The sequence below is a fragment of the Agelaius tricolor genome, unplaced genomic scaffold (assembly GCF_023055355.1).
Source record: "Agelaius tricolor isolate 1412-34295 unplaced genomic scaffold, bAgeTri1.0.p SCAF_2, whole genome shotgun sequence".
Lineage (NCBI taxonomy): Eukaryota > Metazoa > Chordata > Aves > Passeriformes > Icteridae > Agelaius > Agelaius tricolor.
Window position 1 is genome coordinate 75299089 of NW_027269262.1, and position 144179 is coordinate 75443267.

At 38.8% G+C, this 144179-nt stretch overlaps 1 protein-coding gene across 1 annotated transcript; it reads left to right on the top strand.

Moving 5' to 3' along the window:
- The first annotated feature begins 38848 nt into the window (after positions 1-38848).
- Positions 38849-100155, top strand: TRIQK (triple QxxK/R motif containing). Its single transcript, XM_071421611.1, has 4 exons — positions 38849-38979; positions 57502-57582; positions 84781-84866; positions 94851-100155. Exons 2-4 carry the CDS (start codon positions 57522-57524, stop codon positions 94962-94964), a joined length of 261 nt encoding a protein of 86 aa, XP_071277712.1. The 5' UTR covers positions 38849-38979; positions 57502-57521; the 3' UTR covers positions 94965-100155.
- The last annotated feature ends 44024 nt before the right edge of the window (positions 100156-144179 follow it).

Consider the following 144179-nt stretch of genomic DNA (forward strand, 5'->3'; position numbering starts at 1 on the left):
GGCTATAACAAGACTTCTTCAGTTCTTTCCAACACAACAATAACTTTTGCAATTGAAACTGTGGAATTCTGCTTGGCGGGGAGGGGGGGGGGGAGGGGGAGGGGGGGGGGGGGGGGTAAACTCTGCACTTAAAATGTGTTGATGTTGCAAGCCTCTACTTCTCCACACCCATACAGGTACTGTGGTGTGCCTATTAGGCAAAGAAAATACAAACCCACTTGTACTAAATGCTACCAGCACAGAGCTGAAACTTGAAGTCAGTCTCTGCCCTTTTTCTACAAATTTACCCTTTTAACATCTTTTATTTATCAGGGGAAGGAGAGTGCTTGACTGGTAACAAACTCTTGTGATTTAACCCTTTTGGACTGCAGTGTGCAGCAGAATGTTGCATTCTGTTTGTCTGGGTTGGAGTCAAGTCACCAAGGAGAGATCTTAAACAAAAATGGGACTATGTGAAAATCCTTGAGATGTCCTCTACAATAATACTGACTTCAGAGATTTTGAAACTACCAGTAAAGGTTGTCAGGGAATCTACAGGTCTTGGTCTGGTTTGGGAAAAAAATACCCAAACAAACAATACCCATGTGCCTAAATGAAAAACCTTATCTCCACTACAAATATAGAAGGAGCTGTTGGTTTAATGCATAGCATTTTAAACCTGAACCCTATTGCTGTCTGACGCCTAGCTGGTCCATGTGACCATTTTCTGGTCTCTTTCCAACTATGATCAGAGAAATAGTCCACCTAAAAATTCCACTACCATAATTAGCACTTAATGAGCCATCCTCAGAAAAAAGCAGAAAGGCTGAAAAGCCAGCAAAGCAGAGCTGAGTCCTCTAATGTGATACCTCTGAAGTAGGATCTCCCTCCCTTGACCAAGAAGAGGAAGGAAATTAACCTTGTGTCCATTTGTCCGTGGGTATCACCATCATGCAATGCCAGCTGACCAGCTCATGGGATGTAGGACTGACAGAGACCCATTGCAGACCACAGTAGCTCAGAATGGGGCTCCTCCTCTTGTTCCCACCATGTCTGTGATTTCTGAGCACTCAACCCAGCTTGCTCCTTCAGTTTAGGAGTGTCCTCTCACACATCCATGATCCCACTCTAGCATCCATTTCCTTGGTCCTACCTGTGTGAGGGGAAGCACTTGGAATCACATGAGGGTTTCCATTATTTCCACCTTGGGAGATTTAGTGCATTTTTAGTGGCATTATCTATCAGTCCAGGCACAAAAGTAAGGTCAGATCTATTCCTAGGGCCCTGTTGGCATCCATAACTGCCTGATTTGTGCTCTAACCATATGTGACACTCACCGAGTGAATTTATTGTAGCAATCACTTTGAGCATATCTCAAAGATTTCATCATGATATTTTCTTGCTTGCAATGCCAGAGAGAGAACAACAGCATGGAATGAAATGCACAGAACTTCCCCTCATATGAAAGAGAAATGAAGGAACAGAAAACAGGCTGAATTTCTCCAGGGTAATTTTATGTAAAAGAAAGACCAGCAACATCCTTTAAGGCCTGAAATGTCAAGCTTGTAAAAATAGTATTCTTGGGAGTTGTATTTGATCATTTGTTAAATACTGTGATATAAAATGTAGAAATCCATGTGTAATGCTTCAAATCCCTAATCTGGTTTAAAAGGTCAGTTGAAGCCTAAAAGGACTTGACATTTTCCCTTTAAAAATCTGACTTTTTGACTCAGAGCTAACAACATTTGAGCCTGAATGACCTGAAGGATAAATACAAAAGCTGATTTCAATTGAACTATTTAGAAAGCAGGGGATCTTCTAATTTGTAAGATAGCATTCAGGGAGGTTTTTCCATTAAGAACTCAATCGACTGAAAAATTATTTCCTTGGGTATTCCACAATCTTTCAATGCTTGTGTAAATTTTACACAGGAGGGGGCGGTGAGTGAGGTTGAAGATATATATAACACAATGCCAGGAGAGCAGAAAGCCTCTTATGAAACAGAGGTAACTGGTATTTGCCTCAAAAAGATGCACCCTTTTCACCTCCTCCTTCACTGCCTTGGCAGACTGGGTCTGCTTCAAACTCTTTTGTGTCCTGTGCAGATGAGGCTTGCAAGTGAGTACTAATGTCTTGATAATCATGAGTATAGTCCTTCCCAGCAACACCCCTTCCCACAGACTTCATTTGGCTTGCAGTGAGTGCTCCATGGGGGTTTGATGGCTGCTTTCATGGAGGTGTGCACTAACCTCCTTCCTGGCTGTGCGGCTGTGGTTCCATGCTGAGCCTCTGGCTCTTCTCTGGATCCAGCTGCACCACAGGTTCTCTGCAGGAAATGAAAGCACAGTCCCTTTTCCTTCCCCAAACCTCCACTGTTCTCTGATCTCCTGCCACCCTTGTGCCCTGCAGTGTCAGACCTTCTCCTGCCTGCCTTGCACCCTCTCAGCCGATTCTACCAACGCAATGGTGGAGGAACCAGGGATGCCTGGTGCTGGGTCATCCCCGCCCCTCGGGCCGCTCACACTCACAGCCCTGCTGTGCACAGTCCTCCAAGTGCCCTGTGAGGCAGAGGGTGATTTGGGGGGACATGCTGTGACACCTCACAGGTGCCCCATGGAGGCAGGGTGCATGGGTGCCTGCCTTCCCTGGACATCACCACAGGGCTCCCTGAGCTGTGGCACCACTGTGCCACACCAGCCCCCGTTGGACAGAGCACACCCATCAGTCACCTGCTGGCACAGAAACACCACTGATTTAACCCAGTGCTGTCCCAGGATGAATGTGTCCCAGCTTCCCCCAGTATTTGTTTCTGATAAATGCCTCAGTTTCAGCGCACATCAACCCAGCAGCTGGGGACTATTATGCTGTGACAACCTTCTATTCCATTGTCACAGTGTCAGATGCCTGAAAAGGATAATAGGTAGATATTTCTGCTCTTTGGATGCTAAGAAGTAAGTGGCATTCCTATTCCTTATTTAGTTACTTCTTAATTTTAATTAATGGCTTTAGTGATAATTGTCAGATTCCTATATTGATAAAAACTGGCACATTCTGCATATTAATAATAGCACAAATTTGATATTTATGAACTGCCGTTCTTTTGCAAATACAGACATTTGGTAATCATCATTATGGTGATAAAATTCATTAGAATTTGAGAAACAACCTATTATCCCTTCTGCCCATCATCTTTTAATTAAGTAACACAAAAAGATTTTATAAGACTTTTCTACTCACACTGCACAGTATTGTTTCTGTAAGGGAGTCTTTCTATATCAAAATACCTCCCTTTCAGTTTTGATAGACTTAATGAAAAGACTGAAAGAAGACTGACAGTAGATTTATTCCAAAATGTATTTCAAAAATTCTAGCCATGCTTAGTTCAGCACACACTTGAATCTTGTGTGGATGTAGACTGGGGTTTGTGTGTAAATTGGAGACTAACAAAGTTATGGTCTACAATACAATATGGTAGTTTACAATAGGGGAAAACTTTTATGATAAATTATTCTTTGGGAATTTCTAGCAGTATGAATGCTGGAAAAATTGTGAAGTCAGTCACTCACACTAAAAGTTCACTTGTATCTAAGTAAGTCTCTATTTTAATGTGGATTTGGCCAAAAATCAAAAAAGTATTAGGATGGATTAGATTCAGACACATTCAAACAGTGCAGGCATTTGATGAGGTTCAGTTGGAGCTTTTAGTTCCTCATCTACTTCTGATCTACATCGTACTTCAAAATTGTAATTTGCATTTTGAATGACAAAAATATAAACAGCATTAATATAAGGGGTTTTTTTATATCTTATATATTAATATCTAGACAGAATAGACTTCTTAAGCAGTAGGAGTGTTTTGTTATTATGATCATGACCTTTAGGACTACATCCACAATAGACACAGTTTGGTTTATTTGATGATATCCTAAATTCAAGTCTTACCTTGTTGACACACACCTAAAGTTGCATTTTTAATGCATGCATTTACCTGGCTTAACCAAAGACTTGTATTAATTTCCTTTGATGCTTCCTGTAATCAGTAGAACTGTCAAAAAAAAAAAAAAAAAGACTGGTGACAACTTATTTTCAGAGTTCTGCTGTATTTTCCCTTTATTCCTGATCACTTTGGCACTGGACAATACTTAAGTGCACAGCACAGGGAAATGTTACAGGGAAAGATGCCTACCCTATCTTTGCCTTTCATTCTTAGCCAGGGTCTAATATACTAACACATCCCGGCAGATTCTCATGCATACTGTGATATATCATCACTGTGTTCAGCCAAGAGTGAAGGAAGCAATTTTGTGAGGTCACAGGATGGTCAATGCTCTTCTATTTGAGTTTTTCTCGGGTTCATCCAGGCAATTTTAATCTCAAAAGGTTGTTCCCCTTTACATAGTTAATTCCTTCCTCTAAAAATGTGACATAACTCATTTGAAGAAAGCTACATAGGTGTCTCTTCTTGCAGATACAACCCGGTATCATAGAGAGACCATGATGACACAGTAACAGGAAAAATCATGAAAAAAACCCCTCATGAAACAGGGGAACAAAATATTTCCTCCTGCTTAGTCCAAACTTCACTTTCAAAATATTTCCTCCTGCTTCCAAACTTCACTTTGTTTGGAAAGTACTGAGGATAGCTAGGGAAGTAAAATTCTCAACAGGAAAAACAAACAAACAAACAAAACACAACCACTGACCCACCCAAGCAAAAAAACCAAACCAAAGAAACAAAAAACCCTAAACAACAAACTGTCTCCTCTATTTTAATTTAAAATAAATAGAAACTCAAGAACTGAAATACTTTGTCCTAAATGCAAAGATTTATAATGGAAGAGGATTCTGTACCTGGGATTTGCTTCCTTTCTGTTCCCCCCATTTTCTGAGGGTTGACTTTCTCTGGCAAACTGGAGCATTCAGTGATGCATGAGAACCATTTCTATTTTTGAAGAGTAATGGCATTTCATGGAAAATATCACCTTGTCTATCCAAACACCAGAATGAGGCAACTGGACTGCAACATTCAGGATGAGCTAAAATTGTGCCACAGATGTGGGATGGGAAAACAAACCAGAACAGTTTGATCTCCAAACCGAGATCTCTTCTGAAACACGTGCTTTAAGGTAAACAAATCAAAGCACAGTTTGTTTTCTCAGTCTTTCTCTAAAAATCATGTAGAATCACAAATTTTAGATGAATTCTACTATAAGCTGCACATCACAAGAAACTGCTGGGTGAAAACTTTCCCATCCCTAAGTTTCAGAGTCTAAAGTTACCTGGAATAATGCTGAATTGCTGTGCAAACATTTTTACACAATTCTTGGTAAATACACAATTTTGTTGCTTTGAAATGGCAGACAAAACAAGCTATTTTAGCACAGACAGTCTGTTCAAGTACCATCTTTCACTAATAATAATAAAAAGTGATGGAAATATGATTTATATCTCCAGAAATTTCCAAGGCACTGCCAAATGTTGTCTTCAAGCACCCTGCTCACAGGCAGCCACTACAGTGAAAACATTCCCAACATCTTTCCAATGCAGCAAGCAGGAATAATGTAATACTCTTCCTCCAGATGCATTACATTGTTAAGCACTTAATCTCAAGGACCTTTTTGAAGTTCAGATAGTCCTACTTTATTCATCATCTAGTGTTTAGTTTAAAGTAACAAATGATTGAGCTGAAAGTCTTTCAGAAACAAAATTCCTTTTTTTCCCATGCATAAACAGAGTTGCAGCCTTTGCATTTTTCGCCATCTGGCCCGCAGTGTGAAATGACATTAGTAGCATGTCAGGTTTATTCCCTTTTCAAAGAGAGAAATAAAGAAAGCAAAAGAAAGAAAAAGCATAATCCTAATCTATAGTATGAAGAGTATTAAAATGAAACATCTGCCTTGCTGAAATGAGTGGATGAACTCTGAAGTCTACAAGCTGCTGGAGTTTGTCAAGTACATGTTTACATTGCTGACTGTTGTAAATTTGCAGGATGATGACAAGAAGTCCACAAACTAAAATATCTTATTCAAATGTTTTTAAACATCTGTTTCAAACAGAAAAGACCAGAACAATGAAGTGGCAGAGTGATCACAGGCAGACCAGGGATGCAATAATATAACTTGGATTACATAATAAAAGACGATGGCAACAGAGGCTTGTAACTGAAGTCACCAGCTTGTGCTCTAAAGTCAATTGACTGGAATGCTGAGAAGGTTGTGCCTGTTGTCAAACTATGTGACTCTATCCAGACTAAGGACAAAATACAGCCAAATGCTCCTTAAAAAGCCTGCTTTTGCTAAAACACCTGCTGATTACAAAGCCAAATAAATTCTGTGATCAGGAGAACAGCTTTGAACACCTTCAAGAATGAAAGATGTCAGATTTCTCAAGAGCTTTGAAAAACCAAGAAGCACTTGACCAATGAGATTATATTGTTTGGCAAACAGATTTTATCCTTGCTACTGAAGGGCTTTTGCTTTGCAGGACTTCAGATTAAAGTCCTAGGATACTGGACTTCTTTTATCGCCAACATGAACTTGAGATGTTGCCATGTGCTGAATAGTAATCTTTATTCTCACCCTAAAAAATACAGAGACAATTTAAAAAAAAAGGTGCTAGATTGTTTTGCTTCTCACTCTTTTGAGACACAGCCAAGAATGAAGAAAGAAACCCCAGTATCTTCCTTGTCAGCACTCCTTTATAAACCAATTTTAAAAAAAAAAATTACTACTCCTTAATTGTCTTTGTGATATGATAAAACATTCTTCTGAAAATCACCAAAGTCCTTAGGAGAGTGCTGAGACCTAAGTACTTTTGATATGAAGCAGGGATTGATATAAATCTTGGATTTTGATATAAATCTGGGATTTATATAAATCCTTAGCTCTAGCAAAATTAAAATATTGCACTGTCTTCAAAATAACTTTGAACTGATGGAGCACAGTGCCAGGAAGCTGGGCAGGGTGATCATGGCAAAATATAGCCATGGCATAATGATGGCCAGGGCTGTCTGTAGTATTTATTGTTAGCACATTCTCCCGTCCAGTTGTGGCACGTGCCAGTCAGGAACTAGTATGCAGGAGGACTGAGGGAGAAGGAACTAGGTTTGCTCCCAGCTGGATTATGTTGGGCAAAACTGTTTCTGTTCTATTTTGGGAAATAGAAGGCAATGTGAATTAAATTATGTTATATGGATACAAGATGTGTCACTTGCTCGAAAGTTAGCAAATAGTCCTTGGCCACTTTTATTTCCTAGTACCTGTATGATAATTTATTGCAACTAGCATTATCACAAGCAAAATAATTTTAATGTGCATTTGATTAGTCTAAAAGATACAATAGTATATTTGCCCCATTTCTCCCCCACATTATCTTGGGAGGATTAATTCCCAGCAACTTCATGATTCTGCACCTGGGGTAAGGACACTTGTTCGTGCTTGTAAAGGAATGACAACATTCTGACCTCATCAGTACAGGGCAGGGTGAACTGCCTACCTGCAAGGGAAGTGTGTGCTCCAGGAGTCCTGTCCAGGCTGCTCTGCCAGGATGCCCAACCCAGGTGCTAAAGCACAGATATAGATGGAGCTTCTTGGGGCAGTCACATAGCACCATGACCTAAATTGATGTCAGATCTTCAAGGAGAGGAAGTAAGATGAAAGCAGGAAAGGGAAGAGGGGTGATTTATAAGCTAATGATAAAGGAAGGAGTAAGGCTCCCTCATCCATCGCCCATTACAGGGCAGCACAGGTCTTTGTTCTGAAGACATAACTCAAGATACAATTTATACCAAAGAATGCAGTTAAGCCTCATGGTTGAGCTTAGTTAACCTAGTTATCTGATTGGTTTGAGATAGCTTTTATTATTATCTTTTTAATATTAGTGCCTGATTTACTGCATCTTCACATTATCCCAGCCCTGGTAAACTTACAGTTTGCACTAATGATTACAGGTTTTATTCTTTATTTTCAGGGTTGCTGCCCTAGAATTGCTTTCAAGGGGAGGATCCCAGTAGCAAGTCTTCATTAGACTATCTATGTAAAATAAATTGTTTTCTCAGGGACACTTTATGACTAAAACTTTAAGAGTGTGGCTATCCCTTTAAAATACATCTTCAGCTTCTTTGTGCTTGCTTGCAGTAAGATCCAAGGCTAAGGATTTGGTTGTAACATTTCACTTCATCCTTCAGGGTCCATACAAAATTGAACTGTATCACATAGACACAGCATAGAAAAATAACTGCCCATATAGGAAATAAAACAAGTCTTATGAGTGGTTTAGATAAAATATACCTAAAGTAACTAAAATGAAGAAATGACTGAAACAAATAATAATTACTTCTGTAAAGAATTTTTTTTGTCTAAGAGGTTCTTAATAGACTTAGGAGACTTCTTCATAGACTTTATAGCATTCTTCATACACTTAATACCATTACTTATTCTTGTAAATATTTTTTTAAGCTGAGGTTGAACAGAGAGGTGGTGATCATGCACTTGGAGAGGGAATTTGGTGGAAAGCAAGCTATGGTTTTACAGAGATACAGGAATGGATTGCTTATAAAGGTGTTGGGCTACAGCAGACAGGCAACTTGCTTAGAAGAATCTTCAGCAGCAGTAAGAACCAGTAGTATGTACTTACTGAAGCAAAGAAGTACAATTTCAACTCTTCTGGTTAGCTGCCCCAGACTCAGCTCTGCTTCTGGTGAAATCATTGCTCTTGAGCACATGATCCCAAGTTAACGTGGAAAAAAATTTTCTCCATCAAGATGAAATTTGCTCCATCTATTTTTATTAGTGTTTTTTTTTAATTTCAGTTTCATGTAGTAGCCTCTTGTATCTAATTGTTCATTTATTAGGAAAAAGATTGTTAACATGAATTTATATACTGGATTTTCCAACTCCTTCGTTGTCAGTGAGCAGTGTTCCTAATTTAGCCTATAGTACAGCTCAGCTAAAAACACTGTAGTAAAATCTTTCAGGGTGAAAATTTAAGAGCTTAAGGGATATGTGGAATCCTCATTTACTTAGTAAATCTATTGCTCAAAAAATCACAAAGCTTACACAATTACCAATGTGCAGGCATGCCTGATGATAGAAGCATGGTTCTTAAGCCTAGAAACAAATAATCACACTGTAGTTAATGATTTAAATGCTATTTAGATGGGAAAGAGAAGCTTAATACCCCAAAAGAATTTTCATTTTCTAGCTGGTTCTCACACCTAATGTAGTCAGATAAAAATAAAGCAGCCTTTACATACAGAGTACAACTTTCTTTAATCTGTCTTCTGGGTTCTCAGCTCATCAGATTGAAGTTCAAACAGAAGGCCAGAATAATTCGGAAAGTGTAGCAAATGTGCAATCACAGAATCTTCTGTGCCATAATTCCGAGCAGTGGTGAAGTACTGCCTCATTCTATATAGGGATATAGGGATAAAATAGGTATATGTAAATATATCTTGTGGAGATGTGTGAGCATATTGTGTGCAGAACAGGATTAAGAAAAGGTCATTTGTTGGACTGTATTTATACTGAGGGGAAAATTCACAGGGAAAGAACAAACAAGCGACCTCACTAAAAATATGATTCCAGCACACTGCCTGGGAGAGTGTGACAAGCCCCACGGTGCTGGGAGGCTAAACTGCATTTCATAAAGGGCTTTCTGCAAAGCTGCAGCAGTGCTAACAAAGATTTGTCATTCTGAGCACTCAGAAGCTGTGTCAGCTCCACACAAATGCAAGTACAGCACAAAGCCCACTGGATCTTCTGTTGAAGTCAGTGGAGTTACACAAATATATAATTTATGAAAATCTTTATCTAGACACAAGGTTTCTGTTGTAGTGAGGCTGCCAGAAGCATTGTTAGCTTCTCCACTTCACTCTTTGATAAAGTAAAAGGACTGATCAAGTATATCACATGCTTGGGTTCACCTGCTATACTGCATGGTCACAAAAGAACAAAAAAATATTCATGAGATGATAATGTTGTTGGTGAGTTTGTTCTTCATCTGTGAACATAAAATTATTCCTCATCATTGCTGAAATAATTAGACTGATATTTAAAGTTAGAACTGTATTTTGTGTATGTGTTCAAAAATATTTGAAAGTAATTTGAATCAATAGCAGCATGTATTAACATTAACATTTTTTGCTGCAAATTAAACAGAAAACATTTTTGCATGAACAAATAGTGGAAGAAATTGTGAACATCAAGATAAATTAAGTGAAGAAATCTTTCTTTCCTACTCACTGTTTTGGTTGGGAACAGGGAAGGCTGAGGAAGGTGTCTTTGAAACCCAAACTCCAGACCACAATTTAAATTCCACAGACTTTTAATCTACAGAATTTTGACCAAAAGAAAGCAAGCTGGCAAAAGGTCAGCCCTTCAAAAGCATGATTATTTGCAAAGAAGTGAAAAGTGCAGGGTTACTAAGACTGCAGTAAATAACAGTTTTCTGAATGAATAAGAATTTCATACAATGTAAAAAATTATAACAAAATATTTAAAGTATAGAAAAAAAAGAAAATTGAGTTATGACTAAATATTTTGGGAAATACTTCATTCTATATAAAAATATTACAAAAGTTGAATAATATAGTGTACATCACTACTGGCAGTGTTCTTGTTAAGGAAAATATCCAATTTGCCAAATGCCTTTTATTGAACATAGAATCCTTCAGCTTGACTTTAACTCAATAAAACACTGAGTTTTCCTAGAGAGTGTTTAATATTTTCTTGGTGGACTCCTGAGCCCTTCTCAAATGCAAAGTATTTTGTGAAGGAACAAGCTTTTCTAATCAAAGTGCTTCTGCTTTCCAGCTTATCTAAAAAGTGCATTATTGAAAACCTTTTCCTTTCACAGGAATTTTGTCTATTGTTTATATAGGTATCACAGAGAGATATGTTTGATACAAATTGTTTCAGTTGGAAAGAGCTCTGCCAAAGAAAACAGACAGGCAGCTGTTTGCATTGCATATAAAAATTTTGTTAAATATGGCTGCACCTGTGTAAACACAAATTTATTTCCAAGAAGTGCCCCTGCAGCTGCAAAAGCTTTCAGACCTTGCCAGACAAGTTATTTTTATTAAACCATGTAACATACTAAATAGCTCTTTCAATGGTTGTCATGCTGTAAGAACATGTAACATAAAAAAATCTTGTCCATTTTTAGGGAAGATTTATTTTGTTTTTATTTTTCAAAATCCAACAGAGCAAAGGATCCACTCTATAAATTAGCATTATGCTATATTAGTTTGAAAATTTTAAGCAATGCATAGATGTATATACTTTATGAACCCTGTGTGCGTGTGTGCACACTTATGTAGAATTTAATATTTTGTTAGAGCCTTAGTATCTGCCTGATCCAAAGTCTATCAGAGATGATAGAGAGATTTTTAGTGCCTGCAGTAGACTATGAATCAGAGTTAACTTGAAATGCCTGTACCTGCCATGGTACTGTATTTTCTGTGCTTTACCTCCAAAAAGCCTAAACAAGACATTAATTTAAAGACCAGGAGATGCTGGGATGCCCTGTTGTGGGCAGAGATGGAATCTGGGGAAGGCACAGGGTCCCTGCTTTCTAACATTCACCAACACAGTCCTGCTTCAGCAAGAGAGGAGAGAGAGGTAACAAACCCCTGGGTGTGGTGGAAACCTGCCTGGACTGGGAGCAACCTGCACCCAAATTACATGGCCAAAGAAAGCAGCGTGTCCATGCAGGACATAAACAAGACGGTGCTTTCTAGCCATAAGGCAGAATTTTTTGCCCAGCTCTGGTCACCCTCAAAGACACAAAACCACCTTGCCAAAGTGGGTACAAACGAGCCTCCAGGGACCCCCTCGGTGACCAGGGGACACAGTCTGTATTTATGAGTATGCATTCTCCAGCCTTTAGTAGCCTCTGGGGTAGGATTAATAGACATGGTGTGCCTCAGCTCTAGGTTTCCCTATGCAGATGCATATTATGTAATTTGTCTGGGGTATTTGCACTCACTCTGAGGTCCATTCTGGTCCTGTGCCAAACTTGGGACTGAAAATAGATGTATCGCTATTTAAATCTGTACATATACACATTCAGTCTGTGTGCAATGCATCAAGAGCTCTACCTGTACTTAATAAGTTCACAGATCTCCCACTGACATTTATTTTAGTTATTTATACTAAATCATTTTCAGGGAGAATAGAAGCTCTTTTATACACTGTAGGCTGTATGAATGGCTTCTCTAGAAAGCCAAAATCAATAGTGTTTAGTGATTCAATCAGTGTTAGGTGCAGCACCAATTCAAGGGTTAGGGAACTTCACTGGATGGGGTAATATGGTGCCAATGAACCCATCTGAGCTTAGCTCTCCTTTCTGTCTCTCCAGGAGGATGCAGGGGACAGCGTGCTAGAGACACTGCTTCAATTTACTACAGGTGAAGTAAAGGCCAGTGTTTTAATTTATAAAATGATCTAGCCATACATCATTATTTTTAAAGCATATTTCTGGTAACTAATGTGTAAATGCAAATACACATAGACACACATTATAAATATACCTTTTTAAAGACAATTGTCAGTCGTAGCTCCCTTGACAGGTGTCTCTCTGCTACCAATTCAAGCACTAGGGAATGGATCTTCAGTAAATGCCACAATACTTCTCAGCAGCCTCAATCTCACTACCCATGAAGATCTCAAAGGAAAACTAATTGGTAGGTGGGGTATCATGGAGCTGCCAGAGCAGCATTCAGTGAGAGATGCAAGTATCAGAGCAGGTTCTTATGCATTATTACACAAATGCCACCTGAATCAGTGGCACTATTAATTTATCTTTGCAGAAGGAACAAGCCTAAAGTACTGAGGGAAGGAGATTGGATAGAACTGGCATATACATGCTTGAAATAATGCAGCCATATTTCACATGCTGCTCCACTTCTGATCAGAAGCTCTAAAATTGCAGGGATGATAGAGAAACCAGTTTGGAGAGGAGACAAAAAATGAAGCCTATGGATGTAGGGAAGAAAGAAAAAGCAAAGCAAGTATGATGAAAGGTGATCACCAATGTTTGCTTCAATTCCAAAGGGATGCTTTTTCTGTTCTTCACAAGAAAGTTGCCCTTGGCTCCCACAAGCCTTTGGAGAATGATTTCTTTGAACATGTCTGCAGTGACAAGCCCTTGGATCTGCTATGCCACATCAGACAACCGCTGGCATGAAACTTGCACCAGATACATGAGGAAAATGTATATGGAACCTACAACAGGCAAAGTTAGAAATTATTTGACTTTCAGAACATCTCAGGCAAGTCAAAAAGTAGGGATTCCTGTAATTTTGAAGACTGAACTTTCAGATAGTTGTAAGAATGAATTACTGAAATACTGCAATTCTGGAGAATCTTGCTACTAAAGTGAATTACACATATGCAGAAAAACAAGTAAAATTTATTGTTCACCACTGAGGAATTCATTATTACTATTTCAAAATTTCAACAGTTGGTCAAAGAAATGAAATTATGAAGCAAGTCATAAAATATTTTCAAACAAATAGATGTTGAAATAGTGTTATGAATTCAGCCACAATTGAAAAATGAATATATAAAAATGATGAATCACACATTCACCAAAAAAAAGACAAATCAAAATACAAAACCAGTAGGGGATAGGAGATGGGAGGAAAAATCCCTGATCCAAAGAAACACCCTCCCACATTGATGTTTCTTCTGGTAGGGGAAAAATATGAACCTCAGACTGTACATGCAGCTCTCCTACCTTGTACCAGATAAGTTTATGCACTGAGTGTCCATCCCAGAATCAGACTGTAAATAAAGGAGCACAAGATTGAATTAAATTGTGTTGAGGTTCTGGGACCATGATGAGCCAAGAGTAACTGCTTTCTCTGCCATTAGGGTATGAGTGAAACTTTGGACCATGGTCTGGAAGAGGGTTACTCCATATCTATGCTGATGGCTATAATTTAATGTTTGAACTTGACTTTTGTAAACAGCACATTCTTTAATAGTGTCTGTGAGGCTGACTAGTTGGAAAATAGCACAAAGCCAACAGAAAAATAAAAAAGATAAGGTCAGTATGCTTCAGTACTCTTGATAAGTAAGACTAAGGAAGGACTTGTCTTCACTCATTGGACAAATCTTCTCCTTTGACATAGTGCTGTGTCAGGAGGCAGCAGTGAAGGACATAGAGGTTCCACAGTGGGAGGTATGATGGCATTCTGTGATGGAAAAAACATGGCCATCAGTTTTCCTGCTGAATGGGTAAGGAAACTGATGACAGCCACCAATTTGGGGGTTTTGCTATCCAAAAAATGGATATGACATTTTTCTGACTGTCTGCTGTACAGGAGTCAGAAATGTACAGGAGTCCTGAGAGAAAGCATGATTGCACAGCCAGCACTATGTGAAGCAATTGTGAAATGCATTGTCCTTGTGGTGGTTCATATTTTATTGAAGAAAGCCCTAAAATATAAAGTGTTGGTTGATTATGGGTAACCAAATCATGCTAGATGTCCATAAGCAATTATAATAAAATATTAAAATAGTTTTATAGTCTAGCAAAAAAGAAGATAAAAATATAGAGCCACATACTTTTGATTTAGTTGCTTCAATTTCCTTTTTTGTACATTAAAAATGTATAGAGGAGCTGCCATTTCAGTTGCATAGGATATCAAGCCACTTTATTTTTTGAGAAACACCAACCTAAGTACAGCTGATTTGCCAAGTCACAAAGATTTGCCCCCACTAAGCTGCACATAACTGAGTTATGCTCATGATCCGTCCTTAAATAATAAATTTAGAATCCTTATTAGAAAAAGTGTTGCTGTCTAGCAGTTGGAGATAAACTATGCTGCAGAAGTCTCTAGAAAAAGATAGAAATAAGTCGCTTAATAAAGTCTAAATCATTCCTTAGGTTAGCTAATAGAAGCACCCGTGGTTATAAAATTAATCAGTCTCTGCTATTACAGCAAATTGGTGAAGATTGTATTGACACATCTTCATCTGCATGTCTCATCAGAGGTGTCCGTGCCATTTAGCTACAAAACCCTGGAGGCTTTACTCTGCACAGAATCTTATAATACTTCAATTAAGGGACACCAAGCTGCCAGCCAGACAGCAGAGCATTTATTTCTTGATGACTCCTTAAGTTGTGCCACAGGCCTATCATTAAGAGAATATTTTTCACAGCATGTTGCAAAGATCCTCATGCCATTAAAAGGAATTGAAAAAGCATCAATTTGTTGTTTCCACCTAACACAGATATTTTTCATTGCTGGAACAGCCATTAAAAACAATCTGTTTTATTGCGTTCTGAAAAGATCACAGGAAGTACACATTGTGATTTATTTTAAGTATGACATTAGTATGAAAGGTAGAGAAAATCTGAAATATTTGCAATAAATACTTAAAACCACAAAGTATTAAATATGTTTTCTTAAAAATTTTGCTAAAAAACTCCTTTACTATGATTTCATATGAGACCTTCAGAGATTCTTAAATGACCTTGAGGGCATCTTTGTTTTTTGAGAGAGAATCAGACTGTTTTGGTCCTATGATATTCAGAACTAATGAACAACCCCATAAAATGGGTACAAAACTTAAAAGTGAATTTTTTGTTTCATATGCTTCCTATGGTTATCACCTTTCCTTGACATGGGGTAATAGAACCTCTAGACCAGGAAACAAGGAAGCTTTACATAGAATATTTTATATATATATATATATATATACACACACACACACGTGTGCACACACACACACATTTATTATAAATAAATAAGATAAATTACACACATTTATATAAAGATAAATTACACTTCCTCTAATAATTTAGGACTCATCTGCAAAGGGACTCCAAGCATTGCTCAGCCGCTTGAACTGCATAGCTTCAATAGCAGGAAAGCAACTAAATCCCCAAGTGCCCACACTTCCTTAGGCACCAAGGGTACCACCCATACACCTGCCAGCATAAGAATGCAACTTAACTTTACTGACCAGCTGTGTGCCCAACACCTGGGTAATCTGGAGAGCAGCAAGCCCACACTGATCTCATGCAAACCCTAATCTAGGGCTCATTCCCAGACCTGCCTCCTCACTGGACTCAAGATGTTAGGGTCTAGCTGGGTAGACCCGCACTGAGCACTGGGGCTCACAACATGAGAAGGACTTGGACATGCTGGAGCAAGTCCAGAGGAAGATGGTCAGAGGGCTGGAGCACCTCTCCCATGAGGACAGGCTGAGAGAGCTGGGGTTGTTCAGCCTGCAGAAGAAAAGGCTCCAGAGAGACCTTATAGCACCTTCCAGCACCTAAAGGGAAACCTACAAGAAGGCTGGAGAGGGGCTTTTGACAATGGCATGTAATGGGAGGACAAGGGGGAATGGCTTTAAACTGAAAGGGGATAGATTTAGATTACATATTAGAAAGCAATTCTTTACTGTGAGGGTGGTGAGGCACTGGGAGAGGTTGCTCAGAGAAGATGTAGATGCTCCATCTGTGAAGGTGTTCAAGGCCTGGTTGCGTGAGGCTTTGAGCAACCTGGCCTAGTGGAAGGTGTCCCTGCACATGGTGCAGGGGGTTGGAACAAGATAACCTTTATGGTCCCTTCTAGCCCAAACCATTCTATAATTCCATGGTTCTATATGCTTGGTTTTACCATACTGGTGGGTGAATGGGGCTTTCCTGTTTTTTCTCATCATCATTCTGCCTGCTGTAAATCAAGAATGTAAGCACAATCACCTCACACATCTGCAAGGGAGTCCCCCATTTGCCAGGGTGTGCTCCCCTCTGGAGTAGGTCTCCTTTAGTGTCTCTCTTGGAGGTGTTTTGCATTGCACTGCACTGTAAAGGCAAATAAGAAAAGGAAGTGCCTGTCTTCCTAAGCCTATGTGCTAGCACCTCATGTAAGATTCCAAAACAACAGGGTCAATGCTCCACAACAGGCAGTATGGGGATCTGAAGGATTGTGCATCCCCAAGGACTTGGTCCCTGTGCTGTTGCCATGAGTTGACCCAGGCTCAGTGACAGGTGACTATCAAAGCTGCTCCATCACTCTGCCTCTCAGCAGGACAGGGGAGAGAAAATATAATAAAAGGCTGATGAATTGAGATAAGGGCAGAGAAAGATCATTCACCAGTTACTCTCACAGGCAAAGCAGACTTAGGGAAGTTAACTGAATTAATTACCAATCAAATCACAGCAGGATGAGAAATAAAACTGTATCTTATAAATAAAACTGTATCTTACCCTCACACTTCCCTTCATCCTAGGCTTCCCCCAGTTCTCTCTCCCTTCTTTCCCTTGCCAGTGTAAGGGGATAGGGAATGGAGGTTTATCACAGGTTGTCTCTCCTTTCTCATCAGAGAAACAACTCCTCACACTCTGTTTCTGCTCCAGCATGGAATTTCCCCCATAGGAGTCCTCCACAAACTTCTCTAACGTAAATTCATCCCATGGGCTATAGTTCTTCACAAACTGCTTCAGAGTGTGTCCCTTCCACAGGGTACAGTCCTTCAGGAACAGGCTGCTCCTCTGAAAGTGCTGGTCCCCTGTAGGGTCACAAGTCCTCTCAGCAAATGTGCTTTACATGGGCTGCTCTCACCATGGGGCCACAGGTCCTGCCAGGACTTTTCAGGAATCTTTTGGGAATCCTGAAAAGTCTCTTTCAGGACTCTTTTTTCAGGAAACCTTTCCGGATTCTTTTCTGAATCCTGAAATTCAGAAATTTGGTCTCTTTCAGGAATCCTCCTGCTTTCCCCGTGGTCACAGTCTCTTTCAGGAATCCACTGCTGTGGGGGTTTTAGTTGGATCTCTGCATTCCCGTGGACCTCCATGGGCTGCAGGGGCACAGCTGTTTCACCATGGTTTGTGCCACAGTCTGAAGGGAAATCTCTGCTCTGGCACCTGCAGCAGCTTCTCTCCCACCTTCTCCACTGACCCTGGGACAGCAGAGATGTTGCTCCCACATATTCTCACTCTGTCTCTCTCTCTGGATGCAACAGTGCAGCAACTTTCCCTCCTTCTTGAATACATCATCCCAGAGGTGCTACCAGTGTTGCTGACAGGCTCAGCATTGGCCTGTGGCCAGTCTGTCTTCCACTGGCTCTGTTGAACATGGGAGAAGCTTCTGGCAGCTTCTCACAGAAGTCACCCCTGTAGCCCCTCTGCTACCAGAACCTTGCCAAGGTTCAAGAGCCATGCTGCACCCCTTTTTTGATCTTCACACTTTGCCAGACAGTTTCTCAAATTTGAACCCTGGCTGTCCTGGGTGGATAAGAGAGGGGGGTAAGAGCCTCTTGAGAGCCCATACAGGCTTAAGTTGCCATTTTCTCCTGAATACCACCGCTGCTACCTCTGTGTCCTGGGATAACTTTCCAAGACACCTCATTCTGTTTGTGCATGAGGGAAAACCAACTCTCACTAAGTGTTAAAGCCTTTCCAATGCTCAGGCCCCTGATGATCTCAGTCCTGGCACACTAATGCTATAGTTTCATGGGCAAGTTTGAAGAAATGGCATCCCCCATTTTGCCCTTTGAGAGGAGCATCACCCTCTCCCTGATGCTGGAACAGCTATTGACACAGTCATGGACTTCATCTGGATAAATAGTGGGGATAAACTGGCTCAAAAAAAAAATTAGTTGGTAAGTTTTCTGCCAGATTGGTCCTTAACGAGGTCAATGCATGGCTCCACAAAGGCACAGACACAGGGCAGGGTGGGCTGAGAAGGCAGGAACAAACAAGGTCGAGCAGAGCAGAGCAGAGCAAGAATCCTTTCACCAGAAATAGAGCCAAATTTATTACTCTCTCAGGGAATTGTACTGCCGGTATGTTGTTTAATTAGAGCTGATTAAGTATCATATTCCAAATCTCACGAAAAGTTTGCTTTCTGAACATGTCTAACACACAAAAATGAAAAGTAGAACTGGAAGTGTTTGTCAACCAATTTTGATTCCTCAAATTGCTGTTTCAGTGTAAAATATTTGCTTAATATAAACCAAAGAGCAATAGCTTATATTAGCCACTTGTTTACCTGGCCTTGATATTGATCCTAGAATCTTAACTCATGAGCAAACCCACTGAATGAAATAAGATCCTTAACATGATTAAAACCTACTTCCTGAAGTAAAAACTTCTGGGATTAAGCTCCTTATTTGTAACAAGTTTTTTTGGGATGAGCCATTAGCAAGAGACATCTTCATTTTAAATCAGCACTAAACTATTATGTTAATATATGAGAGATTAAATTATTTGGCCTACTGCCCTTATTCATATATGTAAATTTCTGAAAATATATTGAAAGAAATAGCATTTGCAATTTCATCTCCTCTGCAATTAATTTATTTAAAACTAACATGTATGGTGAGTGACAATTTTGTAGAGAAAAAAATACATTATATAATGAAGGCCAGACTCTATAGCTCTAATTCATGTGAATAGCCTTGCTTGTGTGAATAGTCCCACTGGTTTCAATGGACTATTCACACCAGTTCAATGGGATTATTCACATACATAATACACTATGGTATTTGGGATGAAAGATGCTATATAAATGTAAACTGCTATAAAAATATTAATAATATGCATTTTAACTTACAGCAAAATATGCATTTATCCTGGTAGCCATTATAGCTGATAAGGTAAATCATGTTTGAGCTAAGAAACTCCTACTGTACATCCAAAACACTTATTTAACTGTGCTAATAATAAGTAGTATTTTTGTGAAAATAGAAATACACATTTACAAGAATGAAAATACGACATGTATTTATGAAAAAGCTTTTCAGAGCTTTCAGGTAAATACTATGTATGTTTTCTTATTCCATAAAGGCAATATATTTTCTTTTTTCTTTTCTAGAATAAACAAAATACAAAGGTCCAAATTCATCTCTGCAGTGGTTCTATTGACTTCAGTCAAGTTTACCAAAACCAGGAAGGCAATTTCACACAGAGGGTATCACAAAAAACCTCTATTGCCAGCCATTTAAAGCACCAATTTGCAATGTGATGTGTGTAAGCAGTTCTTCCAAACCAGCATGCAAACCCTTCAGCAACTTCAGAAGAGCTGAATTGCACATTATGGCAACATTCACATTTCTAATGCCAAAACCTAAAAATCCATAGTTATTATAAATCCACAGAAATTCATATATATCATTCATAGATTGCAGCAATAACAATAATTAGAGAAAAATTGACAGACAAGTTACATCTGAAGAACCTTTCCCCAGTAAAATGGTGTATTTAAAAAACTCTGTGGGGGCACATCCACAGCCACCATGACTCTGCAGTCTTCAATTCAGTCAGCCAACTCCTTAAGAATAAAAAAGAGGAGTGAAAGCATGTGAGTGACGTACAGCCCTGTGCCTCCCAAACTAATAGCTGTGCAGTGAATTAATATCATGTAGTGTAGGAAATCAGTCACTGTCATGGAAACAGTCTGCTAATTTATTAATTTGTTATTAGTCTATTTTCTTATTTATTTTTTAATTTATTTATTGCCAATTCTTCAGTAATGCAGTGAGCATAATGCACATGCCAGCAGTACCCCTTTGGTCTGAGAGGCAGACCTTTGCCTCTCAAGTAACTGTTGCATGTAGGTAAAGCCCTATAAAATAAGGGCCTTTAAATCACAGCTCAGGCCTGCTGCTTAGGCTAAGTAGAAGGGAACTATGGGAGAATGACTCTGCTGGAATGGGGTAGAGATACATGAGAGACGTGAGAGATGTGAGAGACATGAAAGATGTGAGAGATGTGAGAGAGGTGAGAGATGAGCTGCGTGACTGCTGCGTGTTCACATCGTGTTGTAGGGTGGTTGGATGACTTGGCCTTGTTGTGCCTTAAAACTGTGTAAACTGGTAACCAGCTAACTGCTTGAAAAAGGCTTGGTTTTTGCAATAAAGGGTCTCTCCTTTGCACCTGCCTGGGGATTCTACGTCTCTGCTTCACACAGGTAACCAGCATTGCTACCTAGCACAATGAGACTTTATGTTTGTGCTAGATGAGGCAGTTCCTCAGCTCTCTTCCCACTTCTTAAAAAAAATTGATCAGAGATAAGGGGTGGTGGCTGGATCTTCAAACTTGTCCTCCAAAATGCTGAGCACTGTTACTTCCATTGGTGACACCAACTGGGCTCAGCACTTCTACCAGTGTATCTCCTCAATGTGTTTTTTCAGTTTCTCTGTATTGTGTTCTGATCCATGTGAGTTTACAGGGACATGAAAGAGAGGGAGCTAGGTCTGTTCAGCCTTAGGAAGAGACAACTGAAAGGGGACCTCATCAATACATACCTAAGTATTTCAAGGGAAGATGTGAAGAGGGTGGAGCCAGGATCTTCTCAGTGGTACCAAGCAATAGGACAAGAGGAAATGGGGAGAAACTGATGCACAGAAAATTCCACCTGAATATGATGAAGAACTTTACTCTGTGGGTGACTGAGCACTGGAACAGATTATCCAGATAGGCTGTGGAGTCTCCCTGACTGGAGATACTCACGAAACTTCTGGGATGACTTTGCTCAAGCAGGGAGGTTGGACCAACCTCATCCATTCTGTGATTCTATGATTACCATACATCAGTATGGCACAGGGTAGGAAGGGCTGAGGTTTGATTTGCTGGGGCCTTGAGTGGCTCCAGTACTCTAAGTCCACATTATCGCTTCAATGGTGAGGAGGTCTGGAAGAGGTTCCAGTCTAGGCCCACACTAGCTGTGCACAGAGGACAAACTGGTGGAGGATTCTCAAGCCACATTGTAGGTGGATCATACAAATTTTGTCATTGTGTGTCTTCAAATGCTTCCAGTAAAAAGGGAAACTTCAAGTGTAATAGTGTGTCTGAATGCATGTTGTATTGCTCCATGTATAGGCATAAGGCAAATTTACACTCAAAATAAGCCCCCCAGTTCACTCTCTTGACACTCTCGATTGAGACTTTAACCTTCTCCTCCTTTTTTTCTTCCCTATTTCTGGTGCTGGTGCTGGTATAGCTGTGGCACCAGACAATTTTCACATGTTCTGCTCTACTTTTTTCTTAAATCCTTCACCCCATGTGTCAGACTACAGAAGACAGAGAGAAGAAATGCACAAGGATGAGAAGAAAAAAGCAGAAGCTTCTCCCTGCCATGCAATCTAGGTCCTGTCACTCTTAGACATTTTACAGGTACTAATTTTCCAAGCTCATTCAAACTATGCTGGACTTTCCAAAGTGAGTAATAAATGCTGATCTGAATCAGAACTACACTGGAATGACTTCATAGTAACAGTTGAACTTGACCCAGAAGCATGCTGATCTACATCCCTCTATTTGTCTCGTTTTCTTGGCTTGCCTTGTCTTTGTTTTCTCCTTCCTCAGGTGAAGCATTTAATGTCATCTCTACATATTCTTTTTCAGCTTTCCATCCTATTTCTTCATCAAAAAACCAACAAACAAAAAACCAAAACAACAACAACCAAATAAACCACCCCCCAAAAAATCCACCAAAAAGAAACCCAATAAAAAATCCCAATCCCCGAAAGTAGTACACTGACTGATCAGCTGAAAAGAACAAAGTTAATAGAAGGACTGAAAGTGAATGGAGACAACAAGGAGCTGCACAGCCCAGAGAAAAGAAAGCAGATCTAATACAGTGATCTGAATCTCACACAGTTTCGGTCCTGAGCTTAGTGACTGGGGAAAGGCAGCTGGATGCCTGAGCTCCATCAGGACACAGGAAGATCTGAGAAGTTGAAAAGGGAATGTGTTTGGTCCTGTCAGACTCAGCTAAGTCTGGGCAGGCTTCAGTCTCTCAGAAAGATCAGGCAGACCCATTCCAGTGGTTTCAAAAGGGCCCTTGAAAGCCTGGTATTTTCATCAGCATCCTAGAAAAACTGGTATGTTCATCATCTTTAGGGACTCTTTTTGTACAGGGCTTCTATCTGAAATCAAAGTAATAAGCAGGTGAGAAAAAAAAAAAATAAATACACCATTGTTCACTGACTTAAGTTGAAAATCCCATTGGGTCAGTCATGTTTAATAGGTATGAATGAACCAATCTTACATGAAAGTCTATTCTGTTTTGAAAAAAAAAAAAACAGCAACAAAAAACTTGAACAAAAATGCACCACTTTTTAGTCTTCACAATCATGTAGCAATGAGTTCCACAGCTGAACTATATATTTTGTTTTACTTCCACTGATTGATCTCTCCTAAGCCCCAATAAGACAGTGACCTGAGAGTCACTCTTACTCTCAGCTTTTGGTTACTCTCATCTTCCTCTTTCACCTGAATATAAATCTAAATGTTTTTCCAATTTTAAAAGACTGCTCTTCAACTGTAACTCTATTTCATTCTTGTCTCTTCCATTTCAAAAATCTTGAGTTTTTCCTGTTCAAAAATTTTTTTCTGTATCCTCTTCAATCCAACTTCTACACTACTAAGCCTGGAAAATTGCATTTGAATTTCCCATGAGGCTATTCTGACCACTGAGGCACTGTATAAAAAAGAAGAAGTGGCATTAATTCCTCTTCCAGATGTGCTTTCTCTGGGAAAAGCAAATTTTCACAGAGCTGCACCTTATTATTCTCTGCACAGCCAGCCTAGAATTCTCCTTTTTTTTGTGTGTGTGTGTGAAACCTACAGCACACAATGCTAAGACTGCAGCTTGTTTTAATGTTCCATTTCACTTCCTTACATCCATCTGCCATATATTTTTTCATTCTCTGAAACTTACTGAAACATGGGGTTTTTTGTCCTCTGCTTGCGCCTCTCCTTGTACACAGAACTCTGCTGTGCAGCTGAGACTCCCAGATGCTACCAAGCTGCAAGCAGTACTAAGAACTTCACATCCTGCCATCAGTTTTTTGAATTCACATGCAATGTGAATCAAATTTTGTCACAGGTAGAACAGCATGCTCGAATAAAGCCAGGTACCTACTGGAGGATGCTAAGTACAAATGCTAACATTTTTAAGCAACATTTGGTGCCGCACCTGGGCTGGGGCAAGCCGTGGTATCAGCACAGGCTGGGGATGCTGAGAGCAGCCCTGCTGAGAAGGACTGGGGGTCCTGGTGGGTGAGAGGCTGGACATGACCCAGCCATGTGCACTGGCAGCCCAGGAAGGCAATTGTGTCCTGGGCTGCACCCAAAGCTGCGTGGGCAGCAGGGAGGGGATTCTGCCCCTCTGCTCTGCTCTGGTAAGATCCAGCCTGGAGTCCCCAGCACAGGAAGGATGTGGATGTGTTGGTGTAAGTCCAGAGGAGGCCACTGAGATGATCAGAGGGATGGAGCACATCTCCTATGAGAAAAGGCTGAGAGAATTGGGATTGTTCAGCCCGGAGAAGAGAGGATTTCAGCGAGACCTAGTTGCAGCCTTTCAGTACCTGAAGGGACCCTACAAGAAAAATGGAGAGGGACATTTAACAAAAACATGACAGGACAAGGGGGAATGGGCTTCAAATGAAAAAGGAACAGAGTAGGGAGGGTTTGGATTAGACCATAGGAAAAGCTTCTTTACTGTGAGGGTGGTGAGGCACTGCAACAGGTTACCTGGAGGAGTTACAGATGCCCCATCCTTGGAAGTGCTTAAGGCCAGGTTGTGGATGGAGCTCTGAACAACTTGATCTCGTGGAAGGTGTCTCCACCCATGACAGAGGGGTGGGAACTGGATGATCTTTAAGGTCCCTTCCAGCCCAAACCATTCTATGACTTGATGATTTTTCTCTCATTCTATCCCTCATTTTTATAATATCTTAGCCCTCTTTTCATGAAAAGGATGAAGCTGAGATACTTTTCCTTCTTTTAAAATAGTTCTGCTGAGTACTAAACCACTTTTCATTCTTGCTGGAAGTTAAGGTCATTGTGACTGCTTGACTGGGGTTATCACCGAACTAGAGACCAAATTAGGGCATCCTGAGATGCTTATCATTCAGCTACTTATTTCCATAAACACAATGAAATAAGTGTATTAATCTCAGTAACTCAAATTCTATCTAGGCACAGACTGAGAGTAATAAAATACAATGAATAAACTGGGGAAAGAAAGATGTAAATACAGGTGTGTGTGGGAATTTTCTGACATTGAAAGGAAAAACACTATCAAGAGAGACCCAGATCCTGTGGATATTGGTTTGAATAACTCAGGCTCTCTGTGCAAAAATTTGTTTCAGCATCTGAAATTCTGAAACCAGAAATGTGTGAATTTTCAGTTGATTCTTCCTCTGTAAGAAGCCACCATAACTGAGCCATGAAAACTTTTTAATCTCTGCAAAAATATGCTTGTAAGTAGAATAATACCATAAACATAGATGAATGCTCATTCATGCTGTACTTTTTGCAATAGACTTGCAAGTCACTGTCAGATGAATAGTTTCCATGAGAGGGCTAATGTTTCTTATATAATTTAAGCAGCTCAAGGCCCGTGCATTATCTCAATCTAAAAGAAAAAACCCTCCATATACAGAGTTTTGTCTTATTCTGGCAAAACTCCCCCATGAAAGAACTGATGTGCTTCAAACACCCCACTAATGGTACAGTAAATTACATTTTCACATTTGGAACATTGTAATAGATTTCTCTACAGAGTGATTTATCATGCAACAATTAGGAACCCTCGGGAATCGGATGACCATTTTAAATTTTATCAGCTTGTTTCAATAAACTGTTAATGTGACCCTAATGTTTGGGAAGCACTTTAATATAATCAGATTTCAGTTGTTCAATCTACTGACATTAATGGCTACCTCATTAATCATAGGATTCTCACTGAGACCTCAGAGGCTGTGCTAAGTTCAGTGGACCAGTTTTTACAATAATAAAAACAACAGGCAATTTTCAACAGGGAAAAAATCTAACTGAAAAACATTGGGTTCTGTTATCCTCTTGGAGTTGACAAGGTCATTTAATAATCCCCTGAAGTGTGGAAAAAACATAATTTTTGTGTAGTTCATTTTTATTTGTAAAGTGGTCAATTAAAAATTGTAGTCATAAGAACTGAAATCTCCTGCTTTAAACAAATAGTGCAGTCTAAGAGGTAAAACACAGGAGAAAGACTATGTAACAGCCTGTGTATAAAGGGCTCAGAATGCCTACCACATGTACCCAGGGACAGTGATATTTCTGCCCTGAAAGCAGTTGTGTCCTGCTGTGGTGGCTCTCACCTTGCCAAATACACCACTAATTACTAATAAAGCTTACCAATATGTAAGATATTGCCAGAATATTGCAGTGGCTTCCCTACCATCACCATCAAAATATCTTATTGTCCTGAGCTGTTTAATGGAAGACCATACCAAAGGCTTTGTATCAGATAGGGTGCTAGAATTTGTGTCTCAAGGTCTAGGGAAATTTTTATGACTGTTCTTATAAAGGTCTTGACTGTAGGTGTCCAGGAGTATGTTAGGAAACACACAGAGATATTTCAGTGCAAACCCTGAAGAACGGTCAGGGCAAAGGATGTGAGGAGATAAACAATTTCTGAGAAATTAGAACTGCAGCAAAAATTACTAATATCATAAGGAACTGTAAACTCAAGTCAATAGGACTTTCTCCCATTCTGCAAAAGCAGGTTTAGCAGCTGATGACCTGTTTATCAGCCTTCGATGGAAAAGCAGAATGGTGGAAACTTCCATCACCTCTCAAAGAAAACACTCTTCCTAATGAAGTGTCTTCTGGAAATGCAGGAACCAATAATTGCTCTTAACTCTTAACACAGTCTGAGAGTATCAAACAGCAGTAAGCACTGAAACAGTTAATTTTAGAAGCTGATTTTAATAGGTCCTGGTTTCTTTATTGAAAATGTAATCTATTTTTTTGTATATGTACTTGATATGTTATTCCCTTGACAGTTAATACAGTTAATGTGCACTTGCCTTATTTGCTGAGTTAATCTGTCCAAAACAGGTACATGGTTGCAAGCCAAAAGAGGGTATGTACAGTATTGACATATTTATCTAACAGTAATGTTGGAGCTTCAATAAAATTGGTTTTACCAAGTTAGAATGTCAGATCTTTAAGACATTAGCAAGAACCGTGCATTTTGATTCCTACTTTGCTTAGTAATGAAGTTAACAAAGACCACTAAATTAAGTCTATTTTTCTAATACACTTGAAATAGAAAAATATTATTTCAGTCTTATCAGGTAGATGTGTTTAGAGGAGGAAATGTTATCAGCACTTTGAATAAACTGGAAGGCACCAGCACAAGGCCATACAGCAGAGGTAATTGTTCATACAGCACTCAAGAAAGAGATCTAGCAATTCACAGATACATTTTCAAGGTCAGTGAAAAAAAACAAGGAACAATAAAAATCCCTGGATCACTAAGTCCTGGCTATCCAAGCACCACACCAGGTCCTTTTCTGAATGCCTCTCTTTAAAAGGGACAGATTTCTTGTTATAAATGCTTTCACTGAAAGTTACTTCAGTCCTTCCACTCTCAAATGGTTAGAAATCTTCTTAGTAAAAAAAAAGAAGTTGTCTATGGTAAATTTTACCATTGCATTACTCTTCCATAAAAGTATTACCATACTCCTTTTCCTATTTGACTAGCTTTATCATCTGGCTTAAATGTTTTCCTACCAGCCATTCCCATTTCCTGGACATATATCCTACCAAACTTCAAGTCTTCTATTCCACTGCCATAAAAAATATATCTTATTTACATAAGTATCCAAAGCTTTTCCTTGTCTCTTCCATATTCACCTAATTCTTCTAGAACACAGCTATGAATCTTGCAGAAGAGTGTCTTCAGAAGAGAACTCAAAATTGGTGTGCAGGGTGCTATGACAAATATATAATGGTGGATTTGTAACCAGAATAGAAAAGAAGGCTCTGATTAAAGACTGAGAGCTGCTGTTCTAACTAGCTAGACAAACATAGGTGTGGGTCTAGGAAAAATTTATTAGAACAACAATTATAGAAAGTAAATTTATGAGGTAAGCTATTGTATGACAAGTTCTCAAAATCTTCTAGTTCTGTAGAGATTTTTTTACTTATCGGGGAAAAAAGTCCTATTAAAAAAACCCTCATATAATTTAAAAGGGACAATGTGTGAGAGCTGGGATTAGTGAGGGCAGAAGTAATGCTGTAACAGCCAGCATCAGAAGTTTGAAAGTTTCTTTGATACAGCACCTATCTATAATATGCAAGTGCAGGGACAAAATGGAGAGAAGAATTTAATGGAGGTGACTGGAGAGAGGAAAAAGAACTAGCAGAGAACATAGCACAATGAAGAAATAGATCAGAATAAAGATACAGGAAAATGAATGGCCCTACAAGATTTGGAGAGATTAAGTAATTTCAATTTTGACTGAAATCCTTTTAAAAAATTCAAGCCATAATCTGTTAGTAATTATGTATGTGGCCCTGGCTGATGGTCTAGAGCAGGAGTTACCTGATACACGGCTTTAGTGTGAAATGTGGTGTTTTTAGTACATGTTATCAGCAGTGATCCATCAAAGCATAATATGTAAGATTACCCACTGGAACCCAGTAACTTGGCTTCAAGTGTTTTTATTTATAGTTTGTGCAGATGCAGATGAAGCAGTGAACCTAGGCTGGCATTGGAAGGCTTCAAAAAAAGAAGCACCTTCCTTCTGGATTATGCTTTGAGATAGAGAGGGTACTGTCAGTTGAATATCTCATGTTGAACAGCTGCTGTAAGCTTTAAAGGGATATTTAACTCCAGGACACAGATCTGGGTGTTTACTCTGTGTTTTCAGAGGGAGGGAGTATAGTAAGTGCTGGTGTTTCAAAGGAGGATGGTATTGCTTGTATTTAATTTATTTTGCTCTTTCTCACTGCTGTTTGGGAAGGAATGGCTTTGAACTCTTAATTGTATATTTTGTTTTTATCAGAGCACAGACCCATCCTGTCCTTTCTCACTCCCCCTCCTTTCCTCCTGTAGTCCTCACTTTACTGCTTTCTTCCTTCTCTCTTGCCTTTCATCTCCCACCCTAACAATAAACAGTCTGGAGCTGAATCCAGAGAGCAGAAAGCTCTGATTCCCTCCCCATCCAATACAGATCCCAATAAAACTTTGAAATGGCATCCAGATCTTTGCTGTGTGGAATGGGGTCTGTCTCTAGCACAAAAGAAAGCACACACCACAATTCGTCAAGGAGGGGGATTTTCCTCAAGCAATCTTCCTCTCTAAAGTGCTCACTCCCACATTAGCAGGAATGATTTTGTTTGAGCAAATGAGCACTAGGAATGGAAGCAGCAGCAACCTGGGAAGAGGTGGAGCTTGTGCAGAAAGGATGATGAAGACGCTAAGGATTAAGAGGCTGGATGCCTCTTGATGCACCAGGTATTTATGTCAGTAATTCTCATTAGATTTAATGTGAATAACAGTCATAAATCCCCCGAGGACTGAGAGAAGAACAGATTCCTTAATGTTTCCACGAGGAATACTTTGAAACCTTCATAAAACATTCATATTTGATGGAAAGGAAAACCTACTTTAATAAAACATGTTTACCACTATTATACAATCAGCAGTTGGTATTTTATTTACTTGAGTATAATGTATAACATACTTGCATGGTTATTATATATTATTAGGCTAAGATTGCTTTACTTCGTATTATTGTTTTGTTTATCTAACATTAACAGGTCATTTTACTGTAACCTCAAAACAGCATTTTAAGAAAGCCAGAATGAACCCAAGTTTACAGAACAGTTTCTTCTTCTTTCTCTAAGACCTTATTTCTGAATGTGGTTCAAAGGAAGACACAGAACAGATGAGTTTGAAGCAATTGCTGTTTAAGGTTTATTTTACTGCCTTAAAAAAACTCAGAGTTAGTTTGGGGTCCTTTGTTGTGGGCACTGAATAAATGCAGGAGATTTTCAGAGGACTAGTTTGTTGACTACAAAGGTGTGTCACAAGACACCTGATATGCCCTAAGGTACTTCACTTGGCTGCTTCCAAAGGCAAAAAGTCCTGCAGGCTCTGTGCCTTACATGATGGTCCTGGGGGGCAGGCTCTTAATACACCACAGCAAGCAAAATAGCGTTAGATGCCTAAGTTCAGGCATCTCAATCCCATCTTTAAAACATTTGATGCTTCCAGAATACATCCAGGGACATTTTACTTGTGACTGCACACCTTCAGTGTCCGTTGGCTACAGAGTAGCACAAGACATTCATGAAACAATGCACACAGCTACGCAAAATACTCCAGGCTGCACATACACTGGTACTGAAATTAATACAAATAATTCTGAGGAGAGCAGGAAAAGCAAGCTGTGCTCCATAAAAACCTTTCTTTGTCCCGATGTAATCACCTTTCCACAGTATTCCAAGTCAAATTCATGAGCACCTTTTGTTGATGAAATTTACTTATCATAGTTTATTTTTAACTCATGTGTGTACATTTTAGAAATTGAGGATAAAATGTGTTCAAGTTCCTGTGCAGCTGGGTAAGTACAGGTGTGTGATCCCAGTGTTTTATATACCTTCTAATGGTTGCTAGCATTGCAACCATTGTGAAAATAAGAGTACCCATTTAAAGCTCACATATCATGAGTAAAATCTGCAACACTTCTTGAGGAAATGTTAAAATGTTCAACATCCATGTTCTCAACAAGTAAATAACACATTATAGGGCTACATTATGACCAGATTATATCTATTAGTTACTGCTGTGCACCATGTAAATCTCCAGATTCCCCTGGGAAATGAGAAAAATCATTTCAGACTTCAATAACTAACAATCAGTTATTGCTCTGGGCAATAATAAAGCTGAATGCAATTACCTAAAGTGAAGTTAGCAGTGTAACAAATGAAATACAGATTTCTTTCTCTCCTAAAATAAATGTAGCATCTCCTCATCACACACTACTGCATGGTATAATAGGGTTTTCTAAACAGTGTTTTGTCTGAACAGCCTACTTGAGACTTGAAATATATGTGATTAAAACTTATATAAAAAGTTACTTTTTATGATACCACTTGCATGATCACTTAGGGTTAGAAAAAGATTTTTCAGATTCAGGCTATGAATCTGAATAAGTAAAGGACTCATTCCAGAAAAACAGATTTTAAAAAAAAGATTATCTGCTCCTAGCAGTACTCCTCTTTCCACAGTAAAGACAATTTACCCCAAAAGGGAAATAGAAAATTTCTGTTCATAAAATGGCTTTGATCAGATTTTTCTCAAAATATGCTAAAGCTGTAAATGCAGCATTTCAGTCTTCATACTTATTCTACCTCCTGTCACATTAATTTATTATTTATTCTGTTAACATGAAAATGTTCAGTCTGTTAAGAAGGAAAAACTGTTTTTTATTTTAAACTGATTTTTAAAAGAAATGCTTGAAAACTGAAGTCCCTAGAAGCTAGAACTTTTCTTAACTTAGCATGAGAATGTGTAATATAAAACATATACATAAATGTTTGCAGGATGAGAAATTTTGCATATAACTCAGGAATTAATATTTCAATAAGAATGAAAATATTAAATACTGGATGAAAGAATAATATGCACAAAAATATTCATAATTAAGAATAATAGTGTTTTCAGCTATACTACCTTTCACCTTATTATGTAGAGTAAGTATTAATTCTCCATGCTGAATTATTGCTAATTAATTATCTGCATGTACTTTCTCTTTGTCACTACAGAATTCAATTATCCTGGAAAAGATTTTGCAGTAGAAAGTTAATCCTAATTCTTGATCTTTTGAGAAAACAGTTTTTTATTTATAAATACAGATTGGGTTTGAACCATGAATTTTCCAGTTATTTTGAGCTACTCAAGACTTTTTTTACACCTGATGTTTAAGAAATACCTTCTTATTATGCAATGGGGTGTTTTTTCATATTTTATCCTAAACTGGTGTTGACACCTTTTTACAGCTCCTTGAAAACTAATGACCCCCTTTGAACCTGACCCACTTTTTAGTTGTTGGACACTAGCTCATGGTGTTATACAAAGCTTACTTTTAGATATTTTCAGGCAAAAAATATCTTTCTTGTTGTATATTTTTATAAGGCATAATTCAACATATCATAAGTACTATCAGTGTCAGTAACAATATATTTACAAAATGTGTTGAAGTAATTCCAGTCAGATCTGGCTGCCCTTCATTTTGGTACATGTTTTATTTGAATAAAGATATTGAAAGGATGGCTCACTTCAGCTGTACTCATCTTGGACATCCTTCTGAGGTAATTTTAGCTTATATTTTGATCATTCTGATATATATCTTATTTAAAAAAAATATAATCCATGTAGCTATTAAAGCAAGGCAGCATCAAGAAGAGCCTCAATATATAGCAGATAGGGTAAAACATTGCAGTGCAAAGCTGCATGACTTTGGTTCAGTATTGTCTCAGTTAACTGGAACAGTGCTTGGCCATTATTTGTAAGGTTTGAGAAATTCCAGCTTCTTATTGCTCTGATCTTGTTCAACCACTGCAAAGCAAGGATGAGAACAGGGATGCTCTGTGAATCCTGTCTACCACTCTGCTGTTAAGATTCAGTGTCTGAACTCTGGGTTTGATAACATTTAGACCCAGGGGAGAATGACACCCACAAAGCCATATCTCAGTAAAGGGGAATTCAGGACCTCATCACCTTACATCTTTGGAGTCGTGGCCAGCCAGGAAACATGGGTTGTCTCTGTACTAACTTTAGTGGTTTGAAGTGCTGACAGAAAAAGCATCCACATTATTCTTGAATTCAGGCTGTGTAAAAATCCCATCTGTTTTCCCTCACAGGTGATGCCAGGATCTTTCTAGGAAGGATCCTTCTGTCTTGTGTCAATCATTACCAAAGGGAAAAGGTGTTGGGATGGGCAGCCTTGCCAGGAGCAGCATGCCAGACACACAGCGAGTGAGCTGGTGCCTGCATGGCTGAAGAGCTCTTGCCACCACTTCTGCTGTCATCCCTCCCAACCACGGAAAAGGACCAGCAGCAAAAATGGCAAAGAGGACACTCCTGAAGCTGCTCTCACACTTCAGTGGCCTGTAGTCAAGCACAAGCCATAAGCAGGCAGAGGCTGCCAAGCTAAAAGACCTGATTTCTAATTGTGAATTTTGTTATTAGACTTTTTACAGAATTTTTTCAGTCCACTTGGGTTTGTGGGAAGAAATGGTGAAGGGTCTTTCCTAGTACCAAATCGATAGAGCACACATTAAAGATATTAAGAAACAGACAGTGAACCCAAAAATTAGCTATTATTGAAGATACACTTTAATAAGGTTTTTCTGGGAATGAGAGTGAGCCACAGGTTTTAAGGTTTTTGCCAAAGCTCCAGTTAGGAACAGAAACTCATTTTTTATTAAAAAATGAGAACAAAAATATTGGCCAACGGCAAATAACATTGAGGATGGAATTAAAAGAGTGTTAAGAGTCCACTGCTGGTCTGGAATCACTAAACCATTTTTAAATGAAGCCAAACAAAAAATTACAAGTGATACTTAGAAAGGTGGAAAGCTTTATTCCAAAAACTAATGTTTTGAAACTATTATGGTCACTGCTTCCAAATGATTCAATGCAGTTTGCCAACACAAAGCTTTGACAAAGCACATGCTTACTTGTTGGATAAGAAAGTAAGTTCCAGGATTAATGACATGCTTTAATTCTGAATTTGTCACTGATGGGATAATTTTTTTAATAAATCATGCATTCCTATCATCTGTATTTTGGAAACATTTTGATAAATTAGGCAGACTGCAGCAGACACCTGTAAAAATTATGTGAGAGCTGATGGAAACTCCTAGTGATAAGAAATCTTAGCAAAACTTCGCAAATCTCAGTTTATTAGAAGCAGGGTTAGTCTGTGGTCTGATTACAGTATATACAGCACATTCCCAGTGAAAAGATGCAGAAAACTGATCTGATAAAGACAGAAGAACAGTCACTTCTGATGCACACTATGAATCTGGAGAATGCAGACACCATTGAACTACAGTCTGTGACAAACTAAACTTTCTCTGGAATACGTGCCAGGAGTGAGACAAAACTCTGTAGGAAGCATACTTACTTTGGTCTGTATATGTAGTCATTTAATTGAATAATTTTGTCAACTGTCCATAAAATTTATTGATTTATATAAAGTTTAAGACTGTCCACATTAAAAAAAACGTTAAGAGAGAAGAAATATTTCCAAGTAGCCTTAACTGTACCAGCCTAATCATTTGGGACTATCATGCAATTTGGAGAGTATGGATCTCAAAATATATTACAAATTATTCATAAAATTGTACATAGGTTTTTGTTTTCTATATGACAACACTAATATTTGAAGGCAGTTCATTTCTTAGGTAAATTCTGCAATTGAAAAATCCACATTCATTCTTGGAAGCTAAGCTTTTTATTTGATCCTGTAATAGATAGCTATTATTCTGATACTTAGCAGGTTAGCTTTTTAAAATAAAATGAATCAAACTAGTGTCACAGTAACTTTCAAAACATGCTGTTTCCCCCAATATAAAATACATAATTGTAATTACCTAATTAAATCAGAAAATAAGAAAATCTTCTTCCACAATAGAGGTGACATGGGTTCAGGTATAACAACTATAGGTTACGTAGGTAATTCTATGTGTTATGTAGAATAATATTTGCAAGCAGAAATTGTAGCAGAAAAAGATTTTATTATAATGCTATCAATCTTCAGTTGGAATCAGGACATACATATATAGATGTGTGGGGATGTATATACATATATTTATTTATTTATGTATTTGTATACATAAATACATATTTATATATTTATATGTACTTATTTATTATATATATCTTTATATATTTATTTATTGTATATATTTATATTTATTTATATATATATATATCACATATATGATTTTTTTGAGGTAAGTGGGGATGTCTAAGTATCCAAATTTGCTTCATAAGAATAGAAAATCACTATCATATAGAGAGATCTGTTAATATTGTAGAATACAAATAAGGACTTTTTCCTTTTTTATTCTTCAAGGTTCCCAAACAAATCACAGCTTACTTCTGTCTTGTAATAGGGCCTGTTCCAAAGACCTTTGACGCTTCCTATTGACTCAACAGGCTTTGGATCTGGCCCTAAAACCTTTGTGGAATGTTTATAGATAACCACTTAGTCCATGCCAGCTTACGGAAAGCAAAAGGAAATAAATTAAATGCATCTTCCAGTGACATAAGTCTCATGAAGAATTAACTAGGATAAGCACTTACTCTAGCTGGTGCACTGTCGATTTGAACAATGCAGACAAAAATAATAATTAAAACATAGCTTCATGCTGAGATGAAACTTTCAAGAGTGTCTACTGTGTTAAGCTTATGATTTTTTCTGGTTTTGTATTTGCAAGCATAATTACGTCCCAGAGGCAACAGGAGCTAGAGCTTGTCAGTCCCCATTTCCCCCTCCGATAGGAGATTAATTTCTTTACACAGAAATCCAAAAATTGATGCCAGAGTAATAATAATAATAATAATGTAAACAAGTCTTTTATTCTTTTAATCTGGAATGCATAATTTAATGGCATAGTTGTATAAATAATGAAAACATCACATCTACTTTAGACAACTAAGGGTAAACTGAAGGTAACATTTAATGTAGTATTGATTGACCGCATCAACCAAACAATGGCAGACATCTGTATGGATGACAGCATTTAGGGAAATGCTACCAAGTCTATCAATACAGATTAAGTAGGGGTGGGATGGAGCAGACTTGATGGCACAGAGTCCTGGTAATGGAATATGAAGCCTTTCACCTCCAGCACGCTGACTTGACCAGCCTAGGTCAGTCTGTCACTGAAAGTCATTACCATCAGATGGTTCAGTGAAATGGGTTTGTCCTAATGGCAGCCTGCCTGTGTCACAAAATGCACCATCTATCATGACTGACATCATGTTGAGATTTTCAGCTGGAAGGCTGGAAGGAGAGACGATGGGCTCCACAACCCTCCTATCCCTGCAGGAAGCATGGGTAAGGACATTTGTCTGGGGCTGTGCTGCAGGGATTTTAGGAATGCCTGATTTTAGGGATAGTGGTGTCAAGCATGATAGGAGTAGGCACAGCACACCAGCAGTGTGAAGTTACAGTAGCTCACTTTTGGATGGATTTGAGAGAAACAGTGACACGTGAGGAAAGCAAAACAGGGCTATTAAACAAACAAACAAACAAACAAAAACAAACAAAGAAAAAAGTAGCAGAATTCAGAATTCTTTATTAGGCAGAGGTGAGAAATGACATACAAAAGCTACGTGAAAACAAGATAGGATAGGAAGAAAGGATTTGAACATGAAGCCATACTGTGTACAGAGTCAGCATAGGGAGACATTGGAGAGATGCAAAGTAAGGAATTACATGGATAATTGGATGAGCTAAGGTGATTATTTCTTTCAGTAGCAGTTCTGGTTGGATATGAGATGAAGACTGTATCTGTCAAAGACACCAGAAATGACATTGTTAGGAAGTGACAGGAGCATGAAGAGAGTTTTAGCTGTGTGATTAGATGGGGAATACTGTACCTTGTAGAAGTTCTGAAGTAAGGTATTACCTGAAAGTTTCAATGTTAGACTGAATAGTAGCCCAAATCAAATAGCTGTTTCATTGGCAATACTGACTACAACTCAGTTTAAGTGATGGGGAAAAACTCTTACTTGGTCATAGCAAAATTAATAGAACAAAAATAATTAAGAACATTGTTTCACACCTTTGAACTTAACCTGGTGTTTAGACATACAATAGGAGACATCAGGTTAGACAGTAGACAAGTTGTTGCACTTCAGGGAGATAGTTTCCTGTATGTTAATTTAATCTGTGTTGTCAACTTGGAACAAAGATGTTGAGCATCATTTCCCAACCTTTTACTGAAACTAACTAAACTCTAAAAGCTCAGGAATGGCTTCTTGAAGCTTTGCAAAAGATAAATAAAAAAGAAAACCTATTTCCAATGGGCTCGAATATGCTTCTGTTAAGAAAAGTTTTACAAATCAGAAACTTAAAAATCATTGCATATGATGAGGACAAAGAGGGACAGATTCTTGTCAAATTGTCAGAAGAAGCCGAAGATCTTATGAAAGAATGAAAACAGGAGGGAAATCAGGAGAAGACAGTAACTGAAAACAACAGCTGACATATTTCCTTTAAAAAATTGTGAGATAAACCTATGTAATTTAAAAATACATTTGGAGTTTTACACTAATCTGATCCAGGGATATGGCAGCAAACTGATGGGTGTGGCAAGATCAACAAAAAAATCCTCTCTGATTGACATACATTGCAGTTACAGTCACATAATAGTACTGGTATGTCCATTACTACCTGTGAGAAACATATTAAAAATATCCTAGGACACATACACTCCACCCAGGCTGCTGCTAATCCCACAAAACACAGCAAGCTTGTCAGTAGCACTTCATTGTCCAAAAGTCAACTGCCCTTCTGACCATTCCATTCTGACCAGTGTGAATCAGAATTTTTTTCCTGCAGAAAAAAATCGCAGTGGGAAACAAACAATTTTCCCATAAAATGAGGATTAAGGATGAGGACATGAAAAAGTGAAACTAAAATGATGAAAACATCTCAGTGCTTATAGAGCTCTTTTTCATGAAGTCATAATTCCTTATGGCTTTTCTACAGATTAAGTATTGAGGCTGCTGGGCATACACGGTTTATTACTTAAAGAACAACTGAGTAGTGAAATGAATATTGTGATTAGGTCAAATTAGGTGAAACTGAACTAGAACCAGATGTATTTTGCTACTAAGACTCACATGGACAAAGTCCTCAGCAGTGGTTCAGATAGTCCAAAATAATGTAGCCAAGAACACTGATCCTGATATTTCTTCATGGAATTTTTCTGGTTGTGATTCTACAGTCAAAAATCACATGTAATGCCTGTTTGAATATGATTGCTGTTTTTTTCATAATACTATACGCAAAAATCCATGAGCATAATCATGACTTGGCTTTAAGTGAATCATATTAGAACAATCAAGGAATCAAAATGAAATATTAAAATATTTCACACATATATAGTTTCTGCCCTACCATCAGGAGTATGGACAAAATAAAATTATTGTTGAAAAATCTGAACACTGAAAAATCAGAAGGTGCCCACGGTGGTTGTGGCAACTCCAGTCCCAGAGAGGCACAAGATTTCTTGGGAAGAAAATGTAATGTTGTGTCCAGTGAACTGCCACATTCGAAGCAGCTAAACATCTTCAGTGCGAGATTTCTTGACAAAAGGAAAGGGGACAAAAAAGTTATTTTGTCTCATGACTCCAAATCATGACAGGCTATTCTTCTATGGAAGCCATATCATTTAAAGCATCTATTAATCTTGCTACAGTAATAGCTAGAGAAAACTGTGGTTTGGTATGCATGCAGGACACAAACTCTGAGTAGTAACTTCTCTGCAAGCTCATTTTCCACTGCCTAGGCATTTCATCTAGCAAGATGGGAAAGTTCACCTGTGTACGGATTTCACTTCCAAAGTTGCAGAGGTAAACAAATTCGAGTATTTATTTTTCTGTGTATCTTTCCTTACAAGGGAGCGCTACCCTTGGTCATCAAGTGCCGTTTCCCAAGAACCAAGGCATGCACTTTCAACATTAATCAGTAAACTGTTCTGAAAGTCGGAGGCTTGCTTCTTGCACAGAAGAATTATCTGTTGCAGAAGACCCAGCACCATCTCAAGGTACCTGCAGAATTACCTGTTGGAGTTCATAATTTTCCCTGTGTTTTATTTTTAGGACCTCGAATCTAAGTTCCCACTTGGCTTGTAATGATGGGGTGCTGGAACCAGATGATTTTTATGGTCTCTTCCAACCCAATCCATCCTGTGATTCTACAATGTGAAAGTGGCTAATTGCTTTTCGCTCTACAAGTCTGGAGCAACACAGCACCGTCCCTGGAAAACCCTGCAACACACTGAGTGCCACATGCGAGCGGGAGCCACCGCAAACGCCGCGGGGCCGGGGCACAGCGGGCGGGACTGGGAGGCGGGGACGCTCGGGCAGGAGGTGGCGGGAGCCCCGCTAGCACAGGAAGTCGCCCCAGCGAGGGAGGAGGGAGGAGGCGGAGCTGTGCCGCTCGGCCCGAGGTACCGCGCCGCGTCCCGGGGTGGGCGAGCGGCCGCGGCCGCCGGGCCCGAGCGGGGCTGCCCCGGCGCTGGCCCCTCCCGCGCCCCGGGGCCGCCGCCATTGGCCCGCGGGCAGGGAGCGCTCGCGCCGGCGGCGCGCGCGGCCGGCCCGCTGACCGCCGCGGGCCCGCCCTGCCATTGGCCGGCGGGAAGCGCGCGGCCCCGCGATTGGCCGGAGCGCGCTGTCAATCCGGGCGGCCCCGCCCCCGGAGCGCCGGCTGGAGGGACTGGGGTGGGAGAGGGTCGGCGGTGCGGCCGCCATATTGGGCGTGGGCGGGAATGGCTGCCGCGCTGCGCTGTTCTGCGGTCGCGTTTGGTGTTCCGTTTCACCGTGCCGGGACCTCTCGACTGCCAGGGTTGCTTTTCCGTGCTCAAAGCAGTATGACTCTGACCAGGCAGCCAAACTAGAGGGAAACAAACCCCTCACCGAGGTGTCCTCGGCGGGGCCGTGATCGAGGCCTGGCCCGGGCACGCAGCGGGGCCGAACTGGCCGAAGCGTGCGATGCTTTCATGGGAGGATAGCTCACGGTTTTCCTTCGTGAGCACGACTGCTCACAGACTGCCGGCCCGTTGTTGGATGTGTGTGCGAAATTCTGTCTTGTCTGAGGTTTTAGGGTGTCTGGCACTGGACAATCTGCTGCTCTGTGTGTGCTGACCGCCCACGTGCAGTGAGACCGGGCCGGCTGTGGGTGTGCAGTAAATCTGATCCAACCCGGAGTGTTGAGCTGGCTATGTTTGCCTTATAGGCGTGATGTGTTCCGGGTACATTGGACGTCTTTGTGTTCTCTGCACACGGCTCTGGTCATGCCTGTGCTCAGAAAATCCTGGACAGAAATATGTGAGAATATGTGAGCTGCAAAAGCTTCTAAATGTGAAGTGTTGGCCGGGGATTCTCTACCATGCTGTTGATGTGGCTCTCAAGCTGCTCCACCTTCCATCAGCCCACACAGTTACAAGGACAGATCATAGTAGTATCAGAAACCCCCTCTGAAAGAGCGTATGGTGTAATTGGGCTGGATATGCAGCACACACCTTCACACTCAGTAATTCAATTGCATGTCATAGGTTTTGAGTTCCTTCCTGTTGGGGCCCAGGCTCATTCCTAAAGAGCTAATCAGAAGCGTAGGGTACCTGCTATTAAAGATGTATTTCTGTAGTGGAAAACTGTATAAAGTGATGTTTAAGATACACACTAAATTCTACAAATGCGGAGAAAATTGAACCATTTCTTAAGTACTGCATTTTGGCACGTCACCCTTGGCTGAATCACTTCACTCTTTGGTACAAAACTGGCTGGAGACCGTTGTTCAGAAAATATCTGCTCACTTAAAGAAAAATTTGGCAAGTTTTTTTGTTGACATGATTGTCTTTCATCATTCATTAATACAATTTATTCTCTAGGAATAAAATGTCATTGTGAAACTTGGAAAGGTGTAAGTCTATTTCAGATATAATTTATGTGTAAATCTTCTAGCTAAACCTGGTTGAGCAGGAATAGATGAGCACAAGTAGATGACCTCAGAAGGTCCATCAACAGTCTTGGGAATTCTGTGAATTTATGTAGCCAAGAAGAGATTACCATAATGTTCTACAACTAATTTATTGTGCTTAAATAGTATTTTGTATTTGCAAAAACAATAGAGAAAATACTTTCTCAATGCAAATGTGGGATCTCTTCAGACATCTAGATTTTGAAAGATTACTTCAAATCAGATTACTAAAGCAGAGATGCCTTTCAACAGTGGTAAATTTCCTCATGTGTTTCGCTTTAAGTCTTACACTGAATTTTGTACAAGGACATATATGTGGCTTTTATAAAGTCCTATAAACAGGAATATGTCTTCCATTTCAAGTACAAGCAACTGAGTTCCAGAGTTTATTACTCTATCACATTGAATGACCAGGATTTTTCCATACATTGTTCCTTAAGAGCATACTTTAGTGAAAGGTAATACACAAGGAGATACATACTTTCTTCATAAAATCGGGAGTAAAGGCAGTACCTTTATTACTGGTTTTTGCTTGGTTAGTTGTGGGCTTTTTTTCCATGAATTTGAACTATGCAGCGTAAGTTTATGTGCATTGAAAGGTGCTACACTCACTTCTGCCTGTTCTGGATTTCGTAGTTCTTGCTGTTAGACTCTGCAGCCTCTTCAGATTAGGAAGCCAGTTTGTGTGCCAGTTTGAAAATCTTCGACCTCACTATTGGTCAAAAATACAGAATGAAGTCTAGTCATGTAAGCTAATACATTAACCTCTGGTACCACTCAGGGTATTTTTAGGATTTACTTAATTCAAGTATTTGAGCCAAATTCTGGCAGCCCAGTCTAAAGGACACCTGAAGCTCAGTGTACTTTATGGCAGTAGCTCCAGAGAACATCCAGTTTTAGTAGGCCCTATGTAGAAAACAAGACAAAAGTTGTTTTCTTTGGATTCTATTTTTGCAGTGCAGTGAAGATACTGTTCTTGAATTTTTCTGTGAAATTTGTTTCTCTAGACCATGAATTAGTTTTGGTTAGAGAATTTTTAATACTTTTCAAAATTAATTGATACCATTACTGTTACTGTTAATTGCAGTTAGAATTTTAGAGTTTCTGTGAGTTTTTATCATGACTAGGAAGTTGTTGGGTTTCTTTCTTTGGGATATTTCCATATTAATATAAATTTTGCATTAAGCAAGGCAAGCTGTGAATTATAGGAGAAGATAGGAGTTGGGCTAATGTTCCAGAATTGGGTTGCCTGTTAAAAAACACTCTGTTAAGTACTTGTGAAGAAAAAGTGAATTACTATGTTTACATGTTATGAGATATGTGAAGACAATGCAAGATAGGTGATTGTAAGATGTAGACAAAGAAGGCAGTCATTTCCATTTGCAGTAGAAGTCTCCCCCAGCCCTCTGACTCTCATACAGTATGACTCTTGTAATGCAGTTACTCCTGGGAAACAGGAGTGTGAAAGTCAATGTTTTCTGACCCAAACTCTGCTTTAAATTTTTCTGCTCTTGTGGATTTTTTCATTTGCTTGCAGGTTTACTTTTCTTGAGGAAAATATGTGAAGAGATTTACAAAATAAATACTAGCTGATCATTTTTCAAAATAAAAAATGAAGTGCTTTTCAGTGAATGGCTATCCTCATTCCAAGTGAAGTCTGCAATGATTAAATATTAAAATGATCCATGGTTTAAATTAATATAAAATTTTTTCAGGAGATTATTACAAAGATTAACATTTTTAATGTTTTAACAGTCCCATAGTTGATCAATCATAGGCACAGTGGAACTGCTTTTAGTTAACTAACCTGATGATCCTTTATATCACTGCAGTATTTTGTACGACATAAACCTTGTGGCATGGTTGGTAGAGGAGATGAAGAAACAGTGTCTGTTATAACTCTTTAATTATCAGGTTTATTCTTGAAGTATTTTTTGACACACAAAATAAGCAGGTAACATTTTTTTTCCTTTTGAAAAGAAAACAGGAAAGAAAGGTAGTTCTAGAAAAAAAGTGGTGTTTGCTGTAGAGTAAGCAGCTGTTGTTGCATGTAATGACAAACATAGATGGTCACTGGCATGGCTGTGGAAGAACAACAATGTCTGTTTGCAGTGTGTGTTCTTGCATGTGTGTTTTCAAATAGAACTTGCATTAATGCAGCTTTAATATTGCAGAATTATCTGCAACAGCCTATGATTCCTGATACATTTTTATTCTTTAGAATTTTGTTTGAAGGTCATGGGAAAATGTCATGGAATCCCAGGTGCTTTTATATCACTAGCTGCGCACAGACACCCCTGTAATCAGTGAGTTGAGTAAATACTTGAGGCATTCCTGACAGGGACAGTGCTAATTCCTTTGTTTCTCATTTGTTTTGCGTTTTTTTAGCCACAGGGCAAAAATCATCATTAGTGATTTTTTAAGTTTGATTCTGGCTTTCTAAACACACACTGCAGTCTTACAGTGGAGCTTTGCACAATACAGTTTATTGTGTACAGAGATTTTTTGCAGTTTTAAATATAATACATACATAATCAAAATATTGTTCATTCATATGTTGTGATTGTTCTTGTCATCATCCTTCACTGAGTGTGATTTACAATCAAAAAAGGGGCAGAATTGGAGAGAAAGGCTGATGAATTAGCCAATGTAAACCCAGAAGGGTTTGTAAAGAAGGATTGGAGATAGGAAAGGAAGGATGCAGTAGAAACCCAGGGCTAGACGTTGAGCTGGTAAAATGAATAAATAAGGAAAGACTGTTCTGACAGCAGAAACTTATGGTGGAGAAGTCATGGCAGAAAGGACAAGTGTGAGAGGGGAAAAGAGCAAATGATGGCAGTAACTTAGTGTTGGGAATGATAGTTGGAAAGTTAAAATCCAGAGGACAAGCTGAAGCACACAATTTTCTACACAAGTTTGTTGTCACTTTTTAATGCTGTTATTTCTAGTTTTAGGTAAGACAACAAATTAAAAATGGGGTTGCATTGTCTGTAGTTATTTGTCTCTAGCCAGGAAGCTGAATTAATTCTCATGTATTTCTATTAAAATAAAATAAGTAGTGAAACAAAATAACCTTTTATGTCATGAGCTGTTTTTTATATTGGGGAAACAGATTGGGTTGCAAATGTAGTAGGTTTCGAAGTCTCAATTGTTTTCTCCCTGGCTGTGCTGTGTGGTGTAAATGAAGAAAAGGTTACGTTTACCCATGATAATTCCCTCTCACGTTTACATTATCAATCAGCCTGTGTAGTTTTTTATGCTTTTATCTATTGTGTTTTCATTGTAATCTTTACATATAAAGTTCTCAATTCTGCAAACTCTTATGTTGAAATTTATTCACAAATGGCTCTGACAGATGTACTCTAGAAGCCTTAAATGCTGTAGTTTAAGATGGTGCCAGCTGGTTGCTTCTCCCCACCCCTGAGATTGCAGTCTGTATGGAGGAGCTGGCAATACCTGCACCTCAGTTCACTTCCCTCACCTGAGCTCACATTCTTTTTAGGGGGTTGTGTGCTGATGTGGAGGCTGGGAATCAGATCCAGAGTCCTGGGCACAGAACATACTCCCTTTTGTTGTCCTTTCTTGCAGCCTCCTAAACTGTGGCAGGAGATTAAGCACCTGGGTCAGCAACATCTTAAAGCCTCTCAGATACCCAGAGCTTGTTGAAGAGACTCCTCTGTGGTTTTGAGTTGAATACGTTTAAAACTTTATTTTTTAAATTACCTATATTTTCAGTTTGTCACTGTATCAAGTCAGTGTGGAGGATATTTCCAAGCTTGGCTTTACCATATCGCCACCTCTGCTTATACTCTTTTGTCTGCTTTTAGAAGTGATCATGCCTAAAAGCTTATATTAAAAACCATAGATCTTTCTTTCATGTAATATGTATGCTATAGAAATTGTTTAGTAGGTGGTGTGTTGCTCTCATTGTGTGAGGAGCTGGTTACACTGCCTCCAATTAAGATCGCATCACTTACTTTCCTGCTAGACCAGTTTTGTATTACTTAGACTCTTGCCAAAAGGAAATTGTTAACCTGAAGCAGTGGATTACTTATTTTGTTTTTGTATCTTGGCTGTCAAAGTGAAAGCACAGTATATAGCTAACATTTGGTTAGGTCCTTGATTTACTGTTACGCAACTAAAATTAATTTTAAAATTCGGACTGTACAGTAACAATAAAATGGATAAAGAGCTGCTGAGCTGCCAGGACTCAGAAGTAATGTCTGGGAGGCCACTGGCAATGGTTGAGAGCCTGTGGGGACTTGTTCCAGCATTTGCATGAGGTGTGATGTGCTTGTTGTTTTGGTCAGTTGTCTGTGTGTAAACATACGAGCATAGTGGCAAAGGATGAGTAGTTCAGTGATTGCTGGATTGATGAAGAAAGGATGAAGTTTAAAGCACGGCTGAGATCATGTTAACATGAGTCTGTTAGAATGTAGTTCATGTGCCTGTGCCAAGGAACAAGGAATGCTGGATGTGTGTGCAGAATGGAAAAGTCTTATCTTCTAGAGGTGCGGCTGAGGAAGGACTTAGAGGTTTGTGAGGAAGGTCCTGTAGACAAAGGGGACTCGAGTGCAGGGCAGTGTCAAGAATGTGCTGCCTAGGAGAGGTAGAAGCATAGTTTGAATAATAAGACCAGTGCAGGAATGTTGCATCTAGTTTTATTTCGATGGAAAACATGTCCTGAAAAATTTGAAAGCGTGATGAAGGTCCTGAACAGAGTTCTGTTTGTAGAACTGCCCTTGGGAGGTGGGTTTGAGATTGGGTTCACGCTTGCCGTGGTGTTTCTGACCACACATCTGCCTTACCTTGGCCAGCTCGGTTAGCTCTCCCTCCCACCTGGTTGCTGCAGGGGCCCTCCTGCATACCTACTGTTTAGTGTCCTAGGCAAGACTATGCTGAATCTGTTTGAATTTGTCATTTCTTCCCTTTGCAGAGGACATGAAAAGCATTGTTTCTGTTTTGTTGTATATATATATATATATATATATGCAGAATGAAAAGCTTTAGATAATATGTTTTTTCAACAAATTTGAGTGTTATTTTAATGATGCTGCTAAGAATTGCAGCAGTGAATAGTTTACTGGGTTTTTTTTATTCTGAAATAATGAAATGGTAAAAGCAAGGGTGGATGTTGCTTTCCTTGGAATTTTTTGACACGCTATTTAATTTATGAATGAATCTTCCTGTAATTTGGAATGAAAAGGTTAATAAAGCATTGTTAGATTGATGCTTACTTTTTATTCTGAAAGATAGCATAATTTGAAAGCCTGGGTTATTTTGGTATCTTTCCGTGTACACAAAGCTAGAGACCAGCAGGCTAAACAGGAAGGGTGTTCTGGAAAAAATATTATAGAGGCAAAACCTATTGAAAAAAACTTGAAACTATTTTCATTTCAAGTACACCAGTGGGGTTAAATAATACTAATAACTTCTGTTAGAGTAACAGATCATAATAATTTAAAACTAAAGTTCCTGGCACACTTGCTAATATCTTTTATGGCTTCATTAAAATACATCTGAAATAATTTACAGAGCAAGGCTTCTGGTTGAATTCTTCCAGTTCTGCATGGGAAGAGTGCCTGTTTATCTTCATGCATGTTTATATAAATCCATGGAAATTATGATGTAAATGTGGATGCTGTACTAAAACATAGCCATATATGCAGAGTAAGGAATTCAAAGCATTTGTATTCTGTCATTTATTGCACACAAGTAATGTATATTGTATAGGCTTGGTTCAATTCTGTATCCTGACCATAGAAGGGCACTATAGAATATGTACTCCACCTTGAGGGGACCGTGAAGGGGAGGGAATAATGTGTGTAGGAAAAAGCCCAGGGTGATGACTCTCTTACCAAACTTGTCTCTTTCCTGGTTTTGAACCTTCACATTTACGCACGTTGCTGGAAGTAGTGAAGATCTGGAAGGGTGTTTCCCTTGTACAATACTGTTACACATTTTATTTACTCACCTTATTAAAATAAATATATAGGTCAGTGTGGAAACAACTGGGACAGCTGCAAAGCTGAGTGCATGGGATAAAGTCTTCTGAAAGGTAAAAGAGGTGGCAATTTAGCTTCATCTTCAGAGTTGACCCAGCTCTCCTTAAACTTTTATAGTTACTTACAGAGCTGTACAGCTGTTGATACAGTAGTGGCCAGACTGGGCAATTGTAGCAAGAAGGCAATAGACCTAGTTTCTTGTGATGTTGGTGTGTTCTTAAGAAAGCTAATCTGAACTCATTTAACTGTATGCTCTAGAAGGCTTTTCGTTGTTGTATGTGATTTACAAGGCTAGATTTCAGGCAGTGCAATCACCTTCTCCTAATAAAACTTTATGGCAGAAGCACACATTGTGCTTTGACTCGAGCCAAGGGCATGTGCAAACCCCCTTGTCCTGGTTTGTCACCCGAGGACTCCCTAGTGCTTAGAGAGATGCACTCAGGCAATTGGAAATTTGAACAAATGGAGTGGATTGTCGTCTGCCATTTTATCTCAGGCTAGATTCCGTAAGAAATGCTCACAAACTGCTTTCCAAATGATGTCTTTTAGCAGTATTAAAACTCTCTTGTTTGTAACTGGTTTGCAGTATGGGAATCTCTCATCAGAGATATCTTTTAGGCCAGAAAAGGCCAACCTTTAATGCATTCAAATTCAGGATCTTAAAAAATGAGCCATCTTCTAAAGCAGCCACCCATAAAAAAGTGTTAATTTTGTATTTTACTACTTTTTTATGGTAAATAATATTTCATTCATACTGAATGACTCAAAACAAAAGGAATACTTTTTTTAATGTTTCTGTCTCAGTGTCATCCTTTCTTTTGGCATTCTTCTGGACAATGAACCCTGAAGTGAAATCTCTTCCTTATGACACACACCTGCGTGCTGTTCAGGAGCAGAGGGAAGAGATGGGGCTGTAGTCTCCTCCCACCCTGTTCCTATTAGTGGGAAGAGCCATAAAAAGAGCCCAAATAGGCATTTGCACAAATGGTTTCATCCAAGATCTTCAGCTGTTCACATGACGTTCTATTTCAACTGATAATTTTCTGCTGGTTGATGGGTTTTCATTTTGCTGCCTTTCTTCCCAGCTGCATTCCACAAATTTCTCTGCTTTAAAACGAGGCAAGGAAACAGTTTACCAGATTTTCTGATGATTATCAAAGCTTATTTTTTCATTTGGTGCATATAAAGGTTTTAGCCTGATTTTGATCCATTCATGTAATTCAATCTTTGTTCAAGGTTCCGATTGTAGATAGATATCAATGATCTTACACTCCCCTTTTTGCCCAAATACAACATAAAGCTCCCAAAGAGATGGTATCATGTAAGCTATTACTTTATTCTTTATCTTAAAAATCATTGCCTTTAATGGGATCTCGAGGTAGTTTTCAGGAGAGCCAAGTCTTGAGCAATTTAGATAAAATCTGCAGAGAGTGTGCTTGGCCTATTGTTTTGAACAACCTGGGAAACTACTGAGCTGATGTTATTTACGCCATATTAAACTTCTCACCCACTTATGGCCTAGTCCTTCAAAACCAAGTAGGACTTGGTTTTGAAAATGCAGCTGTTAACATCTATGGGTCTGTGTTCACTAAGGCTGACTATTAAGCTCATTATTAAGTGTTGTTGGGCTGAACTTTACATTTTTTCTGTTAACACTTAAGTTAGCTACTGGTTATCTACTGGTTTTTGTCTCAATTTAAAAGAAAGAAAGTACAAAAAAAGATACATCGCGTTAAGGCTGATTAAATGCATGCCAGCTTTATGTTCTGATCTGTATGGGGAACATCTGCATCTGGATGCAGTTCTATGCCATGTGTTGCAGGAAGACCCTCCTCAGTCAGGGATGTTGGACCAGGTGACCCACTGTGGTCTCTTCTAACCTGACCCATTCTGTAATTGCTCTGTCTTTAATGAGCTGTTGAGGGAAAACGTAAGTACAAAACCTGTTGAAGGAAAATGTAAGTACAAAACCCACCAAATTAAAACTCCTTATACTTCATGTTTCTTTTGCCTGGTGACTAGACTAGATTTTTTTAATGTTTTTTTGTTTTTTTTTTTTAAAGCTGAATTGCTTTCCTGAATGCTTAATACAGCATGTGAAACAACAACAAAAAAAAGCCATAAAACTATTTTTCTTCATTTATAGGTCAGCCTTTTTAATACTTATTGAGCTGCAGTAGCTTCAGAGAAAGGAAAAAATGTGCATTTGTTCTGAATGCTGGATGGAGAGATTACCTGAAGTGGTGAGCTTCAATGGGCTCTTCTGAGAGCGAGCAGCGCTTTCGGGGCCCGGAGCACGCTTGCCACCATGGCTGATGAAAGAGGCAAAGGAGGGGTCTTTCTTTGGAGATCTGAAAGCTTCTTATTACTTCAAAGGGACTCCAGGGACAAAGACAAACTTGGGCTGAGGGCACAGGGTTTTATATGGGGAAAAGGAGTTGATCTGAGCGTCAAGGACCGGTGGGAACAGGTGAATGGGATGGGGTGGGGGGCAGCTAACCAGGAGAACCAATAGGGAAACAGGGGTGTGACACTGCAGCAAACTGGGACCGATGGGGATTGGGAGAGAACACAAATATGTGAGAACGGGGATTGAACTGGGGTGGAACAACTGTAGAAACCAATAGGACTTGAGGCATTGCCATGTGCCTGCAGAGGCCTATGGGAGGGAGGCACTTCTGACCCTAATCTTAGAGGGGAGTTTCTCATTGCCTGTTTTGGCCTCCCCAGGGCCGAGGCGTTATAGCTCTGGTGGCAAGCCCTTGGGCCTCCAGGATTATCCTTTAAGTCTTGTTGTACACCAGGTATAGTAATAATTTGGTTTTGCTGAAGTGTTATGATTAGGTTTATGTGGACTCAAGTATTATTTACTGCTGTCATTTGTAGAGTGCTTTCAACTTTTGCAGGCTTGCTCAGGATAAGAAGGGAAGCACTCATTTAGCCATAAACATGGTGACCAGTTCTGGCAATTACTATGACTTGAAGTTGTATGATGGGACGTGGTGTGATAATACAGTGAAATATGTTAGAGAAGGGCACATTTGTCTGCCTGCCAGCTTTGTGCCTGCATGATGTATTTGCGACTGTTTTTTCTTCTGGTTTTCAGTTATTAAGATAATTTTATTTGCCAAGAGTTGGGTTTCTGCTTGAATGATAGGCATATTCAAGGAAAGTGGATATCAATGTTAGAATTAATTCAGAAAAATTAAGTGGAGACTTAACCTCACATGCTTTAAAAAGTTTGGATTTTTTATAAACAGTGTGAGCATGAAAAGAAAGGAAAAATTACAGCAGTTTCAAACTGTCTTGTTCTGATATATTACTTTAAAAAACTATTTCAGCTCTTAAATAATTTGCTCTGAAATATTTTGGTTTTAGTAGTCTTAAGGTAAGGCAAGTGAAAAGAGAGGCATCATAGAAATAAAAGCATGATAAATATGAAATTACTACCTGTTCCAATTTTTTTGTGTGTTTGAATAACTTTAGAAGTTGCAAGATTTATTTTCAATAAAGGTCACTACCCAATTTTGCAATACTGAAAACTTTGTGAGTCACTGTTCTCTGGCTGGTTGAGAACTGTAGTTTAAGATGGATATATTAAAGGGAAGGATAATCCCTAAATACTTCTTCTCACTGGAGAAAGAAATCAGAATTTAATTTCCATCAAAACTGAGCCTAAGCTTAAAACTCTACAAATAAGAAATTAACAAGTGTGTGTAATTGAAGCATTCAGGCTTATAACAAAGCCATGGCTTGTGGCAGTACCAGGAAAGAAGTAGCATTTAGGAAAAGTAGAACTTTTGTCAGTTCCCACAACTAAAGTGGGGAGAACAGAAGGCTTAATTTCTCATTTGAAGAAGGGAAAGTCACTCTTCCCTTGCTGTAACACCTAGGAGGACAAAACAGTCTCTGAGACTTTGGAGTAAGACTTCGGTAAAACCATATGGGACTCTATTGCATTTAAGAATGGCAACTTTGTAACTTACTGGAAGTGAAGTGCTTAGGCAGACTCAGCTGATTTTGAAATTTAAGGTCTTTAATCTATAGCTTTATACTGTTATTTAAGTTAGTCCCTACTTCATCAAAGGAAATGAGTGCTGAAGGGGTATGTGGTGGGGATCAAAGAGGGAGTAAAATTGCTGAGATTTAACTGAACTGCAGAAGTGTCCTCTGCTGACATGTCAGTTACTGAGACAGAGCAAATAATTGTTTCTCATCGTTGCTCTTGACTCTATGAACTTCTGACTCTTGAGGCAGAGAGCTGTGCTTCGCTCTGTTTTGTGGGGTGATGGTGGTGACATCCTCTCTACACCTCGTGCCGCAGAGCGTCTCTACAGCGTCTGCAGGTGCTCCCATGGAAGCTTTATCCATCCTTGGTGGATCTGCCTCTGGGCAATGGGGTGGTCTGGGTGTCCATTCTTCTATCCTTTTTAGCTCTGATTTTTACCATAGTCCCATGTCCTTCTCTTTCCCCCAAAAATGTTTAGACAGACTCCATTATTTTGAAGAATGTTTCTCTGAAATAAGGTGTCAATTATTGTGTAATTTTCCCTTTAGTGGAGATTACTCTTTTCTCTGTGAAGCACTATTATATTTTGACCTGTCTGGCAAGGCAGAAATGAACTACGTGTATGCTTTTTTCCCCTTCATGAACTTCTTTAAAGATATTTTCTTGACACATCAGTGCCATCATAGATTAATAAAAATGGGAGGGGGGGAAAGTTCCTCTTTAGACATTTGGAATTTTAAATTCATTCAGATGAAGATCTGTCTTCATATTAAATTGAATATATGTTTCCCACATGCTATAGCTCTGCACATCTCTGAAGTAAATAGGGAATCTTTTTCTGAAAGCATAACAACCTAATAATGAAAATAAAGTGTAAGGTGTATAGAATCAGTACAGTTAGGAATATTCTTCTGAAAATTTTCCTATTTTTTTATAGTAAGAATAATACCAATTGCGAAATAGATCTCTTCTGTGTAAGTAGTGCTTTTATAAGTGTGTTTTGGCCTACTGCATTTTCATCCTGTAGAAGCAGAGGCAAACTATATGCTTCTGGGAATGGAAGGAACCTTTTAACATTTTTGATAGCCTACTTTTTCTTAAGAAAGCAATTTTATATAAATATGAAGTCCTTTTAAAAAAAATCTTATTCAGGTTTTGCCACCCTTGAAATGTTCACTCTTTCCCTAGCTGTGAGTACATTTAAGGATAATCTTTTCAACTCTTCAGATGTTTAAAAACATTCCATGTTTAGCAAAATTATGTAGACTCTTCACTAGATGAGAAAATGCAAATATTTGGGTGTAAATAATCCCACCAAATTTTAGGCACTCTGAAGAGAATTAGGAACATAACAAGAAAGCAAGATTGCCAGAGGTGATTTGGACTCCTAACTATTACATTTATTTCTTTGTCCATTGCAAAGGGAGTGGAGATGACCTCCTGTGTAGCTTATGTGTCTGAGTTATGTTCCTGAAATTTAGTGGGACTAATCTGGGTTGTTGATTAAATTAGTTTTTCAGAATATATTTCCTTAGGATTTGGAAATATTCATGAGGATATGTGTCGGGTTCGGCTGTCTGTCTCTGCCCCGACACGGGTAGAGTGGTTCTTGGGTGGCACGCGATTCAAAGGACGAGTCTGGACTCTTCAGCTTTCGGTCTTCAGGTTGTTTATTATTTCTTATCTACAAAATTTTCTGTCTGCCCAACAGAGGTCTGATCTGCAAGCAGTCACAGGCACTCTCTGACCACCCACGGGGCGGTCATGTCTTTTTATACTAAAATCTACGTACACAATATTTACCTTTATTTCCCAATGCTTTTCGCCCATGTTAGCAAGTGCACCTTCACCATAAACCAATCTCTAAGTGCCAACATCATCACAGGAGATGGAGGACAAGAAGAAGAAAGAAGAAGGACGAGACACGCCCTGATCCCTCCATCTTGTCTCCATAACCCCCCTGTACCAAAAACCTTAAAGTCTATATCTCACCCTCTAAATGTGTCTCTTTTACACCTTTTACTCTAAAGTGATTCTCTTGTCCTCAAACTCTTGTTACTTCTGTGGATGGATCAAAATCAAGCCACCAAACACTCTTGGCAACATTCCAGGATTTTCGAGACCCCCAAGGGTTCTCCTGGCATCTCTGGACATCGGGAACGATGTGCTGAGATCCCACAGATATGCTCTAAATTCCTATGAACTATTACCTGTTTATTACTTTTGTTAAATAAATGCAGAGCTAATTTCATACAGTTTGTAGGTATTGTATAGCTAAAAAACAACAGAGCATCTCCTTTCCCTGTAGTGCAGAGGGTACTAATTGGAAGTAACAATGTGTGTTTTGTTCCTAGTGTTTACATGAAGCTATGAAACAGCCTGATATATGTCTGAGTAAAAGTTGTAGTTCCTATATCGTTTGAATCTTGGGATGTGATAAAGTGTTTCTTCTCCTTGTGTAGAATGTTGAAATTATTTTAGTATCTGTTCTGACTGGAGTTATGGTTCCTGTGTTTTTGATTAATTTTCCTAAATTTAATTAAATTTAAATCACCTCTGCTGCTTTCAAGGTTAAATTAAGTAAAGAAGTATTGCATTTCTTTTATTAACGGAAGAATAAATAAATCCCCAGATAAAGCAGAGATAGATTCTGCAAGAAGGAGCATGGGCAGGGGACTCTTTCCTTGGAAATAATAGTCTCATTCTTTGAGAGAGACTTTCCAGAGGAATGGAGGACTACTGTAGGGCTTACCAAGAGAACTTGAATGTATTTGGTTTGTAGAAGTTTTTTTTAAGGCAGTAATAGTAGTAAAGATTTTTAAATTCTTTTTCTTGGCTACAGTATGGTTAAATAATTAGTCTACATTATTTTAGCAGCTGTAGGCTGCTTCCACTGCTGTGTAGACAGACCTTAGTTACTGTACTTCAGCAGTACAATAGCAAAAAAACCAATTATAATAACCAGCAGCAACAATTTCCAAAATACCTATGTGCAGATGACTTCCCACTTTAAATGTAGCGCTACCAGTTCTTTGAGATAACTTGATGTTTCCAGATGATCCAATGTGCTCCTTGAATTTTACCTGAGGTAGATAAAAGGCTATTTTTGCTTTCTTGTAACTTGCAAATATTTTACTATCCATTAGTTATTAAACTCTCAGCTATGGAGTTAACTGGGAGAAGACCAGTTCCTTCAATGATATCAGTAAGTTTTCATGGCATCTTTGAAACATGTTTAAAATGAATCAATTTATGAGTTCAGATGATCAACCTGCATTACATCCAACAAAACAAATAAAAAAAGAATTATGTTTAAGGTAGAAATCTATTTGCAATTAAAGATGAGGAACTTCTGCATATATACAGATGCCAAAGACTTGGTTCAGTAGCTTTACATTCTGTAGTGGTTCTTTTCTGTCCTGAAGTTATACTACTTTTCTCTCAGCTGAGTAACTATATCTCAGCTACAAAACCAGTAATTTCATTGATTATTTCTTTAATGTGCCCACTGTTAATATTTAGGCAACCTAGTGGGAGAGTGCAGACATGCTGTCAGATATGATGCTGGGAAAGTTTGTACACATGCAGATATGCATGTCTTGTGAGTGTGCACTGATATACATTTTAAGGCCTGTCATTGTTATTAATCATTTGTATTGCACCAATAATGTACAAAGTGCAATCTCTATATATGTAGATCCTATTCTTATTTTTTATTAGCATATCTAGTCATTTATAGTAAGTTTCTATTTAATTAATGTAATTTCTTCAATTTTTTTTAACTGGTGTAGAAAATGCTATGTATACATCAAGAACAGTGAATTGGGATTTAAAGTGTAGCCAGACCTCAAGTGGACGTTTAGGACTGGTTTTTATCTCACCAAATGCTATTGACAGTTAGAGGTTATAATAAGCAATTTATCAGCCACTGCTTAAGAGTAAAAGAAGAGAGGAACAAAGTGTTTTTCTGAATGTGTAATTTTCAAAGGTGAATTACTAGAGGGAAAGCCAAAGGGGGTGAAAAAATAGTGAATGGTACCACACAAACAAAGATGTCTTTTAATCTTGTAGCATCTCTGAAGCAGAAGTAAACAAAAAATCATTGGGGCCTCGCTTTGTTTTCTTAAGACCATCTTTTATAAAAGCTTGAAAGTTGAGGACAGCTCACATTGCTTTCATATTATCTGAAATTACTTGTCAAGTATTTTCAGTAAAAGCAGTGATAAGCTCCTTTACATGTTTTTTTAAATGGTTGTGTAGTCATTAAAACTTCAGGGATTTGAAGGCTTGGGATGCATGATGCAGCATGGTGTGCTGCCTACCCCTTTGGTTTGGCAAAGAAATACAGGAGGAACCTCCAGAAGATCCTCCATTTGCTGCTGTCAGAAGCAGCAAAGGGGTCAGAGACCTGAGTGTAAATTTCTTTTACAGTAAAGATGACCAATTACTGTAGGATGACCACTCCTATTTTAAATGGGGAAGATTAGTTTTGTAACTCAGCAAAGGTTTCAGGCTTTTTCTTATCAAAAAATGGTTAGAAAGTTGCATTGAAAACCACTCCTACAGCAAAGTTCATAAATAATAAATATTACCGCTTATTAATCCATATTTTAGTTTAAATCTACCTCATGGCAAGATGCCCAAGAATGTGGGATTCTTTACAAGAGAAGGTGATGAGCCATAGTCCCCAAGGAATTAAATTGTGAAAACAATCTCAGTTTCAAACATGATAGTATAGACCTGTTATTCCCTTTCCACATCTATCACAACACATTCTAAATTGTGGCTGATCTTCTATGCAAATAGCTGTCTTATTAGACACTGGGCTCTGTGTGCCAGTGTCTCCATGGGTTTCTCAGGCATTTGCTATGTAACCATCAAAACAGTGGGAATGAATGATGATTATTGCATCCCTTTGAAGAACAAAGAGGACTCGAGCTTCTAGATGCCAGAGTTGGTGACACTGAGCCACACAGGCAAATGCCAGTTTCTCTGTGGCTTAAGTCAGGAAATAATCTTTGCCTGTGTTTTCTTCTTCTGTTTTACTGGCATTGCTAAAACTGCAAACATCTTTCACAGCTGATGTTTTATTATAAACCATTAGTAGACTATGGAAATGGCAAAAGGCAAGTCAAAACAGTCTCTTAGCAGTGCCATAAAAAAGCCAAGATCTAGTTTTGCAGTGTAAAAATGTATCTGTTACCTCCTCAGTTAGCTGAAAGTTCAAATTGTACTTTTATTTTTCCATTTTAATTATTATGATGTGAATGTTATGAAATACAACCCAGTCCTGTGAAGAATAATAGAAGAACAGATAAATATAAAATAATAAACTTTAGGGTGTTAAAATGCACAAATAACTAGTGGGCATCATTTCTGCAGCTATATTTTAAATCATGTTTGAGGCTATGGAGAAAATAAATGGGGTTTGCTTTAAATTTGGGATGCTGGCAGTAGTGTTCAGCAGTGCCATGGCATGCTTTTTGGGCCGTGATTTGGCATTTCAGTGCCTTCCAGGGTTGCACTTCCCAGAAAGTGTGCCTTGGCAGCGACCAGGGACTCTTGTCTTGCTGTAGCGCAGCTGGTTATGCCTAACAGAAAAGTGCAACTCTTGCAGATAACTCCATGGCCATATGTGCGCAATCTGCACATGGTTTGTGGCTACCCAGCATGATTCAGCCGAAGTTTGCCCTTGGCATGCTTCTCACCGGGGCCAGTTGGGAAAAGGCAGGGGTTGGCTGCTGTGCATCTTCAGTGCTTGAACAGTAATCTGACACTTCTTGAAAACATCAGACCCCTCATGAGTGTGGGTGTTTATGTTGGGACTCTTGTGTTGTAGAGGCAGTCAGATGGTGGGCTTCTCGTCACTGTGGTGAGTAATGTCTTCAGCCCAGCTAAAATGGTTCGATCCCAGTGTTTTGAGCAATAAACATGACTGTAACAGCCAGTTATTTCATAACCAGGGAAAAAGAGGTGAAATGAGTGTGTTTGTAGTATCTGCCACTTGAGAGGCAGCCCGGTGAGGGATGGATATAAAACCATAAGGTTTTGCATGTTAAAAGATACATAAGGAATTTACTAGAGCAGTGTTCAGATTATGCTTGTTCAGTTACATGAATGGTGTGGAAGCGCCAGTATACCAGAAGGAACATCTTTGTATGGATGATTATGCAGTTCCTTGTGCAGTCCTAGTGTCACCTCCTTGTGAGGATGTGCAACATGGCTGTGCAACACGAGAATCCCATTCAAGAATCTGGCTGCTTGTTACTGAAATGCAATGAAGGTAATTTAAACTATCAATACCATGCCTGAGAGGTGTAAAATGTATACAGCCCCAGCTTTCAGCTTTTGTTCTCCATTTCCTATTCATTCACAGATATCTAGAGCCCATGGCAGGAAAATAGGAGAGAGTGGGGTTGCTGTGTTTTAGGTATCTGCTTGTCTGCAGGTGGTTTTCCTGAGCAATTTCTCCTGTGGATGCACACAGCCTAATCCTGCCTCTGACTCCTAAGTGTGGTGTAAATGTATTTTCAATAATGGAAACAGCTCACAATACTACATTCATTCCCTGGTTTATTAAAGAAATAAATTATATAGGAATGTAATTGGTGGTACCAAATGCTGAATTACAGTGGTACCAAATGCTGAATTACAGTGCAATCAGTTTAAATCCTTTCTTTTTTCTTTATTTTCATTCAAACTAACAGGCATTCTGTAATGTTAATAACCCATGCAATGGAGAAAAAGGTATGTTTAGAATGTATCTAATAGTCTTCAGAATAGTGATGATTAACTCCAGTGTCTCATTGTACTCTGGGAAGGCTTATGTCTTTGTGTGTAATCATGTAAATGTTGCTTGTTACCATTTTTCTGATGTTATAAGCAATTGATTTTGTTAGTAATTTATTTAGGAATAATGTTGTGGTTTTTGTTTTAGTTTTTTGTTTTGTTTTGTTTTTGTTTTTCCTGATACTGACAGTGATTTTTGGATTGAAAACAATGGGTAGAAAAGATGCCTCCACATCAAGGACTCCTGTTGACCAGTACAGGAAACAAATAGGTAAGAGTTTGAAAGAAAAGTTTGTGTGCTTAAAATAAAAACAAAACTTTTTTTTTCCCCAGCAAGGCCCACTAGTAACAAAACGTAGCATTCCTCTTTGAAAACTTCATTTTATAAATGCTGTTGATTAAGTCATTCAGCTTTCTGAAGACAGTATTTTGAGTGACTTCAGATAAAGTATATGCTGTGTGTTTGGAAACACTAGTGAAATACTGCAGCAAAATGGCTTCACAATGTTTCTGACCTGTTGGAACTTTCCTGATTCTCCTGTTTGTCTTTAATTTCATAAATGGGCATTTCTAACGAGATACTTTCCTCATTCATAACAAATTTTGATACACTGAATGTTACAGACCTTTGCATTGTATAACTGCATTTATTCTCACACTAATGAATCTATTAAACATGCTAATTTTTTTTCCTTAGGACTTTTTCTATCCTTGACTAATACTTATTTAGGTAACACGTATACAAAGTATGTACATGCACACATGTACCTTCACATAGATACATTGCAAATGCAAATCCCTCTTTCTTTGCTTAAATGCAAAGGTGAGTTATTTTTGAAATCCATATATGAGGATTCTCTCTCTGTATGTTAAATAATATAAAAGAGTCACAGTATTTTGAAAGCTTATATATAAAATGAAATACTTTAATCTGTACACAGTTATTTAAGTAAATGACTTTGTTGCTAAGCACACACATCTGTTTAAATATGCAGAAAACAACAAGTGTCTGGGGGAAAAAAGGTTGTTTACAATGTACATTCTCAAGGTGAAAGAGCTAGGGTTATGGGGGGGCATTCATAGTAAACTCATTTTCTTTAGATATGACACATTGCTCTTAAGTTGGTGAAAGCAAGTGTTAAAATTATTGTAGGGAAGAATCTCATGCTGGCAGGCAAATAAACTACATAACTTAGGAGGTGTTTCTGTGGTTGTAATACTCCTTAGAAGACAGAGAGCATGAATGGACTGTGCTCTGCCTTTTGCTCTGATAATGGTTGTTTCAGCTCCTACTCTGGTCATTCACTGATACCACTATAGCGTTTGCCAATGGAAATCAGTTCTCTGAACTTAATTAATGTAAGAGGGTGAGTTTGAAAATGTGTGGATATGATTTAAAACTCAAGTTTTGCAGGTATGTTTGAGTTTTATGTGTAACCATGTTGGGCTATCTTTTGTCCTTGTAGCTGAGCTTGGTGGAGTGAGCCCTCTAGTCTCATTATGCCATTAGGTGTATTATAGGACAAATAGGTGTATTATTGACAAATCTAATCCAATATTTCCCTAATGAATATAAAAGTGCTGTTGTTTTCTGGGTTTTAGTGCTTTTTTTTGTCATTACTGCTTGATTTTTTTGTTCTTATATAGTTTTGCATAACTGGTAATAATTCATCCATTAGTCACAGGATGGTTAAGGTTGACAGGGACCAGTGGAGGTCATCTCATCCATCTGCCCTGCTTAAGCAGGGCCACCTAGAGCTGGTTGCCCAGATCAGTGTTCAGATGTTTTTTAAATATCTCCAAGTATAGGAATTCCACAACCTCTCTTCCTGTATTTGACTATCTTCAAAGTAGAAGGTTTTTTTCTTATGTGTTTCTGGGTGTGCCCGTTGCTAGTCCTGTGACAGAGCACCACTGAGAAGAGCCTGGCTCTGTACTCTTTGCACCCTCCCTTCAAGTATTTCTCTACTGATGAAATCCTCTTTGAACCTATTCTTTTCTCCTAGGTAAGTACTCTCAGATCTCTCAGTCTTCCCTCATAGGAGAAATGCTCTAGATTCCTCATTTTAACTCTTCCTGATTCTTCTTGGCCTATTATTAGAAATTACACAGAAAGATTTTTTTTTAAATGCAGTCATTCTTTAAGACTTAGATTTGACACTTAGGTACTTTTGCAGGGATGTTTTAGTGTTAAGCTGTTCAACAGATGATCCCTCAGAACGCAGAGCACCCTAATGCTACAGGCTCAATTGTTTTGGAGATGGACATTTGGTCACCTTTTCTAAGGTAGATTATATCTAGAACAATAAGCAAAGTGAGGCTGCACAGGGTCTGTCTTTAAAAAAAATAATTCATCAAATGCATTTAAAGCTCAAATTCCATGCTTGGAGTGATTACTGGCCTTCTTTTCCAGGCATTTGGTATCTATGGGTTGTTGAAAACATTATGATAGATGCTGGCTGAACAGCTATTTCCTCCTGACTAATGGTGTGATGTTATTTTTTAGCTTACAACTTAATGTTTTCTAGCCTTGCTGGATAGAAGGTAACCAGATTGAAACGTTTTTCATACCTTTTTTTTGATGGAAAATGGCAGCCTTCAAGGAACAACATGTCACAAAGTCATATCAACTTCCAACACAATTTTCAGTTAGATGTTTAGTGGAGTAATTTGAAATAGAAGCAGATTTTTAATTTCATTTTGTTCCAAGCTTTCTGTTTTGTTCTGAGTTTCCATACGGCGTGCCACATGTTTGCCCTGTGCCATGGTTCAAGTTCATGTTGATTACTTCAGTTCAGCCGTTTGCCTTTTTCTCTTCTCCATGAGAACAGGATCACTCGTGTTTTGTTTGCCTCTGTGCCACTAGCAGTTGCTGTTTGCTTCAGTAGCATTTTCAGAGGATTCCCCCAGCACAGAGATTGATACTGTTCTTCCCTGTCAGCTGGCTTTCAGCCATCTCTCCTGACACCAGCCAAAATTTGTCTGTAGTGCCACTTAAGCTAGTGCTCCAGTATCTGACAGTGGCACTGCCTTCTCAGTGGGGAGCAGACAGTCTTCTAGTTATTTCAGACCAAAGTGGGAATGGCTTCGTGAAGCCTAGCCCCAGGTGGACAGGGGACAACCACAGCAACCTTTTAGAACTGGCTTTAGCTGTACCTGGAGGAGGGAGGATGGCACCAAGGGATCTCTCCCTGTTCAAATCTCCATGAGCAGCCAAGGCTGTAGAAGAAACCATGAGGAAAAGTAATTTTAACACTTCTTGCTCATCTCTCACTCACATACCCAAATATGTACCTGTAGTGCAGCAGCAAACAGGGAAGCTCTTCTGCAGAGTGTTTCCTTATCCCTGCTGCTGTTTGTGCTGCTGTGCTTAATTTGCTGGAATCTGAGGAAAGGTGTGAGGCAGTATGCATCCCTCTGCATTTATGCAGCTTAGCTCCACAAATGCTGTGAAAATAGCAACAGGTTTTGTACCATATTTGCTTTGTTTACTGTTATGTGTGCTTTAAGTTCCCAGAACAATTCCACATGTATATTTTCCATCCTTCTTCATCTGGTGTGTCACTTGCTCGGCATGGAAGCTGCAGGATTTGTGGGTAGTGTTCATGACTTGTGTGATTGTGGGATCCTAAGCAGGCATACTGAGAGGATTATAGCATAACTAAAACCTGGTCTACAAATCAGGAATAGACATACTTTTGGCTCCCATTACTATTGTGTTGCTGTAGCATAATTTTTCATGAGGAGAGGTTGTTTGCCAATCATTCAACCTTCAATTTGTAGACTCAAAGGTCTGCCTATTGTCTGTTCTATATCTCCTGACTTGCCAGTTTGATCTGGAGCTTTTACAGGCATAGCCCGGAGGTTCTTTGGAGCAAATAAGGCTCCTCACATCCCCTGGGAAGGAATAAAAGTTATGAATGAACATATGTTCTCTTTTTGCTTTGGAAAGCACAAAGCTACTCACTTTGGTGAGTGAGCGCGGTGACTTGGTGATGGAGGTGGTGTTCATTGGCATCACATATGGGGAGCCATGGGGCAGGGAAGGGGACTGGGTAGGAGTCCTGAGTCCTGCTGTGGTAGCGCAGGAGAGAGAGCAGTTCCCACCTGAACTAACAGATAAAACTTTGTGGGTAAAGCTGGGCCTTTGTAGCACACAGTTTGTGGTATTTAGGAGTGGGGCTGCAGCCAGCCTCATCCCCAGTGGGCTGCAGCTGGGAAAAGCAGATGAACAGAATTGAAAGCAGTGAGCCATGGAGTGCTGAGATGCACTGACCAATCACCAAGAGGAACAGAAGGCACACAGGTACGATGCATGTAAGGTGAAAGTATAAAAGGTTGGGCTAAAGAACGAGAAGGGCAGATGCTTGAAGCTTTCTGAAGTGTTTGATGTTACTCTGTATGGGCAGGTGCTTAAAGGCATCTGAAATTGCATGGTAATGTTAGTCTGTGTATCGTGAACGTCTCAGCTGTGCTGTGTGCTGTGACGTATGTCCGTGGTGTGGAGACCAGTGACCTGTCCAGAAGAAAAGTGCCTCATCCTAGGGCTGAGGCTGTGATGTTACTGTAGCCCTGAGATGGAGAAGAGCTTGGGGACTAGTGGCAGCACAAACATCTCTGGGGTTCCCACCTCCAGCTACCAGCTGGAGCATGGACCTGTTGTCTCCAGAGAGAAGCCCTTCTTGTGGCAGATTGCCATTTCTACCTACCCTACTGATAAAGAGTTGTCTTTACTCTTACCACTTCAACTTTTCTGCTTTCTTTTACTGTTTACCTTCTCTGTGTTTTTATGGACATAGTATTCCTCTATCTTCCTTGTCCTGAGTAGTGCTATTGAATACTCAAAAAAACCTGGCCACTATCATCCTTCCTTTTCAGCTTTAAAAGAGGGAAAATGTTACATTTTGATACTTTTATTTGAAATATGTTGCATACTTTGACATGAAATGTGGTTGGTTTGGATCAGGAAATGCTTATCAGAATGAAAATTTGAGATATAATTTCTGAAATAATAGCAACAGCAAAAAGTGTTTGGACATTTTTGAATTTGTACTGAAAATTTCAAAATTCCCCGTTCTCACAAAACAGCAATTCCCCTATCTTTTGTCTGTTAAGAAAAGTCATGGAACCAAGAAGGCAACATCTACATCATTGAGATTGCTCTCCTCTGCCATAAGCAAAGATGTAGCACGACAGATGTCAATGGAATAAAACTTCTCCAGTCTATTTTTTGAACTAGTCATATTTTTTTCCTTTTTTTAATGCCGGTCACCTATTTACTGTGGGAAAGGAAAGGAGAGGAAACAAATACTGACTACTCAGAAAGTCTTCTCCTCCTGTTTATATTGGAAAAAAAAGAAAACCAAAAATAGCAGTTCTGGTGTATCTTTTTTTTTGCATATGGAACATTACATTTGCTGTCTTGGATTTTTCTAATAAAAATCTATTACTAAGCACATAATAAAGAGAAGTAGGAAAAAAGCATTCCTTTTGCTATTATGTGTGACTGTTGGCAAGTTTTGGAATTTGAGTTTTGTACTTCACAGCAATAGGCCACTGATACCATGTGTAGTTTCTTTTTTTTGGGAGGAGGTTTTATGAAGAATGAATTTGGTGTCACAAAAAAATGAACTACATCCTTTGGTCAGTCAGTGCTGTTTTGATTTTAATTTTATGCCAGTGGAATCACTTTCTGGAAACTGAAGCAGGAGCAGCTGAGGAAAACACTGCTGTGAAGCAAAGCCTAGTCTGGCTATACTAATTTAATTCACATTTTGTGATGATTGGGATGTTTTTAAATATGTTCTGTGAAAACTGATGATGAATTTTAAGCACATGCAGCTTGCGATCACATATTTTGTAAGTCCAAAGCTGCAGAGCTGTATTTTATTGCCTTGGCTGAGAGCATAGAAGGTGATGGTAGATCTGGATATGTACTTACATATGTGAGGATATTATTTAGTTTTCATTTGTTGGGCAGATATAGACTCAGTGCCGGAGTGGGAGGGGTGGCTGCAGATCCAGAGGACTGTGGAAATGTGTTCACACACCTTGAAGAGAAGCTAAGGAGAAAGGTTGTGTCTCTAAACTCTTGGCTCCCATCCCTTCTCCACAGCAAAGTTTTTTGAGCTTGTTTGATTATACTACTTTTACTATATGTTCATACTACACTTGTTTAGTACTCTTATACAGATGGAGGTTCATAGACTGCTCTTATTTTAATCTTATCAACAATATCACTGTTTCCCTCAATGGAGTTGCTACAAATTGGTATAGGTGTAAATGAGAGTGAAATTTGTCATGTTTCCAGTTGCTGAACTGGCTTTCAGCATGGTGTTACTTCAAGCATTTGCAATTCCTGTAAGGTGTGCAGTGTCTACAGGGCTGTTGCAATGTTACATATTTGTGTTTGTACTTACTCTCACCTTCATTCAATTCTTCAATGAATTCATTTCTGTAGTCAAAGTCAACCAAGAAAAAACTTTTATAATCCTTTACAAAATACATAACATTTTCACTATAGACACATGTAAGCATGTATATATTGCATTCAGAGGCAGAGCAGTTTAACATTTTTAGAAATTCTTTCACCAGGCCTTGAAAATCTTAGCTCATGTGTGAAAGCTGGACTTCAAAGTACTCTCATCTCAGTGTGAATATGTAAATCTAATTTTAGGCACCCATTTCTAAAAAATCTCAGACATAATTTTTCGGTGTGTACAGTGTTCACATATACACATTCTCTATGTGTGGTGCATGTGTTTATATTTGTAGGTGCTATTGCATTAATATAAATGCAAGGAGAGTTGGGCAGTGAACTACAAATTGGATTTCCTCTCATTTCATCATAACAGAGCAGTGGAACAGGCATGAGAATGAAATGCTCAGCACAGATGCATATCTCAAGATGTGCTTGATAGATATTTAAGGTGAACGTAATTCATAGTTGTAACTGCATTTCTTTAGCTACAATGCTATGAAAAGTAGCTCTGGGTTTTTTGGGTGCAGTTAAGTTTTGTCCAGCCATTGTCCTACCATGGAAAGTGGTGGTCTCTGCTGCTCCTTCCTGTCTGGGATAGCAGAAATGAAGGCAGCAGAGTCTGACAAGCATTGCAGGGGCAGTGGTCTAAGAAGAAAGACATAAGAGTCACCTGGATCAAGTCAAGAGGTTTAACTGAAGGGATTTTTGTATTTCATGCTTCAGGATGTGACCATGTGCATTACACAGTTCATCAGGTATTGCACCTTTTCATGGCCTTGAAAGAATGTGTTAGATGTCCATGTTCAGGAAAAGCATGACCACAGAATAGTCATCTGGCTTTTGTAATGAATTGAATGTAATGAATGACATTAGCGATTGCTATCATGCAGTCCATTAATTGCGTGTTGTCATGGATTTCTGTAAGTGGATTGTATGAAAAATATTTTCCTTTTCAGTGGAAGCTTTTGCTTGTATTATGCCTTATTTTGGAAGAAAATTAGGAACGGGCTAAATTGTGCTTTTCAAGGTCTTGAACTATTTATGGGATTGTCTGCTCAGCTCTGCATATTGCTTGCAGGCTTAAAGTGTTGGATAAGAAAAGAACTTATAGGGCAGAAGGAGAATGGTCTTAGGAAGCTCAAACTGCTAGAATGAAAATAAGAAAAGGCATTTGCTTGATTTGAATTACAGTTACAGAAATCTCAAACATCATGTGACTAGTTTTTTTATTTGGTGGTTAAGGCTAATTAAAATAAACACTATTGAAAGTATTCACACATTCAAAGTTATTTTCAGATATTTCATTCGTGTAGTATGCTGAATCAGTACAGAAAAGCACCGTGAAGTGAACGAAGAGCTCTACAATAAGTAGAATGTAGGAAAACAAATAATTTCCCCTGACTGAGCATTCTGGTTTCACTTAAAAATTTGCAGATAATATAAGGCAAGTCACTAATCTGTTACTTAATTTTTTTAAATACTTTACTTGAAATCTGGTCCTTGTCATTATCTCAGTTACATAGATACCCTATTCACTATGGGACCAGCTGAGGGAATTTTGCTCAGCTAAGCTACTGAACTGTTCTAGAATAACTCATAGAGTAAGCAATAGTATTTTCAAGAATTTTTACTGCCTGTTAATCAGGCAAAGTGGAAAAGCCTGGCTTTTCGTTCATTTATTTTCTGTGAATATCTTATCATTATCAGCATATTTGCATTGGTGATGTAAGATTTGTACCAAAACTGATATCCTCAGTTGCAATACTTGGTTTTACATAACATAAGTAACAATAATTTTAGAATACATAGGGAGGTTTTTTGTTAGAAATAATTTCTTGTGATATTTTAACCTAATACCTCTGGGCCATTCATAAGCATTGGTGTTTGGATGATCTAGGGTGTGATAGGTAAGAGGATGTGACACAGATTGTCAGTAAATCACTTGCTCAGGTTCAGCCTAGGTGATAGTCATGGGAAGATGGTAACTGCCTGGCAGATGTTGGGTGGCATTTATGATGCGATGTTTGTGCATTCAGTTCCTAGTGGAGAAGTGTTGAAAAACATCATTATTTGTTGGCAGTCAAAACAGAGAGGAGCTGGATAATGAACTAGCATATGGAGTGAAACAGTGTCTCAGCATTAGACATAGTCCCTTCAGCTCAAGGTTACTGGTAAGAGGCCCGGATTTACTGAAGCTGTTTTGAGTAAGTCTGAGCTCACACTGTGCGTTAAACCCTTCAGCTTTGGGGCTCTTGAGCACAGTCCTTGACTTGACCTGTCTCTTATCAGTGCTAATTAACCTGGCCATGATGCTGTGTACTGTGGCAATGCATCTCCTGCTTGCACCTTACCAGTTCATATCACAGGCAAAACGAGTCTGAGCTGTCAGTTTAGACCTGGCCTGAGAGACCTGCAGTCACTGTGAACTGAAGAGCAGGGAGAAGTTTTAAGTTAGAGTAGAATGTAAATGGGGCCTTTTGCAGGCACTTAGTGGAGATGTGTAAGAATAATCTCCACAGGCTTCTGTTCTAACAGATGAATGGTGAGAGTTTGGGCTGATGATTCATGTCTGCACTTGTAGGTTAAGCAAGAATTGTACTGCTTTCTGGCACAGAGGTCAGATAACCCTGATAGTACTGTTAAACTTTTTTATCCCTAAAACAGAGTGGCTGCTTGCACTCTGCTTATAGAAAATTGCTCCAGGCAATTTTCAGTTCCTTCTTAAGCCATGTGTAGGAATTACTTGGGAGAGAGTGACAGTGGACACGTGTCAGAGACTGTTGTAACAATTGGAGTGAGCATGCTCTTTAATTCCAGTTCCTGTTCATGTTGTCTAAATATATTGGTGCATCTGCAACCTGATATTCAGAGGGTACAGTTCAACATTACAAAGCGACCTTTAAAAACACCTACCTCTCTCTCCTTGTTCCTGCCACCATGTCACAGTGTATAGTCTACCATCCTCTGGGATGGCAGAGCTGTTTGTATGCCATTTTGATCCAGCTTTAAGTAAAACGTGCTGAGCAGTTTGTGAGTTGAGCGAATTCCCTGATCTCCTTCATCATCTGGCTGCTTGCACCAACTAATACACATCAAAGCCAGGACAGCACACTGCTGGAACTGGTGTGGCAAAACTCAGGCCAGCAAGTGCCATAAGCCAGTATTTCTGTTGAACACTTTGCAAAGCCAAGCCACATGTCAGCCGAGTTTAGGAAGAGTTGTTATTCCATCTAGCACGAAGATTGAACAGATTAGGAAGCGTAAGAAGGATTCATGCCCTGTGTTAATTTCCCTCAGTTTCTCAGAATCAGTTTTGATCTCAATCCAGTGGCCTCTGTAGGTCAGACCAGGCCTACAGGCTGTGTTACTTTCTGAATAATAACTATAATACTTTAAATCCACGTATTTTTAGAGGTATTTTACACTGTCTTCAGTGAGCAATGATATTGCCTTTCCTACGTGTGGAAGGCATAACAAAACCTGAATGCAGTGCTGTTTTTGGCACGGCTTTTTCCATAATGTTCGGGTGTAGTGCAGTAGTGTTTTGCCCACTGAGCAGTGGAAAGAAGTGGAGGGAAATGGCAACCCTCAACTAGTGGAGTTCTCTCTGAAGAAATACTTTTACAGAAAAGATCGGCTGCTGTCCTCTCTGTCTTTTCTGGAATAGATGAGGACTGTGCAAACTAGAATGCACAGAGAGAAACATTGAATAAATTGCAAATCAAATAGAACTGAAGGTACAATCCTTAACATACTTCATAGTGTGAAGTGTCTCAGAAAATCCACCTGTTAAGTACAATACCAGATGGAAAAGATTGGTAGAGTTACAAGAAAAACTCATGTCTGTGATACAGGAGGCTCTATGTGTCTTGATAGAGAGCTTGGAAAACCACAGACCTTGTAGCATATATATTCCATGGAAGAGCTTCTATCCAAATGATTTAATGGAAGAAAAAAATATAACTCATGTGTGTGTAGAGAAAATTACCAAATTCTAATGAGTAATCATCGTGAAAGGACAAAGAGGGAAATGCTTTCATGTATTCCTCGGAGAGGTAGAATAAAACATTTTGGCTCTTACAAAAGCAGAAAAAATGTATCCCACAGAGGGTTGTCTTCCTCATCTTATTTCTGTCACAGATGAAAAAAGAGAAATTAAAAGTATAGTTTAGTGTTAATTTTTTTTTTTTTGCTTTATTCAGTTACCTTTCAGGTAATTTTTAGTCTGCATAGAAACACTTCCTACAGTCAAGAGACCATGAGTAGGAAGGTTGGGTTTTCTCGTGGTGGAAATTTGGGACAGGTATCACACTACTGAATTTAGCAGTTATTTCAGATGCTTATCCTTGTAACTGAGAGCAAAATCCAATCCATAAATGTGAAGATAAAATCAATAACATTTTGGTGCTGGAAAAGCTAATTATATTTCTTCACCATTTGTTGTTTATGGCCAAAGTGGTATCAACTGTGGACATTGATGACCATCAAGTTCACAACCAGTGATATCAATTCATTGGCTGGAAATCTTAATGGAAAGGTTCCCTTGCTCCTAGTGATTACTCAGGGTCATGAAAAAAGTGTACTTCATCCTTGTATGTATTTAAAGTAATGATAAAAGATATTAAAACAATTAAATAGGGTACTGGGGACAGTGAGTTTGAAGTATTGAGTACTGTTTTGCTCATCTGTGTTTAAGAAAGATGAATTGGAAGTGAAGAAATGCTGAAAGAACTACTAGGGAAGACCAAGAAGAGCCTTGTTTAGCACAGCTGAACACAAATTAAGACAAATGTGGTTCCTTTTGGAACTTCCAAAGTAAACACATGGGAGAGACACAGTCCATATATATCCAGTCCATAACTGTATAAATTGTTCATAAAGAAACATAATAGGAAACAGAAGGAAACAGAAGTTTCTTACCAATAGGAGATTGAGCTTCTTGGATAATGTCCTATTGGTAGACTAAAGAAAAAAATACAATATGAAACAACCAAAATGCTCCCCCCCTCCCCAAAACCTCCCAAACTGAAAGTTCTAACTTGTTTTCCAATGGATCATTTTCTATGATCAGTTTTAAAGAAAACAGCTTGATACATGTGCTTTCTCTAGCAAAGCACTGGATTTCAGTAGTTCACCAAGTCCTTCCTAGTCATATGTTCCATATGGACAAAGTTTCACTGTGAAGTGGAGCAGCTTTCATAGATATTTATAGCAAGAGAATGCATTTGGAAGGATTACCATAACTTTCTAACTGAAGTTTTTCTTGTGGAGAAATTAATACTGAATATTTTTACCAAAATCAAGATTTCGGGAGAGCTGACAACATAATCTTGAATTTCACTGGTTTTTCCTTTTTTTTTTTTCTTTTGGAGAGAACATGAAATTCATGCTGAAAGGAGAGAGATGAGAGAGAAGGAACACATTTTGATCATAACACCAAACTTTGTTTTTTAGTGCCTGTGCTCTCAACACAGTGTGGTGAAGCTATCACAATATTTCCACAGCATCATTTTTTTCTGTTTGTTTTGGGGACTTTTTAATAAATTGTTGAGTGTATGTTTGGTGTTGCTGCACTTTTTGTTCTTTGTATTACAGAAGTGCAGTAACTAACAGTCTAGTAGTAAGTATAGTGTGCAGTTTATCAGAGGATCCCCAGTTGTACATCTTAGACAGGACTTTCCTGTGTTGCCCATTGGTCCTAGCTGTTACAGCATGTCCCAATGGCAGGATGTGACACGGGTATTTTGTCATCAAAAAATCTCAGTAGGAAACTAAAAGGAGCTCATACCACATACTTCTAGCAATTAGCTCATCTCCAGGGAGTGACAGAAAAGAAAAACACATGGTGTCTGTAGGTTGACTAGGAACCTAAGAACATATTTTATTAGTAAGTAAAAAGGAAGATTTTCAAACAGTTTACAGCAGGCACCACAGGTAGTGGAGTAAGGGCGTGGTAATATGTTCTATCTCCACTGCAGATATCACTGACTGAGATGCTTTCTTTAGGTGGAGTTTTCTTTCTCCACCTATTTATTACACAGCATATGTAAAACCAGTAATTTGCCAAGTATTATTTTAACTTAGTTTATCACAGTTTGAAAGAAATTCATGCAGGTGCGCAGCAGTTACTGGAATCTTCCCCATAGAATTGCTCATATCTTGGAAGTGTACACCAGTGTGGGGGACATTGGAAGAGCTCTGGTCTCAGTAAATCTTGGAATAGGTTGATATATTGGCTTGACTGGGTTATAGCAGAGTAAACACCTGGAATGGAAAGTGATGAAGACACATGTATGTCTGGGGACTGTTGGTCACTAACATATCACACTGGTGTGTCGACTAGGACTGCTATTTGAGCAGTGTTTGATCTCAAATGTTGTAGTAATACTGTTTTAATAATTTAGTGTTGTCTACTCTGCATTTGCAAAAACCCTTTGCTAAATTTTTAGAACTGACATAATGAGATTCAGTGGCTTTTCTTTTGGGTCTAGGAAAAGCATGTCTGTCACAAGGACCGTATTGTTACTGAAAGTGACCTTGTGTTACTGAAAGTGACGTTGTGTCTGGGCCATAGGGAGGTGTGTGGCTTTTGTTGTTGTTGTTGTGTGTTCTTGTATCTACCTATTTATCTATCTGCAAAATGAGACATTCAGAGAAGAGTTTCATTCCAAATGTGAGACAAACCTCTAGGTTGCAAAGAACTGAAAAATTACTTTGAAAAAGAAATGTATTGACTATTTTTCATTCTGCATATTATGTATAATGAAAATGTCCTTTCTGGTGAGTTTAAAGAACAGAATCAGCCAGATTGAGGAATGCCAATAGAGGACCACTCAGAGAGTTTACTCTGTGCTGATGGTTTGCATCAGGACTCTCACAGAAGTTGAACTAAGAACAAATCACTGGCCACCTAATGGTGCATGGCTGATATGCTGTGTCTTGTGTCACATGCTAGACCACATTAGGTGACTCTAGACAGAGGGACTTCATCAAGGGAATGCAGGGGGTGGCACATAGGATCTTTGTGATCAGAGCAATGTCCACATACATATGAGGAACCAAGCATAGCTGAAAGTTAGTTGTCTGTTTAATTCTGTTTAATTTTGTATGCTTTTAATTCCAGAAACTGAGACTGCTTTGTCCATGGGTTTATAAATATTTAACACACATTTTTAATGAATAAGAAATTGAATTTAAGGGTCAGTAGCAGATTCAGTTACTTTTTCAGGTACTTGTTTAATTATTTCTCATTATATTTGTAAATGTAATTTTAAAATCCTTAAAAATAAATTAATATAGGCCATTGGAGAATCATCTCCAATAGATAACATTCATGAGTGTTTTTTACTTCTATTATACCATTAGACTATGATCTCAAGAGTTTTTGATGAGTACCAAAGTCTTGCAAGGAAAAGAGAGTTCCCAAGGTCATACAGTAGTTTTATGAAAGATTCAGGAATAGAAGACAGCTCCATGCTTTATCTGATACAATCAAATAGTTTTCCAGATGGTAGAATTTTTTCCTAAACAGTCTTTCCATCTTTTGTATGTTTCCTACAAGAGACATCATACTTAAAAGATCATCCTGTGGACTAAGATTTGGAAAAAAGGATACTGGAAGCAACCCTTGATTCTTTGAATAGATTGCCCTAATACATGCCTTTCACCATTTAAATAATTTATAATATAGTGATGTTCAAAGTAAGGCTATTACTGAAACCAACTGATTTTATTCATTAAAATATCAACAGAGCAGTGATCCTGATGCACATGGTGAAACATAATCAAAAGGTTTCAGATAAAATCATTACCATCACTGTGATGTCAGTTATTGGAAAAAATGAAGCATATAAGTTACTTGACAAAATTGTATTTCCAAAGAGAAGGTTTGAAGTAAAGCCTAGTTTTTCTTCACTGTGTATTTTAGACTGCAGTATTTGTGAAGGATTCCAGACATTCACCTGTCAGGCAGTAAGTCCAGTCCCAAAGTTAGGAGTAAGATGCCATTGTTTAACTATACACACACATGTAGTTCCTTTTCTGTGACCATTCAGAAAGGGAAAAGGATGGAGTTGAAGGTCTGAAAAATTAAATTTAAAAGTTAGCCAGGCTCCTCTGTCTTATTATCTTAATACCCATCTCATCACTGACAGAAATCTGGTTTGACTCTTGAAGGTAAAATTCTGTCTCCTAATATGCCTTCAAGACATTATTACACCCTTAGTTCTCGGGTCCATAAACCATTATTCTGGGTGCTCATAAATATGCATTTCCTTTACACTTTTAAGTAAGCTGCTATTGCTGTCATTCAATTTTAGTTAAGACCTGTCAGGTAGTGTTTCTGTTGAAGGAAGGAAGTTTAAATTACGGGTGAACTGAAGACATGTGGTTCTTAGGCATGCTAAAATTATGAGTGAGTTGTAGAGATTATTCCTCACAAGTAATTTTAGGATCCCAAGGGATAATGGTGATGTGTATAAGAGATGTTCCCTTCTTGGCTAATTCCATTAAAAGCTTCTGATTTCTGCATTGCTGGAGTGAGACTCCAAAAATCTGCTTTTCTATCTTACATAATCACTTTCCCGGTATCCTGTGACATCCACCTCTGCTAGGACTGTCAGTGCATTGACTTGTGGAGTGACAGTGATATGTAGGTCTGACGAAGCATCCTTTGCAATGTGCTTCATTGAAGTGAGAACTGCAAATGCTGTCAGTATTACTGGAAACCTTTTCCTTAAGCAGAATTAATAAATTACACTTTGTATTTTGGGATGGCTTTGTTATATATAGCTGGTCCAGAATGATATGACTTACTAGTAAGAAATGAATCTCTGTATCTTGGCAGAGGGCATTCTATTTATTTTCAATTGTGAGAAAAGCATTATCCACTGGATAAGACACTGGATCAGAAGTTAAGGTATTCAGAATCACAGTTTTGCCATTTTTACGGTGCTTGACTTCTTGCAGGTCTCCTTACTCAGATGTTTTCTTCCTTTCATTTTCCAAGCACGGTTGTGATTATTCATAGGATATCCCCTCAGCTCTTGCAGGTCTTCTGCTCCTAAGTGAACGACATGAATCCTATCCCTTGTACTAAATTGATAAATTTAGTCTGTTCCCCACAAATTCTAGCTCCAGGCTTTGTTTGGTTCAGACCTGGGAAGATTTTCCTTAGCAAGTTGTGACCAGTGGTGAATTAATGTAAACTCAGCAGCAAAGTCTCAGGTTAACATTTAAAGGGATTTCTGCCCAACAAAGCAGGTGTTACAGAGAAGTGGCCCTAACTTTTCCTGAGGTGTACAGTCTCTGGTGCTCTGTCTCTGGTTCATCATATGACTTTATTAATCTTTGTTTACTGCAAGGCTTTGTTTGCTTCTCACAAAATCAGAAACGTGCTTTAATACTGTTCAAATAGTGCCATCCTATTGTGTGTGAGAACAGAGAATTGAAGCTGATAGAAACAGACGTGATGTGGTATTTGCAGTGAAAGTCCTCTTTATGTTTCATGTAGCCTCATCTGCTCCCTGAGTTGCTCAGGTTTTCCATACCACCTCCAAGGCCTCTCTGTTCCTGTTGGGAAAAAGAAGCTGTGGGTGACAGATTGTCATCCTCTTCCTGGACGAGTTGTCACCATCCCTCCTTTAAGCAAAGCCCCACAGCAGAAAGGTTAGTGAGATATTATTGGGGATGTCTGTGCCTCCTTGGAGGGTGCTTGTGGAGAAGCATCAGATGTGGGAGAAGGGATGACTCCAGGTTCTTGTGGTGCCACAGTCCCACATGACACAGTCCCTGTGTCATGCCCCAAGGACTGGCCCCAGTCACCTAATAAGGCTGGACATGTCAGGTAGTGTGTTGTCAACTACAGCAGAGAGACAGCCTCCTCTCCTGAAACACCAGTGACTCTTTATCCAGAAGGTTTAATAGTGTTGCTACAGTACTTGGTGATGTGGTGCTTATTCAGCAAACATTTTTGGTAATGACTTAGTAGTGTTGTCTGGCAGTAGCACAATACACACCAGAGTAATTAGGAAGAAGTTTAAAATTACTGTTATTGAAGAAATTTTTCAGGCACTGGTTGATTTGGTCTTGCTTAATGCCAGAGATGTGGTCTGGAAGAATTTCTTGACAGTTCATATATGCTAGGGCTGCTGAACAGACTTTCTTCAGTGAGGAATGAAGAAAGGTGGCATCCTTTTGACCAGGATCCTTTTGATCCTGGTGCTAGAATCATATACATATAGAATCATATATATGTTGAATTTCTTCCTAAAAACATAACCTAGTGACTATCTGACTTCTCCTTTATTGATTTAGTGATTTTAGTTGCTTCTATTCCGTTCAAGGTCAAAAGACAGTAATTAATATAAGACAGTGGTAGAAATTTCTGTCTCTGGAGTTGCAGAGATAAGAAGAGCAGAGAAAATATTTTGTGGAACATCTGTTACATGGATGTGTTTGATTGTGGGCAACTGAACAGGAAGACTTGGTTTTCAGTCTCTGTATTTTCCTTTTTTGCCTTTAAGTGCTGTCAATAGAAAACTATTACTAGACTTTTCCTACCTTCCTGTCTAAGCACAGGCCAGTGTTTATTGGAGCTAACCTCTGGTAATTATAAAGCCAACATCACAGTAACAAGCAGACAGATGGAACATATAATATTAATAAATTATTGATTGCATCTTCCTCATCCTTCACAGTAAGCTCTTCAACATAGGGACAGTTTCTTGTAAGGATCCACAGTCCAACAGGGAGATCAGAAACAGCCAATGTGTTTTGTCAAATCAGTTCAATTTTCTTCTCTGATAGAGTAGCAAACTTAGCATTGATGGGGAAGAGGAAGAGGTGCCATTTACCTTGGCCTCATCAATGTATTCTGGTAAACAAACTAGAGATATATGAATATTAAGGTATTGCAAGATGGGTACCAAACTGATATGAAAGCTGTTCTCAGTAGTTACTAGTTGATCCAGAGTGGCCTGGACCCAGTATTTTAATTGGCAGTGGGATGCTGATTTTAGTCTGTGAATTATACCAGTATGAGAGGTAAATTTAAACTAAATTTTAGAAATCAAGGAAATGTCTTGGGAAAACAAAGTAAAATACAACAGAAGAAGGGCAAGTTTCTTAACTGTGGCATAAATATTCAACCTACAAACTAAGTGTAAGAAATGCTTATGCAATAATCTTAGAGAAAGGCTTTATAACAGTGAGTAGAGTCACAGGCAGACTGATTGAATATGTAAGAAAAGATAAAAGATACCAATAAGATCTGCTTCCACTTTTGAGGGGGCTATATCACATTTCCTCTGTTTGCAGCCAACCATTAATAAAGTCAGTGTAAGCCAAATTGCAGCTGGGTGCAGCCTGAATCAGAGGCAGAGAGACTCATTGTATTCTGCGTGTCTCTCCTACCACACCTTATGCTGCCTTTTCCACACCTCTTATAATCAAAGAAATAGTACAATAGTTTCTGGTCCCCAAAAATCATCTCATCAACTGTTTGATAAAAATGTGGCTTTTAATTGTATTGATAGTGAATACTTAACAGAATGATAGAAGGGTTTGTGTTGGAAGGGACCTCATCTTGATCCGACCCCTGCCATGGGCAGAGATACATCTCACCAGATGAGGTTACTCAGTGCTCTATCCAGCCTGACCTTGGACACTTCCAGGGATGGGGTATCCACAACTTCTCTGGGCAACCTTTTCCAGCCTCACCACCGTCACAACAGAGAATTTTTTTTTTTTATAATATCTAATCTAAACCTACTCTCTTTCAATTTTGGGGCCATTCTCTCTTGACCTGTTACTATGTGCTCTTGTAAATAGTCTCTGCAGTAGTAGTTTTGGATTGCTTTCTTCATTTTCAGAATTTATACTAAAATGTGGATGTTTATATGAAGGTGTAACTGCAAGCAGTTGTTCCATAGCAAAGTTGTACAAATGTACTCAAAACAACATGTAGGAAGTAAGGTATGTATATATTATGTAGGTGGAGAGGAAAGAAGCTAAATGCCCACCCAGTTTCAGTTGATCTGTTTCAAATTAATTGTGTTAATTTATTTTTAAGAAAGGTATTTAATGTTTTCATAGTTGTCTGTTTGAGTAGGGAATGCTAACAAGATTGTTGGAGAGGTTAATTGAAGAGCTGCCATCCTGTGTGTGGAGGCTCCTTTTACTTGGAGCCAGTACTGTTTAGTGGCTGTAGGTATGCACCTGTTGGACTTAAGCACAGGATTGCAACAGATAGTTTAGCACTGAAAGGCATTAAAAAGGACTGCCTATCAAATAGTAGTAGTAAGCATCAATATTTTTAGTGTTGTTCTTCAGATCTTTCATTATAGTCTTACAGTTAATTGAGTATATTCTACAGGTATTGAAAACAAATTTCCTGAATAATTAGCTGATTTATTGTTTTTTGTTGTTCTGTACATTAGTAATAATTGGTTTCCTCAATTTATTTTCTTAAATAGTTATATAGATTTTTAAAATATTCCCTAAGTATCAGAAAAGGTGCTAATTTAAATATGTTCTTAATTACCTGTTACAATCAAAGTATGGCTAACACAAATTTTAAATGTGAACCAATTTTTAAATTAAAAGCTGCTTTTCATGGCAACTCATAGAAAACTTGAGGGATTTTCTGCTTTCAGTCAGAATACTATATTTAACAAATATTACCAGACTTCTGGTTTGGAATCAGGGAAAGATAGCAATAATTAAATGGGTATATTTTGATGTACTTAAGAATGCATTATATTTTGAGGTTTTTAAATCTTCCATGCAGCATAAAATGAAGTTATTCATTTTAATGCGTCCTTCTTGTTGGCTTAAAGCTGAAATATAGTTGCTTGAAAATTAATTTACCCCTCATGAATGACTGGTTGGATTATCTTCGTAGCATTAAATGTCAACCCTGAGCTCAGAGCACATTGTGTCTACAGTAAAAAGTTGTCCCTGAGCACTTAATGTTGTGTTAAATGATGATGTGTCCTTTGCAAATGTATTATTAGTGTCAAGCTGTTCCGTCTCTCAAGATTGAAAAATGGTCAGTGATTTGAGCTGCCATTAAACCTGAATAAAATAGAGAGGCTGTGGGAGGTTTTTATGCCTTTTCTTAGTACAGACACAGTCTTGTGTAGGTATAAGACATATAAAAATCTTCCTGTTAACCTAGGACTCCAAAAACACTCTTTGGAATCACAGCAATTAAAAAGAAGAAAATCTCACTTCTGCTTCTCAGGAAAAGAATGGTCACTGAATTTATCTGTGTGACACTCATAACACAAAACACAATAATAAATACTTGAGAGCTTGATCTTGTTTCCATAGGTGTGAGCTAGAGCTGTGTTGGCAATTCTCAGATAGAGGTTATAAAACTGTTACTGCTGTGTGGTTTGCCAACTGATTTTTACTGAAGTTAGGCTTGAAATTCCCATGGAACCTTGTTTTTCTGAGGTTCCTCAACATTCTAAAATAAATAAATAGTTATTTGCAGAATGAAGCAGGCATGTTGAATATGTGTTCTGTGAGAGTAGAGTTTCACAGAGTTTCACCTCATTGAAATAAATTCTATTATTCAGTGAGTATACAATGACTGAATTAAAATCTCTCAAAGATCATAGAATTAAATACTTGTTCATGCACTTTAGGAGGTAGGTGTGTAGGTACTTCTGTGGTTTTTGATGGTGTTACAAAGCACTTTAGAAAACACTTCTTTCCCCATGCCAGACACCTAACTTGCTGGCATTTAGAAAGGCACTTAAAGAAAAGTTGTACTGCTACGTATGAGATGATAGAGCTCAGTTTTGAGCTCATACTCAGTTTTTCTTACATCCCAGGGCATGTAAGAAAATAAATGCTTGCCTTTACTCCTACTAAAAAACAAACTACTCTAAAGTTAGGGAATTGGTGGTAGTGCAAACTGATTTGAACCTTTTAGTCCTTGACTTGCTGTTTACAGACCCTATGGAATTCCTTGGGTGCACTTTAGTTCCATTGCAATGGTGGCATTAAGGTACTTCAGGCAATATGATTTTATGATTAAATTCTCTCTCAGCTGTCAGCCATTCAGCTGGTTCCGCGGGATTGAAAGTTGAAAAAGGCAAGTGCCATGCACATGCAGAAGAAAACAAGGAGGACCTGGACATACGTCTAGTGAAGGGTCAGGATGACCATCTGGAGTGCAGCATGTACAAGAAGAGGCTGAGAGAGCTGTCTTTACAGCTTTAATAAGAGAAAGCTGAGATGTTATTGCTGTTTACAAATACTTAATAGGTTGAGGCCACAGGCAGGGTGAAGCCTAACTTTTCTCAAAGGTGCACAATGGTAGGACAAAAGGCAAGTTAGAATATGAATATTCTCAGTAGGTAGGTGAAAAATATTTTTACTAGAAGGATGACCAAATGTTGGGAAGAGTTCCTTAGGGAAGTTGTGGAATCTCTACCTTTGGAAATACTAAAAACTCAGCTGGATAAGCTCAGCTAGACTTGCTCCCATACTCACTGGAGCTGACTTTCAGGTTGAATGCAGTTTAAAAACTGGCTCTGTTCTGAGCAGAGGGATGGATCATAGGACCCCCAGGAATGTCTTCTAGCCTATCCCCTGAGACTATAGCTTAAAGCAGGACCATAGCTGGTACAGGGGAGCGGTTCTGAAGAGGCAGTGTGCTAATTATGGTACAGAGTGCAGGGGATCTGTAGCACAGGCATAGCTAACTGGCTTGGAACCAGCACCTCATAGCTGGGCAGGGATGGAATTCAGGCTGTGGTTTTCAATGCAATTCACAGTCCCTTTGTAGCTCTGGGATTTTCTCTCTATAGTACTTATAATACCAAAGATAATTACTTCAAAGGTAATTTGGCTGTGTTTGTAACATCTTGAATCAAGATAAAGTCATGTAGGAACTGGTTCTTATTCTCTGTTTATCCCTTAGAGCTATTTCCTTGGTTCATATTTATTCTCCTTAACCTTAGAGTTGAAGCCAACCCATCTGATTTGGGTTCTCAACATCTCTAGTTGTTCTTGACAGTGAAACAGGCAGCACCAGGGAGCTCTTTAGGTTGTGCTAGGCTGCTGTCACTCACTCTTTGGAGAAGTCTCTCTGTGGGAGTTAAAGAGAGACCTAAACTAGCAATTACCTAAAACTGAACTCAGGTGTAATGGATGTGATATTCTGTGTCTTGCATATAGGGAGGTTGTGGAGGATGGCATGACTGAACCTTCCTCCATCCTGGGCCTTTTTCCATGCTAGTGAGATCTAACTCTCCCTTACCCCTGTTACTGCAGGTAAGGGGATGGGATGCTTGAAGTCAAACCCTGAAAAGACCAGAAGTCCATTTTCCTGTTCTGTTTGTTCTGTGGGGTTTTGTGGAGGGTTCCTGGAACCTTCACTAATTCATAGCAATAATCACGATAAACCAATTGATTTCAGCTTAACTAGGTGTGTGATTTCACACTTGCAGTTTGTCAGTAAGTCTTGCCACAATCTGTCTTTAGTTTCTAATTAGATATGTATGTATTTTAGTATGGTTTTCAGTATCAGTTACAGTAAGGTACTTTAGTTAAACTGCTACTGGTAACTAAAATTTACCCTCTAGTTGTAGTTTTATTGATCCTTAAGCAGTACTTTAACATATGAAATGGACTGCTAATGTACGGAAAACATCTTACTAATGTTCTGAGTATGACTATAATACCAGCACAGAAAGATTCAGGACAGCAGTTTGTTGGTTGTTACAAATTATACTGAAAGTGTTGAAAGGAATTTTAAATCTGTAGCGTGATTAAAAAATTTAACTATCTGTCAGGTTTTTTGGCATGCTGTAAATAACTCATCTTCAAATTATTTGTCTGAGTAATTAAATTTAGATTGCACATTTCTCATTTCAAATATTTTGACTCTTATCTATTTGGTTTTCCATTGTGGCTTAATTGATGTGGTCTATATAAACGGACAATAAATTTATATACCTTTGTTATAAAGATCAGTCAGTGAATAGAACTTGGTATTCATCCCAGACAGAATTATGATTGAATGTATTTGCAAGATTAAAGCTCTGAATTTACTTCTTTCTAATTAAAGGCAATTAAAGATTTGCAGACACAAATAAAAGACAATGAATTGAGGAATAAGTGTAGAAGCAAGTCCATTTGCAGGTGAAAAGAAGTGCCTTTGAAGCAGAACCAGCTGTATTTTCATTGAAAGAATAACAGTTTAGGAAGCTTTTCTGCATGTGCTTGCTTGATAGCATAATGTACTCATAAGCAGCTTACGCAGTACAGTATTCAGAAAATAGCAGTGCATTAATTTTTAAAGTAGCAAATGCAGGCGAAGAGCAGTGCTGCCACATGATGATAATGAAGGTGGATATTGTAAAGTCTGCTGAGAGAAAAGAAAGCAGGGAGCTCCTGAAATGTGAACATTTATAAAACAATAACTAGATATTCATATGATAATAAGCTTGGACAGCAGCATCAACAAAGGCCAAAGATGCAGTCGTGTTTCTGCTTAAGCCTGATGAATTGAAAAGCAGAGAGGCAGTCTTTAGTCTGTTATTCAATTCCAGTAATGAGCTATTGTTAGAATGAAAGAGTAAATATCTAAAAGGGTTGGAAATACAATTTTTTTTTCCTTGTGAAGTTATTCTGTAGATTTTTTTCAGGTTGTGTCTTAAACAGCAGCATCTTTAAACACAATCCTAAATGTGGTCAGTTTTCTGTAATACAGTGCTCAACATCCTGCATTCTCGGTTGCATGTATGAAGGAGCTTGGTATGTATGCAGAGGGACAGTATTGTGCAATATTTCTGTGAAAGTGCCAGGTAATATGCACAACAAAATTAATCCAGAACCTAAATAACTTGCCTAACTTATACATATTACTTAGTTTTTTTTGCATTTATCGTCATGCCATTGGAGGTTTTAATTAAAAAGAGTACTAAATATACAAGATCAGGTCATTTCTGATCATAATATATTATGGGATCTCAATTTCCCTTGTAAGCAGAGTTAAATTTAAAAAGTCTTGTAAAATTCATAGATTTTTATTCCTAGTTACATGAAGAGAAACAAACTCACTTTGTATATTGTATGAATCTCTAATATCCACTCTGAAGGAGGCACCCCTTGTAATTTTTCACAATATAGCTGTTTCAGTAGCTAAAAAGCTCCCTTATCTTCACCCTGTTCTAATCCTGCAGCTAGTAAAATAGTCTTCATTTCTATCTCAGGAAAGTTTTCCAAACAGGATCTGTAAACATGGCACAGCTCACTTCAGGTGCCACTGAGGTCACTTTGCCACCAAAGGAGTGGAAAAGAAGGATGGAAGGAAGGGAGGAGGTGCCAGGCAAGCTCTGTAGAGTTTCTGACAGGCAAAGGCTACTTCAGGCACTGGATGAGGAGGTGGATGGTCTTTGGAGGCACTGTCAGGAAGCAGGACAAGCAGAGAACTGCAGTCAGTAAAAATAGTTGCCTTATCATGGAGTACTTTAAGTCTTTGGCCTTAAAAATAGAAAGGAAATGATGGACCTGAAAAAGGAAAAAAATTAGTGCATTTGTTTAAAAATAAATAAATAAATAACGGTAGTTATAAAAAAAAGTTTAGGGAAGCTGGCACTAGAGTTTGGATTTTGAGGGAAGAGATGACAAATTGATAACAATAATGACTAGTCAAAGAGGTAAGGATTATGTTTAATAAGAAAAGTAAGATTTGGTCTGGAAATCTTCCAGTGGTATCTTTTTGGCTTCTTCTTGCCTTCATATATTCCATCAGGAAAACTTGGTGTCTCAGATAGGCATCAGATAAAACAGACAAATGGGGCTTTGTCTGATGAGTCTGTCTCAACTGGCTTTGATGATCACTTCCTGAGAAGAAGAAATAGCTTAAACTGATGACTCTGACAGATAAATGTACAAGACAGCTTGCAGGATAAGTGAGATAAAAATAGAAGACATTGAGAGTGTGAATATACTTATCCCAACTGGTTGAAATTGCAAGCCCAAAAGAAGGGAAGCTGTAGGGAGCCTGTATTACTTTTTTCTGCTTGTTTTCCAGGTGGTAATGATCAGTATTCACGTGACAGGAGCTTTGCATTTCATTGTTCTTTGTAGTCCTGTAGTGCAGATGTCTTTCCCAAGGCCTCAGAAAGTTCACATGTTTTAGGAGTCATTTAGTACAATTGCTGAATCTGGCTTTCATTACAAAGAAGTCCACAGATGCCCTTTTTAAACTTTTGCACTTGATGGACTCAGACTGTTTCCCTACTGTATTTTTTTTCCTTTTGGCTATTACATTTAGCAAGGAGAGTGGTAAATTAATGGCAGGTGCATGGATTTGGAGAACTACCAGTTGTAGAGTCATCACTGAAATAGCCTGGTTGTTATAGGAGGGTTAGTTGTTCATAACAGACTTAATATAAATCTGGAAGTATTCTCTAGGTAAATAGAATCCAGTCTTAGCTGTAGCCATGATACTGGAATAAGGAATAGTAGGGTGCCAGAAACCAAGTGAAAGAGCACCAGTAAGCTTTGGATGAATAAACATGGTTCTACCAGTACATGTATTTCACAGACTGGGTCTTCTATGCAATATTTGCCCCTGCTCATGTCACCTTTGCACTTGAGCTGTGGAGAAGAGGAGGGAGAATGGGCAACGGGAAGAAAGGAAAGTGTGTTTTACTACCTGACTTTTGTCCCATTCCTAGTGGACCTTATCAGGCTTTCTAATTTTCATTATCTAATACTGTTGCATCACTGGAAGGGAAATTTCTGACTTTCTTGTTTCATTTACCCCTGATGGAAGAGCAGCAAACCTGAATTATGAGAACTGAGATTGAATTTAGTGCTTGTCAGTTATATAGTTCTAAATGAAGATATTTTTCATGCTTAAAACATTTCAGATTGATACATTTCTATAGTTTGTTCACAAGTAAGTAAGAACAGCTGCATCACTTATGAAAGTTGGCTCCCAACAAACAAACAAAAAATTCAAGGCTGGGGTGTATCTACGCCAAATTTCAGCCTGGAGTGTATTTTTATGAGTAATAAACTCCTGCCATTTGTAATGGAAATTCTGAAAGATCTTTTAACTATTTCATGGCAAAAGTATGAGTGTGAGACTTTAGGGAGAAGAAAATTATTCTTTCTCTGGCTGATGTAATCTCATGACTTAGCCATTTTTGTGGTTTCTGCAAGTCTTTCTCCAGCTGTTCTAAAAGATTACTGTACTCCTGATGCATCCTATTATCAGATATTACTGACTTCTGGAAAATAATGGTACAGTGGTCCTGTCCTGCTAGTAAGATGTATTGACTGGATATGAATATATTGGAGCCTCTGACATAAATCATCTTTCTGTCATCCTTTCTTCACTCTGACTTCTGGGTTTCCTTGGATATATGCTGCCTTTTTTTTATTCCTAATACATATGGTTTCAGTTATTTTTCCATTTGTTATTGAGTATTTTTAAGTTATTTCAAGTCTTTAATGAATAATATCTGACCAAAGAATAGTATGGAGACCTTCCCAATATATAATCCATAGGGCCGAGGAGAGATTATATAATAAAGGCAAATTTGTAATGCGAGTTCAGCATTCACATTATGCTACACAGACCATCTCTCTATTGAGTATTAGCAGGGTAATACAAGGAGCAGACAAAGCCAGAAGTGGGTTTCCATGAATCCAGTGTATTACTGGAAAGAGACACTCACATTTCAGAATATCATCACTACACAATAATATCCCAGTTTTCAAGGTGGCCATAAAATGAGAAGTTTGCATTATTGATTATTAATATAAAATCACATTTGCTTGGATAAATGGGATTTTTGTGTACAAACCACTGGACAAAGTTTTAAAGGAAAGGTTAAACTATTTGACTGTAACAGTAATGAAAGCTAATGTACAAATAGGTGAATTTAGTGATTTGAAAAAGACCAAACACTCTGCTTTAAACATTATGGTTTAGCTTTGGAATTAGGCATAAAGAAAAAAAATATATATATATATGCATCAGGAGGGAAAAAATAAAAAGGACTTTTTTAAAAAGCCAAAGCAGTTGTACTGAGGCTGTATGCCTCTGAGCGGTTTCTTCACAGGTTCTTCTTTTTCTTCTCCTTTTGTGACTGTATCTGTACCTTGACTTCTGATAACCTAAAGAAGCTATGGTTAATAGTTCATGATACAACATTAACAGGCCTTTCAGACAGCAGAAATATCCCTGAGAGATATCAGGTGTTCTATGCTTTGTTACTAAGTTGAGATAAATGATTTCTACCATTTCTACCATTTCTGAATGCTTACATGTCCTCCTCTGAACTCAGTTCATATGGACTCAGTGTAATCAAGCCCTGGGCTGCACTCTTTGTGTCTGCAAGAGATAGTTCCTGTAACTTGAAGAAAGTTAATCTAGAAGATTTTGTGTAATGTGTTTCTACAAGCAGACTGTGTCAAGCAATGATTTTATTACCATTTACTTAGACTGATCTCCATATCTCTGAGTTCTGATACCTGCAAATAATGTTCCAGTTCAGAATTACAAACCTTTACATTTACCAGAATGTCTTGTCTTCCACATTTATATGTGCATTAGAGATGACTAAGCAAGAAAAATTCTAATGGAAATTTTTGTTTTGATTTCAATGAGAGGGAAAAGTATAATCTACCTTTAATCAACTTATTTGCTGACTGATTCCTATGGAACAATTTATTAAACATTGTACTGCTGGATATCTATCCATATATTTTGATGTCACTCTGGAGTAACAGGTTCTACACTGATTTGTCAGATCTTGTTTCTGTCACTGTCTTTGTTAAGTGTGGTTGTTCCACAGATTGAATCCCTGTGTTACATAGTAGCTGTTGTTTAAAATGCTGGACTGTGAGATGTTTTTAATATATTGAATCTAACTTTTCAACTGAAATAAATGCTCACGTTCTTTGTATTGTTTTTACATTGTTTTCATTGAATATGCTTTTTTACTCTAGGGAAACAAGATTATAAGAAAACCAGGCCTATGTTAAGAGCTACAAGATTAAAAGCAGAGGCCAAGAAAACTGCACTAGGCATAAAGGTAGAAACTTCTTTGATAGCTCAAACCACCTTTCTGTTTGTTTCTTTTCCCCATAGATGTACTGTGTGAATATTGATTTCTGAGAGATATTGTTTATGACACTTCAAAATCTAAGTAGAATCCTAGCATTTAAAATATTTATGATTACCTGCTTTTACTTAACCCTAAAATGATTTGAATATTTGAAGTGCTGAAAGATTTTACATAGTCTGTGTCCTTGTTATGATGCATGTTTACTTTAAGGTTTAAAGTACTGTGTGGTTAGAAAATTGATGGTTTTAGGGAGCCTGTCTACACATGGAACAAATTCTTTACTATTTCATATAGTTAGACAAATTACAATAAACATTTTTCATATTCCTCTTCTCATCCTATACCGGTAGTCATTTAAAGACTGGGTTTGTTAAGTATTGTTAATTCTCAGCATTATTGTCTCAGTCTGCATCCTTGTGTAGTGCTTCTGACTTGGAAAAAGAAGACTTAACTAACAGCAAAGGAAAGCATATGGAAAGGTACTAAATTTTATTTTGAAAGTGTTCCCTTTTCAGGCAGGTATGAAGTATAACAATTACTTTAGATCACAGCTGTGAATATGAGTGAGGAGGACAATTAGAAATATTCTCTGTTATCTACTACCCAGTGTGTCATCAAAACAGGATCTATCTGAACACACATTATTTATGTTGCCTCCAGTATTTTTTTACTCAAATTTATTTTTTAATCTAACTGATACACTATTAACTTAACAGCAAGAGTAAAACCTGAGGAAAATAAAAATGTAGATCCATTATCTGAGTATTCTAGTAAAAGAAACTTCAGAAATGTTAAAAGGAGAACATTTTCTTGTTTCTGGCAGATGAGAAATCAATTTTTTCAAGTTATAGCTTATAGCAAATGCCAAGGTATTACTACCAAGCTGTAACAGCTGTTAGGCTGCCAGATGATGTATTTGGTTGTCTTCCAGAATTTGCTATTATAATCACGAAACAGTGCTTTCTTTTTGCTCCTGATTGCTGATCTCGATCAAGCATTACCGTGTGATGCAGTATGTTTTCACAACATATTCTCCTCAGTTAGTGCTGTGTGTCAGGTTTTAATGAGAAAAAGTAGATTGCCTTTTTTGTTTAAAGGATAAATTATTAACCTTTTGAGTTCCTTTTCTTTCCTTTCTTATTAAATTTTCCTTTTTCTTTTCATTTTTCTTTCAATGACGTGACCTTTTAAAAGTGATGTTCTACTTGGAGGCTTAGTGTACAGCCTAATTCTTTTAAAATGAACATGTTTTTTGCATGTCTTTCACAAGTGAGAAGAGTATGAGATTTAGTCCTTCAAAACCTGTTTCATTTCCTTATTTTCTTAAGTAATTCTTTCCTAAAAATGAGAGTGAATGGGAAAGCATATATGTAATCATATAAGTAATGAAGAATTGAGGATTAGTGAATAAAGGACTTTTGCCATCAAGGTGCACATGTGCTCTCCAGGTCCTGAGTGGATGTGTTTCTGGGGTTCTGCTAGTTGTTGCACTGTGTGATGTCTGAGGTTCACGATTCTGCTTCTGCCTTAAAAAAAAAAAAAAAAAAAAATCTTTTAAATATTTTCTTCTGGTTGTAATATTTTTTTTGTGCTTCTGGACCTTAAAAAAAATCTGGATCATTCCCAAATACATCACAGTAATTTCTTTTGCTTCCAAATTGCTGAGAAAAACTGACAAAACTGAAGCAAAAAGAAAGGTAAGTTGGGCATCTTTCCCTTCGGGGATCTGCTTGTAGGGAAAGGAAGGGAGGGCTTTTAAATGCATCCTTCTCACTGAGCCTGCTTAATGCCAACAACTTAGTAAATGTTACAATACTTCTACCAGAACGTGGGCAATTTCTGTAGAGTAAACTCTGCAGAGTTTGCTGCTTACAGACCCCAGAGTGCTCAGCACTGAAGCGAAGTGTATTTAATGTCTTGGGGTAAAGGTGCACTTCTTCCCACCTCACAGTGACAGCTCTTCACCCTGCTCAATCCCTCCAGCAGCAGAACTTCACCATGGGCAGTAGATGCTCCTGGAGTGTCTGTAGGGAAATCTCCTTCTTACCCCTGGAGAGGCTGCTTAGTTGTGAAGCCCCATAACCCCTCTCTGGAGCACGGCTTGTTTTGCTCAGTCTGGTGTTAAGATCCTCCAGCTGCCAAGTGTCATCTTTTTACATCCATCCTCCACACCTATCCTAAATCCTCCTCTGTTGTTTTCTGGATAATTTTTGAAATAATTCTTGACAACTTATGTTTGCTGTGACAGCAGCTGGCAGGACAGAAGAGAACACAATTTGTTCTTCATCCCTTGACCAGTTGTCTCAATGCCTTGAGGTCCCACTTGATCATCCTTAGTCTTGCTGGGACTTTGTATGTGTCCACCTGGCAAACCAGTGGGCAATGGTCAGTGGGCCATGCCAAGCTGGGAAGTTTGTTGGTGGTTTTCCAGAGGCTCACACACCTCCCCGTGAGCTTGGTCCAGTTAGCATATTGGGCCCTCCATTCCTCTCAAAAAGGAGTCACCAATGACTATTACCCTTATTTTTTTCTTAATTTAGGAGGTTTTCATGTGCAGGGTAGGTTGCCCTGCCCTAGACAACCCCTGTAACCTGGATGGATCTTCATCCACATTCTCACCTCCCTGGTCCTCAGATTCCAGGGTCTCATATCTGTAAGGGCACCTGGAAAGGTGAGGTAGGTCAGCAGGGAATTCACCTGCCACCCCAAGCAAAAAACCATTTTGACTCCCCACTGTCTCTTAAGAGCTGCTCCTTTTCCCTGGGATGAGTAATGGTTGTGACTAACATGATTCACCTTCCAAAGGCTGGGATTTTAGTCTTTTCTTATTATGTAGGCCCTAATTCTGTGATGTAGCAATTGATTAACTTAAATCTGCTTTGAGAGAAAAAACAAAGTGATATAACTACAATGCAATGTAATAAGTAGGCACTTTAAATAGAAATGTCCAAAGTTCTTGTAAATCTTTGAGAAGAAACCAGACACATACGTGTATTTATAATGTACTGTTTATATACATATCTATTCAGTACATGATGCAGTATGCAACATTTCAAAATAAATTAACCTCTTATTATAAAAAGCTAAGTTGAAGCTAATAAAATATTGTAGAGGAAGGATAAATGTAAAAGTATAAACTTTCTGGGAAAGGGGAATATGTTTGTAGTTCTGTGAAATACATACACACAATAAGCTAACACAATAAGCACCATACAGCCACTTAAAACAATAAGCTGTTTTATGTCATTGATAACTCTAGGGTTGTTTTGCATTAGTGTCCTGAAGAAATTACATGCCTGGCTGTAAACTAAGACTTAATGTAGCATTTAGGGCAGAAAAAAAAAGAGGACTAGAAAATAGTGAGGGGATTTTAGTCCTTAATTTCAACGAGGATAATGAAATTCAACTGTTGTGTATTTCACCATGAGAGCTGACAACATTAGCTTAAAAAAAGGCCCTATAAATGACATAAAACTTTTCAGAACCAATCCCCTGGAGATTCTTCACATTTCATCGCTGGCATACTAATTAGCTTGTCTTGTCAAACTTTGATTGCCTTGTCATTTTAATGCAAGGTTTAAAGTAACAAAGTTTCTTTCAGTCACTGGCATTTAGTACTTTTTAATTTCCCCAATGAGGGATTTTTATCTCTGTTGATAATGTCAGAGAAGCAGCTGAGTACTAATAACTATCCAAAGTTAGTTCAAGCAGGGTGACCATGCTAGTACTTGGTGTGTCATATTTGCTCTTTAAACATGTTTAAAGATTAAATATTGTAGCAGAGCTATTGTACTGGCTCTGTTTGTATGTGTGACACTAATGTAGACAGTGCCAAAATATATTGTGTCTCTTGGAAAAGCAGGACCCAGTCTCAAGAAACAGCTCCAAGAGAAAGTAATGTGCTATATGTCTCCTGGTGTTTGGATAAGACAAAATCCTTTGTAGTAGTACCAAAAAGGGAGCCTCTGAGCTTTCTCTGGATCATTTTGTTGGCCTCCTGCATGGGGCTTGTCCTGCTGGAAGCCCAGCTGTTCATCCTTACCAAGTAGAGCAGGAAGGCCTTTCCACCACTGGTGCTAGATCTGCTCTCATTGGGTGAGGAAAACATGCCAGCAGGAGGGTGACAAGCAAAAAATGGTTTGAGAAGTGTGGAAGCTTGCCCCCCAGATAGCTGGAGTTTGGTATGCAGAGACCAAAAGTTATGGGAGTTCTTGGGGAGAGATTTTTTTCACAGGCTGCAAGAACAAATCAGTAGTCCATGGAACAAGTGATGAAGTTTTCTCTCTTCTTGAAAGGCAGGCACAAATCTTAACAGTAGTATTTGCAAAGTACCTGCAAAGACATTATTGACTGCAGAATATCACTCCACAGAGAATTATTAGCAACACAGTACATCGATTCAGCTAAGGAAAAAATGTTTCCTAAACAAAGTGAGAGCTTACAGCTTGAGTCTGTCATTCTTTTGCATATCTGCTTAATCTGTTGTGTAGTTAGATACCTCACTATAGAGAGTTTCTTTCAAATGGAACAAGTTAGATAGCAGTAGATAACAACACATTCCTGGTGTATTTTAGCAAAAGATATTCTCCAATTTCATGCTATTCATAATCTGCTAAGTTAGTGAACTACATTTTTCAAGATACAGTTTCATAGCTTTGTAGAAATTAAGGCCACAAGAGACTATTAGATCATTTGATGTGCACTTCTGTATGTTACAGATCATAAAATTTCATCCAAATACTTTCTGCAAAGTCCAAGCACTTTGTAATGGCCAAAATACTGGGTCTTCAAACCAACTTATGTGTCTCACAAAATGCAGAGCAGCTTAATGTGCCAGCAGTGGATAAGTGTGATATTCCCAGTTATCCCTGTAGTCAGGCTTTGATCCCTGACCTTGAAATGAAAGGGAGGGGAAATAACAAGTACAAAGAGAAGAACAAAATCAGATCCTTACCTCACCTGAACACATAAGTATCGTAATCATGGTGGTTTGAGATGTGAAGAAGATGCACCCACCAAAATCTTAGGAGGATTTTCTGTACCAGCTTGGAGCAGTAGACCATCTTTCTCAAACCTTCTTATGTGTCTACTTAGGACCAGTCTGTAGCACTTCAAAGAATAATCAACAATAGCAAAACCTCAAATCCTGGAAACAAAATCAATACAATTGGAGGAAAATGTCAACATCAGAAAACTTTTGATGCTATATAAAAAAGTCTGAACAGTTAAACATAGGATGCTATTACTTTATTACTTTTAATAACCTGATAGTTGTGGGGTTCAGATTGTAGCACTGGCCATGGGAGTAATCTGAGTTTTCTTAGGGCCCTGAAGGAGAGGAGCAGCTAGGAGAGCTGAGTTTGCTGGCTCCTGGCAGCCAAGTCCTTCTTTTCACACAAGCCAAAGTTGAAGTGTTCTTTCCAATTGCTAAATAAAAGCATACTTTTTTGAGGGAGATCAGCTGATTAAGGACTCACAGATATGGGAGTCCATATTTTCCTGAAGAATGTTCAATCATTCTTGCTCCTAGAAAATGGCATCTTAGTTCAAGACTTAGTTCAAGACTGAACTTACCTAACTGCAGCTGGGCCTTGAAAGTTTCTTGTAAACAGGATAAAAGGACCCCACACAGTGAAATGCTTTAGTTAAATACAGGTGTATATAATTACATGCTGTAACCAAACTACCTCTCATTCTTCTCTATGATAAAATAAATACTGGTCATCTCCCTGCTGGAAATCCCTCCACCTTTGTACATCCAGAAATCACAGTGAGGGAGTAGTTACCCATGAAATCCAAAGACCTTCTTAGAGTCACAGTTTTTCAAGGCAGAGTACTCCACTTTGTAAGTACTGTATGGATCTTTGACACCTGTGCATACTATTTTGGATCTAGCTGTTTTAAAATGAATCCTGTTGTTTTGTAGGCATGGAGCCAGGTGTTTTTGATGACTCTCTAATAGTACCTTGTTCTCATTTTTTGAGACAACAATGATCTTTCTTCCATCTGAAGTTTTCACAGTAAAAAATTGGAACCTAAAAGTGTGGATAAAAGTTCATAAATTACTTTTGTTGCTGCCTTCTGTTAGCTGTAGAATGTCCTGCATTAAGGAATTAAACATTCATTTATAAATACAATTTTGTTGAAACTCTAAAACATGGTTGCAGTGAATCTTCACCTAAAGTCTTCAGTTAAAAACTATATAAGGTAAAACGATTGTGAGTTCCTATACATTTATTTTCACAAGTATCCTTGGTCAGCTTGATCTTCTTTTCATCTCTTTTCAGAAAAAACTAGGGAGAATTTAGCAATTCAAAGAGAGCAATTTGTGCTACTCTTTCACTTAATTTTATGCAGGTTTCAGGTAAAAAAGGTGTTATTCTTTTGAAGGATTTGAAGGACAATTAAAAAACATGTAAAGCCCCCCTGACATTTCCTGGAAGTGTGATATTTCTCTATATGAGTAGGATACGATGCTTCCATACATAGTGTCCAGATTTTTGTTATCATAGCCAACATTTTTTCCTCAACCCCTCTCCTGATTAATCTCGTTTAGATCCCAGCTCTGCCACTTGCTCCATTAGGGTGAATTTGAGGACATAATCCAAGTATTTTGGTTTGAGAGACATAAAACTGCCAAAAAATGATAAGAAAATTAAATCTACATCATGCTGTAATGGTATGCATTTCCTTTATGAAAAGTTTCTGGAAAACTTAACCAAACTGAAATCAGTAGGGTTCTACATATGCTATTCTACATGTAAGAGAATAAAATAGAAAATTCTGTTCCTTTCTAAAGGCTTCTGTGGCTGTACTTTGGGATTTGAGAGTAGAAATGTTGTTTCCTAGTGTTCTGTACCATGATAGAAAAGAAAAAAAAAGGAGAAAATTCCCTCTGATCATTTTAAGTTTATTTCTATAGAACTTTTTCTCTATTCTTTAATTATTCATGGTAAAATCCTTTGAGTAAATGGATTTTGCAGAGGATGATGGGGATGATCCATAAAGTGCAAGAGAAAGGGAGCTGTATATGGCAAGCAGGGAGTATTTTAACATTTCATTTCTATGCATGACTTAAAATACAAATAGCAAAGCCTGAAAAGTATAAAACAAATTAAAATGACAATATATATCTGTGGCTGCAAATACAGTACAGTGGTGCAGCATCTCATTTGCTATTTACCTTGCAAAATTTATGTTTATAAAAGTCCATAACCTGGATGCAATTCTTAAGAGACTGCATATCCCTAGCTGTGAGCCAGATGTCCTTTGTAAGGCCATTTATTTTATATTTTTGTTACTCTGCCTTTTTCAGTAATTCAAAAGTAAGGTTCTTGTATAACTCTCGAACCTGGAGTTTTAGTAAGACTTTTCGTTCCCAGGGATAATAAATACTATTCCACCCACACAGTTCCTAATGGCTGTGCAGGGAAAATAGTATTGTTATCACAGCGTTACTCACTGTGAAACTTAGGCAGAGGAATTAAAGAACTGCTTCTGTCAAGCAGTTACTGGGCAGCCTGAGAATAAAACTTAGGATTTTCCCAATTCCACTTCCTTTGAAACAAATTTTTAATGCAAAGGTTCCTGAAAATTTGCTGCTGCTACTCACAGCATTTCATAAGGGAGACTGGGGAGGAGGGAGGGGAAAGGTAAACCTATTGTAAAGCAGAAAGAATGGGAAGTGTGGCATCCAAACACGGAAAAAACTTTTTAAAACTGGAATGAATTTGCTCTCTGTGTCAAGTGTGAGCCGTGCCTGCATTGTGTGGTTTTGTTGTCCACTCTCCTGAGCAGATGGAGCCTGCAGTTGTATGTCACTTGTTTATTACATCCTCTTAAGATTAGTAGCTGTGCGGCCAGATGGGTCTGGGAGCACAGCTGTGGATACAAGGAAATAAATGAAACCTGTCTGATGCTGCCATGCCCTTTTGTGAGATACTGACGTGTTGCAACTGCAACAAAGCAAAAATCACTTTCCTTTAATATATGAGTGAATTAGATGTACTTTTTTCAAATCAAATCATGAAATCAGGAGGAGGAAGTTCAGAGGATGGTACAATTCTAAGAGGGAAATGTAGTTGAAATCTGTAGCCAACAGCCTCAGCAAATTTGCAGGAGCAATTTTAATGTGGTAAAACAAATTTAAAATACATCTCAATCATCCATATAAAATAGAAAGCAAAGGTTTCTATAGAATAAAGAATATGCTCCTATAGAACATATGCCAACTAGGCAGTAGTATTTCAAAATTTATTAGATGGCATATGTTGAATTATTGATCCAACATTCTGATAAACTATATAATGCATTCATGTAAATGCAAATTAAATGCTGCTCTATAGAAGAATGCCAGATTATGGGCTAGACTTTAAAAAATGAAATGCACAGTTTTAACTCCTTCATGTCAGTGAACACAATGCTGGTCACAAAGCAACCACCGACCTAGAGATGCTGGGTAGGATTTATCCCACAATGCACACAAGAGGTACCATCTGCACTCCCTTCTAGTCTAAGGGGAGAAATGGTAATTTTTGGGAAGAATTCACCTGGCCTCTCTTAGAGGACACTAGATGGACGGATTCTGTCCTTGGACAGTAAAGGGTGTCTTGTTGTCTTGGTTCAATGTAGGCATCTCCTTTCAGTCTCACTGACAGAGTAAGTTTGATGTGACATCTTCTGTACCAATTCAGATCAGTTGTTATAAAATCACTGAACTTTTTTTCTTCTCTCATTTTAAATGTACATTGGGATCATTCTGATGTAGTTGTTTTGTAATGGAATGGATGAAATGTAGGTTAACATGAAGCTGAGAATTTAAGGGGAAGTTCTACTTCTTTCCTTAGAGAGAGAGTGGGATTTGGAGGTACAAACTAACCTTTGGAGCATCTTGAGTGTACAATTTTAAAAGTTCATCATGATGATCAGGAGTCAAGCAGTAGAAGTTGTTAGCTATAGAGTCATACTTTCTGTGAGCTGAAGGGACATAAGGATTTTTCTCAAATTTATCTTTAATCTTTCATTGTCCAGCAAAATGAGGGTCAACTATAGAAAGTGTGCTGTGCCTTACAGAAAAATAAAAACTTAAAAATGTACGGTGTCTTTGAATGAAATAAAAAGGAAAGAAATACAGGAAATAGAAGAAATATTAAGTGGATGATTGTACTATAATTGCATTTTTACAGAGTCCAGCCTTAAGATGATAGGCAGTCACATAATGAGTATAATATGTAGTATAAAAACATTTTTCTGTTTCTGAAAGCTGCTATAAATCATGTATACTTTGGAAGTCTCTTTTATGTTAATTAAGGAAGATGCGGCAAGTTGCAATATTTTATGGGAAGAGAGGCAAGTGCAAATTGTTGTGCTTTTTGCCTTATTGCAGAGCTGAAGAAAGAAAAGTTTCATCCAATTCTGAGTATGTAGTTCCATGCTGTACTGCATGCCAGGAGGTTGGGAGGTAGAGGTAGCAATTTTCATTGACTTCCACCATACTGTGTTTGCTTCATTAAAAAATTACAAATTTGTTGGCAAAAAGCAGTAACATATTGCTAGAAAACATCAAAATTCACAGTGTAAATTCATAACTTAAATTTGTGTTCAAAACTGTGGTTTGTGAATTCTGTCTTTTCCTTTAAAAAAGAAGGAATTGAATAATAAAAAGATATAAAGCTCTTATTTCTAGGTAAGGCTAAAGATTTTTAAGCTAAATATCCTCTTTCTGATGGTATATCAGATTCACCAAATGGTGAGTGAATGGATTGTACAACACTTGGAGTGGTAACCACAATAGAGAAATCAATAAAGTATCAATGCCTTATGCAATTATATTATGTCTGATGTTATTCTGATGTGCATTGTAGAAGAGAAATAACATTTATTCCTGATTAATCTGAAAATATGGTATTATTTCTAACAGGTTTTTGTTTTTGTTTTCTTTTATTTCTACAGGAAGTTGCCCTTGTCCTTGCAGCTATACTGGTATTTTTGTTGGCTTTCTATGCTTTTTTTTATCTTAATGTTTCCGATGAAGTGGACCTTGATCTGGATCCAGATGAAAACTAGCAGATGCAATGAATCTATCATCAAGATTTCTTCAGCTTCAACAAGACTACATAGGAACACACAGTCCCTTCACTGTAAGACAGTAAATGATGCCATTTCTTCAGTCCAAATTCATAAGAAAGTTTTGCAATACGTCAGTCACATTCCAGGTCTCCAACGTAAGAACACTTATTCCTGGCCAAGTGTATTTGTCTAACAACAAAGCCAGGAGCAGCAGTACAATACATGAAGTTTATTGTTTACATTATGTTTTTCTCAGGCAGAAAACTTTGATGTCAAAAGACAGGTGCTACTATATTCATGGGTATTGATGCTGACTTCACAGGAGTGTCTGCCTTGACCGAATTTAGGAATCAGAGCTTCCTAATAACAAAATTAGTTTTCTGTTCCTTTCTGAAAAGAAAGCAGAAATACCAAATAAAAAGTCTTTTCTTCATTTGTGTTTATAATATATCAAAACACCCTCATCCTTTCTCTCCCTTTTAATCTTTCTTGTGCATGTGTGCGCATGCATGAAGATGGAAAAAATTGTAGGAAAAGAATATCTTCTTACAAGCAGTCTGTCACCTTCTATATGGACTTAATTTTCTGTCATTCCAGATTCTGTGTGCCCATATATCTGCAGTAATCTTTTTCATTCTTTTGCCAACTGTTCAGCACACATGTGTTCTGTTAGAAATGGCACCTGGATGACAGAAGCTCTAACATTCACATATGCTTCTGAAACACAGTTCTTTGCCTCCTGTGCTGTCTGAACTAGTGTAAATAGAAAGTTTAGTTGATGTTGGTTTTAATTAGTTTATTGGTCTACTATTAATATAAAGTCAAAATTGTGTTTTAATTATGCTCTTCCTGATGGTTTTGGTATCAACTTGCTCTACCTATTAGGGGCATATTGTATAAAAACATTCCTTTCCAGCTATACAATCATTTTAATCATCAAACTAATGTGAGAAGCTGTAAGTAATAAGAAAACATTTTTTTTCTCCTGGCATACTAATAACTGGTAAATCTTGGCTCCATTACATCCTTCAGTTCTTGCAAAGTACCTTTCAAATTAGGCACTGTAGATAGCATTTTTTTCCTTTTCATAGCCAAAAGCCACTTGAAGAATTTGGTGTGTCAGAGCAGCTGCAGGGAGCTTTAAAATTCTGGCTTTATCCTGTTCTGCTTTGAGTTTGGCATATAACTGAGCTTGTGGATGTAAAGACTCCGTTTTGATCCTCTTAAAAGTGTGGTCAGTCTTTCCCTGACTGAGATTCAGTTCCGATTCCATTTGATATCAAGAATGTGTAAAGCCACTGGTGCTGAATGTCGCAAGGAAATTTAGGCAGGCTGACTTTCAGAAAAGTTTTCATAATTCTGAGGCTTGGTTTTGCCTTTGACATAAATTTCAGAGCTGAATGTTAGATTTAATTGCAACTGAGGTATTTACTGTCTTGTTCCTGAGATGCCTGGTTAAGATTTCTTATAGTGATTTTGAAGACAAAGGGATACAAATCACAGCAAATATTATAATGGAAAATATATTTCTTTTAAATTGACACAGTCCCATTATCACCACTTAAGAAACTTGGATCAATACAGTTAATTTTTAAACCATATAGTAACTATGACCATATACATTATGAGTCTCTAAGGATCCACTTCATATGTGTCATAGTGTTCATTCACTTTATGCCATGCAAAATAACGACTCTAGAAATTCAGAGTACAACAGTCTTCCGAAAAATAGATGAAAGAGAAAACTATATATGCAAATATATCTCATTTTCTATGTATGACTCTTACAGACACAAAAGCCTAACATTTCTGTATGCATATGACTTACAGTCCCCTACTAGTTGCACACTTGACCAAACACCTTGCAACATGTTGAATTTATGGTGAAGCATTGTCTGACACATGGCCCAACTTCCAGTGGAGGGAAAAGCATATCACAAGCTGTCTCCTTGCATGTGATATTCCTTTCACTCCACCAGCACCCAACCACGTGTCACAGAAGCTGCAGACCTCTCCTGTTACTCCTCTTCTGTTCCTTTACACTAGCAGTTTTCATGTTCTATAACATGCTGGAGGGATTGCTTCCTTAATGTCAGCATATAGCTCTCTGGGTCATGTATGGTCTGAGAGAGATACGTAGTTACTTCCTTCATGCAGGTCATCTCTCTCTTTGCCCTGCTCTCTCTCTCTCTCTCTCTCTCTCTCATAACCTGCTCTCTCAATTGGTTGCATTAAAAAGCAGGCAATTCTTACTGTCAAATTTATGAACATGAAGTTCCTAGAACAGGAATATTCCATTTCCCATAACTGTGAATCAGACCAAACCTGAAGTGCATATGTATGTGATTCTATCAGCTTCCCCGATGTGTGGCTTATGAGTCCTTATTGCCCACACTTTGCTGTTTGCCTATTGGCTTTGTTTGGATTAGGTCTTTTCATTTGCATGAAACATCATAGAATCATGAAACCATTGAATGATTTGTGTTAGAAGGGATGCAAAAGATCATCTATTTTCAGTATCTCTGCCATGGTCAGAGACACCTTCCACTAGAGCACATTGCTCAAAGCCCAGTCGTGGTGTCAAACACCTCCAGGAATGGGGCATCCACAGCTTCCCTGAGCAACCTGTTCCAGTGCCTCGCCACCCTCAGAATAAATAATTTTTTCTCAATATCTAACCTAAACTTACTTCCTTTTAGTATGAATCAACTCTCTCTTGTGTTGTCACTACATGCTTTTGTAAAAAGTCCATCTTTTTTGTAGGCTCCCTTCAGGTACTAGAAGGATATTCTCATGTAACAGGAAAATTTTTTTTTCCTTAGACCGGGTAGAATTCTGTTCAGTGTATGTAGAAATATATGGTAAATATTGCAGCAAATACACATCTTCTCTTATCTGTACAATAATTCCTAATGGGACATGTGGCTTATTTTGCCCTTGATTATATCTGAGATTGAAATATGCCTTTTGGATTTTGGACCATCTATTGTTGTATGAGTTGCTCGGTGTCTATTTGATTAATAAATGATTTTTTCTATTTGGTTCTCTTATTAATGTTGAACACACTGAACTATATATACATTTGAAAGGACATTAAAGCAATCTAAACAGCACAATGTTCAAAAGTAAGCACTGATGTCAGTTTTAGAATATCTGGATTACTTTAGGCAGTTCTAGATGCTAAACTCATATAAAACTGAATGTGGCCTATGAATGCATAAAAGACAATGAAGAGAACTTCCTTTGACATCCTACCCAATACTAATAGATCAGTTCTCTTTCTGGAGTTGATCCATGCAGCTCTATCACTTCAGTTGTACAAGACTTTTTTTATTATAAAATTAGTATTTTTATATGCTTGTTTCAAAGAAGGATTGCTGATCAAATAATTTACACAGCACACCTGGCTTAATGAGTTTTTTCAAAAATATTCTCCTGAAGGAAAAGGTAGACATCAGTAGTTGCTCTTTACTCCTGGAGTAAACTGAATTTCTTTCTAGCAGAGGTTGTGGAGGAGATGCCTATACTGAGTCCTTGTGCTGTGGGTGGGAGCAGATGTCCTGTCTGGAATAATCTCTGCCTAGGAAGGCATAACAGTCTTCCAGAAGTGATTTTGCTCTGTAAATCTTCCTAGGTGGTTTTCCTTTTCTCTTTGATTCTTCAAAAGCAGAACCAGCATGTAGACCATCTCAGGACAGAAGCCTCAATCTAGTATTTCTACTAGTGCTTCTAGTGAACATTGCCAAGGAAAGGCTCTAGCTCTACTACCTAGAGTCCATAAACATATTTTATTGGAAGCTTAGGAGGCATGTTAAGCATTTCCCTAATAGACCCTAGAGAAACATTTAAACTTTTCTTGAAGAATGCTGTAGTTAATGTTCACTGTTGCATGTCATATAGACACCATGTGATTCAGAATCAGCTCCTTCCATGCATCAGACCAGCTGTAGCAGGACATGTAGACTGGGAGATTGTGCTGCAGCACATAACTGCAAGTAGCTACAACAAGAGCAAACTCATCTGTTTACTTAGGTGTCCTCTAGAGCAGCTGACCTAAAAGTTTTGTTTGAAAACACAGGTTTTAAACAATTCTACTAAAGGAAAGCACAGTGAAAGCCCTACAAAGCTGTTCATGCCTCTTCCAAGAAGGTTGCTACCATGGAAGAGGCTCATCTGCTGACTTAGGGCCAAATTTTGTATGCTGCCATTTTCAGAAGGAAGATGCTGCTAGGAGCTCCCAGCAGACTGATGATTGATAAGGGATTGTCATCCCTATAAGGCACAACTGAGCTGCTTGGTGAAGGTCAAATGCATTCAGGACAATCCTCTGTAGAGAACTGTACTTGAAAAGCAGAGTAGGCAAGTTAGAGTGCCAACAAAAGAGATACTACAGATCTTGATTGCATTTCAAGTTCTACTTACAGTAGCATAGTAATTAGTGGTGCTTATGACTAAGAAAATAACAGTATGGCACATCAATAAGACAGCAGAAATGCGATGTTGGAACTGCATCCTAAAAGATTTTACAGTGGATTATGCCTGCACTTTGGGAAGTGAAGCCATCACATGAATAAACTGGCAAAGATTATCTGTGATCTTATGCTTACAATATTTTTCCTGAAAGAGCCAGTGGAGATATTTTGCAGTACTTTTCTATATCATCCTCTTAGTTTGCTGGAATGCATTTTTGGAGATGTATTTCTTTCTACACATTTCCAAGAGTGAAAATATATTTTTTTTGCAGTTCATCAATTAATTTAATTGACAGAATCCTCTACTCATCCTTTTATCCCCCTTTAATCACAATCAAATTAGTGGGGAGACAGCCAAAATGTTAGGTACCAGTGTCTCTGAAGCAGATGTCACACCACTATTTTTTAGCTCGTTTAAATGAATAAACATGTTAAACTGTGAAGTATTACATTTTAGATTTTTTCATTAAAAAAAATGGGACAATCTGTTTACTGTCCTTAATTGAGACAACAATCCTTGTGGTTGCCAGTTTTGGCAGTTGTAATGATGAACTATAAATATTGGGACAGACTGACTGATGATTGTGGAGGATAGTTCAAGTACAATACTCATTCTGCATGAATACTTTTTTCAGTGCTACATTTTTTCTAGCTCCTGTGATTGTTGTACTGGTTTTGCATGTTAAAAACAAATAAATACCTGACTAGTCAATCAATAGGCTTGATTCTGTTGTCTTATTCTCCATAGCTACATACAGCATAGAAAAGCTGTCCACCCTGGACCACAGTTCATGCCTTGCCCAAACTCTCCCTAAAATGTGTATGTCCACGTCAGTTACAAATATGAGCTACAAAGAGCTTTGCTGGACCATGGAAAAACTGAGCAGCATATAGATCTTTAGTACTCTTTTTGCCATTCCACAAAGATACTGTAGAAATTTAAAATAGTGCAACCACAGGAGGTGAGTATGGAGCTTGGTGACAAACAGATGTCATAGTTCTATTTCACTTCGTCCAGAAACAAGACTGGATGAAAATCAAAGCAAAATGGCCAGTTCTTCCAGGAGCCAACCACCTCACAACTCATGTTGCTCAAGAAGAGCTAAGTCAGAGCTACCACAACTTCTTTTTCATAGAATGATAAAAGGGCCACAAGGAGATAAAGGTGTCTGGAGCAAAGCAGCTTCTTCTTGGACCAATGGGTCATTTATTTAAGTAAGAAAGAAACAGGGTTTGGGGATTTACACAAAGCATAGGTCAGAGTAGTTGCTGCTCCCTTCATGTGTATAAAAGTCATGTTATGCTAAGACAGAGTAGCTTTGTGTATCTGTTACAAAGTTAAATGTGAATGTTCTGATACTGGCAATGTCCACATTTTTCTAGAGACACATTCTCCTGTGAGACTATTAGCAGAGAGGGAGGATGTGGAGGGAAATGGCAGGGGAGCCCTTTTGCTGATTCTGCACTCCTAAAGCATCTCTCCTGCTCAGTGGTAGCTGCTGGTGTTTAGAGTAGGACTGCAGTCCTGGGTTGCTTTGGACAGGCTACAAAAAGAATAGAGCAGAGCTTAATCTACAGGGTAAATCTCCTACCATTACTGATGCCTGATTTGTTACCACAAGTAAATTCACTTTTATTTATTAGGTTCTCAGGAAGGTGCCAGATAAATTGTCTATTGTTGTTCTTTTGAAACTGTTGTGCATAGTTGTTTTGCTTACTGTCTGTGGGACTCCTATCCAGTCAAAGAATGCCACACTGATGCCTACTGCCCTTTGGTAGTATGAGCCCTTCTCCTTTTGCAAGGAGGGGCTGGGGAGTGACCTGCCATCTCCCCTGCTCTCAGATGGCTGGAGCTGAAGAGGCCTCAAGTCACTATTACTGTGTAATGTAGTAAAACTTTTTCTGTTTTGGTGAGGACAGCAAATTGTGAATTCAGGGCTGCTTTATTTAGTCTTTTCTGCCTGAGGAACCTTTAGAGCCACAAGCATGCTGAAACTCAGGTTTTTCCCTACTTCCCTTTTGATTACTTCCTTCAACTTAAGATGAGCTAAGGTGCTATGCTTGTCTACTTAAGGCAGGGCTGTTTTAACAACAGTATCATGGGTTTTTGCTGTCCCAAAGAGCTCATGACTGCAGGTAACCATGTTCATGTGTTCATTAATCATAGCCTTTCTTGAACTGCTCTTCTCAGGCAGTACTTTGCCTTTGTTCCACTCAATCTCTGCTTCTCCAGTAATAACAGGATGCACTAAACAGAAAAGAGAGTAGAGTGCTTTTTAAGATCATTACCAAAGCCACAAATTAATTTAAAGTTAGTCAATATATGTGGAGGCATTCTCCCAGTACACTGTATAGATGTTTATTTTGAAGAGCAGCCTGTTCTTGTGAATTATATTTGACAGTCCTTGCACTTATACATGGAGGTTTTTGAGTTCACATTTAAATAAGTTGTAAAAATGACTGTGTTATTCATGAGACTACATCTGAATTTTTTATTTTCTCATAAACTGCCTCTCAGAAATCAGCTGTCTTTAATTAATAGAAGAGTGGCCTTTATTTTTCAGTGATACAGTTTGGTCAAATATAGCTTCTTATCTGAAATGTTACAGAGTGGTAATTACATCGCTTTGGTTAAGGGTTACCTCAAAATAAGAATAATTTGTAATATGTATGACTTTTTCTGGAGACTGTGATGATGAAATTTGATCAATTCTCCACAGAAATATCAGATGTATGACTCCAACAAAAGCAATGGCTTTGAAATTTTTCCTTCAGTGGGTTTTATCTTCTGTCCTAGGAAATTTTCAACTTGATATCAGGATGGAGTGGGAAATGCCTGAAGGCCAAATGAAAGGACTAAAATAAATGCTCAAGAGACTGTTCCCATGCATTATTCAACCTCTCATGTACACACGGCTGCGACTGGGCTTATGTCAGTGTTCTGGGGTGATGGGGAGGCAGCCCATCTGAGACAGCTCACTTGGCTTGTGAATGTAGCACCCTCAAACCCACAGTGGCAAGCATTTCTTCTACACTATATTAGGCTCCTCTACACAGAAGAGATATCTTTTACTAAATTAATTCCTATCTACAGAAAAAGATAGATTCTGTTTTATACCTCTTTACAGATAGAAGAAAGAAAAAATGTTCCCCACGAGCAAGGGCATTTAGAAATAAGAATCATTCCTGCAGCACAGGAGTTGTGCATAGTCATCAAACATGTTCAATTTAAAAAAGAATACAAATACAGAAAGGAAGATTTCATTGATCCACCATTCCTTACAGTACAGATCTCTAGAATAATTTCCACAAAACTATTATTCCCCCTATTCCACCACTAGTTTAAGGATTGTCATTGCCAACTCAGAATGAAAAATGAGTTTGTATTTCCCAAAACTTAACCAAGAAAATTAATGTATCTTTGTTAAACATTGAGTTATTCAATTGCTTTGAAAGGGTCTACCAGGGAATATTTACAATAATGTACAACTCAAAGTGATGTAGAATAACAGGGAAAAAATATAGCTGGATTTCAACCAAACACCTTCAGAGCTGGCACGGGGACCTTCACCACTTCCTTGTTGCTTCCTTGCAAAGCCTTGAGGAACAGATTGGTCACATCCACTCATTGACATTTATCTTAGTTTCTGAGGTTTCCTGTCATTTGTGAAGAATTAAAACTCCTTGGTCATTGGTCTGGAGAAGGCTAGATTTGATCTTTGCACCTAGATCAGGCTTTCCAGCTTGCTCAGATCAAGGTTCTTCATCAGGTTCCTTCCAGAGAGCCTAAGCAGTTTGAAAAGGGTCTGAGTAGTCTTCCATCAGGTAAGCAATGAGGTAACAGAGGATGAACACACTGAAAAACTGACACAGCCTCCCTTAGAGAGAGAAATATTTGCTGAGGTTGTCTGGCAGTGGGGTACACGATGTGTCAAGTTCTGTATCAAGGGAGGAGTGAGCCTGGGCAGACAGATCTCGGGATGTCAGCAGGGACTAGATGCAGATGTTCTGCCAGATGCTGCTGCTTATGGACTCCCTTCTCCAATGGCAGAGACCCAAGAAAACTTATGAGAGGACCCCAATGCAGTCTTTTCATGAGAGTGTTTCTCTTTTTCATGAGAAGTGTTTCTCATGCTAAGAAGGAGGAAAAGTTGTTCAGTTCATTAACAATTCAGGATTAGAGGAACTGCAGGTGCTACGATAAACCATTCTTAGCCTAACAGCAAAGGTTCCTTTGTAAAGCTTCATAGAACTCTATGCACATTACAGATAACTAAACAATTTAATTCATGAAGTCAGGAAATTGGTGCAGCTGGATATGAGAAAAAAAAATACACCACAAAAAAAAAAAAACAAAAAAACAAAAAAAAAACAAAAAAAAACCAAACCCAAAAACAAACAAGAAAAAAAAAAAAACCAAAAAAAACCAACCAAAAAAACAAACCAAATACCAAACACCAAAAATAACCAAAAATATTTCAATAAGAACTATGCTAATTCTCTTCCAGAGGAACTACAGAGGCCCTAGCTGATGGAGTCTGAGGAAGGAGTCATGTACACTCCTGATGTCTCCTTTCATCATGTAGTAGTCACAGGGTAACACATCTTTCCACCCAGCCAACAGGAATACTTTAATTGAGTAAAACAGGATTACAAAACACCAGGCTACCTCACTGCCCTGGTTTAGAGACCTGCAGAAATAAAGCTCTCATTTCATTAAATTATAGCTTATATAGATATCCCACTATTACATCCCTCACAGCCAAATATCAAATCAGATCCACCAGCAACATCTTTGTGCTCTGTCAAGTTCTTCTGTGTCTCAGAAGTCTTGAGGAATAGAGACTCTCTGAGAGATTTTGTAATATGTTGGTCCTCTCACAAGGTGTTTCTTGACCTTAGCATGGGCTGAGAGATGAAGTTGGCAGGCTAATGAGGAAGAAAAAGAGGATAGTCTGTAAAAACCTCTACTTTATGCTAGTCTTAATTATTTGAAGACAGATATCACAGCTGTCCTTGGAGGTGGAACTGGAATAAAGTATTTCAGGAAAGACACTGTTGTTCCTCTATGGAAAGTCCAGTGGAAAATGCTTTGGGCCATCTATGTCCCAGTGGAGGAATAATCAGTGATGTGGCTGAATAGATGGTAGTGAATTGAAAGCAACCAGCAAGCAGAGCACGCTCTTCTTCCAGAGCCTCAAATCCACAGCAGTGCCGTGGCCTGGAGCAGCAGCGCTTCCTCTCCATCTGAATCCCAAGCTTTTGGCCAGTTCACTCTGCTTGGGAGCTTGGGAAAAACAAACCTCGTGTGACCTCCAGCAGCAATTATGCAGGAGGTCTCTGCAAGAATGAAAATTTGCTCACAGGGAAGAAAATAGCCTGGAAAACTGTGTAATACTCCCACCCACTGACACTCCCTACTTGTGAACTGTATCACTGCTTTTCATCCCTCTGAAAAACAAAGTTGATTTGACTAATACTGCTGTGTTCCTAATGACTTGTTTTTTGGCTATATGGCAGCTGCATTAAAGTGTGAAAATAGCCCACGCAGACAGTGGCTTGATTCACTGTGGCTGGCACAGAGATGGGTGCTGTGCCTCTGGCAGGGCAGCTTGTTTTGGGGAAGGCAGAAGTCTGTTCAAGGTTATGCCATCATGACACACTTCTCCCAGTGGTATTGCCTGCTCTGGGAGTTCAGAGTCCCTGCAGGGCCAGTGCAGCTGATGTGTTCCCTGTGCTGCATCAGCCTTCCAGGCAGTTTTAGTATTGGCAGGGCTGGTCTCTGCAGTGGACCTGAGCAAGCAATACCCTGGAGACAAAACCAAGTCAGGAATGCTCATGGCAGGGTGAGCAGAAGCCACAGGGGACACAGATTCAGATTTGCTGAATTGTCAGGAGGCTGGTGTCTAAATCCAACTTTGGTCAGAAATGAAGATAATTTAGAGGTTGGTTTGGTTAAGGGCAGATTCTCAACTGATCCTGAGTGTGCAGTGAATAACTGGGCACAACAGAAGTCTCTGTAGAGCAGAAGGCAGTCTGGAGTTGCAGATGTGTGAATATGCCACCAAAGGGCCACCATCCCCCAGGATGTCTGCTCCCAGTCCACAGTAGAACCACAGGTGACTTTTGCAACAACCTGTCTGACCCACTTCATGCCATGGCAATATTAAATTTACTTGTGGGTGTGCTTGGGTGTGTGGTCTCTGAAGGGCTGCTCCCAGGCTAGCCCATGTTTGTTGCCTGTATGAGGGATGAATACACATGTTATGCATGTGCTGAGTAAGACTCTGGGCACATGCATAGAAGCATAGGGTGGTTTGGGCTGTAAGGAACCTTAAAGATCATCTAGATCACACCTCCCTGACCTAAGCAGGGTCACTTTCCACTAGACCAGGTTGCTCAGAGCCCCATCCAACCTGGCCTAGAACACCTCCAGAGATGGGACAGCCACAACTTCTCTGGGTAACCTGTTCCAATGTCTCAGAGTGCCACCCTCACAGTAAAGAATTTTTTTCTAATATCGAAACCTGTCCATTTCCAATTTAATGCCATTACATCTTGTCCTATCTCTAGTGGTATAAAAGTTGTAAATTTTCTCTGGCATAATTATAACCTTTTTGTTTATGACTTGTGATTTGTTTTTTTCCAGTGTTTTTCACACCACTGTATCTAATCAGCACTGAGAGTTTAGCAGGGGTCTAGTAGACTGTGTCATATTCTTTCTCCCACATGTATGTGTGTTTTCTTGGGCTGCATTAAATAAGATGTTTTGCACTCACTATATTTTGCAACAAGCCAGTATAATAGAGTTGCAACTTCTGAACAGTGCTGAATTGAAAATACAGTGAAATGAATAAACCTAGTCCATTATTTGCAAAAAAAAAAAAAGAATTTAATAATATACATTATTCAGTCACTGATTAAAATACTTATTTCTAATTATTAAAACATTACTAATTTAAATACTTTAAATATCTTTAATTAAATCCACTGTGCTGAATAATACCAAATTCATTAAGATGAAAGTGATAGGTTGGGATGAAAGGAGTCATCTTAAAAAGCAGTTCACTTCATTCAGTGCATGATGCCAACAGGCTTCCTCCTGAATCCTCCTCAGGATATGTTTGACAGCCAGGGAAGTTACAGGGCTGGTATGTCACAGCCAGGTTTTTTCCTTCCTCCAGTATAGTGTAGGGATCACTGCGCAGCTTAAGATTTTGCCATGAGGTTGAAGCAAAACTCAAAAACATAGTAAGTACTAAACACCTTGTAGGACTTTTCTCTGAAGCAAAGGGATTTTAGCTGTTGTTTTCCTACAAACCTGAACTCAAATACTTTCCCTTTCATTGTTACATAATAGTACTTAGTCCTTCTCCTGATCCTAATCTATCATAGAGGATTGACCTTACCCATATTTGAGCAGATGTTGTGATTCACTCCAGAGGTGGCTGCATTTCAGTAACTGAGTAAAGTGGTCCCACTGCATCATTTTGCAAAGTTTGTAGAATTATTTAATGGAAACATTTTATTTCAATGTAAATTATTTCACTATTATCATCATGATCATCATCATTACTATTACTGTCATTGTCATCAACTACTAGGGTGAACACTAAGAATTTTTCTATGCGCGTTAGGAGTAGAAAAGAATACAGCACACAGGAATACAGAGGAGGCAATTGTCTGCCTATTCCTTAGTGTGATAGATAGTAAACACAGTTTACTATCAGCTTTGTGGTTTTTTACTTAACTCGGGTTAAGTTAATGTAATGAAAACAATTCAGAGGTATTTGTCTGAGTTCAGCAAACAAGTTGTTTTAAACAGATTTAACATGAATTTTACATTTTGTCTTAATTTTCCTGGCAGACTTTATTATTCCTTGGTAGGACACTGGCTTTGTGAATCCCATGCACTTTATTGGCTCTGTGAAGCCCTCAAATAAATGTTTTACAGGTGCATCTCACCTGTTGTTCATTGTGATGAAATTCATACCATTAAGAAAATGGCTGTAAAATGTTCTATGTGGAAGTGCATTACCTCATTATCTAAACATAGTGCATAAGATTTATTCCTAATAAAATCTGTTAGTCATTATAAACATAGTCTGTTTTGCAACAGTGGGGAAAAGTTTGTCCTTTGTACTTTTGTAGCATGCTGGCCACTGGCAAAAAAATATTTGGAGTTTCCCAAATACAAATTCCAGGATTTAAGAGGATTCAGAACCAGTGCAGGTTTTCCCCATCACAACACTCTACCCCTGATGTATGCAATTTCTCAGTCCCTGATCCTTGATTGGGTGTCCAGGGTCCATGAACAGCACATGGAAGTGCTGGAGGGTGGAGCATACTTGATGACAGGACACAGATATGTGGAAATCAGGACTCTGTCTGAAATCCCATGCCCTTCTCCACTTTGGAATTTTCAACAGGCTTTTAATTTCAATGCCATCAAGAGGACTTGTCCATTTCCCCACCATCTGAATGCTCTCTTGATGGCGGTAGGTGCCAGGTCTGTCAAAAATGGAGCACCTGTTGGATCTCTTAATCATGGTCCTGATGGAAATTACCAATCTTTTTCTATGAGAAGGGATGAAAATCTCACAATGACTTCCAGGGAGATGAAATCTTCTGACTAGAGTATATCACAAGAGGAGTATGTTCCTCTGGGGGTCCTGGTCAGTGAAAAGTTGAATATGAGTTGACAGCGGCCCAGCATCCAGGAGGGCCAACCCTGTCCTGGGGTGCATCAGGCACAGCATCGTCAGCCAGGCAGGGGAGGGGATTGTCCTGCGCTGCTCTGCGCTGGGGTGGCCTCACCTCGAATCCTGTGGGCAGTTTGGGGTGCCACAAGAGAACAAAGGTAATAAACTATTAGAGAGGGAGGAGGTGCTGCCAAGGAGGGCAGCAAGGATGGTGAAGGGTCTTGAGGGGAAGCTGCATGAGGAGCGGCTGAGGTCACTTGGTCTGTTCAGCCTGGAGAACAGGAGGCTGAGTTGAGACATTGCAGTCTGCAACTCCCTCATGAGAGGAAGAGGAGGGGCAGGCACTGATCTCTTCTCTCTCTCATGACCAGTGACAGGACCTGAGAGAATGGCCTGAATTTGTGTCAGGGGAAGTTTGGGTTGGACATCAGGAAAAAGTTCTTTACCCAGAAAGTGGTTGGGCACTGGAACAGGTTCCCTGGGGAAGTGGTCACAGCACCAAGCCTGAAAGAGTTCAAGAATTGTTTGGACAATGCTGTCGAGCAGGAAGTGTGACTCTTGGAGATGGTCCCGTGCAGGATCTGGAGTTGGACTTGATGATCCTTGAGGGTCACATTCAACTCAGGACCCTCTGTGGTTCTATGAGCTCTGACTGGGCATAGTAAGGCATTGAGCTGCATCTCTGATATCCCATTCAAATACTACAGTAGCTTACACCAGGGGAGGACTCCAGCAGCCATATTTCAAAAGAAATCAATAGCTGCCATTGTGTTTTATGAAAAACCCAATTTCAGAGCTCCTTGGTAGAAATTCTTGGAGTACTCAAACCAGCCCTGAAGGAAGATAAACAGAAGAACATATTTTTGTGTCTGAACTAAGGTGTTCTGCCTGAAGTGGATGCTGGGCAATTTGATCTTCTTAACACCAAAAAGCTATTGAGTATGACCCAAATTCAAGATGCCTGGGAAGCTTTTGTACTGGCAGCTGAGTTTAGAGATTGGAAACCTCCTGAAGGAGACAGCAGAATCTCTCTTTTGGATGTAAGCACATAAATTCCAACTCTGTCACGTTGTAAGCACCTAAGTCCTCTTCTGAGTATAAAGCCATGACAGATACATCCAAACTCTTCCATCTGAACTCCATGATTTCATTCTTATTGCACAACTCAGGAAACTTTTAAACCTTAATTTATGCTGAATGTATATTGAAGAGAGTGCTGGTTTTGGCTGGGGTAGAGTTAATTTTCTTCACAGTGGCTGGTATGGGGCTATGTTTTGGATTTGTGCTGAACACAGGGCTGATCATATAGAGATGTTTTAGTTATTGCTGAGCAGGGCTCACCCAGAACCAAAGCCTTTTCTCCTTCTTGTACTGCCACAACGGCGAGGAAGTTGGGCATGCATGGGAGGCTGGGAGGAGACACAGCCAGGACAGGTGACCCCAAATGACCAAAGGGTTGTTCCAGACCATGTGGCATCATGCTCAGTACACAAAGTAGTCAGAAGAAGGAGGAAGGGGGTATGTTAGGATTGATAGCATTTGTCTTCCCAAGTGACTATTATGTGTGATGGGCCCCAGCTCTCCTGGAGATGGCTGAACACCTGCGTGCCCATGGGAAGAAGTGAATTAATTCCTTGCTTTACTTTACTTGTGTTCGTGGCTTTTGCCTTCCCTGTTACACTGTCTTTATCTCAACCCATGGGTTTTCTACCTTTTGTCCTTGGATTCTCTCCCTGATCCTGCTGATGGGGGAGTGAGCTAGCAGCTGTGTGGGACTTGGCTGCTGGCTAGACCACAACAAATAGCATTTTTATCCTGAGTTTTCCTTTCACCATTTCTTGCTAAACTAGCATACAGCAGACATGAAAACACGAGAGGTTTCTATAACAACACTGTGAAATAATAAATTCCACAAAGCAATCCTGGAATCTACAAACGATGTAAATTTTTTTTTTCATTTAATTGCTATCCACATTTGTGTCCAGCTTCAGAATAATACAGCTGCAAAAGTAATTAATTAATATAGGAATGCAGTTTAATAACAGCGCAAGGGTTCTGTGTTCACCGGTTGGTTATGGGCACTAGCTAGCATGTTGATAACAGGTTGTTGCCATTGTTGCCACCTCATTAGAAAATTAGCATTTAATTAACTTAGGAAGATATGGAACAATTTTGGTATGGGAAATATTTGTACACATTGTCTATTGGAATTAAAAGCTCCCATCCAGCAAAAAGCACAGCAGCCTCTACAGCTGGTGGCTGTTGGCCCACAGAAACTAAACAGACTCGCTGGTCTGTGCAGCTGCAGCCGCTGCCTTTGATTTGGAGGGGAACGGGAAGCTGTGAGGCTGTTATCCGAGGCACCAGCTGAAAGGAGCAATCCAGCTGTGACGTCAGTGCTTGCCTTGCAGGCACCACAGCAAGTCCCCAAAAGTATTAATGCATAGACACTGCGGGCTCCGAACTGTCCAGCAAAAGTTTTAAAGGAAAGATGGCTCTGCTTCAAGCTGGGCTTGCTGCAGCCGCCCCTGAAGCCAGTGGGAGTATTTCCACTGACTTCACTGGGCTTTGGATGGCCCCACTGGGGTTTCCTGGTCCGAGCATTAGTGCTGATTGAGCCAGGTGCAGGGAGAGGCAGGTCAAGCTGCTCGAAGGTTAACCACTGCTGGTTTGGAGGGGCAGAGGGTGGGGAAGAAAAGGGGACAGCTAGAAAGGGAATGGACAGCTGAAAGGCAGCTGGATTTTCTTGTGGTTGCTTTGTTCCTGTTAACACTGGCTGAATGGTCTGAGGTTTTGTATGTTCTTGAGGATGAAAAGATCCTCTTTAATCTTTGATGTTTAAAAATAGCCCTAAACCTCCTGCTTGTCAAACACAAAACAGAAAAAAAGCTCCTGGTTCCTAGGGTGAATTATTTTTCTGACCAGTCTCTTCTATGTAGTTAGATGCAAAACCAGAGGAACACTCAGATGACATTGAGCCTCGCTCCTGTGGGGTAAGGAATTCACACCTACGTGTGCCAGCTCTGCCATGGGCATCTGTGGGGCATTCCTCCAGGCGGGGGTAAATGGTTCCATCACCTCTGTCATCCCTTGGGCTCAGGAGCACATACTGCAAACCCTCTGCACGTGTTTAATGTTGCACATGCGAAGCCATGGAGTCGTGCCAGCATCCCACAAGTTTCTCCCACTGACGTCCCCTCAGCTGCAGCTGCAGCAGCAGGATCTGTCCTAACCCCAGGCTGAACCAGCGCTCTGCAGCAGCCAGCCTGCCTCAGCTGCTCTGGCAGCCCCGCTCCAGCGTCTCCAGGTACTTGTGAGAGAGATGTCACTGCCCTTGCCAGCGAAAGCTGCGCTCCCAGCTCTTCATTTGCCCTTCCCCCGTCCTGCCAGGCAGATTGCCACCTGCCAGAAGCGCTGCGCAGGGACATCGGGGTCTCGCTGAGCAGGACGGCTGGGCTGTATGGTGTAAGGCTGCCTCCCCTGGGGCGTCTCACTCCTGTCAGTGCAATGAGCTGACAGGTAGGGACCGACAACACCCATCAATCACACCCTTAAGAGCCTGAAATGCTGCCATTTCTCTTGTGGAGAGAGCAGCCAAGCCGACAGGCTGCGTGGGGCTGTCAAGGAGGCAAATGTCCTCGTTGACAGAGCTGCTCCTGAGAGGATCTCCCACAGTCATTCGTGTTTATCCCAAGCAAATGCCCCCTATTCTTCCTCCTGGTGTGAGGTGAACAAATGCCAGAGCTGGAGGGACTAAGAATAATTGTGCTGTGATTGGCGCAGATGCTTTTTAAGGCAGACGCGGAGGTGTGTGACACTGCTCTGCCTGCGTGTCAGGCCGTGAGGGAGGCCGATAAAATGCAGTGGAATTCCTCGACACAAGGACAGACAGACCTAGCACAGTGGGGGGTGAGGGCTGCCTGCCCCTACAGCCTTTAATTGGTGGTAGCAATTAAAATCTCTTTGTGTGTGTGAAGGAAGGGATGTAGATGAGCCTAAGTACCGAAACTTCACCATTTCTTTGAGGGGAAAATTATTTGGGCTTGAGAACTGCAGCAGCATTTAATCACCCCCAAATCATCTGACCCATTCACAGTAAGACTAGTGCTGAAGGTCAAAGGTGCACATAATGTAGCTCCAAGCCTTTTTGCTGCCCAGCAGCAATGGTTAAATATGAGAAGAGAGGGACAAATACATTAGGAAGCACCGCAAAAAGCAGCAAGCAAACAAAACATCTCATTAAAATCTCATTCTGTGATGCTTGTATTTTTTCCTATCACTAATTCAGAAGAACTGGCTGCTTCTACCTTACAAGCAATCCCACAGGATTATTGTACGGCGCGCGCGTTTGGCCCTCACGGGCTGTTGCTCTGTGTGTGGCTCTGTGGGAAGGCAGATGGACAAATCTCTGTCTAGCAGGGCCTAATGAGCCACTGTGTGACACAGACTGACGTCGGCAGGGACCTTCAGAAGAAAACACCACAAAGCTACACTTTTACACTGGCCTTGCCATTTACTTCTGTTTATGTATTGCTCTCACAACCTGTCATTTATCTTTGGTGTGATTTTGACTACCTACTGTGGCACTAAAATTCAAGAATATGATATAAAAACCTACAGGCCAATGTAGTTTAAACCTAGAGGCACCCACATCCATTTAAGTAGATCCCAGAACTCCCAGGAGCAAATGCTTCCTATTCTTGGATACATTTGGGCATTTGAAGGAGTACAAATTGGAACACAGAGCCATCATCTTGTGGCATCCCTGCTCCATATACTCCATTCCCCACACTCTTAATACCTGTGGGACACATCCACATAAGCAAACCATGCCTGGCCAGAACATGGTTGTGCCTCCCACAGTTGTCCAAAATGCTTCTTCAGCATGTTTCTCCCCAGCAAGGTTCATGCTTCAGCCCACCTGCTATCACCAGTCAAGGTCTGGTGACAATCTGGGACACTATGTCCATCTCTGCTTGTCCCTTATCTAACAGCCACCTCTGACATCCCTGGGTACAGGCATGCAGTTGCCAAATCCTTACAGCCCATCCAGTCCCTGCTCTCAGAAAATGTATGGAGAGTTATGCTGCTGAACACTGATGAAATTTCAGGTAGTGCTAAATCTTCTCACTACACACTACCTACATTCTGGCATTTCACTAATTTGAATTGCTGATCTATTTAAAATGTAAATTGCTGATCTATTTAAAAGGCTACAGCAGGAGCACAGTTTACGTGGAGATCCAGCTGGGATGAAGGGTCAACACTGAAGTTCAGTGTTTTCTTTCTAAACAACTTGGCTGCTAGAACAACACCTCGAGGATTTGAATTTAGTAGATCAAATTTTCTTCACAGTACATTCCCACTGACACCACTTAGGTCAATGGACCAGCTTGTGAACTCAGTTAAATCAGCATGTATTGGGAGTAACATTACAGAGAGTAGTGGAACTATTCCAGATTTAAATTGGTGATAATGAGACCAAAATTCGGTCTGATGTACTTGCAGAGATCTGAGAGCAAAGCATTCATTTCAATCCTCAAGTAAAAAATACCACCCTGCAGACTTTTTTAAATCCTTGAACACAAGTCTCTGTGTAACACTAAGCATAAACAAAGTGAACAGTAAGAGAATAAAAGATTAAAAGTTATCCACTATCTTATACCAAAACTAGTAAAACCTGTGAGTGTTTCTGGATAGATGCAAAATAAAAAAATCAGATGAGCTACATTAATTTTCATGTTATGAGCTTGCAAATATTTTTAAATGTTCTAGTTTAACACAATATTTTGAGATGAGAACTATAATTCAAGGATCCGCCTTTGAAATAACTACGTACATTACTTTTGTTAGTGGCACCAGCATCCCATTTTATCCATGTTTTTTTTTAATGTCATTTTATCCATTTTATTTTATCCGTGTTTTATTAATCACCCATATGATTCTTTGTACTTGTGGACTTTAGACTTCTGACTAAATACTAGCCAATTCCTTTCCTTTTACTCTTCTCACCTTAGCTGCTTTGTGATTTACCAGCTTTTCCAGTGATTATTTCAGAAAGTGATTTTTTTTTTTACTAGATGCATGAAAATTTTATTGTTGATTACTTCAAGTTCTTGAATGCTTATTCATAGAGGAGACCGCCCCCTATTTAGCTTATTGGAAACATCTGTATTCTTCCTGTTTGGACAATGAAAAGTGATAACTAGCCCTCTGACAGCTGAGCTCCCAGAGTTAATATTTATGTGATGCAGTTGTAGAAAACAATATGCCATTCAAAAATAAAAGTATGAACTGGAGAACAACCATAACAGCTCCAGCTCCTCCAGCATCACTGGAGCTCAATGACCCTGCCTATTTGGGCAGAGGAGCAAAAATATCTATATTGCTTTCCAGCAAATCAGTTACTTTTTCCAGGTGTGCAAAATTATAGTCTAGAAGGGTGAGATAAAAAAAAAAAATACTGTCAGGAAAGATTTTTCTGTGGTTTGAAAAACAGAGAAAGAGAGATATAGTAAACATACATATCTAAGCTCTCCTGCCCCTTTCCTTTCAAAATTAAATGAGGACACAGAAGTGGGTGTTAGGAGAGGAAGGTTAGGGCAGGGTAATTGGGGAAAGCTGAAGAAAAGCTTTAATTCCTTTTATTCAGAGATACCTCTGAAGGGGGATGTTTCCCATCCTCCTGTTCTGGGAGTCCTGTTTGTTGGAGCTTGCCTTTTCTTTTCTCCCCTCCTTTCTTTTACAGTCGCATCTACATGGACTGGAATTCAATATAGAAGAATGTATATACATATATACACAGGGGGGAGGCTCAGCTGTGTAAACCACTACAGTTTTTATGGGAATCAGTGGAGCTGTGCTGATTTACATGACAAGAGGATCACACCTTTGTACCTGGTATTTAAACTGAAATAGCAAACTACTCATGGCCTAATTGGGACAAGGTTTGTATTTCTGTTTTAGCCCGTTTCTGATATGGACTAGGGGAGAAAAGCAGAGATCTTTTATCATCATCTGTAATAAAAATCTGAGCTCCAAACTTGATAGTATGTGATGGTGCATAAAATAAACTAGATGTGTCAGTTAGCAGATCTGGCTGAAGTTGTGCCTGATTATATTCCGCATGCATATTTGTTTGCAGTCATATTTGCAGGGGTGCCTCTATCCTGATGCTTCAGTTAACTGTTACTTTGAGGAAATAAACAGAGGTGAGGGTCCAGTCACCTTTAGCTGTTGGAAGTTAATAAGGTGTTAATGAAACGTTGGCAAATAGCAGCAGTTTAGCACTTGGTTGACACTTGATTTTTAAAAGAGACAGAGTGTAAATAAGCTGTGTTTGCAGTGAAAATTAGAAAAAGTGGGAGGTGGGGGAACAAATAACACTCTCACAGCTTATTAGTTTTAAGCAGGAAATACTCGATAGACCACATCAGGGAGAGTAGCTCTGATGCTGCGATCACTGGCAGCAAACAATGCCCGAAGGCAAAGGGGTCTGTTTTCATACAGGCTTTTTGAGACACTCTTCTAATATAAGACCAGCCAATACACATAACGAGTGTAAGAGGACCCTTGGCACCGCTGCCTCTGAGCTCTGGAAGGGCTCAGAGGGAGCATCTGGCCCGTTTCAGACCACAAATCCTATGAACCCTTGTGGCTGTTTATGAGGGATAGGCAGTCTCTTCCTGCAGGACACTTAAGGCTGTCAAGGAACATGAACTCTGTTATTCCTCCTGTGTTAAGGACAACAAACGACACCTTGAGAAATGGTAGCACTCTGAAGATTTATTAACTACTGTGTGCTGTAGCAGGGTTGTGGGAGTGATCTTTGGGATTCAGGGAGCAATTTAGGCATGATATATATTAGGCAACTCTAAATAAGATAGTGGAGCATCATCCTGAGTGAACCTTGCCTTTTTACACCTCTCGCAGTATATGAGTCTGTACAGGAGATGGTACAGCCATCTTCTTTGGGGCTCTCTTGCTCCTAGCTCTGAAGGAAGAGGATAGTGATGAACCAGGAGCTTTCCTGGTGTGAGAGTAGAATTAAACAGTGGTAGTTTAGCAGGCTAGCATTTCAGTTGTTAATTGTATGGGAAGACCCTTAGCAACTTTGTTTCAGAATGGCTTCTTTGAATAGGGATCACTGACATGGACATCCAGCATAGATCTAGGCTAAATAGGAATATGAATAACTAGTACACTGAGAATTTCCTGATCATGCAATATAATCAGAAAGATCTCTTGATAAAATATTCATCGACAGAAGAGTTAACACCAAGGCCATTCAAAAAGGGAGATACCCTGGGGACATCCCTTTTTCTGCATAGTTACAAAGACATGGTTTGTTTTTGCAGGTGAGTAGTGTGTGAGTGATGTTTTTTTGCCAGGCTGGAGAGATTGGTGGGTTGGCAGATTATCAGCCACATCTAAAATTACTTTAGCAGTGTGGAGTTGTTATAGTCAGAAGCTGGAGCTACTTGATGTATCTTTTCCCTCATTCTCCTGTGTCACATTCATTCACAGCAGTCCTTACCATGGTGTACCTTACCAGCATAAGGTAGTCCTTTGGCACACATACTGTATAATAATCTCTTACAGTGCATTACGATTGCAAATTAGAGCTACCTTTAATTTAAAATGTAAAATTTCATTTTCTTGAGGTTAGCATTGTCAGAGGAATAAACCTGTGGGTGTAATATACCCATGGGTATTAGCAATTCTAAAGTGTTGAATCAATGAAAAGCACAAAGACTATATTTTTGTGTAGGGTAAATAATGCTGTACATAAATATTGAAGTATTGAACATAAAATACTCTGTGCAGAAACATAGACTTTATTTGCTTGATTCTCCTGATGTGTTAGAAAAGCTTTAATCCAAGGGGGACTGTAAGTGCAGTCTTTAAGATTAATTCAAGTGTCACATGTTGTCTATAAATTTCTGCATTGAATTACTGTCTTATTTTAGTTTCAGACAATATATTGTTTCTTTTCTGAACACTACAGTATAGCAGGGATATTTTTGGTATCAACACACTGTGAGATAAACATCTTGCAATATTTTTGAAAGAATCTGCAAATCCACACCTCCCAAATGAGGCAGAATCTCAAATTCTGTAATATACTTCTTAGTAGCACTGGAGTTTGGCCACAGTCAAAATTGGGATGTTGGGCAAGGCACAGGGGGTGTCCCAAGTTGATTGTGAAGCAGTTTGGGTACCTGGCTGTTCAATCACTGGGGACTTGAGGTCAGGATTTCCCTTGACAGGCTGGCAAAGACCACTGAGAGTACTTTCTTTGCCTTTGTAGATATGGCCAATTTCCTAGGATAATCCATTTTTTCACTAGCGGCTATTATGAGGACATAAGACACCAGGAGGTGCACTTTGACCTCTCCTGTTCTCTTCTGTCATACACAGAGTATTTGAAGCTTTTGGCCTTTTGTACCAAAGGTCCAGTTTTGTTGTAGGATGTCAAGGCTCCTTTTGTAAGGGGCACAGAGCATAATTCCTATGATGCTTTTGTCACAACAGTGTATTTGTTTTAATGACAACTAAGCCACCTTTAGCAAAAGCAATTGACCCTTGGTGATGGATTGACTTGCTTGCCATCAGAGTGTGGAACATTTGTTTTGACATTAATGCAATAATACCAGTACTGCTACTTTCTCTAAGTATTTTTCTCTTACTGTGTATCCAAAATTTTTGAATGCAAAACCCTCAGTAGATACAATATAGGATCTGAGTGAAAAATTTTTTGCAATGGGACTTTCATCCTTTTTCTCCTTGTTTAGCATTTAAAATATGAAATACAAGGTCTGTTTTCTTTAGATTCATGTCAGTGCAGCAGAAAATTGTGTAACCACTTATAAAAAGAATAATTTGAGGCCGTGAAACAAGAAGAGAGAGAAGGTGAAGCAAAAATGCTATCATTTATGGTGTAGCAAATATAAAGAGGGGACCAAGATAAATAGAAGGAAAGAAGCAATTATATTACCTAAATGAAATTATTTCCTCTAGAATATTTTAAAGGCAAAACAAAAAGTAATAAGGGATTAATACCTGAGGAAGGACTGCTCTATGATTTTGCTGTGAGCTGCTCTTTGCTCATAAAGTAGAAAGTCTGAAAATGACCCATTTGGATTAGTCAGGAGCCAAAAAAACTCCTGTATACGCTTCTGCTTGATTGCAGATCTTGGGGAAGTTTATTGCAAGTGTGCCTTTTCCTCAACCCATGAAGACAATATTGTCCTAGGCTAGGCCAGAAGTTCAGGGCAGTGTTCAGTCTGATATTAAGACATCCATACTTGAGTACCTAAATGCAAGTGTCTTAATCTAAAACAAGTCTAAACCATCTGGCCTTCCATGGCTATTCTGGACAATGTTTAATTTCCATTTATGCTCATTGAACACGAACAGTCCTCTCCAGAGGAAATGACATCCAATCAGTGGTCAGGATTCCTGGATGTACTCAGGTGGCTAATTTGTATTGGACACCTAAGTAAATTTCATTAAGATGACTTCTACATCTAGCCTTTAAAATTAACTCTTCAGCTATTCCAGATTCCTGTCAGTCCTTGAGCATCTTTGAAAAACATCCTGTCCTGTATTGGCATACACATTTGTCATACCACAAGGACACTGGTGTATTACAAACACTTCTGATGGGCAGGATGGCACATGCTGCTGGGGACAGATGTCAGTCTGTGAACAGTAGTGTGCTGAACATGCCAGAATTTCAGCTTCTGCTCTGGGCAGCTCTGGAGGAACTTGTGGCTTCCCCTCGTGGAATTGCCACTAGTTTGCTTCCAGTGTGAAGTGGAGAGTGGTTGTTTTCAATGCTCTGATCAGGACTTTTATTTAGCACTATCTAGAATGTATTGCTTATTTTGCTGCCCTTCTACACTATCTGTGAAATTAGCTTTTGGGCACTCTTGGTGTTTGTTAGCTGTTTTCCCCTGTTAGCTGTGGCACATGGACTACATACACAGCTTGCATTCAGGCTGCTGCCCTATTTGGGTAACTTGTCTGGGGCTCATAAATATGTTGCACAAGCCCAGTCCCCCAGTGCATAAATCACCATTGCAAATGAGAGGAAGGGAGGTGGACCCAGACAAATGGGCAAAGTTCCCAAACTAGCAGTGATGCAAAGGATGTTGAGACCTTTCTTCCATATGTAATAATATCTTGTGATGTCTCTTACTGTGGCTAGTTTGAAGTTTACACAGGTGATTTTCTGATGGATACCTGCTAGGGTGCTCTGATGCCAAGCAGCTGGACCACTAAAGGTGGAAGCTCTGTTTAATTGCATTCTCCATGTCCAGGTCAATAGTCATTCTGTCATGAAGCAACAAGCGTGACTGTGCTCAAAGGGTTGAGTCCTTTTGAATTACGTGCTCCCTTGATGATTATTTTCCTGACATACAAAAAAGGAAAATTAACCTATGCGTAGTTTGCCTTCAAGCAGTCTTCAAGTGTTTAATTTAATTTGTCACTGATACAGAAAGAGGACTAATTTCTTAGTAGATATTTATCTGGAGAGAAGAAGGTGGTAAATAGTTACCCATGCCTGTGAAGTGCAGGTGCTCATTAAGTGTAGCCTGACACAAATATCTTCCTTTTTGCTTTGTCTCTTCTGTTTGTTTGCTCTCTGCTGTTTTATTCAGGAGCAGCCAAGTGTTACCCAGCAGGGATATCCACCTGTGGTCACTGGGGTAGATATGTCATAAATGTTCCTAGAAGCTCATTAAAATTAATCTAACTCCCAAGCAACTTTTGTTTGCTTTTGAGCGTTCTCTGAAGAAACTCTGTAGCCAACATTTTTCGTACATCAAAATACGACTCCTTTCTTTTACACGGACTTGTCTTTTATATCACTTCAAAAAGAACTGGCTGTGCTCTTTCATCGAAGTGAGAGTTAAAATTTCATTTGTAATTACAGCAAGACCACAATTCCTTAACAGGCTAGAACAAGAGCCTTAAAAGAAATTCAATAAGAAACAAACAAAATTTAAAAAAATCCCTGATGACTAAAAGCCAAAACTACAGAAAGCTTTACACTTTAGTATGCAATTTGCATTAACAAACTTTTTGTTTGTTCAAAAACTGGCCAGACAAAACCCCTTTTTTACTTTCACATTTTTCTCAGTTTGACTCTGTTTTTCTGGTACAAATATTTTACAATTATACCTCTTAAATTGTTGGGAAGCATTGCAGCAAAAGTAGGCTTAAGTCAAAAGGACCTTGAATATCAAGTCCCATTCCAAAATAGTTGCACTTTGCATTTTTCTGACCTGTTTCTAGGAGTTAGTTTCACAGATTCACTTCTTAAAATATTCTACTTCCAAATTTCAATAGCCTTCACTATGGTTGCAACCATTTACAGTAAACTTTAGCACATGGAGTTGCAGCTACTTTGGTGGTGTCTGAGTTGGAAGCAGCTATTAATATGGCAATGACTTTACCTGCTATCTTCTTTGAGAATTAGAATCAAGGCACTGACCTCATGAAGTTAGACTGAGAATTAGATATGAGTTTGGAGTACACAGAGACCCCAGAGTTTTATTGCCTTTCTCTTTTGTTAAAACTATAATTCCCATATTTCTATGCAATTTCAAGCATAGAATCTTAGGATTTCTGATAGATGCATGAAGCTTTACCAAAAATAATTTAATTTGTTAATAAACAAAGTTAGTATATAATAAAATATTGTTTTCCTGGTTTGTTAAGATTGTTGTCATGTGTGACAAAGTAATAAAATCCAAATAGTTAAACCAGAAAACTCAGAGTGTTTTTTTGCCATATTCAAGTTTGCAGAAAAGTGTTATTAAGGGATTGCAGAAAAATGTTATTAAGGGATTGGATCCCATTAATTTTAAAGTTTTTTGGCATTTCGTCAAAAGAGAATAATGATGATTTTGTTTGAATGCATATGCTTGTGTGTATATTTCACTAGAAAATAGTTGTAAAGAGAAGAATAAAAGCAGTAGGCATCAAAACTGGGTTGTGATCAACTGAGAGAAATTTCTCACTCTGGATCTGAAAGGCAAGCAAAGAAGAACACATCGACTAAGAGGGTGGCAGCAGTAAAGGTCTGGGCATGATGAACTTGAATCAAATACAACTTGAAGAATGAATTCTGAATTCTCTAATAATTTTTTTTATTATCAATGTGGTCTACTGGTTGACCATTAGACCACATTGATAATAAAAAATATTTTTTATATAAAATAAAGTATATTTTATTTTATATTAAAAAAAATTTGTTTTTATTTTTGCTCTTCCAACTGGAGAACCCTTGGCAATGATGTCAAGTGTAAATCAGCTACAGGATTGTCCAAAGTGTGCCTATACTCAAGGCATCACAAAGCACACAGAGGATATCTGCTGGATGACACTGCTTTTTTCTGCCTTCTTTAGTCTTGCCTAATTGATAATGAAAAGTTTGGTCAGCAAACAGATATTGGAAAAGAATATTTGTCATTTAGATATTCATATAATTATTATTCAGCGTATGTTAAATTCCAGTGAGGAATAACGGGCTGGGGTGTTTGGGGATGAATGCATAAACCATTCAGGAACTGTTTGATAATAATTAAGGGAATAAGATGCCTAGTGTATATAAAGTGGGCTTTTAATTATAATAGAAAAGAAATTCTTCAGAAATAATTTGTGAGATAACTTATTTCTCAAGTATGTTTTGGCAGGGTTTCAAATAATGTATCAGATAGTGATCACATATTCTGTGAATGGATTGCAGCTAACCCAACACATTTTACAGGCCCAGCTACTGAAGCCCAGCTCCCATGCAAATTGAATGGCATTCTGGGAAGATATTGGAAAATTTCAATCTGTGTGCAAGATTCTCTGAAATTGAGTCAGAAGTGGAGAAGTGTGCTGTTTGTTCTGACATATGGAATATTAATTCCAATATTTCCGGGTGGGACGTGCCTGGCCTCGTCTGACCCTTGCTGCTGGACCAAAGGCGGCAGCTGTGGTGTTTCACCTCAGAGATACCTTTGGCCAGCTGGATGCTGCAGCTGGGCACTCAGAACAAATCCAGGCATAGCAGAAACTCAGTTTACCTCTGGTGGAAAAGGTTCAGGTGATGGTGAAGAGAAAAAGGAGAGGATTCTGCCACAGAGTTTTAATCCAGAGTTTTATTCCAGGATGACAGACCTCTGAATCATGTAACAGCTCCCAACAGAATCCAGACCTCATGGTCCTGTCTCCTTTTAAGCCCGGGGACAGGGGGAGGGGAAAGGAGAGGTTGGCACACCTGGGGGTTTGGGATAGGTGAAACAGGAAATGGCATCACACTGCAACACTGACACACAAAATCCTGAAAGCATGGTTATAGATGGTCTCTTTGCTGGGAATGTGAGAAACGCTTACTCCCCTTTGCAGGAAGGTTCTGGCGGCACAGTACAGTATTGGGTCTATTAAGTCCACATTTCATCTGGATCAAAAATGAGTATGTGAGCATTCCTGATAAATTAGCCAAACATGCACTAGAGTTTAGACCTCATGTTTTTATGTGATTCCTTGTCAGAACAAAGAATAGGACAAAGGCTGTCAGAAAGTTTGTCAGAACTTTTGCATGAATTTGTACTGGGAAAGTGAAAGCTTGATTAGCTCTTTTTATCATATGATTACTGCAGGTTTTGCCCCATCAGAATTTATAGGAGAAGGCTTGTGCATGTTCTGTTTAGTGAACTTTGATCTGGTGGAAAAGACCATGCTGACCAATGCTTATACTTGTGAAGAGAGTTGATGCTGCTGTCTTCTTTGTCACTGTCAGGAGTTGGAGATTAACTGCAAGGAAAGATTGTCTTAGGTTTCGTTTCCTCTTTGTTCATTTGCAGGGATATGACACTCTACCAGCAAACTCCCAGGAGACAGCTGCAAGTGTCTGAGGACCTTATGGGATCTGGAGGCGAGCTGTTGGCAGTTCCTGGGACAAAAAAACAAGGAGATTCAGTGGTTCTGGCATCACCCAGGAAAGTTTTTCCTCAGTTTCTGAGTTCCAAAACATGTTGCAGTGCATATTTTGGTGTTTCATATGATAACATGAGTGTAGCAAAGCTGCAGCTAATCCTTTTGTGTTTGGGCTTTGTCCTGAGCACAGGAAGCCCAAGCTTGCTGTGTTGTTCATTTACATTTATACTGTAGTAACACCTGCAGAGAAGATAGGAGAAATTCAGAAAATACCACCTTAGATTACAAGCTGCTGATTAAGGTGTTTTCTCAGGAAGATGAAGGTGAAAAGGGAGATACCTTGGCTTTGGTACGTGAGCAGCCATTCACGTGGCTGTGAGAGGGTGCAAGGCTGTGTACCATAGCTGGTTGTATATCACAGTTGCATGCCCACCACCTGGAAGGCTAATTACTAGAGAATCACAGAACAGCTGAGGTTGGAAGGTGTCTCTGGAGATTACCTAGTCCACCCTTCCCCCACTCCAGTTTTGGGAATATTCCTACAGAACAGGGAGTGAGTCCTACTCAGCTTTATGATTTTGAAACCTCTAAACCTGTGATACTCTTGACAATATGACCTTTGTATATAATATCTTGAAAGTAATTTAATAAGGTCTCCCTCTTGAAATACATATAATTCTTTCTAATTCTCTGTCTTGGTTTAGAAATTAGTGTAATACTTGCAGTTGTTGTAAACTGCCCTTGGCAAATGGTTTCTTCTCCTCAGCTGTGAATCTCAGGCTGTATACAAAGCCAAGGGTATAGCCCACAGTTTGCATTAAGTAGCATTTGATTAGGTGGTAATAACATTAATTGGCACCCAGAATCAGTTGGCTGTAGGTGATCTGAAGTGATAATGCACTAGAGCTTCTAACATTCTAAGTCAAAATACTCCCTTAGCCTGGGGAAAGATGCAGGTGTTTGGGATAAAAGAGTGTTTTGTAAATGAAGGACTTGAACACTGTGATTCCACTTCATTACTCCTCTCCTGATGCTTAATGTAAAATGATTACTTTATTGCCACCTCTCTTCTGTGTTTTAAAAGTATTAGAAAATGAAACAGCAAACTTTAAAGATAAAATATGTCCCAAGTTACTAAAAAAAATTCAAAGCAAAGAATTAAAAAGGATATTGAATAACTAAAAAATAATTTAGAAATATTCCAGATTCAAGCCAGCATATCTATGACTAAAAGAGACAAATATAAATGATCAGTTCTTGATTATCTTGCTTGCCTTTGTAACAATGAACCCCACAAAACAATTGCCTTTCCTGAAAGACTGTTTCAGTTTTGTGAATTGGGGGTCTTCATGGAGATAGAATATATGTATGCAGCTGGCAAAGCAAGTGTCTTAGTGAATAGTAATTGTCCCCCAATTCCCACAAATCCTTTCATAAACCATAGGCCTTGTTCTTTTTTTAAATGTTCTTTCTTAACAGCTGAGCCATTGCTGAATTATACTTGATATAATCAGGAGTTAGCCTTAGCAACAATAGTATCGCCAACTGAAGGAGTGTGAGTGCTCCAGTAATTTTGCGCTCTTTGGAAAAGGAAAAAAACATGAGCAAAAAATTATGAAACCTCAAATTTGTCTACACTATATATGGCCATATAGAATATTGGCATAAATATTAAATTTGACATTGTTGTGAAATTGCAGGCATGCATTTCATATCTTATTGTCTTAATTGAAAGCGTTCTGTCCTGTATTTCTCAAGGCGCAGGACCATGTCTGGGAGAGATGCTCTGTTATCAGTGCGTGTGCAGTAACAGAGCCAGAGCAGCCCTGGCAAGACCAGGGTGGTCTTCTGCAAACGAGGGCACAGCACTTGGTGTCTTCAGGGACGATGTGGCGTGGGGTGGTCAGCAGTGGGTGGGGGTCAGGCTGCGGTGCCTCCGGCAGGTTTGTGCAGGAGTGTGGCCTGCAGCTCGTGCCAGATGGGTGGACAGAGCTCCAAGCGCGCGGTGGAGGCCACTTGTGTGAGCTGCAGGATTAAACACATTCCTCTTCTTAAACATATGCACTGCGCTCGTATGTGGTCCAAATTATCCTCGTGGGTTCTTCTGAGCAAGGTTTTCATGTCCTCAGTTTTACCCCAGAATAAAATTGGTTTTCTTTATTTTTAAATAACAGGAAAGAACAAGCAAATAATGAAGACACATGGGGTGAGTAAAGCTGTGCAAAGAACAAATCAGCATTTAGACATGCAAATCAATATTTCTTAAATTATGCTATTGGAATATCAGTGAGGTTCTGTGGGCAAATCGTGTGTATAAAACACTGAAGAGAAATGCGTAGCGTAAACACTACAAAGATCTGATTCTTCTCCTAAAGACTACTCTGCAGTTTACATAGCTTGTGAATCCCAAAAAAAGACTGGTTTTGTCAGACAGGGAACAACGTGCATTGCTGCAGGCATGAGAAAGGAGAGCTGCATTTGGAAAGTATTGCAATTATAATGGGAGTAGATTACGAAGCAGATAATTAATGATAGGGATACAGGATCTTCCCTTCCCACTGGGATTCATTCTCACTCTGTTGGTGTAACTTATAGCCCTGAGGAACACCCTTTTTAGTTTCAAGACTCTCTTTTCTAATCTCTAGGTCTTTTGGTGTTTTATTGCTTTGGTCACAAAGGTTCAAGGAGGTCACTCCAGAAGATATTCTCTGCAAGGGATTAAAGTGACTCAGAGCAACAAAGTAATTTGGAAGTTTTTGCAGAAGCCTTCTTCCACCTTTAAACTAAAAAAGTATTTTCTTCCACTCCTACAAGACCACTTCTGAAGTGTTTTGCTCTTCTGATTTATATAATTCATCCTTCAGGATGATCAGAAAAGAATGTGTAAATTTAAATTGACTTTACAGTTCTATCTAAACAATGGAAATAATATATTAAAAAATGTACATGCTTGGAATCATAAATATAGCATTGCTCTCTTCAATTGCATTAAATAATATAATTTTCTCCCTCAAAAGTATCTTTTGTTATTAAAAATAAGATTTTTATAATAAATATTTTAATAAGATGAAGAGAACTAAGTGACAGAGGATGACACTTAATAGGGTAGATCAGTGTGTGAGATTTATTCCTGAAAAACTTGGAATAGATATTGAATATAGTTATTCACAAGACTTAAGAAAGCAACACAAACATTGCAAGCAGAGAAATAATTTTTAGATTTTGAATTGTTGACTGGTCAAGTATAGAAGCAATGGATGAGAAGCATAGGTTACTATCTTCTTTAGGTTTTCTGATACAGATTGTTTTTCACTTAGTGTCTGGCCTGTAAATAGAAATCTTCCAATTTGCATGCTAAGCACATATATAAGAGCAAGAGAAGACTTATAAGTGGAACACAGCATCACCTTGAAGTCTTCAAAGTTATTTGGAGTCATCAAAACAGTAACTCAAAGTATCATCAAAGCAGTAAGCAGCATAGCCTCCATACAGCAAAATGTAAATAATTAGCAGAGAACCATCTGTAATGCATTATGAGCAAGTGTGTTCTGGGTAGTGATCTTTAAGGCATACATGTATTAATGTACTCAATGTATTGGGATATGTCACACTGTACAGACTGCTAAAAAAGAGAATAACTATTTTAAAAGCTTTTGTTTTTCCTGTGTACTCTAGCAGTTCTGCATTTTTGTCTTACGTAATATTAAATTTAAACGTCATTGATTATATTTGTGGGAAGATAACTAAGTCTTTCAGTCAATTGGTATGGCCTCCTAATAAGGGTAAAAAATGCTTTCATCTGGTCACTCAACCCCCTGTGGTTTAACAAGCATGCATATCATCCATTCAATTAATGTATTTCAGTGCAGAATAAAAAAAATTAGGCAAGTTTTATAATTGCTGAGGTTGCTGGAAGAAAAGGTATATATATATTCATGATGTGGGCCCTGGACTTTGATGTTTTGCATAATATAAGCCCTAGAACCTCACCAAAAGACAGTCTTGCTTAGAGAAAAATGCTGACTATATTGTTTAATTAAAAAAATGGAAAATTTTATTGATTGTATAGTAAAATTTTATATGCAGACTTGTTTAAGATTGAATAATGTTTAATTCATAGCTGATTCTATTTATTTTGCAGAAGGTTTTGTGCAGTTCAGTGTTGCTGAAAAATAGTATTTCTGCAGTCAAGCTTAGGACTTGTGATATAGTAAGGTTGAATAGTGTTGAAATATGTAATATCTTAATATGCATAAAATTTGTGTTTTATGAATAGCATATAGATATAGTTTCACTGAGACCTCAGCATTTTTCTCTAGTGAGTCTAACAGACATTTTTTAAAAAAACCAATCTTACTGTAAAATTTTGCATTTCATATTCCTTTAACCTAAACCCCATGGGGTATTTTTTTACAAAAAAAATGTAACAGGCACTTAGGAGAGGGTACTTCCCATGGCACTGTTTCTATGGGTGAAGGTGAGGAAAGAGGACAGAGAAGCAGAAAGACAAACAGGTGTAGGTAATGTCATGTCACATATAAGAAAATGATATGGGAGAGAAATTGGCCAACACAAAGTTATTCAGAGAAACTTCAACACAATCAAGAGCAAGTCACTCGTCTGGTCCCAAGTCATATTACAGGTCCATAACCACAAGACTGGTTTTCCTTCTTCAGTTGCAAATAATTAATAGCATTCTGAAATTATAATTTCACTCAGCCCTGTTTCCTGTTGTGCTGGCTGGTGGTTTTCAGTGTAGCTAATATCTTACCTCTTATTTTTCATTAATTGGTTGGCATTTGATTAGCCACCAGCCCCCCAAACCACAGGGAGTTTTGTATTTGAGCAAGCTGAGGTGAGAATTGAGTCCAATATATGTTATTTGAGTGCAGCTGAGCTGGAGATTCAAGGTGTTAAGTACTTACTGAAGACTGTTCTTATAAATCAGGTCAGTCTGTGTATATACAACTGTGCAATTTGAATTAATACGCTTCTGCATGTGCTGTATTTTAATAGAGCTGCACAAAGGAGGTACAGTAAGGAATTGAGTAACTCAGGGAAAGCCTAAGCTGCCTTAATGCCAGTGGGACAAAAATATCACCATATTTACCTTCAGTGTAACCAGAAAGTTTTTTTAAATTTGCATGTTTGTCTACCCTGAATGTGAAAATGGAGAAATGAGGTAATATGGGACATTAGATTTGTTGCTGTGCTTTTGCTTCTGTTTGCAACTATCATCTTGCTTTTCTCCCTCAGCTAATATTGAGTTGAGGACACCTTATACGAAAAGAGGTTCTACAAATGTCTGCTCTGTTCCCTAAGGAAAGATTTTTATTTAGGTTTTTGCTTTTGTTTTTGTTTTTCTTTTTTTTTTCTTTATATATGGTAGAGCAAAGGGCTCCAATTCACTTCTGGCTGGTGTTGAAAAGGGCTTCTTAGTTTGTCTCCCTTTATGTTTTGTACCCTCTGCAGTGCCCTTTTGCTGCCTGAATATTCACTGCATGGCAGAGGAACAGAGATCCTGCAAGTGTGAATAGAGTTTGCTACATTTGGGAATCAAAATACTTTAGCACTAAAGCTTCCTGTTTTTCTAGCATTATAGGAAAAGAAGAGTCATACATTTGTTAAGCAAGTCACTAGCTTAAATGTCATATGAACCATGCTTGTCATACAAATTTAGAAAGTGATTTACAGGCTGAAAATGTTATCAATTGAGCTACAGTGTTATGTAATATCTGAAGTAACTGCTTACCCTGCATTATTCAGAAGCATGTGTTTATTAAAGAAAAACAAACTGAGCTCAACTTTGGGTTTTTGTTAAATTTTAAATGGGGAGAAAACTGACAACTAATCAGTCAGAGCTTGCAAAAATGATTTGTGACTAGAAAAGGGAAGAGAAGGAAAAAAAAAAGACAAGGGGTGAGAGGTAAACATTGTATTGTGCAGATTGGTTGTGCTTTATTCTGGAGCAAGTTTGTCCAAATGTGTATAAATGTGGTAGCTCAATAATAAATGAAGAGCAGGAGAATACAAGCAAAAAAATTAGGTGAATTCATAGAGTCGTGTGTATTTTAGTTAAGTGGATGCTGTGATGTGGTAATAGAAATGTGTTACCTACAAATCCTGTTTTAATGAACATTGCTTCATTATACTCCTGTAGTAAATGTTTCTAATTTTCAAGAACATAAGAGTGTATCTTACTGTAGGGAAAAAAATATACTTATTAAACTGCAAGTTGCCAGCATGCCATTCTTGACAACCACATACACACACACACACACACACGCATGCATACATATGTATAGAAAGTATAAAATAGTTAAAATATTCCTGAACCCATGCATACAATTTCATTTTTGTAATATTCATTTCATCTGTTGTAGAGAAATGCTGTTTAATTTGAATGAGGCTGTGAATTTTGCAAAATGAGCTGGTAATAGCATTTTACTTAAACTTATGGCATCTCTGTTCATATTGTATAGTTCAGGAATGGTTTCTTTATAATTAAAGTGTCAAAAAACCACATTTGAATCAAGAATGATGAAATTCATTCAGGATGATTTGCTAAAGAATAATAACTTTAACTTTCTCCCTTCAAACAGAATTGTTTAGGCTCTCTCATCAGCTGTCCAGGGTTTCCTTATTTCCTTTTCTAGCTACCCTAGGAAATGAACTGGTCTCTTACAATGCTTTCTTTATTTCCATATGCTCTGCATATTACACACATTTTATGGGTCAATTATTGGAGGCTGTTGTACCAATGATTTACTGGAGCATTGGTAAATACTTTTAAAACTTTACTGAGTAGGTAAGAAGATGCAACATATTGTACCTCCAGTACAGAGAGTATAATCAGTGAAAGTCCAAATTTTTTTCAGAAATGTGGAGACTTCCAGGAACCCAAGTTGATAAATGTGAATTTTTCAGCATGTTGAACTTGACTCCACAATATTTGGCTTATTAGTTCACTGCTGAGCACAGGATGGTACCTCTGGCCTTGATTCAGCAGTCTTTAAATAAATGGATAAGTGCTCTGCTGATTCAGGGCCAGACTAGTGCAGTGTCAATATAGGGCATTTTGGGTAAAAGAAAATGTTGACCACAGGGGGTTGATTTCTTCTTCTTGTAGGGAAACAAATCTGAAATAAATGTACAGAAATAGTAGCAGGAAAGAAGATGGACTGAAAGGTTTTACCTAAAATTAACCTTAGATTGTATGTTCAGAGCAACAGTGCTTGCTCTGTGAGATGGAAAAGATATGCTTGATTTCAGTATTATTTTTTTAATTACACAGTGGGGTTGTATATAATAAGGGTGGGATTTGCTGCACCTTAATGGCTATCTGAAAGCTGTCTGGTCTGAGCTTCTATAGGTGGAAAGAGACAGCCTCTCTCTAGGAGCTGATTTATCCTGTTGTAAGGTATGTGTGGTTAATTACCCCCAGAGATGCTGCTGTGTGGAAGGAAACTACTGGACTCTAATCAGACAGAAGCTATGTGAGATAAAGAAGATGCTACCTGACTAAATAGAAAAAAAGTTTATTGCACAGGTGTCTGTCTTGTCTCTTGCCCAGCAGAATTAAGACATGAAACAAAGGAAAGAAATTAGGTTTACAATTTACCCCTGTGACTGTGTGAAGCAGGTGTCTGAATATGAGCCAAATAGCCAGCCCTTGGATCCAGCTTAATTTCTGGAGAATGACTGCTGTAGCAAAAGCTCCCAGTGTTCCTCACATTGACCTAGTTTTCAGTTATCTAGTGACTCTGTGCTAATGTGAGCCAGTATTTCTTTGCAGTTCCCTGTCTGGTGCATTTAGATTTTTTCCTTTTTGTTTACCTTTGGTGTCTATACTCACCAGACACCTAATCCTGCAAAGTGTTAAATCCCACATGGGAGGTAGGGGCTGTTCTCTTTTCTCATCTAGCAGGAGTCAGGCTGCCCCATTTCTCCCAAGATTAGGCTGGATAACAGACAGGTAAGCATAAACAGCATTGTAGCTGGTTTTAGGATTGTACCCCAGCAAAGGTCAAGCATAATGGTGCAGTGAAAATAAAGCATTTTGAGTCATTTATTCCTTTAAAAAGGTTTGTATCATCCATGCAGCTGCAAAGCCATAATGCTTTCATTAAAAGCCACATCTGTGCTGAATTAAAACAGGAGCCTTTTCCAGCCAAGGAGTATTTGTCAGCTTGAAAGTTTTTCTCTTAGCTCCTGAAGCTTTTTTCCAAAAACCATGGGCTAAGACAGAGAGCAGACCTTGTCACGAGCTGGTACCGAGGTTTAAGTACATTCCTGCTCTGTTATTCACCGTCTGGCTCCAATTTAGAGGTACATCTCCCTTGTGTTCACTTTATTAACCTACATATGACTGGCTTTTTTGTTTAATATGGAAATGAAAAAAATAGATGCTGGGCCCAAGAAAACTAGTCTGAAAACATCTTTTTCCAGATTTTCTGTTCCTTGTGGCACATTAACCACTTGCATGGAATGCTTGGTGGATAAAATATATTTTAAAGGACGTTTTTTGAGAGTAGTAATTTTTAGCTCTATGTAAAAAGATTTAAGCAATCGCAAAATCTTAGTCCTCTCATCTCCCCTATCTTTTTGAGCCCGTTTACCACTTTCTACCAAAACTGACTTCAAAGATGTAAATATACCAAATCAATGAACATTTACTAAGTGGATAGAAGTGGATAACCAAAATTAATTCCTCAACTGAGAGTGTATCTGCAGCATGAGCCCAGCAGCTGTGTGCTGTGTAGCTGCACCAGTGGAGGAACAGATGTGTTTGCCTCAGCACACTGCTGGATGCCTGTTCCACAAAAAGCCACCACACAAGCTACTGCTGATTTGTCCCTCTGATGGGGATGAGACGCAGCAAGTGGGAGGATTTGAAGGAGGAACTGAAGGTATAGTGGGAAGATCTGTGCTGGATGTGAATGTAAGTGTGGGTTGCTGGGAAGTAATGTTTAGGGCTTTGCTGGTTCCGCAGCTCACAGGCCAGATGACTTAGAAGAAGAGTAGAAAGCTTCCAAATTTGTCTTTTCAGTTTTATCACTTTAGTTAGAAAAAGACAACAAGCAGCTGTCTGTAGAACAACTGTAAACGGAGACCCCAATTAAGTTGGGTTTCTAAAGCACAGCAAATTATCTTTATTGGCTTACTGAAATTTTCTTTTTAAATGCTGAGGAGCAAAGCTTTGAGAAGTAACTAGGAAGAAAAAGATGGGGGTATCTTTATCAACACAAGTGACAGCAAATAATGCAATGGAACAAGAAAGGTAACCTACCTTTTATGCAACTGTGCAGTCCAGGAAACTCTGGTATTATCCAAGATTCCTTGTGCTGATCCTTGTATGACTGAGAAGAAAAATACCCTCAAGGGCAAAGATCCTCAAGGATCTTTATCTGTTTTTTCTGGGTAAAATAAACAAACTTCCACAATTAGTCAGGCTTTTAATGCCTAACATACATAATATATTTGTATAAATTAGCTATTTATCTATACATGTGTATACATAAAATTTGAGTGTGTCTTCAGTTCTTTAAAATAGGCCAACAAGCAAAAAGATCAGATTTTACTTTACAAACAATAGGATTCCAACTATATTTTCTCTTTCTTAATCTAACACCCCACATTGCTGATGTCAATGTCTTCCCCAGTCACAGAACTATGCTCTTATTTTTCCCAGTAAGGACTGTCATCTCAGAGGAAAAGTTGTACCAAGGTTTCCTCCAGGTTTTTGGCTGCACTGCTTCACAAGGGAAATATTTTGTTTGAAGAAGATATTTGGATGTAATACAAACAGTGTGAGGAGCTTCCCTCTCTGCAGAGGAGAAGGGGAAACCACCTCCAATTTTTTTTTTTTTCATGAGACGTGGCAGATTTTCAGGATGTGTTTAACAGTGCTGTGCTGATTCTCATATCCTGGGGAGAAGTTCTGGCTCTGTGGAAGCTCCCATCAGTGCTCCTGCCAGCTCCTGTGAAGTCAAGCAGAGGCAGGACTCCCAGGAGCAGGGAGGAGCTCATTTCTTCCTCCATACTCTGGAGTGGGGTTTGTGGGGGGGTTTCCTCTAGAGCCTGCATCATGCCAGGTCTCTGAGCTCATGCAGCTGCAGCTCTCCCTTCCTCTCTGTTGTGGAATAGATAACTTGTTTCTATTGCATATTTTTATAGGAATAAATTAAAGGAAAATACCCCTGAAGGTAATCTTTGACTTAGGTGGTCCCTCAGGGTTGTTGATTGCTTAACCTTCTCCTTCTGAAATTATTTAAAAAGAGAAGAGGATGGAGATAAATGTGAGGGAAAACAGTATTTTTCTAAGCAAAACAAAGGGTATTAAAAAATAAAAGTTGATAAAAGAAACTTTTCTGACACAGTCCAAGCTGGCTTTGCAATGATGCCATTTCCTTCACCCTGTAAGATTTTACTGCCCCATATCTCTTGGGAGCAGAGGAGGAGATGGGCAGCCTATGCCCATGTTTCTCCCAATATTCTTGGAGTGGTAGTAGCAATCAATATTGAAGCACTCTTTGATATTTCTAGGTTCCAGTAATTGAGAGTTTCTGAATTTAACTGTCAGGTGCAAACATTAAAGAGGATGAAAGGATTTCATTATTGCCAAGTTGCAATATTGTTCAGAATCCACTGTCTCTGGAGGCTGACTGGGCTCTTGTTCTTCTTTCCTTGCAAATTAAAGGAAAGAGGGCTTCAACAGAATTCCCCACTTCACAGATTTTGCTAGCTAAGAATAGGCATCTAGAAAATTAGAGAGAAGAAAGTTAAACACTGATGTCTGTTAAGTCATAGCAGTGGAAATTTGTATGCTGAAAAGCTGTTAATTCAGTGTTTGTTTTATCTTACTGTTTATTGGCTCATTGGCTCATTTTAATTTCCAATAAATTTAGCCTTTAGAGCCTCTGAACTCAGGAAGAAGTAATTATTCGTTTAACAATAAAACAGGTTTTTTATGCCCATCTTTCTCCTTGTGCCTCATCACACAGGAGGGGTGGGGTGGTGGGGCAGGGGTGTCACTGTAACCACTCCTTCACTGAAGAGGAGAGGCAGATGATCTCCTGGAGCTGTTCATTACCACTCATTGCCTTGTTCACCATTGCAAGCAGACGCAAGGTGGATGCTGCTGCCTGGTGCAACATTGCATGATGGAGTAATGTGTGTAGGTGAAGACTTGGGTGAAATGTCTTCTTCCCTGACAAGCTTACTGTGAGGAAAGCACAGGAAGAAAAGCTCCATGGGGGCTTTCCTTGTGAGTGTTCAAAGAACAAGGCTTTCCTACTTGCCCTGGAAGGGAGAGGTCTGAAAACCTATAGTACATAAACATGGAATTAGATAGAGTTATCTTTACGTTTGCAGAACCACAGGTTTGGTGCTTAAAGGATCTAGAAAGTGGAGGTAAGAGATCCTGGCAGCCCTAGACCACCAGAGCCCAGGACACTTGGCAGTGTTTTGGCTAGTTAGCCAGGAAGTCAAGCAGAAAGGGGAACCTATGCTCTTGAACCCCACTTCTTTAGGTAGGGGAAATGTTGGTTCAGGTGTCTTTCCCCTGTAAGGTCACTGACTTCTGGGTGGAACTTCGTAGGTTTCAGACTGCTGTCAGTTAAAACTGATTGGAAGTGGTAAAGTTGATTCTTGGCAGCAAATGTGGACAAATACTTTTGGGTAGGAGGTTAGTTGCCTTTAGGTGCTTGGGTGGGGTTTGTGGGATTGCTATTTTGAACAACTGCACCTAGACTTATCAAGTGGGTAGCTCAGAGGTTTGGATCTGAGTACAAAAGCACTTGCTTTTCAAAACTGTATGTGTTTTCCCTGTATCTCCAAGAACAGGTACAGATTCCTCTCCTCAGAAATGCAATGTTGCATCCACTTGCTTTGCAGTTCTCCTTAGCTGTCATCTGCTAAGAATGTCCCTGACTGTTTCCATGTCTTTTGGACAGCTGCATTGAGTGATCAGGATTTGCATTTCTGGTAATTATTTGGGATTAGAAAGGTGATGTTGTCTGTACCTTTTCCTATCCGTAGGCTACACTTTACCATTGGTGTTCTCAGAAGAATATTTTTGACCCCCATTTAGTTTTCCTTGCAATGGATTTTTGTCTAAAATTAATGCATACCAACAAGTAGCCTGCTAAAAAAAAAAAAAAAAGAAGGAAAAAAAAAAAAGAAAAAAGCCAACCTAACAGCAAAGTAACAGCAACAATAATAATAATAAAATCGTAGTTCTGGCTAGGTTGCAGTCTCAATGCAATCCACTTTGACTGTAGCTGTGGCAAATTGCTGTCTGAAAATGACTGCCCTATTCATCTGTTAATATTGTTAGAAAGAAAGCTACAACTGTACCTATCAGTGTAACTAAATTAGAGCAGGTTCACATAAGGCAGGCACACATAAAAATGTACTTATGAAACAGATGTATCCCTCAACAGGAAAATGACAGCAATTCTGATAAAATGCTTTTATTATTTACTTTCAACAAGTATCTATAACTGCAGCTTGACTATTGTTGAATCATTTCAATAATCTCGTTATAGGCCTGGCAATAAAAGGAAAAGCACTTCAGCACAGTGAAATGGCCTGGCTTCTGACATCTTCAGTGGCACGTCAGTGATACAGTGATGGCTTTTAGCTGTCAAAACAAACAGCTGCATTATTTATCCAGGTGATGAACTGCTTCAAAGCAGTGCACATCCTTGTGTGGAAGAAGGCAGCTTGCACAGGTTGAGTCCTGCTGGTAGGGATGGATGGATGGATGGATGGATGGATGGATGGATGGATGGATGACTGCAGTATGAGGGAATTGTGCTGGGTGCAAGGGTTGTACTCATGTGTCTTGGAGGTACACACAGCAGTGTGAAAGATTACATCTGGAAATAAAAAAAATTATTTTGGTCTTAAACTGAGCAAGCGTTTGCCTGCTATTTGCAGGCTTCTGCTTCTTATATGCTGTAAAATTTATGGTCCACTTGCAAGTTCCTCTAAAACTAGTGCCTAGAGCATGTCCTCTTTCCAGCCTTAAGTTTTTTGGATATGGATTGTGTGCATTTTGAAAATGGTTGCAAAAGGAAATGGAGAGTTAGCATTTATGCATTCAGTGTCTTTCCAGGTTTTCATGGGTTTCGGAAGAACTGTGAGATGACAGCTAAGTATATGCACAAAGCACTGCAGTTGGCAAATACAGAAGTATCTTTTGCTATCTATAGGAACACAGAGAAATAGACTCAGAGGCTTGAATATAGTCATGTAGGTTGCTTGTGGCAAACTAAGTACTATCTTTGGAGTATTTAATTTTAATCTGCTACAAAATAAAATCTATTTCACTTCAAAAATGTGAAATAATTTATTTTCATTTGTTTTCAGACTTGCAGAAATTTTCAGAGCAGAGAAGGAAGTTCAGAGCATTTTGGAGCTGGAAATGTCTAAAAATGTTCAATAGTGGACAGTATCTGTAAGAAGTGATATGAAATTAAACATCTAATGTCAAAAAACTTGTTCTGATTCTTCTGGTAATTCTGGTGATTGCTCCAAGTGGCTATAAAAATGTACTCTTTAGCAGAGTATGTTAAATTACAGGCTCTGATAAGGAAAGTGTTAACATTTCTGTAGCAGCATCACATTATTTTTTATTGTGTATATTATTCTAAATAGTAGAACTTTAAGCTTTCTGAATATTCAGTGTAAGAACATACTGCAACTGAAGTCATAAGCTTTTTAATCTTTAATATATTTTGAGGATCTTCCAGTGAAATTTGCTATATGAGTTCTGCTTTTTATAATTGTTTAAATTTATACTTCCTCTACTATATTTATATCAATACTTTTAGTAACTATTTCTTTTCCCATTTTGCTTTAATATTTGTTGATCGAGAGAAAAAATTAATTTATTTTTTTAATATATGTTTGGAATTTATAAGTTTCTCAAACTTCCTCCCCTTACTCTGAACACACTGTGATTAGATCCCACCCAAAGGAAAATAGTTATTCTGGAAATTAGAAATAGAAACTTCCAGAATAGTTATTCTGGAATTAGAAATTAGAAATAAACCCCATAATTATTTCCTTTTTGTTTTCTTATCATTTCAGACAATAGCAAGTGAGAAAGTGCTCCATATGTCAAAAATGTACAATTTTAATCATTGCTATTCCAAGAAGCAAGAAAAATTATTGAATTTTGAACTGTTGTTTTCAGTGAGGACCACATACTTGGACAGTGTGAGCAGAAGATATCACAAACATCTCAGGCAGTTGCCTAAGCTCTTCCCATGCATGCTTAATGAGTCTCTGCCAAAATATTTCAGGCAGCAAATAAAATTGCTTCTCCTTTGAGAGCTCCCATTGCCTTGTTTCCTTGCTCAGCCTGAGAGCCCCAAAGGAGGGCTTTGAACGGGGAGATTATAAATATCTCAGCAGAACAGACATAACACCTACAGTGAAAAGGTAGTGGGAGAAGGAAGGAGGGAGATGGGAAATTGGGGATATTTTTGGGAAAGGTGATTTTTTTCCACAGGGAATTTCCTTTTAGCAGGTGCCTTACTGATCCTGACTCAGATTAACTAAGGTTTACATCTGGATCTCTTTTCTAAACCACATGTAAACTTCATTGTCAGCTTTACCTGACTAATGGTTCCAAATACTTTCAGCTCTAAAAAGACATTTTCTTTTAGGTGACATGAAAATTGATTTCTGGTCAAACCAAATATTCTGAAATGCCCATCCAAAGCCTCTAAATGGAGAAGCCAATACTGTATCAGTGAAACCTGGCAAATGCAGGGAAAAAAGGTTTACTCATTCTGCCTACAAGAGCTGTGTAAACAAAAACAAAACAGTCTTTCAGGACAGAACATGAAGAACTGGCAAGCAAACACAAGTGTAACAGAGAAGATTTCTAGGTCACCCAACTGCCTAATTGCTGGCAGTATCTCTGGATTTTTACAGCATGTCTCTCTAGCATAGTCCTTAGGAAAAAAATACTATAAATTACAAAATAGATACAAATCTAAAGCATTTTGTATTCTTTAGACTTCAACTTCTACCTACAGCAGGGTTTGTGAGAGGCTTGCTCTGCATGTTGAGCAAAATAGAGCAACCTATCTTTCCATGACATATAAAAATTTAATGATGAGTGAACTGCAAAACTACTTTCATCTTTCAGCTTGATCTGGAGGACAATGGTGGCATTACTCACCGTTTTCTAGGGCCAATAATGAAAACCCTGGATTTTGTACAGCCTTGTACTTGCAGTGTCCATACTGTGCTGCTATGGAATGATTTAGCCATTTCCATGACTATTGGGATCCCATCAGCAATGTCTGATATCCAATTCTTTAACAGTGTTATTAACATTTGATGGGATGGAACTAGGATATTTTTAACCTTTGCTAACAAACTGTATTAAAATGAAATACCAGAATTAAAAAGCAAAACAACAGGAAAAAATCCCCAAACCTCAAACCTACAGGGACAATAAATAGGTTTTATTCAGTTTCCTGAACATGTGGCCCTGCTTGCTTATACACAGAAAAGACCTTTGGTTGCTCTAATATTGCCTTCCCAATTGTAAACATCTGTATAAAATAATACAGATGTATGTAATTATAAAAATATTTAATGCTTATTTAAGATTTCTTGTTTTTAATCTTTGCAGTCTTTCGGGGTTGAAAAAAAACCATGAAAACCATGTTGAAAGTACCTGTCTTTATTAGGAGAAATATTTTTTTCCAGATTTGAACAAAAAAGCTTTACTCAGTTTGTTCTTTAGTTACTACTCTCCCATGATGCATTCTTGATGCTTTTAATACTTTTTTTATGTATTAAACTTTGTTATCACAGTATTACTCGGGGAGTAATTGCAATCCATTTAGCAAAAGCAAAAAAAAAAAATTAGGTGACTTATTGGTCTCTCCAGTGACTAATGCTAATTAACTCCGGCTTCACCTGCACAATGAAAATGAGCATTTTTTAAATGGTTGTGAAATAATCTTGTGACTCAACTATGTTTATAAAGTGTATTTCTGTTCTTAACCCAAGAAACTATCCAGTAGTTTGAACATTTTACAGATTGCACCAGTTAAGGAAAAAGGTTATATTAGTCAGGTGGGTACATTTGCTTACAAGAAAATATCAATATCCTGTTCCATGGACAGGAAGATCAAATTACTCCAGATTGTTTAGGGGATTTACTTTGTCTTCTTTTATCTGTGTCTTTAAGCCTATCCAAGACAACACCCTTTGCTCCAGATGGGCTTTTCCATTGAGGCTTACTGTAATCCTAATTCTGGCACTAACCAAATCTGCCTTGTCTGCCTCCAAGAACATTTCTTTCTCTTTCATCCTCATCCATTCCTACACACAGAGGTCAGAAAAGCTTTGGCATCCATGTAAATTAGGCTCCTGAGGGTATTTGCATACTTCTGTATTTTGTTCAGTCATTACCTGTTTGCCCAAATATGCTTCTTGCTTCCACCCAAACATCTGAACATCAGCTCAGTAGCTACCTAAGTCAACCTTAACAATGCTTAATACTAACTCTAATCATATATTAGTTTTAGCACTGTACATTGGCAGTAAGACCATTTTTATTGGCGCTTATAAAGCATATTTAAATCTTTTTAGGTGTCTATTTTCTGTGCATAGCATCTATAGGTCAGAGTTTGCAAAATGGCTGTCATCTGGTCCCTGTCCAACTAAGCTAGTTCAGCACAGGAAAAAACCCTCTAATGATGAAGGGGGAAAAAAGAAGTCAAATTAATGCAAAGTGACCTACTGCAAGAGTGTATATTGCTTGTGTGAAGCGGCTTGTGTGTCATTTTTAGATAGAACACACAAAACCAAACCACTAGCAATGGACAATCTATGGTGAATGTCCCAATATATTGAAAAGCTGAACTCTTGCAGGTTACATCATCCCCAGGGTACCAGAGAGATTTCAGGGCACAAGCTAAACAAGCAGGAGGAAAGTTCGGTACTTTGGGTGATCATACTCTCTATACTTTCCTGTGCCTGATTGCTCAAACACATTATTCACACACCGTCATGGCATGGTAATCAGTGCATGTTCCAGAGAAGGCACGCTGAACTCATTGTCTCAGGAGACTGAAAATGTCATTTCACTCTGCCTGTACATATTGATTATTTATTCTCAACAAGTTCTATTACAAATAGCACTGTTGTCGTGATTGCCAAATAAACATATCCTAAGGTATCCTCAGCCTTTAGCTTATTAATTCAAGACCTGACCCAGTTCAGATGGGATGGATACAATGTGGATGCCCAGATGTCTCATATGTATGTTCAATTAGATCAAACATGTATCAGTGGATGGTGACATACACCAAACCTATGAACAACACTGCTGTATATGTTGCTCAGTCCTTTGAGATGCTGTAGTGGTACCCATCAGTGATTTTAAACCTTTAGAACACAAGGGAGACAAATGCTGGCTTGTAATAAGTACTGTTGGTTTGCTAATTACTACTCATTTTGCTAAATCTTTGGTATTTGTGTATAGCTTGCATAGAGTGGGTAGCTGTGTTCTGTCTCATTCAAAACAAAAGCCAGAAAATATTACACTGTTGCCCTACACTACTTGTGTTATCTTGGGTTGCTATGGCATTGCCACACATAATACAACATAATGGCAACAGAAAGCAAAAAAACATTCTGGCCTGTGAGAGTGTTGATGTAAATAGATAATGAAGCTTTCTGTTGTATACCATGATAACAGCAAAATAATGGAAACAGAGCTGCATGCGATAGCAGTTTTGATTTATTTACTGGGATTTATATAAGATGTTCTTCATGATTCTCTCCTCCTGCACAAATAATTGCATACAAATTTTTCCTGCCAAGATACCAGAGCTGTCATCTAATGCAAGGTCTTTCTTCTTGTCGGAACCATTTGGCCACTGAATATGACAAACCTTCTTTAATTGTGACAGTCCTTGTGATCCCAAACCTTTTGAGATGCTGGGCTTTGGACATTTTTTTTTAGTCAGGCAAGGGGATGATTTCATTTGGGCTCTTTGTGCAGGCTGTTTGCATGTCTTTTCATGTGAAAAATACTGGTGAGCATCCTAGAAGCCACTTGTTGTAGCAGTATGACACCACGAGAGAGACACTTTCCTTTGGTGCTCAAGTTTGGGTCAATGTGAGAATAATTTTAGCCACACCAGACAACCAGCAACACAGTCACACAGCCAGTCAATGTCAGCTGCAGCATCAACCACAGACTGAAGGCTCCATGGATGACATGAGCATGCTGAGAGACAGATGCACTTTTTTCCTGCAGGATGTTGAGAACTGACCTGATTCTCTGGGTTCAGACATGCAGGAGCAATACCACAAGTCCTCCTTCCTGACTTCTGGCAGCTCTGCATCTGTCGCCTCTCTCTGCTACCCATAAGTTAGTGACATGCAGACTGATTCCTGTAAGCCTCCCATAGCATGAAAGAACCTGAGTTATACTTCAAGGTTACCTTTGAGAGTTCAGAATTGCAATGTGGACAACTTTGCTGAAGGCTATAGGGCATGGTATAGATGGAGTTCTGTGTTAAGGGATCTGTAAGGTTAAAACTATATATTGGAATAGAAACCATCTAAGTTTGCCGTCAGCTGAAGTCAGAGGGGGCTTGACAGCATGTTAAGTCTCCACAGGGAGTGAAAAGGTTGAAATAATTTGAATTGGGATCCCTCCCCCTCCCTAACCAGTTACAATTTTAAGTAGTTTAAGGCTCAATAGAGCAATAGGAGTGCTTTGCATTGGCCTCCAAAACAAACTGTAAAGTGGCGCAACCTGAGAAGCTCTGCTGCAGTGTATTCCCTGGCTGCTGCAGTAAATGATTGTATGGGTATTCTGGTCCCAGAATGGGAGTTTCAAATTCAGTAAGAGTCCTCCCCACACCCACACCACCAAAAATTTTTCAGTGTTAAAGTCAAATGAGACAAGAAGAAAAAATGTACAACCCCCTCCCACCCCTTTTCTAAAATTATTTTTTCTCTAAACATCCCTTTCTACACTAATTTTGACCACTGGACTGAAAATCTACAATTTGATAAATTCTGTTTAACAGCAATGAGAAAGGTGTCATATCAGCCATCTTGTGAAAGGGACTCCAGGAGCTCTCTGATACTGGGAGATGGTTTATTTGTGTCTGTTGCAGATGGATGACATCTTTACAGAAACAATTTATATGTTAGACTGAGAAAAGAAACTGATGCTTTAAGATGTCTTCTTGATTCATTCAACATAAGTCATCCAAAAAAATAAGCTTGCTCAGGAGCATGGTACAAAAAGGGAGAAAGAGAAGATGATAAACTGGTGATAAAGATACACAGGAGCTAAAGCCCTTGGAAACATCCATCTGGACTTTGTCAGTGCCCTGGAACTCTCGGGAGCTCTCAACCTCATAGACACCTCTGGTCTCTTGTTCCACAAAGGAGAAAACTGCATGAGTTCACTAGGAGCTGCAATGACAGTTTCATTCCGTCACTCTTTGTGAGTCTTTAGATAGGTAACCTAATAAAACATTGCAGATAGTCAAAGAAATTATCAAGGGTTGTCTCTTTTAAGGTTTAAAATGTTAATATATATGTTTTCAGCCCCCATAAGTAGTCTGTATATTATGCATGTTAATGTGTACCTTTGAGTGATATTAAAAATAGAATCCTGGTCATATGACAAACCAGTTGCTATAGTAACTACATTTTTGCTGTAGAACAGCAAAGTACTAATGTGTAAAATGTGTAAATTATCAGTGTGCAAGAGCAACTGATGTGTCTTCGCTCTGCTACTCTGTTTTAAAATGAATCTTTCTATGAATATACATGTCTCATTCATGTATTCTCATGACACTCCTGTAGCTGGCTCCATTTCTTCTGTTGGCCACCCTTCTATGCTTAAGTGAGATGTGACATTTCAGCCAAAAGAGAAAGAAGCAGGAGAAACACAGATAATGGCCTTGATCCAAAAGAAAAAGGCGTATACTGATTTCAATAGACTTTGCCTTGGGCTTTATGCAAACAAAGGTGATTTATGAGGGATACCAGAAAAAGTCAGAGTTCACTCATTTTTGCATGCCTGTTACCACATTCTCCATTGAAAATTTGAAAAGATGTTGCCCTTGACATTGGGGAAAGGTAGGATCAAGCACTAACATGTTGGAGATTCCCATAGCAGGCTGAGTACATCTCAGTGAATGTGGAACCAATTTTTGAGAACTTGTCTTCCTTCACCCCAGATTCCAAGCTTCTAGATTTACATGCATGTCAGATGTTGTTTTGCCATTTAAATTTCTTAGGATAGATAAGATAAGCGTTACTAAAATTTAAGAGTGGGTGAAACACTTGGAATGAAGTCCTGGCTTAGATGAAGTCAATTCCAAAACTCTCATCGACAGTATTTCCCCTTTTCTGTTTAGTGTCACACTGAAGAGGGCACTGACCTCCTGCCCTGCAGGAGATTGTAACCCCCACAAAATGCAACAGAGATATTTATTTTGGACTCCAGAGAGAGGAATAGTGTTTGTAGCAGGGCTGGCTACAGATCAGATGTATTCCCATCCAGAGGGAATTGTACCAGTTAACCAGTAAATCTTTTGCATGACTGGCTTTAATTATACTAGGTGGCTGTGATACTTTATTTTATTGGGCTTTCTAGTTTTGCTGTAGTCCACATTTTAAAGAGAGTTGGTTGAACCTGAAGTCATTCTAATTTTAAGGTTTCAAGGCACTGTGTTTTTCTTTTTGCAACCAAAGCGTAGATGTGATTATAATCTGCCTTGTAACAGCACCTGCCTGAGTGGAACAGTTAGTTATTTACTAACACTCCAGGAGGGACTCCAGATTGAAGGAGATCAGCTGTGTCTCTGAGCTCGTGGGTAGCCCAGTACTAAAATATGGCTCCAGATTTACTGTCTGAGCTTCATGACACAGCCCACCCCCTGTTCTCTATCGCAAGGCAACGGCTTTTTGCTCAAATGAGACAAACCCCATTTTGTATGCAAATACATGTCCCAAAATAGAAAGTGTTAGTTTAAAATCAGAATTTATTTTTCATCTTAAGTCATCAGCAGGAGCTTCTACCTTTCCCT

What these genes read in the sequence shown, in the direction of transcription:
- TRIQK (XM_071421611.1), top strand. Translation starts at nt 57,522, where the DNA reads ATGGGTAGAAAAGATGCCTCCACATCAAGGACTCCTGTTGACCAGTAC. An exon ending in CCAGTACAGGAAACAAATAG is followed by an intron (nt 57,583 to 84,780) that starts GTAAGAGTTTGA and finishes TTTTTACTCTAG; the next exon opens with GGAAACAAGATTATAAGAAA. An exon ending in AAACTGCACTAGGCATAAAG is followed by an intron (nt 84,867 to 94,850) that starts GTAGAAACTTCT and finishes TTATTTCTACAG; the next exon opens with GAAGTTGCCCTTGTCCTTGC.